General features: G+C 43.5%; 4 protein-coding genes across 8 annotated transcripts; 3 read left to right on the forward strand and 1 right to left on the reverse strand.

Moving 5' to 3' along the window:
- Positions 1-10,393: 10,393 nt before the first annotated feature.
- Positions 10,394-18,906, forward strand: LOC308573733 (parvalbumin, thymic-like). Its single transcript, XM_081170970.1, has 5 exons — positions 10,394-10,547; positions 11,287-11,355; positions 14,204-14,336; positions 17,457-17,566; positions 18,386-18,906. Exons 2-5 carry the CDS (start codon positions 11,295-11,297, stop codon positions 18,412-18,414), a joined length of 333 nt encoding a protein of 110 aa, XP_081027096.1. The 5' UTR covers positions 10,394-10,547; positions 11,287-11,294; the 3' UTR covers positions 18,415-18,906.
- Positions 18,907-31,642: 12,736 nt separating this feature from the next.
- On the forward strand, positions 31,643-37,827 carry LOC308572856 (parvalbumin, thymic CPV3-like; the record flags this gene model as incomplete). The annotated part of the gene is made up of 3 exons (XM_081169286.1): positions 31,643-31,703; positions 34,910-35,042; positions 37,677-37,827. 3 exons carry the CDS (start codon positions 31,643-31,645, stop codon positions 37,825-37,827), a joined length of 345 nt encoding a protein of 114 aa, XP_081025412.1.
- Positions 37,828-53,978: 16,151 nt separating this feature from the next.
- Positions 53,979-79,347, forward strand: CCZ1 (CCZ1 homolog, vacuolar protein trafficking and biogenesis associated). The gene is made up of 15 exons (XM_081169606.1): positions 53,979-54,212; positions 56,994-57,091; positions 57,754-57,847; positions 61,107-61,181; positions 61,944-61,991; positions 63,884-63,967; positions 65,517-65,692; positions 67,446-67,527; positions 67,660-67,721; positions 68,386-68,497; positions 70,241-70,274; positions 71,080-71,197; positions 76,851-77,009; positions 78,061-78,188; positions 78,986-79,347. The coding sequence occupies exons 1-15, from the start codon at positions 54,114-54,116 to the stop codon at positions 79,039-79,041; spliced, it is 1,425 nt and encodes a 474-aa protein (XP_081025732.1). The 5' UTR covers positions 53,979-54,113; the 3' UTR covers positions 79,042-79,347.
- Positions 79,348-82,356: 3,009 nt separating this feature from the next.
- RSPH10B (radial spoke head 10 homolog B) lies at positions 82,357-114,956 on the reverse strand. 5 transcript variants are annotated; one of them, XM_081169435.1, is made up of 22 exons: positions 114,570-114,956; positions 112,868-113,184; positions 111,223-111,298; positions 105,942-106,010; positions 105,485-105,658; positions 104,216-104,242; positions 103,383-103,468; positions 101,982-102,102; positions 99,908-100,084; positions 99,495-99,636; positions 97,957-98,078; positions 95,810-95,999; positions 95,026-95,134; positions 94,065-94,144; positions 93,788-93,936; positions 93,079-93,186; positions 90,959-91,135; positions 88,817-88,942; positions 87,203-87,293; positions 86,584-86,709; positions 84,574-84,772; positions 82,357-83,147 (listed from the first exon to the last, which is right to left on the reverse strand). In XM_081169435.1, exons 2-22 carry the CDS (start codon positions 113,110-113,112, stop codon positions 82,934-82,936), a joined length of 2,808 nt encoding a protein of 935 aa, XP_081025561.1. In that variant the 5' UTR covers positions 113,113-113,184; positions 114,570-114,956; the 3' UTR covers positions 82,357-82,933. The 5 variants fall into 5 exon arrangements, with proteins under 5 accessions (XP_081025561.1, XP_081025563.1, XP_081025560.1 ...); XM_081169437.1 differs by having other exon boundaries at positions 105,584-105,658; positions 114,361-114,956; XM_081169434.1 differs by having other exon boundaries at positions 114,361-114,956.
- Between the last annotated feature and the right edge of the window lie 1,244 nt (positions 114,957-116,200).

The raw sequence follows: 116,200 nt of genomic DNA on the forward strand, positions 1-116,200 counted from the left end.
CACCCAGACTGCTAAAGTTTCTCCTTTGAATTAGCAGCCAACCCACGTGGGGGTGGTCTTAGTGCAGCAGCCTGGCAAAACACTCGGTCATTTCACAGAAACAGAGACAGCGGGAGGTGAACTGACAGAGGGGGATGTAGCAGGGGAGGCCGAGGGAGCCACGGGTTAGATTTATTTCTCAGAAGGAGGTACTGAAATAAACGCCTCTTGGCTGACTATGAATTCTCTGAATGGCAAGATTCAAAAACTCAAAGCAGCTTTCGTATTTGCATTTTTGTTCGTTTGCTTGGCATGGTTTCAACATGGATATTTTATCGTTTATATCCTACCCTTCTTCCAAGTCCAGAGCGGCGGTTTTGCTGTGCACAGCTGTGGCATCTGAATATAGACTGCATTTTTAATCAAGGCATATATTGGCTTATATCTTGATCAGGTTCCTAAATTAAATGGGCTTAGATTTTCAAAAGTTTCATGCCAGGCAGGCCAGCTGTTTTTAGAGAACCTTGAGAGTGTTTTCCTCCTAGACAAGGAGACGCCATCCGAGCTATCCTGATATATGGCTGTCAGACATTTGTTTAGAAACCTTCAAATGAAGGAGATCTTTCAATGTTTATGTGAACCCAAGGTCTCTGACATCTGTTCAAGATAAAATTTTAAAATTATTAACCATCTGTTTTGGAGGGCAAGGAAGGCAAGAGGTGAGCTGGTAATTAAGATTCCTTGTTGAGACACATGTAAGATATATTACTACTTATTTGTCATTTATAGATGTAACAATATATAGCTCTTTGTGTTCCATATAAGGACAGAAGGATATGGGTGTATCTTAAAAATTGGTTATAGCAATCAGCCAATAGGAAATTCAAGCAGGCTGATTGAACAGGAGGAGCAAAGGGGGGTGGATTAAGGAAATATAAGGGCTGGCCATAATGGCAGGAGGCAGGCCAGAGCTTGGTAACCATATACCACTGTGCCTCTCATTTATTTGTCTGACAAATAAATTATTATTTTAATTTCTCTGTTGCTGCGTTGAATATTTCATTCCAGCTAAGCGTTAACCACAAGCAGGGTGCTACATTTTATGGTGCCGTGACTCGGATCAGTGGTCTGCTGGAACGCAGCTCCTTCGCCTCACTGGACGGGGTACAAGAGAGAGGACAACTGATTGCCTACCCAAGCGCGCACTGGAAAAATTTTTTCCAGGGGAACGCAGCAGTCTCGTCTGTCTGATACCCTGCCCACCGACGGCGACGGACCGGGGGGGACCAGAGAAATAAACAGGGAACCAGCCAAGGGTAAGTGCACTAAGGGGTTTTGGCCCTCCAATTAATTGGGAGGAAGAGAAGTCCTGATCAAACTTCTGCGTCTCAGTAAAGGGGAACTGAGTACGCTAGGTGGCTGGGTATATCAGATGGTGATCTGGTGGGGGAAAAGGGAAGAATGGGAGGTAGTGTGTGGTGAAGTATCTGGCGCATTGCATGTGTGAGAAAGTACAATGTGTAGCTGACCTAAGTGTGGAGTGAGTACTACTTCGTTTCCCAGTAAGGTGTGTGTGTGAGTGACTGAGTGGATACTTCACAGGGCCATACAATGGGAGTTGGGGGTTCAAAGGGGGGAAATACACCTTTTGAATGTATGTTAAATAATTTTAAGAAAGCCTTCTCAGGGGCGTATGGAGTCAAAATGACGCCAGAGCGCCTGAGAACGTTATGTGAATTAGAGTGGCCGAAGCAAAATACTGAATGGCCATCTCGAGGAACCTTTGATATAAATTTAGTAAGCAAACTTTGGTCTATGGAGGGTGCCCAGAACAATTTTCACATATAGATTCCTGGCTGAGCACATTAAATAAAAATCCTCCATGGATAAGGGAATGCAAAGTCCAACGATGCAAATTATTGGCTGTAAAAGCCAAAGCTAGGAAAGGAATCTTGCCAAATAAATCCAAACACTCCACCAGTTGTAAGCCCAAGGCAAGAAAGTGGAATGAATAATGGGGGTGGAGTCACAGAACTTGATTCCTTGATAGATTATGATAAATATCTTCAGGAGGCATTGGAGTCCTATAATGAAGCCCAAGCAGAAGTGGTTATTCCACCTGTGAGTCCCAGTAGAACTCCATCTACAGTCTCCTTTAGTGGAACAACTAATTGCCCACCCCAAACCCCTGTACATCCAAGTCCTAGAGAATTATTACAGAAGTTACAGGGAGACCTTGATCGGTCAGCAAGCAATACAGCCACCTCAGGCTATGATGGACTTGGTGACTTCAATAATAAATACTCATAGTCCTACTTGGACAGATTGCCGCCAGCTCCTGAATACTCTCTTCACCACTGAGGAAAGGAGAGACATAATTGAAAAGGCACAGATATATTTGCGTGAGCAGGCCAGAGTGGGAAATATTTTTAATATTGACCGTCATCTCCAGGACAACTTTCCCTTGGAAGATCCTAATTGGGATCCAAACAATGCAATTCACCTGGCCAGGCTTACTACCTACCGCCAGACGCTTGTGCAAGGTATCTGCAGGGCATGCCAGAAGCCCACTAATATGTCTAAAGTCTCAGGAGGGTAGACGTGTTACCCATAACACTGTTTCGTGTTCGGTGCACACCCACAAAAAGACTTAAGTTGTCACCTTTTGAGCTCCTGTATGGGAGGCCGCCCTCCTTTGTTCAGGATAGTCCAACTGACCTCAAACAAATAAGAGACCATGTGACACAGGGACAAGTGCAGTCTCTCTCCCGTGTTTTTGTCTCTCTCCCGTGTTTGTTTGTTTGTTTTTTTATCTTAACAGGTGGGCCCTCGAGCGCACGCCGTGCAGCATTGCCGTGCCGATTCATCAGCTTCAGGCTGGCATAGCATATGGGTGAAAGAGTGGAAACGTGATCCACTTGCACCTAAGTGGCGTGGACCTTACACCGTCTTGCTCTCTACTCCAACAGCGGTGAAGGTAGCTGAGGTGACCCCCCTGGATTCATCACTCCCGTTTGAAGAAGTCCGAAGGCAGTTGGACGTGCAAAGGTGACCCCTCTAATCCTCTTAAACTGACTCTCTCCAAAAACCCCTGTATCTAGCCCTACGGGGAACGGGCTAGGTCACGGGCAACATTAGACGACCGGCCTGCTGCAGCCACACCCTGGAAGCTGGCTGACCTGCGCACGCCTGAAGCTTGAGGAGCGTCTGAACCAGAGACTGTGAGCGGGAAGATTCTCTTATACAATTGATTGACTGCCCCCTTGTGGAACAATTATCAGGGATATTACACATTGGGGATCTTTGGGATATATGTTTTGGTCTTGGTGGTTCCCCATTTCTGTCACTGGGGGAATTATATAGGGACTAATATTTATATGCTATCACAATACGGTAATCTTTTGTGGAAGGAATGCATATGCTAGACATCAACATGATTTTATTATTAATCCTGATCCCTTGGGAAGAGGAAGGGTCCTTGAATCTGACCAAATTTGCTAAATATGGATTCCGCTATGATCACAATATGTGGGTAGGTTTAGCTGAAATGGTAAGCCAATGTTGCAAATAGGACTAATTGCCTTGTTTGCTCTCTTGGGCCAGATGATTCAGAGGGAGGTATGCCCTTATTACCGATACCATTAGATGCCATTGGTATGGTAAGCGAAATGCCACACCAAGCAGAAGTACAGAATTTCCTCGGATGGAACTCAACTAAACATTACGAGTTATACCTGTACAAGGGGAATTCTGTGTACATAAATCATCAGATGCAGCTGATTCTACCATGATAGGCTCTTCTCATTGTCACTATACTTGGGATTATATTAAGAATAGTCATACCTGGGCAAACGGTACTACCTATCGAACTCGGAATACCTTGCCCTGTGCAACCCCTTTTATTCATGCATGGAAAGTGGTATGGAACATAACTGTGACAGAGAAAGGCAATCTAACATACTGCACTGTGAACTATATACCCCTTGTGATATTTCGCCTCATGCACTCCACATACCAAAACCCTCAGACCCATGGTTGTGGTGGATATGTGGAGAATGGGCATACAAGAAACTCCCTTCCAAATGGAGTGGGACTTGTTTCCTGGGATGGGTATTACCACTAATGTGGATTTTGCCCACTAATTTGGCCAAGCGAACACGAAGAAACGCTGATATTTCTCATATAGCAGGAGGAAGTACCCAAAGTTGGAGCGGTACTGATGATTGGCCACCAGAGCGCATTATAGCCTATTATGATCCTGCCTCCTGGAATCCTGGTGAGCTCATACAAGGGGCACAGGATCCTATTTATAATCTAAACAGAATAATTCGATTGCAAGCAGTAGTGGAACTTGTAACCAATGTAACGGCCCAGAGTTTGAGACGTATTGCACAACAGTTGGATGAAAGTAGAGCCCCATTTTGCAGCTGAAAATGGGAACGGATTATGTACTTGCCAAGCAGGGAGGCCTATGTGGAGTCTTGAACTTGACAGGGAATGCCTGTTGCTTTAACATTTCAGATAATGGTGAGGCAATCCGTGTGTTGGCCACAAAGATGGAGAATATAGCACATGTCCCAGTACAAACATGGGAAGGATGGGATATGGGATGGTTACCTAATGTCACAGGACTCAAAGGGATATTATTGTCTTGCTTGTTTTTCTTGACAGTAGTAGTGATGGTTTTATGTATGATGCCATGTATCATTTCATGTTTTAGAAGTACAATTAGCAAGATGATTTCGAATGAAACTCTACCTCATATCATGGCCCTATACACAGCTTTAACTCAGGAATATGATGCAGATCAAGCTATCAAGGACGCTTGGTCCTTGAGCTTGAAAGGGGGGAATGTGGCATCTGAATATAGACTGCATTTTTAATCAAGGCATATATTGGCTTATATCTTGATCAGGTTCCTAAATTAAATGGGCTTAGATTTTCAAAAGTTTCATGCCAGGCAGGCCAGCTGTTTTTAGAGAACCTTGAGAGTGTTTTCCTCCTAGACAAGGAGACGCCATCCGAGCTATCCTGATATATGGCTGTCAGACATTTGTTTAGAAACCTTCAAATGAAGGAGATCTTTCAATGTTTATGTGAACCCAAGGTCTCTGACATCTGTTCAAGATAAAATTTTAAAATTATTAACCATCTGTTTTGGAGGGCAAGGAAGGCAAGAGGTGAGCTGGTAATTAAGATTCCTTGTTGAGACACATGTAAGATATATTACTACTTATTTGTCATTTATAGATGTAACAATATATAGCTCTTTGTGTTCCATATAAGGACAGAAGGATATGGGTGTATCTTAAAAATTGGTTATAGCAATCAGCCAATAGGAAATTCAAGCAGGCTGATTGAACAGGAGGAGCAAAGGGGGGTGGATTAAGGAAATATAAGGGCTGGCCATAATGGCAGGAGGCAGGCCAGAGCTTGGTAACCATATACCACTGTGCCTCTCATTTATTTGTCTGACAAATAAATTATTATTTTAATTTCTCTGTTGCTGCGTTGAATATTTCATTCCAGCTAAGCGTTAACCACAAGCAGGGTGCTACACAGCAACATTCTGAGGCAAATAGGTTGAGAAACTAGTGAATTATCCATAAGCAAGTGGGGCTTTGTTTGGTTTTTGGCACGGGTGCCCCAGATCAAAGTACAGCACCCAAGCTGAGGGCCACAGAATCAGTGGCTTTAGGTCCAATATGACCCACTACCAGAAGTCGATAATGTATTAGAGAACGTTGGTTGAAGGCATACATCCCTCCCACAAAGGACAACTGCCTAATTGTCACCAGGATGACAGCGTGTCCTGTTCTGTGAGACAGTCCTCTGTCTGAAGGGTTGTCTGATCTAAGCCTAGTTTAAAGATAAAAGACCACTAGGAAAAAAGAGCAGAAGGATGATAATTATATTAATCTTCTTGTATCTTATAGTGTGGTAGTTTGTTTGATTTTTCTGTTGTTTGTTTGATTGTATGTTTGTTTACTTGTATGTACGTCTGTTCTCTCATAAATGTATTTATTTTAAATTAATAAAGATATTATTATTATTTTTTAAGAAAAGAAGAAACCTTGAAGTTGCCCATCAACCATTAGCACTGGGACTACAGATGAAGCAGGAACACGAGTCACAGTCTTCCTCACTAGGGTGTACTGCATTTTTTATTTCAATTATAGTCATTATTTCCACATTTGCATGCCTCAATCCATATTAATTAACATATGCAACCACACCCTCTTTTGGGGTGGTGATGCATTGCTCCTTTTTGGTTACTCAGGTGCTTCGTATTTAAATCAGAGGACGGCAGGGGCTCATTAAATTCTCTGCATCAGGGCTTAATGACGCAGCTGGTCTTGGGCACTTTGCACTTTGGCTTGGAGCAGGGTGACATTTGTTACCTCATGCCATGTTTTCAGGCAGTCCCAGGAGGAGGAGGAGGAGGAACAGAACTGGGAGACTCCAGGGGTCAGCAGTGAAATGGTGTGGGTTTCAGCAGGTACCCAAGTATGCCAGTCTCTAGTGAAAACGCACAACCATTGCAACATAATCCAATTTGCCTGGAAGACAACTTGAGCTGAGCATGTCCCTATGGGCCTTCAACGGGTTGAAATAATAGGCTTTCTATTGGTTGGGAGTAGTGCAATAACACTTGCAGTAAGTTACCTGAACCAGTTGGGGGCGATAGACAGAAAGGCAACCTATTTCCCCCCTCACCGATTCCTTCTCTTTTAATAACTACTTGTTGGTAAATGGGATCACTTCCTCTCAGATTTCACTTGCTTCCTGCTTGTTCTCCAAGTTGGTCAGTCCAGATATGAGATAGCATGTGATGGTGTTTATTGACTCCATCTTGGCCACATGTAAAACTTATATTTAGAGAATGGCTTTGTTTGCCATGAAAAATAAACCACAACTTTTCTTTTTCCTTTCAACCAGCAGTCTGACCAGACTATTTATTTCTGCACATATATATTTACCAAACTCGAACATTATTTAGTTTATGGAGCTAGAGAACAGACTATACCAGATGCATTATTTCTGGTACTTACCTTCCTCTGGTGCCACCTATTGGCACATTGCAAGAGATTGCATAACTGCATACACCTGTTCTGACGAATGGTGCGCTGTGAATCTCAGAGAGGGATAAATGGGATGTCCATTTCCACACTGTAATTTAAACACTCATGCTATGCTCACCAGGAAGAGCACAACCCCATCGTGTATGTTTTCTCAGAAGTCAGCTGTTCTGTGTTCGTTTGGATTGATTCCCAGGTAAATATTCTTAGGTCTGAAGGCAGCAAGCCCCAATTCTTTTGGGACTGCTGTTTCAACACCACGGTCCTAGGCACCCCAGCTAAGGAAGGTACATGTCCGATAATTAATTCTTTATTGACAAAAGAAATGCATTTACAACAACTTCCATGGTGCTCCATATACTTCTCGCCTCTGGGCAGCTGCCCCCAGGTTTGTGCCCTGCTGAGCAGTTGCCGCAACAGTGGGATCATACCACCACCACCCCCAAGCTTACGTACCCTCATCTGATGGAGCATACACATGCATCTTGAGGCTCTACCTAAAGGTAAAGGTAAAGGGAGCCCTGACCGACTCTGGGGTTGCGACGCTCATCTCACTTTATTGGCCGAGGGAGCCGGCTTACAGCTTCTGGGTCATGTGGCCAGCATGACTAAGCCGCTTCTGGCGAACCAGAGCAGCGCACGGAAACGCCGTTTACCTTCCCGCCGGAGCGGTACCTATTTATCTACTTGCACTTTGATGTGCTTTCGAACTGCTAGGTTGGCAGGAGCAGAGACCGAGCAACGGGAGCTCACCCCGTCACGGGGATTCAAACTGCCGACCTTCTGATCGGCAAGTCCTAGGCTCTGTGGTTTAACCCACAGCGCCAGCAATTGATGCTTTTGCCCCTTCAAGCCCCACCTGGTTCTAGGATTTGGCAGGACAGGGGATGGCGGGGAGTCTACTGGCCTGTCCCTACCTGAACAGTCTCTTCCTCCACCCCTGAGACTTCCTGCGTGCCTCCCTCTGTCTCAGACCGCTCTGAACCTTCTTCCTCACCCCACCTTGACTCTTGCCTTGCAGGCAGCGCCAAACCCCATAAAACGCTGGCCCCCTCTTCTGGGTCATTCCCCAGGCCCCCTGCCTCTGCCGCAAACTTTTCAGATCCCTCCCAGTCCCTCGCTAGACCGTAGCAGAAGATCTTCCATTCCCCCTGCCCCCCTGAACCAGAGAAGCAATATTCAGCTGCTGAGTGCAAGGGAGCTCACTGCTTTGGAATGGGCTGACCTCCAGCCAGTTGTGGTACAGGGAGTTCCTTCTCAAAAGCTGACATACTTCTGGGATGGTTCCAGATCTCTCTCTCTCAAGCATGTGTATAATTTCTGCCAGAAGAAGCAGCTCTGAGCGGGGAAGCAGCCAAACAGCTTAATCCACGAGCCAGTTAAGACGGAGCATTTAGAGTTGAATTTATATAATGTAAGGGGCCTCCGCATTACCTAAATGCCATAGAGGCTGGCTAATTTGGGGGATCAGAGTTTGGCCCTAACGGATGGGTTTTATTGTTTATTTATTGTTTATCTTTGTAGATACCTCATAAGCAACCATAGCTGTTGCTAATGATTAACAAGGGTGGGCAGATGCAAAGGCCGAGTCCTGCTTAAATGGTCCACTCCTGGGGCCACCATATTTGTAGTCCTGGAGGCCTAGAGCTCTGGGCTTTGCTCTTCAAACAGAAGCCATGTGCTCTCCTGAAACCTCTGGTCTGCCCTCAGTTTAAACCTCCTACTCCCTTCTATTAATTACTTAAATTCGTATACTGCCCTTCACCCAAATATCACAGGGTGGTTCACAACGTAAAAATACAAAATGAGAACATAAAATACATAGAAGACCATAGAATGTTCAACACCACGGTCCTATTAGGAAGAACTTCCTGACAGCAAGAGGTGTTCGACAGTGGTATTTTCTGCCAAGGAGTGTGGTGGAGTCTCCTTCTTTGGAGGTCTTTAAGCAGAGGCTTGACAACCGTATGTCAGGAGTGCTCTGATGGTGTTTCCTGCTTGGCAGGGGGTTGGACTCGATGGCCCTTGTGGTCTCTTCCAACTCTATGATTCTATGATTCTATGAATGTTAATCAGCCCAAGTCCTGGTTATAGAGATACACTTTCATCTGGCACCTAATGATGTGCAATGAAAGGGGCCAAGCGAGCCTCACTGGGGAGAGCTTTCCACAAATGGGGAGCCATGCAGAAAAGGCCCGTTCTCATGTTGCCACCCTCTGGACCTCTCGTGGAAGAGGCACACAACGAAGGGCCTCAGATGGCGATCACAGGTTCCAGGTCGGTTTGGTTAGTAACCTGGTTTTTAAGGTAATTGAAAATATTAAAGGGGTGTGTGTCATTTTTAAATAAATAAAGACAGTGGTACCTCGGGTTAAGAACTTAATTCGTTCTGGAGGTCCGTTCTTAACCTGAAACTGTTCTTAACCTGAGGTACCACTTTAGCTAATGGGGCCTCCCGCTGCACCGCTGCTGCACAATTTCTGCTCTCATCCTGAAGCAAAGTTCTCATCCTGAAGCAAAGTTCTTAACCTGAGGTACTATTTCTGGGTTAGCAGAGTCTGTAACCTGAAGCGTATGTAACCTGAAGCATTTGTAACCCGAGGTACCACTGTAAAGGCAAAGACTTAAGTATGGAGTGCAATCCTATGCATGTTTACTCAGAAGTAAATCCCACTGAATTTAATGGGACTTGAGGTATGATACTGCTGTGGTACCTCGTTGGCTGCTAATCTTTCTTTCATATATACTGCAGGACTTATTCCCAGGGGTGTGTAGGATTGATGATTAAGGGGCAGGGTAAGTGGGAATTCATAACTGATCTCCTCAGAGTAGACCACTGAAATTAATGGGCAGCAGGTTCATATGGGGAGAGGCAGTCCTTTAGGCCTTGCAGTCCTGAGCCTTTTAAGGCTTTATAAGCCAAAACCAGCACTTTGAATTGCATTGCATGCAACCCATGATTTATTTCTGGAGACTGACCCACTCAGCACAAATTTACTCTCAAACTAGCCTCTTTGAACCCAGAGTTTTTGCTTCCTGGAAGCACAGAGACTGTCCTGCAAAGTCTTCGGGTGTATCATTTAATAGAAAACTAGATAAAAGTTCTAAATGGGGGGGTGGGAATGTTCCAACTTTATATTTTATAAATATCATTTTTACTTGGGTGTCATTAGGAGACAGCAGTTGGGGGGCGACTTTGTGTGGCTCTGAAAACTTGCTATATTGTCTAAGACCCGATGTACATTCCTTTGGGATATAAATATCAATTTGATTAGCTAGCAGGTCTTGTCAGCTACAGTATCTTATCCCCTGGGGCATTTGAGCAATGACGTGGTCCCAGGACTTCTGTAAAAGGCTTGGGGGGTCTTAACTAAAGCCTATATAAGACAAGGTCTCTGACCAGGCAAATACCCTAAGAGAAGAGCTCTCCTTAGCTGTTAGATCTTTCTGCCCCCTTTTCTTCTCTCAGCTTTGGGAAACATCCACAAGGTGAGTTTAGCCTTTCAGCCTAGAGATTTTTTCCCTGCCATTTTTTATTATTTTTGCAGCCATTGGCAACAACCAAGCCATTAAAAAAATAGCCACCTGCATGGAAACTTATCAAGATTCTCAGACCAAAGAAGCTGTCAAGCAATGAGAGGTTTATTCTTATTACCACAAATTTTTTTTTTTGCTTGTTTTTGGCGTTTGTGCAAACTGGGGGGTGGGGGGGACAATGATCAGAGAAGAGCAAATTAATCTCCTTCGTGACCATCCTCATGGGGGGAAAAACACAACCTGAGTGGACAACAGAATTTTGTTTAAAAAATAAAAAATTATTTTTTTGACGAAGGAACTCTGCTCGCTGGTTTTGAATGGCAGCGCCTTTGCCTTGGACTGTAATCATTGCTTTTGCTGCTGCTGCTGCTGCTGCTGCTGCTATATCCTAGCGATACAAGGAGAGCTCATGCCGCTACCCCATCTGGTGGCTGAAGAACAACTTGAGCTCTGGCAGCTAGAGCCGACTACTCTTGAGACCTCCTGCACCTAGTTACCTCTGCTTGAAAATGCTATTCGGATCTCTCTCTGAAACCCTGGATGGCTGCTGCCAGCCAGAGTAGACAATGCTGAGCTACAAAGGCCCGTGGTCTGACTCAGTTTAAGGCAGCCTCCCATGTCCCTATGGCCCTCATAACTTTCCTTTCTGTCTTTAACCTCAGCTAACCATTTCTCCCTCCTCCCCCTATAGCTTTGATAATGGCTTTCGCCGGTATCCTGTCTGATGCGGACATTGAAGCCGCCCTGAAAAGCTGCCAAGGTAATTTCTATCCCTACCCTCAGGCAAACAATATATTTTAAAGAAATCTGTAACTTTCTCCCTGCTCTTCCATTCTCCATTCCTGGACTTGATTGTGCAGCGCTAGTGGAAAAACAGGCACTTTTCTAAAATACGCTTTCCTAAAAATGCAAAGCAAAACAAACAAACAAACAATCCTTCCCAAAAAGTTTTTTTTTCCTTCAAAGCAGACAAAATAACTTAACCAGCTAGACAAGCCACAACGTTGTGTAAATTAGAAATTGCGTGTCTATGAACTGAACGAATTCTATCCAAAATAATTTCAGCAGTGAGCTTGTCACGACCACTAACTGAGTTGTCTGCACCTCATAAAGAAGACAGACTTAAGACAGATAGAGATGTAGAATATTTAAATAAACCAAAAACAAGCAATCCCTGTTTCTAAAAGTGTACATCTGGCTTTTCAGTTAGATACTTGTACTACAGGAGATGGCAGATCACACAGGCAAAGAAGCTTATACAAAACTAGGTTAGCCCTGGGTGGGCATGATTTTTTTGAAATATGGGGCTGTATCCAATGTGATTAATATCTGTTATATCAAATTCACAGTCTGCCTTCTTTGTGTATATTAACTACCACAAAGAGGAGGTGTGTCCTCTGCTTCCCCCAACATTCATTTTATATGTAATTGGTTAAAATTTGTGCTAACCCTGAACGACAACTGTGATAACACTATTTGTAATAATTGCAGATACCAAAAAAATGGTTGTTATTGCTTGTGCTTAGTGGGCAATATAATAATAATAATAATAATAATAATAATAATAATAATAATAATAATAATAATAATAATGGGCTATAAGAGCAATACAACCAACGGATGTATTACTGTATAGCTACCCTCTTTGCTGCTATTGTCTGGAATCTTAATAGAAAAAAACCCCTGATTTCAAAGGCCCAATGTGTTATTTGGGAGAATGGTGGGTGCCGCTCAAAAATGATTCGGAAGTTTTGCAGAAAAATCAACAAAGCAGCCTTCTTTTTCTTTTGGTTTCTGTTGGGTGAGCAAAGGGAAATTCCAGAGCTGGGAGCAAATAGCCTCTTGAAACTCCCAACCTTGTTTGTCTGCAGAGAAATTACAGGAGCAATTTCACCAAAATTCTCGGGGTTGGAGGGGGTAGAAATTCTCTAACAATTTCTAGCAGCTGGAGTAGCACAAATTCCTTCCCCACCCCACCCCGCAAGGGATTTTCCCCACCCCATTAAGCGGCAACCACAACTGTGCCAGTAGCTTGACATCCTCCTCCTCCTAAAAATTGCCTGGACGTGGTGTCATTTCAGGCTAGTGCCAAAGGCTACTTCAGACAACAGAGTTTATGATCTTCCTGTATGTACCTGATATGTATATCTGTCTGGAAACCACAGCAACGTGTGTATGTGCAAGACCAACATGTTGAGTTGGGATAGAAAGATCTATCAGTTTAAGTTCTCTCTGTTTCTCATTTACCCAGCCTTAAATTTAGTTCTCCACATTTTGCAACAAGCTAAATATTTTTTAAATAATAATAATAATAATCCTGATTAAAATTTATCAGCATTTATGTGCAAATTTCTCTGACCAAACACATTATTATATGTAGCTTTGACTAATGTGCACATTATTTGCAAGCAGTTCCCCCTAATATAATGCATTTTTTAATGTTATTTCCACTGATATATTCGGGGTTTTTTGCACACTTCCTTCTAATTTATGCGTTTTTCTGCTAACACTGGTTGGATAACTGCATTGCAAAATTCGAATAAGTGTGAATTTCGAAGGATAGCTGCGTTTCGGTTCACATATCGCTTCGGAAAGTGTGGATTTGATAAATTTGGCTTTAAATGCCCATAGAATCGGATTTCACCTTCACTCCTAGTGCCGAGCCTCTCAGAGAGAATATTCCCTAAGCTATAATTGAACTCTGCAATCTTAGCATGATTTAGAGCCAGAGTCGTCAAACTTTTCAGACCCTGGGCCAATAGTGCAGTTAGGTAATTTTAGACTCCGGGTTCAGTGACCTTATGGGGAGGGAGGGCACTTGCTAGATGACAGCATCTGCTACTTCACCAGCCCGGCTGCGTTTGGGGCTTTTCGGACTCATTTGCATAGTGGGACCCCAGACCTTTGCCCCAAAGTCTTGGCCTGACAGCTCCTCTACCTGGTGGGACTCACCTGATCTCCAACTTGCAACATGGCATTCACTTCTATTTGTTTTGATCTTCTTTAAATATATATATATTTATTTATGCATGCAAACCGAACATTTTTTAACCGCCTCCATTGCGGGGCATGATGTGCTTGTTGGTGCCAAACCATTAGCTGAAGATGATGATGGGCATTTCCTGATTCCTAAATGAAGTTCTATGATTGTCCTTTTTTAGACCTACCCAGCCTGGTTTCGAAAACAAGACCAACTTGTGGGTCTCAGGGCTCCTATTAGACTGATAATTCCCAGCTGCTGAAACCCAACGTGCACAGCTGAAACTATGTGAATTTCAAGTTGCAAATTGCTTTGCATTTTTGTATCAGTGCACATCCAACTTAAAATGCAACTCTTATTTACTGTGCCTTTTTGAGAGGCATGGTAATTTGATTTGCCCTGGACCCTTTATTGAGTCCTATAATTGATTCAAGCAGAATTGCTACCCCAAAGGCAAACTTCCCTGAAATCATATGGTAGGATGGAAGGCTAAATATGACATTTTTTGGGAGACAAGTTGCCCTCATTCATGTACAATGGTCAGGGGGGGGAATCTATTTCCTTTAACTTCTCCCCTCCTTTTTCTTCCAATATTTCACCATCTCTTTTCATTTTTCTGCTTCAAAAGCTCCCGATTCCTTCACTTACAAAAGCTTCTTTGAGAAAACGGGTCTAAGCAAAAAATCTAAGGAAGAACTGGGGAAAGTATTTGGAGTCCTTGACCAGGACAAGAGTGGATTCATTGAGAGAGAAGAACTGCAGTGAGTAGAAGGGGAAGAAATGCCTTTCCCAGAGACAATTTTCAGTTTTACAATCGGTAGTTAACCTGCATGCCACTGGGTCAGATCCAAATATGCCCCCTTGTGCAGAAGGCATCTTATGTTCATGATGAAAGGTGCGCTCCACTTATGGACAAAAATGGTCAAAGGCCTGGAAACGATGCCTTATGAGGAACGGCTAAGGGAGCTGGGCATGTTTAGCCTGGAGAAGAGGAGGTTAAGGGGTGATATGATAGCCATGTTCAAATATATAAAAGGATGTCACATAGAGGAGGGAGAAAGGTTGTTTTCTGCTGCTCCAGAGAAGCGGACACGGAGCAATGGATCCAAACTACAAGAAAGAAGATTCCACCTAAACATTAGGAAGAACTTCCTGACAGTAAGAGCTGTTCGACAGTGGAATTTGCTGCCAAGGAGTGTGGTGGAGTCTCCTACTTTGGAGGTCTTTAAGCAGAGGCTTGACAACCATATGTCAGGAGTGCTCTGATGGTGTTTCCTGCTTGGCAGGGGGTTGGACTCGATGGCCCTTGTGGTCTCTTCCAACTCTATGATTCTATTTCATACCTGACACTAGATCCAAAATGAAACTAGATCCAAAGAAGTTGATTTGCTGGTTCAACAACTTGTGCAACCTTTTACACAATCAGAAACAGAAGAACAGTTATAGAGCCTTCCAGTAATAGCATAGCACAAATTATTAAGCACATACAGAACAGCACTGCTGACTAGGTAAATGTAAAGGTAAAGGACCCCTGGGCGGTTAAGTCCAGTCAAAGGTGACTATGGGGTTGCGGTGCTCATCTCACTTTCAGGCCGAGGGAGCCAGCGTTTGTCTGCAGACAGCTTTCCAGGTCATGTGGCCAGCATGACTAAACCGCTTCTGGCACAACAGGACACTGTGATGAGTGTCAGAGTGCATGGAAACACAGTTTACTTTCCCACCGCAGCAGTACCTACTTACTGTATTTTTTGCACCATAACACTCACTTTTTTCCTCCTAGAAAGTAAGGGGAAATGTCTGTGCGTGTTATGGAGAGAATGCCTATGGGTGGCATGCCTACGGATTTTCCTCCTCTAAAAACTACGTGCGTGTTATGGTTGGGTGCGTGTTATAGAGCAAAAAATACGGTATTTATCTACTTGCACTGGTATGCTTTCGAACTGCTAGGTCAGCAGGAGCTAGCACAGAGCAATAGGAGCTCACCTCACCACACAGATTCGAACTGCCAAACATCCGATCAGCAAGCCCAAGAGGCTCAGTGGTTTAGACCACAGCACCACCTGTGTCCCTGTAGCATTGGTGACTATTGCCCTTTCATTCACAGTTCTCCGAAACCAACCCATTGAGCATAAATGTTCCTCAAAGTGGAGATGTATGCAAATAGTTCAGACAAGTCTCTCTCTCTCTCTCTCTCTCTCTCTCTCTCTCTCTCTCTCACACACACACACACACACACACACACACACACAAATAATACTTTAGGCACAATCCAGCCCAAGTTAAGTACTTTTAAGTTTAATTGATATCAGTTGAAAAAGTACAAGTCACATAAATACACTGTTTGGGATATGCATGTTTTAAATAAATAGTAAATATATGTTTACATCTTTCCCACTAAAATAAGGATGCTTCGAAGTGCTTGATTCTGTCTGCACTGTTCCCTTAGCATTTGAAAACACTCCATCGTTAGTGATCAGAGTGCTACATATGCATTATTTCAGCACTGTATTATTCCTATACTGTAATATGGAAGGTGGTGATGGGTGGTATTCAGTGCTAGGCCCACTCAGAGTAGACCCATTGAAGTTCATGGACATGATTAGCTTAGAGTCATTAATTTCAGTGGGTCTGTTCTACGTGGGGCTTAGCTGAACACAACAACAATAACATCGGCATAAAAACTGTTATTATTAACTATTGCACTCATCCTGAATGCAGAATTTATGTATATATATTCTAACCACTTAGTCATTTCTTGAAGTATAAACTGGTATACATGTTAAATACATACATACATATATACATACATACAATTAACGACAAAGGTGCAAAGGCTCATGCATTGCCTGCAGATATTCAGCACCAAAGCTAAGACTTGAACTAGGGTTTTTTCATAGGGTGGTCATCACATGTCTTAGAGAACAGTCCTCTGGTTGAAAGGCTGTCTGGTTTAAAGATAACGAACCCTCCGAAGGGAGAGCAGGAGGGGACTTGAAGTTGTCCATCAACAGTTAGCAGCATCTGGAAAGCAGACAGAGCAGACAAACACCTGCTCCTGATGTGTCTTCCCCACTAGGGTGAGATCTACTGCATTTTTATTACAATTATCCTAAAGCTACACCTATACATATATAGAAGCAAATGCAAATTTTATGCTGATCAGTGCCCTCTTTTCCGGTAATGCCATTTCCTCTCTCTTTTTTGGGCCACTTTCAGAGCTTTCCGAATATAAGACCCCAGGTGTAACTTAAGTCCCCAGTGGCACCTTTGCCACATTCCATACGAATTACGGAACCATATTCAGGGCTCAGAGGTTAAGAAACGTAGCAGAACAAAGAGGCCGACCCAACGGTAGCTGTTTTTGCATTCCTTAGTACAGTATCAGCTTCACCTACCTCTCCCATCAAATTAAAGCGCAGGGGCTGCGGAGAATACAGGGGAATGGAAATGCAGCACTTTGAAGCACAGCAAGCGTGTGGAATTTGTTTTGCATTTCACCTAGATTGGCAGCCCAAAGTGGCAGAATGCAGAAGAGATCTCAATGGCCTATGAAAGCTTGAATAATAAGAATGTTTTGGTTGGTGGGACGATTGGATGGTGGGTGACTTTTTGGCATGTGAAAGAATTGGGGGGGGCGCAAGCAGTAACTTATATGAAAGGGGTATTGGAGGTGCGGGAATGCCAGAGGTTAACAAATTATTATGACTATTACAAATATATTTCTTCCTGCCCTGTGGCTTTTCTTGACAAGAGGGGAGGCTTTGCATAGGCTTTTTTTCCCAGCAGAAAGGAATGCTTCATGGCGAATGTTGATAAAACCACACTGTAGCCTCACTGTAGCTTGCTAACCTATCACTCATCAATCAATTCTTCTCTGACAGAAATTTCATGCAGAATTTCAAACCAGGCGCCAGAGTGTTGACTGACAAGGAGACCAATGCTTTCCTGGCAGCAGGTGACACCGATGGAGATGGCAAAATTGGAGTGGAAGGTGGGGATAAATTAGTGGAATGCTTACCTATTAATTCACCTGGATCTGACATGTATGCCTTGCTTGTCCTGTTATCCTTAATATAATAGGGATAGGGAGTTTATGACAATGAACAAATTAAAAGTGATCAGGGCTTCTGGAATTTTCTTCCGAGACAAACTAAAATCCAAAAACAGAAAGTTCAGGTTCTATGATTCTATCTTGCAAATTGCCCAGAATTTGATTCTTGTTCCTTGTAAATATGATGTACTTCTTTGGTAAAATGCAAAGGAGGGGAGCAGGAGTCTCTAACCTTCCCCTCTTCCTGGCCCTCAATCTAGAGTTTCCCTTGAAGAAGGGAGCTCAAACTGAACAAAATAGAAGTTCCCTCCCCAGTATAAATGGCATGTGGGGAGGGGTCCAGACTGGGAACACAGATTGGTAGCACAGTAGGGAGAAAGGGTTTGGTGGCTCACACTGGCAAAGTGTGGTAAAACATACATACAATAAAAAACCTGTCAGTTAATAGTAGAGAGGTGTATTTATAGCACCATACATTTAAAGCACACGCCCCTCCCTCCCCCGAATTTAGGAAACTGTAGTTTGCTAAGGGTGTGGGGAATTGTAGCTCTCTGAGGGGTAAACTACAGTTCCCATGATTCTTTGAGGGGCGCTTAAAATGTGTGGTGTGTATGCAACCATTGAATTCAGTCTCTGGCAGAAGTCTCTGTGTGACATCATTAGAGAGAATCAGTATGGATTCTGAAAAAGAAAAATAAAGCTGTCTAGTTTTCTCAACAGCAAAATAATTAAATCTGGGTTTTGTTTTTGCTTTTCTAGAGTTCCAAGCACTGGTTGCAAGCAAGTGATCAAGTGGAAGACCAAGCTATTGTATTGTAAAACACTATTTCTTATTGCAAATCTACTATTTATTTATACATTTTATACAGTTAAATGGCATTGACAGTTGCCAATATATTGTTTCTTATTGTTAGAGGACTTTGTTAAACTCCCAATGCGCTGTTTGATCTTTCTTATTGTCTGGTGTCACAAATTCGTAGTTAAAGGAGGTCTGCATCAAACAGAGACAAAGTTGGAATCTAAGGAGAAGAACTTCGAACTTTTATGTTTCACTTGCAGTAGGCGCTACTAGGAACACTCAATAAATGTGAGATTTTAAAGAGATCTCTGGATCAAAAGTCAACCAACATCAATCTTCCTTCCAATCAAGGTATATGAAATGACAATGGGAGAATCATGTTGATTTTTGTTTATGTTTAAACAAAAATGTTTAAAGAGAATGTTTAAACTGGTCCTTGCCTTAACACAACCAGCTTCATTAAATGCCTTGCTGTAGTTAACTCTGGTGGAATTGTTCATTTGTACATATAAAGAGACTTCATCATTCACAAATTAGGGAATCGTTCTTTACTTGTTTAACTTATGTTGTTAAGTTTCCCTTCTTTCTTTTGTACATTGCGAATGTAAAAAAAAACAGCAACACAACATGTTAGCTTTGTTATGCTTTGGAAGCATTCGTTTTTAGCTGATGGTGTGGATATGGGAAGATGGAAAGCTGAGTGGGGGAGCCAGAATGGAACTGGCAAGCCCAGCATGGAAATAGCACTCAATAACACACACCAGCAAACATATACTGCATTTTCCTGGACCCAGAGACAAGGCCTCCTTCTGGCATGGAGTCACAGAGCAATATAAGGAAGGCAGGAATTATGTGTTGATAAAAGGCAAAGGCAGAAGACTTGTTGATCTTTCTGGATGATGGCAGAGAAGGAACTAGGTGTGGATAACTCATTTCTTCTCTTTGACAAAGGAGCCCCTGGGGTGGGAGACATATAATAATGGTTGCAAACTGGATATTTAGACCTCCCACAGCATGGTCAGCTATGGAGGTGCTAGGACAAATTTGAGGGTCAGTTCTGCCTGCTTGGATTCTGCCCTCAAAGCTGCTCTGACCTGACAAACAACCCCAGCAATTCCTTTTGATATAGAGAAATAGGGGTGGTTGGCTTTTGCTGCTCAACTCCCCCAAGGGACTGATTCCCCTAAGTCCATGATCGGTCAGAGAGGAGTGGACTGGGGCAGAGTGCTGTGAAAGCAAGGCAGATCTTTATTTTTCTGTTGCAAAAGAGTTCCCTCCCCTCCTTGCAAGGAGGAAAGAGAGACCAAAAACTAAGGAGAAACGTCTTTTTTAAGGGTTTGCATTTCGGCGTGGAGAAGTCAGAAATTACATCACACATAAGGTGAGGTTAATGTGGCTCAGGCTGGCCAAGGTGTGATATTCCTGAGGATTTAGCAAGTTTTACATAGTTCCAGACACAGTTTGCAAAAAACATTAGCATTTGATAAGACAATCAGGATGCAGGTCAGACATCCCTCAATGCAGAACATCTGGGCAAACTGATGATCAATACAAAGGAGGTTCATAGCTATAGGAGAGGAATCCCTTCAGGAACTTCCCCTGACTGCTATCTGCCTACCTGTTCTCAGGCAAGGGGGATTAAGGAGGCAGTGGAAATATTGAGATTCTTTAGGAGAGCCAAGATGGCTTTTGGATTGCTTTCCTGTACCATTTTAGACATGTGGTTTATATACTTAGGTATGTGTGCAATTATCAACATTTAAGGTATATTTGAGACCTTAGAATTCCTATAACACTTTGAAGTGGCAATATTCTTAAGGATGTCAGAGAAGCCACCCAAGGAACAAAGGAATGACGTTTATATTGAAACAGACCATAGGTCTCCCAGGGTCAATATAGTCTATATCAGGGTTGGGGGATTTCCAGTTCATGCTCCAAATGCAGCCTACCAGTCGTCCCAATCTGGCCTGCTGGATTCCCCCCAGGCCATTCCCACAGCTATTGGGCTCTCTGTGTATGTGTGTGTAACTGTGTGTTTGTATACTTTGGCCCCTCCAACCAATGCTATGTGGCTCCCAACCACTTCCCCTCAAAGGGGGGGGAGAGAAGGACCCTGGCAGTGTTTGCGCATGTGGGAAGGATGGAGATTCTTCATCCCTGGTCCACAACGACTGCTGTCTGTTCTGCGTTTCAAGGCTTTCACAGGCTGGAGAATTGAACCCGGGATCTTCCCACATGCAAAGCATCTACTCTACTTCAGAATAAGCAGGTGATGCATATGGCTCAACTGCACACGACCATAAGGTTTTTTTTGGCTTTGGCACCTTTGCAGTTTGGGATGCAACGAGATCAGCGAATTGCAAGGGGGACGAGAGAATTGTGTGACGTTAAGACTGATGGACAGGGATCATGCCTATGTGGTCGCTTATTTGTTTAAGTTCATTTCAAATCAACAAAAATCAAGACAGGCTTAATTTCATTATGTGTAGTAGTAGCTCAGCACAGAAATAAAAAATTGTACGGAGAAAGAATTACCTAGAAATAATCGACCACTTGATGGCACTCTTGTTTTGCTCACAACCAAATGTTTGTACCTGGTTCAGAATACCAGGGTAAGACAGGGTTATTTCCACAAGCCTGTCTTCATTGCATCACTCAACTCTGGCAAGTGCCCACAATAAAGAGAGCTCAACGCAAGGAGTCCAGGGTATTGCTCAATTACTCTGCCCTAGGAGGATAAGTTCAAAAAGGCCCAGGGAGATAAGTTGGCACATCCCAACCCTGAATTGACAGAGAAGCTACTTTCTCTCCAGAACTACCTTACCAAGTGGCGGTTGCTTAGAGCTGATCAATAGTAGCAGCCCCACAACTTAGTCTGCCCCTGCTGTAATCTATAATTTGCTCTTCCAGCTTATATATCCACTGCCACCACATGTGTAATTGAGTAGCGACAGGTTGAAATTAAGAGATATCAACAACAAAAAGCCAAACCACTATACAGTGGTACTTCGGGTTACTGACGCTTCAGGTTACAGACTCCGCTCACCCAGAAATAATACCTCGGGTTAAGAACTTTACCTCAGGATGAGAACAGAAATTGCGCGGCGGCAGTGGGAGGCCCCATTAGCTAAAGCGATACCTCAGGTTAAGAACAGTTTCAGGTTAAGAACGGACCTCCGGAACGAATTAAGTTCATAACCTGAGGTACCACTGTAATTCATGTCGACTGGTTCTTAACCTCATCAGTACTGGCTCCAGCTTTCTGGGGGCAAAGGCAAGATGTTCAGAAGGCGGCCCCACATCTCTGTGATTCTATTTATCTCAAGAGAAAGACAATGAAGTGGTGTGCCTTTGGGGAAGAATAATACAGTACTTGCTGTGTCAGCAAGGGGTGGGGAAATTAGCAGGGCCAAAAGGCTCCAGAGGTCAATCGATGGCCCCTTGCCGGGTTTGTGGGCCTTGGCAAGGGCCTAATGGTGCCAATTGCTGACACCAGCTGCGGCCCAAGTGCGCTTTCAAGAATAATCCCTGACTCTGCTCCAATAGTTAATGCTGTTTTGCATTTTCTGCTTTTTTGCCTTCCGAAGGTCCAGCAAAATGCAGGAAGTATTCCTACCTTAGTTATTACACTGGTGGAAAAGGGGGTGCTTTTCTGTGTGCCTGAGGAAGAGGGAGGGGGTGTTTTCAAGTGTGCATGCGCTAGAGTGGTGGCAAGCGCTGAAGAAATGCTGGCATTTTCCTCAGTGGAGGAGAAAACTCAGGAGCAGCTTGAGGCTTGCGCGCACGTTATGTTTGCCCTTCCTTTGCCGGCAGAAGAAATCTGAAGAGCTTAAAGCAGGCATAGGCAAACTCGGTCCTCCAGATGTTTTGAGACTACAATTCCCATCATCCCTGGCCACTGGTCCTGTTAGCTAGGGATGATGGGAGTTGTAGTCCCAAAACATCTGGAGGGCTGAGTTTGCCTATGCCTGGCTTAAAGCTTCGCTTGTAGCATCAAAAACATTTCAGCAAGTCACAGTCTCACTTGCTCTATGCTTATAGTATAGATATTATGGGAAACTTAGATTATGTTCAAAAGAAACTTTAAAAAGGTTGTTTTTCATTCAACTAGCATATAAATTTTATGAAGTAAGTAAGTAAATAAGTAAGTAAGTAAGTAAGTAAGTAAGTAAGTAAGTAAAAAAGGTGAAAATCACTACAATACCCATTCAAAAGGAGGAAGAGTGTAGTCTATGCAAACTTTACAGTCGAGATGGCAGCAAAATGAACACATCGAGGTGGACTTTGATTCAAACCACTGAGGTCCAGCGCCGAGGGCCTTCTGGCGGTTCCCTCACTGCGAGAAGTGAGGTTACAGGGAACCAAGCAGAAGGCCTTCTCGGTGGTGGCACCCACCCTCCCATCAGATGTCAGGGAAATAAAGAACTATCTGACTTTTAGAAGACATCTGAAGGCAGCCCTGTTCAGGGAAGTTTTTAATATTTGATGTTTTGTTCTGTCTTTAGTGTTCTGTTGGGAGCCGCCCAGAGTGACTGGGGAAACCCAGTCAGATGGGTGGGGTATAAATAAAAAAATTGTTGTTGCTGCTGGTTTGTGTGTTGCTGTTGCCCTTTGCACTGATCCACTTGAGGCTGCAGGAAAAAAGGAAAAGTGAGGCTGCATTGGTTTCTAGGTCCTAAACATGTCTGCACCCATAGGCAGGTCATCGGTTCCTCCTTACCTGGGACGGTACTGGAACAACTAATAAACTATTGACAACCACTGTGCCAAAGAACAACCACCAACCTAACCAGAGTTGCAATTGCCCCAAAATTACAATACCAGGAGGCAATGGAGGGCTGCAGGGCAGGCAACTGGAAGCAACTATCAAGAGATGGCAGGAGAGGTGTCCAGTGACTGGGTAAGGTTAGCATCCCGCAAGAGTTAGCAACAGAACTCCAAAACACTTGAATTCTGAGCTTGCTATCTAATTTCCAGGCAAACTGTCTCATGGCTTGACACTGAGGCTCCCCCGCTAGCTCAACAAATCTGAGACACTTTTGACACTTACCATTACATTAGGGACTATAAAAAATTGATGGTAAGACAGGTGCGGTGTCTGCTTCGTTGATCGTTAACAGTAGATAAAAATGAAAAACCCCTGCATCCAGGAAGTCCTTAGAAGCTTTTTCTTTTTGTAACAGTCCTGCGGAAGAGTTAATGTCAAAAAGGACAGTGCCTTTGCTTGTTTGGAACAGTACCACTATATTTATAGAGGACATAGGAACTAGGATATGATCTGGAAGCAGAGGAACTTAGGTAAAGGTAAAGGGACCCCTGACCATTAGGTCCAGTTGCGGACGACTCTGGGGTTGCGGCACTCATCTCACTTTATTGGCTAAGGGAGCCGGCGTACAGCTTCCAGGTCATGTGTCATGACTAAGCCGCTTCTGGCGAACCAGAGCAGCGCACGGAAACGCTGTTTACCTTCTTGCCACAGCGGTACCTATTTATCTACTTGCACTTTGACGTGCTTTTGAACTGCTAGGTTGGCAGGAGCTGGGACCGCACAACGGGAGCTCACCCCGTTGCGTGGATTCGAACCGCCAACCCATAGGAACTAGGATATGATCTGGAAGCACAGGAACTTACTGAAGCTAAAACAGCCTGGATCTTGTCTGTGTCAGGGTAGGAGACTGCCTGGGAATCCCACAGGGGCCATCTTGAGTTCCATGGGGAAAAGGTGGGCTATAAATGAAATAGACTCATAGAAGTGTAGAGTCGGAAGGGACCCCAAGCGTCACCTGGCAGGAATCACTACTAAATAATAAAAGTACTGTATTGGCCCGAATATAAGCCACACCCCCAAATAAGCCGCACATTTAAAATTTGGGAGGGGGGAGGAAAAAAGACAATACCCGAATATAAGCTGCTCCCTTAAAATTGGGTTACAGGCTGAAAACCGCTGCGGTTGGTAGAATTGTAACTCTGAGCCAATTTAAGCCTTTGATCTTGCAAGCCCGCAAAAGTTACCGTACAATCGCTAAAATCGCAAATTCAGTTGCTACAATTCCGCAGGTTCTCACACCCGCAAATGGCAAATGTAGAAGAAAATCCTAAGGGTTAATCGCACAACAGTCTCATGCTTGCAAATCGGCAATAAAACTGTTTTTTGTTGTTCCTTTTTACCGTTTATGTCTGCTTCAGCAGTGATAAAAGCCCATTTTTTGTAAGGTTGTGAACTTAAGCCGCACTTTTACTTTTCATGGTCGGAATTAGGAAAAATAAAGTTCAGCTTATATTTGGGCCAATATGGTAAATACCAAATTGGATTCGGAATTATTCTTGAATTTCATCCTCCAATCTAGATGCCTTTGGGACATGACAACTGGGGCACCGCATGATGGAGACGGCCAATCCTTGCCTCTTAGTTCTCTTTGGCATGTGGCTCCGGATGCAATGACTGATGCCCATTGACGAATCTGCTCTTTGCGAATTTGTCTCCCGTTCTTTTGCAGCCAACTACCTTCCCTCCCATCACCACATCTTGTGGAAATGAGTTAAACATACATCCCATGAATAAATAACTCGTTTTGTTTGTCCTGAATCTATGAGCAATCCATTTGTGATGCAAGGGACTCATCAGGTCTGCACTCGTTCAGCTCTGACAATGTGTAGAATCAGCTTCTTCTAGTCGCTGGGCTCTGAGTTGCTGCACTGATAATTATTTTAAGACAATGATCACAAGCGCTGGAACCTTAGAAGAGGAGCTGGTAACAATATACGCAGCCGACACCCTCTCTTGCCCATAGCTTTTACAGATTCTCGAGATGCATTTTCTAATCATCCTTTAACCTTTAGGGCAGAGTTATTGTTAAAATAACAGAGAAAACCTGAATAATTCAGCAATCGAAAGATCGCCCTCCCTGATTATGCTGCTGACAGCAACCAGAAACATCTTGGACAATTGCATGTAGCATCACGGTCACAAGATAATGTTACTGGGTCATTGACGACACTCAACAATCTGTTTAATGATCATCATAGAGTATATCAAACGGTAGCAACGGCAGCAGAGAACTGAATTGCTTTGAAGCTTGTAAGCCAATCACACAGTTAAGGACACAAACTGCTGGAATTGATATGCTATTTACAAAACTACGCTCTCTTTCTTTGATGTTTTCGACTGCTGCGTGCGCCCCCTTTCCAACCAATGAGAGTTTCTTGGGTCCAAGCTACCCAAGGCTTTAGTTTCCTCTGAACGAACGAGAGAGCACTGGGAATTTATGGCGTTTTTGATCACAAGGAAAGGCTCCTACTGCAGGCAGCAGATCTTTGACAGTCAACTCACAGCTCCAACCTGCCTACTGCAAAACGGTTTCCCTGCCTTTCCCACATGCTCTATTCACTAGTATGTTGCTGAATGCAAGTAGCTTTTTGCCTGTTCATAAATGAGCTGGGGTTAGGGATGGTGGAGAGTTTTGATTCAGTTGACATTTAAAGACAAAGCTACCTGCTTTTCACTTTCTGAGACAGTGCAAGAACCAACACAGTAATCCCTTGAAATTTGCACTTCTCTGAAATTTGCAATTCAGTTCACCAGCCAAGTTCAGTTCTCCCCCATTTTTATTTCAGTTTGCATTTTTTTTGTTATAATGCAAAGGTCCTCGTGGAAATTTGTCAGCATTTCAATGTGAATTTCTCCTGATGCAGACATTTCTGCAAAGCAGAATTTTTGCTCATGCAATGCATTTTTCTGTTCTTTTCATTAATATTTGCATCCGTGTGCATACTTTGCCATAGTATAGGTGTTTTTGTACACAGCACTTGGCTGGAGACCAGTATGGCAAAATTCATAGAACTGCGAAGTTCTATGGATGATGAATTTCTGCCCCATTCCCAGTCAAGCACAACTCTTCTTCTCCTCTTTAGTGTTGCATCGACTGCCTTCTGCTGCTTTACCACCTTACTTTTCGAGCTTTTTGAGCAACAATGCTACTGAAAAGTAAATGGCTTAAGACAAAGAGATGTCATTTAGCATGAAAAAGAGAAACCAGGCATATCTCAAGTGCCTTTTGGTCCGGTGTATGTAATTAAGATGCCTCTTTTTTTATTTGCCCCTGATGATTTCATTCATTCTAATTAAGGTGGACAGAAAGCAATGCCTCAGATAAGAGTGTCATTAATTAATAAATAAATACCAGTAACTGTAGATTACCACCTGTATCGCTATACAGAAGTATTGCCTTCGTTCTGAAATACAGTTCTTTTTAGCTTTTGTAACCAACCTTTCAGCTAGGATTAGTGTCACTTTGGTCCCCGGCGTCCGGTTTCAACCTTAAAGAACCTCTTTCTTAACAGTCACTGATTGGTGACATCTTCCTTTTCATGTTTTTAGCTGACCTTGTTGTCTCTTCGCTATGCAGTTCATTTATTTAAACATTTCCAAATAATTTTAACTGGAAAGCACTTTGCTAGCCATTCGGTTGTTATTTTTCTGGGGGGTGGGTGGGGTTCTTCTTTACATTTTTAGTAGAAATCCATTTATATGGGGTAAAGAAGTATCATTAAGTTGGAAGAAGCGGTGGGGTAGTCTGATCCCTGCAGATAGTTAAGACAGGTTCCTTCCTATCTTAGTTCCTTTTCCTTTAGAATGTGCTTTTTAAGGGATTTGTCTTAAAATGCATGTCGACAGGAAAGATGGCACGTGGGTATATTTCACAGCCAAGCCTCCAGAAAAAAATACATTCGTTTGTAAACTATTCCTTCTAGCCAGGCATCCCTATGCATCTTAAGCAGTATATCTTGGAGACTCCAAAAGTTCTACTCTTACTACATTCTGCACCTAGTACATGATCTTATTATGTTCTATACTTAATACATATTCAGTTTGCTAGAAAACTAACTGTTGGAATAAATATGGTGGCCACATAGCAGCTGTCCGTGCACTGCACCTTACAGTATGCCCAAAAGGACTATAAGCAAAGCTGGAAGAAATAATAATAAACCATAATTTTGTGTTGTTTTTAAAGAGGGGGTGGGGAGGCACAGGATATCCAGGGCCCACTACAAAAGAATAGGGAGCCAGGCTCCCTAGCTTACTCTCTCTAACAATCCCTCTATTTCCAAGCAGAGAGCAGGAATTCTGCTACAGAGCTATAACCCTTCACCGCTTGTTATTGTATATTTCAATTGCAAATCGCATTACAGTGGTACCTCGGGTTACAGACGCTTCAGGTTACAGACTTCACTAACCGAGAAATAGTACCTCGGGTTAAGAACTTTGCTTCAGGATGAGAACAGAAATCGTAATCCGTGGGCGCGGCAGCAGCAGGAGGCCCCATTAGCTAAAGTGGTGCTTCAGGTTAAGAACAGTTTCAGGTTAAGAACGGACCTCCGGAACGAATTAAGTACTTAACCTGAGGTACCACTGTACTGTGTTTCACAATGGGGCATTTTTTTGTATTCAAGTTCCAAAACTGAAGTGCAGATCATCTCTTACACAGCTCTGTTTAATAACAACAGTCCTGTCAGAGCTGTCCCAGTTTTCGCTGTCATTAAAAAGGTTTTTACATTCTCATTCTTCTTTTTCCCAAGATAGCAGCGACGTTTTAGGAAATGGCTTTGTTGTAGACGAGAAAGCGAAGCTTGATAAAGGCAGTTCGCTCCAAACCCTATCAATGTTTTTTCTGTCCGGCTGACAGCTTCTCTTTCGTCAGGCTGGCACGAAGTCACTCGGCGTCTTTCACCTCCAGGTTCCTCCACAGGATCAGCAAACATGGAGGGATAAAAACCAGTGTTTTCTGTACATTTCCCTGTACATTACCTAACTGCCACAGGGGGTTTCCCAAGAGATGGCAGCTGGGGAGAAAAGGGTTAGCCCTTCCCTCAATGTATGCAGCCACTCACACCCAACATCTCTAATGCACAACAATTAAACTGAGGAAGAAACATTTGCACAAACGTGATTGATTTCCCCAAGTTTATGTGACCCCAGTGGCAGAGCTAGCTGCACCCAGGGGGCAGGGTGAGTGTCCCAGGGGTGTGCCGCATGCGCCAAGCATCCCGGGGGGGGCACCGCCAGCAGCGAGCATCCCAGGGGGTTGGAGCGGCAATATCACCCGTCTCAGGGATGACACCTGGGGCGCACCGCACCCACCTTGCTCCAACTCTGAGTGAAAAGGGAAAGGAGCAGCAGAAAGAACAGGGGTGGCCCACCATGTGGTTTCAGCCCCCCTCACCACTGTCTCCTGCCCTTCTCACCTGTGCTGGGCCCAAGGGTAACCCGTGAAACACGGTCCAGGACTGGTCCAGAATCCGAAGGTTCTGCCGGGAGTCAGTCCGACAGGGCCAAGGCAGGACACGAGGCAGGAAACCAGGCAAGGACAGGTACAAGATCTCAGGCAGGATCTAGCATACAGCAATGTTGCTCCCACAACCTGGGGCCGGGTTCGACAGCCTTTTATCTTTGTCGGGGTAGCGGCCAGTCCTGATCCCCCGGTGACTTACCTCCCTGTTTCGCCCGAAGGCGAGCACTCCTCCTGTGAGTACTCAGGTCTCTCCTTCTCTCAGACCTGAGTCTCTGCAGCTCGGGAGATGTCGGTGGGTTACTAGACCCAGAGGCCGCCTCTCTCCTGACCCAACAGGTAGTGGAGCAGCTGTAAGTGATGGCCCAGCTGAAGGCAACGAGGTAATCCCTGCATCTGGAGCCAGGGCAGGCTCAGGCCCCTGACTCAGCCCAGCTGGTTTGTTGCAGGGGAACCTGTGCAGACTGGGACTCTTCAGGATCAGGCCCCAGACTTGGTTCAGATGATGCCTGAGGCACAGGATCCGGTGCAGACTGAGTCTCCTCTGGTTCCGAGCCCAAGTCCCAAACCATCACATCACGAATGGTATGGAGCTCCCTCTGGCAGCTGAGACGGGGCAAGTGGGGAGAGGCAGTGGGCTTAGCTTTGGACCCACTGCACCCTTGCAGAAGCAGCTTTCTCCAGGAGGCTGTTTTCTGGGAGATACTAAGCAGCATGATTGGGCCCCACTGCGGCTGAATGCCATCTGCCCAACTAGCTGCAGCTGCTCAGGATACTCCCCAAACCATTGCACCTTGCTTTGGTACTGGGAAGGATATGGCAAGCTTGCTGGGGTCAGCTGGTTGCATCTCTGGTGGGGGCAAACCCAAAGTAGATACCCCCAGAGGAGTTTGTCATGTCTTTCAGGTGCAACAAGCTTGTATTACACTTCCAAACACAATACATATATAAAAATGCATTTTCATTCATTTTCATTCCAGATCAACACCATCACATAACTATATGAATTAACAACCACTATAATTTGCTTCTGTGCAGCACAAATAACAACCAGTGATGGATCCCACACATTTTGAAGACCACAGTTATTTTCTATATCTACCACATGAATGCTAGCAAATAGCCATACTTGGAAAGGTGGTGTTATTTTTCAAATGTCTGTTTCACACTTTTGCATTCCCTGTTAAGCAAATTTTCACTGGGGAGCAGACTGAATGCTAACAAACTGTGGCTTGCCGGAATTATGGTATGCTGAAACAAGCCAGCCTCAAACTCTGGTTTATAAAGCTGACCGTTTCAAAAGAATGTCAAGATTAACCACAGTTTCGGAGTTGGATATAACAATAAAGTGTGGTTAACTAAAAGCAGAAGTGAAAGCTTCCATTGTCTTCAGAATCATACTGCGCAGGAAAGAGTTGGCACAGAAACTCAAAGCTTGTAACCCGTGTAAATCTAAACCATGGTTTAACATCATGTCCAAACCAAGGCAGGCATTAATTTTGTGAACCTGCTGTATGCAACACACGAACCCCACCACTGAGCTAAAGACTTTCTCCTTGGTATCCAGCTTGCCATTACTAACCAAAGCAAATGTTTTTGGTCCCTCACATTGAATTCATGTGGAATTCCAGTTTGATGATTGCACTTAAGCTTGACGAAAGCCAGTGCAATAATTCATTGTCAGGATGAGAGTGTCCGTAATTCTCTTTGATGGTTGAGTATCGCACAGTTGGGAGCAAGGTGCAGCCCAGGCCCTACTTTGCTATAAAAACTGTTCCTGTACACTTTCCCCCCATTGGTGCAGGCCTAATTAAAGTCAGTGCAAGAACATATTGCCAAGATGGGAGTGTCAGCAATTCTCTCTACTATATTCTCCTTGGGTATAAATAGAAGGGGAAAAAACCCAGTTCATTAGTTAAGCAAGACATTTGAGCAGGGTCTCAAATTGAGCATCTAATCCATGAAAGGGTAACCTAAGTCGCTATTGTCACCTTTTGAATCCTATATAAGTTAGGTGGACAACTCCAAGCCAAAGGTACAATTTTGCCTGATATTGATTCGGCTTTTCCCCCCCTCCCACCTCTTCCCTGCTCGGAGAAACCATAAAGGTGAGCAGCCCGTGAAGAGATTAAAGGGCAGAGACACCTGTGCCTGGACAACTACATTGTAAGTATACAGCTTTGTCTCTAAGACTGAGCTATTATCTATTTACCTGTGAACTGTTTCCCTGCCTGGAAAAGCCATGAAAGGGACTACGGGAGCAAAACTTCTCTGAGTAGTAAGCATAGTGCTTCTTCTCTGAGATGGACCTGTTATCTATTTATCGGCTATCCTTTTACCTGTTACTGTCCACAATACTAGGATGATTAACCATTTTTAGTGAAAATATTCCACCCTTTCCATTTTCAGCCGGGGCGCTTATTTCTCTCTCTCATCTCCATCTCTCATATCTGTGCATGTCAAAATACAATGCTGTTTTCACAAAAATATGTAAGATACATCAAATATGGAAGTAGGCCTGAGTCAAAGAGGGGTCCAAAGAGGGGTCCTCAATATGAGGACAAGGTTTATCCAAAAATGGGACTCATTTGGACTGGTAAAGAAAAAGCAATTTATATGTGTTGTATATGCAATATAACATTGTGCCACTAGATGGTGATGCAGAGTCCCGTTTTTCTCCACCTGTTTTCCCTGTTTAAATTTACAACGCTTTAAACTGAAACACTTCTATGATGTTTTCTAGATCCAGCCATGGTTATGCTGATTGTGTAGACAGTTTTAAAGATACATATTAATAGGTTTTGTCTTAAAGCCGAATGCAATGCCCCTTGCTTTTTCTTCTCTCGTATCTCTTCCGTTCCCTGAGTGAAAGGGTGAGCTCGTTTCCCTTGTTATAGCACTTTGCTTTTTTGTCTTTTGGGACAGATTAATATGAGTATCAGCGACATCATCAGCCCTTCTGATATTGCTGCTGCAATCAGAGACTGTCAAGGTAAAATTGTCTGTGTAACTAATCTAAGAGCTGCATCTAAAACACATTTCTACCACCCTAGCAGACATGGCTTACTCACAAAGAATCTTGGGAACTGTAGTTTCCCTCTCACACAGCTACAATTCCTAGCACCCTTAGCAAACCACAGCTCCGAGGATTCTGTGGGTGAAGTGATAGGCTTTAAATGTATGGCAATAATGTGACCCAAAGGTCCATTAGTCCAGGAATGGGGAATCTAGGGCTCTCCAGGTGTTGTTGTACTATAGCTCCCATAATTTCTACCTTGTCCATAGTGGCTGGGGTTGATTAGGGTTTGATTCCAACAACTTCTGGACAGCCACACAGACAGGCATAGTCCAGGAGGTTTTACCACTGTAGGCAAAACGCCCCGCTGCCTCCCCCTGCCCAGCACTCTCCCCCCACAAATCCAGGCACCCTCCCTGCCCCCAGCATTGCATCTGCACTGCTGCCCATCCCGCCGCTGCAACTACAGCCTTGCCTATTGCAGACCTTCCAAGTGTCCCTGTTTTCCAGGGACAGTCCCAGGTTTACAGAAGCCCAGTGGCGTAGTGTGGGTTGTCAGCACCCAGGGCAAGGCAAGTAATTTGCGCCCCCTAACCCGTGGATTTGCGCCCCCTAACCCGTGGATTTGCGCCCCCTAACCCTAACCCCCAGATGTTGTGCCCGGTGTGGCCGGCCCCCCCTGCACCCCCCACGCTACGCCACTGCAGAAGCCGTCCCAGTTTCTGATTTGATCCTGGAGTATCCCGGTTTTCCTAAGAACATCCCTATTTTCATGGGAGAAATGTTGAAGAGCATGGAGTTACATGATCCCTGAGCCAAGGAGATAAGTAACCATACAACCTTTAGAAGATATTTGAAGGCAGCCCTGTATAGGGAAGTTTTTTTAATGTTTCGTATTTTATTGTGCTTTTATATATGTTGGAAGCTGCCCAGAGTGGCTGTGGCAACCCAGTCAGATGGGAAAGTATTATTATCCTCATCATCATCCCTATTTTCATCAGAGAAATATTGGTGGGTATGCCACGGCTACATCCAGGCTGCTGCCGCGACACAGTGGCAGCGGTGAGGACACAGTGTTGGGGTGAGGGCAAGGGTACTGTGGCAGCAGCAGAGGTGGCATGAGCAGAACCACAGCATGGCTGGCAGTGGTGCAACAGTGGCAGTAGGGTGGTGGTGGGGCAGAGGTCAGATCTGCCCCTGAGGCAAATTCTTTCACCTCACCTCATGGCCACAGGTTCTCAGTCACTGATGTAACCCAAGATGCTGTCTTCAACTGTATTGCTGCATTTCCATTTGTAGTCTGCTTCCTCTCTGAAGATCTTAAAGAGGTTAAGAGCTCAAGGTAGTAGTTAGCCTGATGCCTACAGGACATTGACAAGCAGGACATCCCCTACCTATAGTTTGCTCCCAGCCCTAGACAACAGAATAAGCAGGAGGGCATCCAAACCACAGTAAATGAAGTATAATACACATTGCCACCTAGAGGAAGGTCTCCAAGAGACCTTGAAGTCCAGAGTCTTAAATTACCCAACTACACCAGTGTTCTAAATACACAGGTTCCAATTCAGTTATTTTATCTGTGTCTCATCATTGTATTTGATCTGTGTTTCATTGGTAAGTTCATTTTGTGAGCTACTTATGTTATTTTTCTCATTAAACAGCCTGTAGTTAAATAAATCCCTGCAGCTGCTATTTTGAAGGATGCAATCACACATTTAATGTATGGTATGGTTTGGTTTGGCTGCCAAACTAAGGCCCGGGGGCCGGATCCAGCCCAATTGCCTTCTAAATCTGGCCCGTGGACGCTCCAGGAATCAGCGTGTTTTTACATGAGTAGAATGTGTCCTTTTATTTAAAATGCATCTCTGGGTTATTTGCGGGGCATAGGAATTCGTTCATTATTTTTTCCCCAAAATGTAGTCCAGCCCCCCACAAGGTCTGAGGGACAGTGGACCAGCCCCCTGCTGAAAAAGTTTGCTGACCCCTGTCTTAAAGAAACCTGCTCTGGACCCCACACTCCTAAAGAAACCAGCTCTGGACCCCCTTATCGACCAGTCTCAAATCTTTCCTTTGGGGGGAAGGTGGTGGACAGGATTGGGCAGGGGGCACCTCCAAGCATTCTTGGATGCCACAAATTTCTTAGATCCTTCCCAACCAGGATTCGGGTCTGAGTTGACATTGGTCACCCCAATGGATGACCTCTGAAGAGAGGGGGTGGGGGAGTATGACCCTGTTCCTGCTTCTTGATGTCCTGTTGGTTTTTGAGTACCTTGACCACAGGATCCTCCTGCGGAACTGGCACCGTTACAGGTGCCACACAATACTTGCTTTGCATTTGTAATAAATTGAACTTTTCATATGGCAGCATCCCACACTTTGGAATTCCCAGCCTATTGACATCAGGCAGGCCCCTTCACGGTACAGTGGAACCTTGGTTCTTGAACTTAATCCATTCCGGAAGTCCGTTCGACTCCCGAAACGTTTGAAAACCAAGGCGCGGCTTCCGATTAGCGCAGCCCCCCCCCCTCCCCGAAACAATAGTCAACAACGGCATTGGATGTTTGGCTTCCAAAAAACGTTCGGAAACCAGAACACTTACTTCTGGGTTTTCAGCGTCTGGGAGCCGATTTGTTTGTCAACTAAGCCATTCAAGAACCAAGGTTCCACTGTAATCTTTTCAGCACCTGCAAAAAATATATATTCGTTTAGGGAGGCCTACCCAGATGTATACAATGTTGCTGTGTGTTTTTAATCTGTCTTCATCTTATCGTTGATTTTAATTATTTTTAAAAAATGTTTTTAATTGTTATTTTAAACTGTTTTTGGCAATGATTTCATTGTTTTATTCTGCTTCGAGGTTTGGTGTTTTTAGTTTTGGGGGGTTTTTATAGTCAAGCAGTATATAAATTTTATGAAACAATCAAATAAATAAACCATGCCAGAGACAGAAATGCATTAAGTCTGATCCACTCGACAACGGATCCCTCGCAGAGATAATGCAGTGAGAAGCAGGCATGTGTGAAAGAAATCTTAAAATGCCACTTGTAAGTGCACACATGCACAGAAGCCATAAGAGGATATGAGCAACTTTTGGAGTCAGGATGCATAGGTACGAAAGAAGTGACCGTCTTCATCTGTATCCCAAGCTCCTAGGTAACAGCAGCTTTCTTTTTCTGTCTTAGCTCCAGATAGTTTCAACTACAAAAAATTCTTTCAGATAAGTGGCATGTCCAAAAAGAGCAGCAGCCAACTGAAGGATCTCTTCCGCATCCTAGACAATGATCAAAGTGGCTACATTGAAGAAGATGAACTGAAGTGAGGCTCCACCTCCCCTTTGCTCTCTTTCTCTGACTTTTGAAGTTGCCTAGACAACTCTCTTCCTTTTGTGTTTCTCTCATTTCTTTGGTGCGTCCTTGGTTTGAATATAAAATAAGCATGAACCATATTTAACAGACACCCTGTGCACACTTTCTGGGTACTATGCCTATAAAGCACATTCTTCTCCCTCAAAGAATTACGGGCACTGTGGTTTGTTAAGGGTTGCTGGGAATTGTAAACACTGGAAGGGTAAATCATAGTGCCCAGAATGCTTTGAGAGAAGGAATGTGCTGCAAATGCGCTTCAAAGACAGCGTCTACACAGCCTAAGCCCAGCGGCGGAGCAAGCTGATCGGGCGCCTGGGGCGGTGCGTGTGCCCTGCGCCCAGGGATGGGGTGGGGCCAGTCGGGGCAGGACGCTCCACCAGGCCTCCAAGGAGTCTGCCTGCCTGAGGGGGAGGCAGCGGGCGAACTGTTTGGGGCAGCGCGGAGCCTACGGGCGCCCAAGCCACCGCGTCACTCCCAGGAGAGATGCCTGGCTCAGGCATGCTGCAGGCCCTGCAGTGAGTGCTGCCCAGCATTTTGTCACCCCGCTCAGTGGTGTGGTGTAGTGGTTAAGAGCAGTGGACTCATAATCTGGTGAACCGGGTTCGATTCCCCGCTCTTCCACATGCAGCCGCTGGGTGACCTTGGGCTAGTCACACTTCTCTCTGAAGTCTCTCAGCCCCACTCACCTCACAGAGTGTTTGTTGTGGGGGAGGAAGGGAAAAGGAGATTGTTAGCCACTTTGAGACTCCTTAGGGTAGTGATAAAGCGGGATAAAGCGGGATACTCTGGTTTCTCTTCAGATCGTATAAATCTTTCGCCTTTTAGAAAAGGAGATTGTTAGCCACTTTGAGACTCCTTAGGGTAGTGATAAAGCGGGATATCAAATCCAAACTCAAACTCAGACCGCCCCCACTGCACCCCCCTTCCTCCTCCCCTGTCTAAGCCCCACTGGACACAGCAGGATTTATTTTTGAATAAACATGCAAATTATTGAACCGCTCAGTGATTTCCTGGGGGAATCTGCTAGTAGTCACTTCTACCATAAAACCTAATCAGCCTGATTTAAAATAGCACTAATATTGTGAGAAATCTTTAAAATGTGGGAGGTAAAAAATGCCTATTCATTTGCATCCCACTTTATGTAACAACATTTTTTTAAAGTGGGGGATGAGGAATCTATGGCCCTATATATGTTGCTGGAATCCAGTTACCATCAGACCTGTCTGCTGGCCACGTTGGCTCCGGCTGATGGGAGTGGAGTCCTTGAAGACTACAGGTTCTCAATTTCTGCTTTAGTTCCTTGCTCCTCTGACCGTTCTCCATTTGGTAAACTTGGTGCCCAGTTTTCCCTCCTCTCCACCGCCACCGTCTGTCAGGGAGAAGAAAATTTCCTAGGCAACGGGGATTAGACAAATTTGTAGAGGATAAAGCTATTGATGCCTCCTTGTTCCAATGAATATATTACCTCAAGTTAGTGTCATAGGAAGTGAACTTCTGAATACCATGTGCTGAGGATCAAAAGCAGGCGAGTGCTTTAGTGCTCCTGTCCTGCCCAGGCCTGAGATTGTCTGAGGCAGAGAGTGAGGGTTCATCAAGTAGGATTTGTTGCATAGTCTATAGTCTTCTCCCCTCTCATCACATTGAGAGTCCCTGTCTTCAAATGCCTCCAACTCATGGTCTGATTCAGAAAGCTCACGATTCAAGCAGCAGCAAAAGAGCAAAGTGGGTGTGATTTTCCACCCGAGTTCTTGCACACTTGCCTGTTCATGCTTAGCTATGGTTTGGCCATACATTTAAAGCACTCTGATACCACTTTAAACAGCCTTGGCTTTCCTCAAAGTAATCTGGGAGCTGTATTTTGTTAATGGCGCTAAGACATGGGTAGGCAAACTAAGGCCCGGGGGCTGGATCCAGCCCAATCACCTTCTAAATCCAGCCCACAAACGGTCTGGGAATCAGCGTGTTTTTACATGAGTAGAATGTGTCCTTTTATTTAAAATGCATCTCTGGGTTATTTGTGGGGCCTGCCTGGTGTTTTTACATGAGCAGAATGTGTGCTTTTATTTAAAATGCATCTCTGGGTTATTTCTGGGGCATAGGAATTTGTTCATTATTATTTTTTTCAAAATATAGTCTGCCCCCCCCCCACAAGGTCTGAGGGACAGTGGACCGGCCCCCTGATGAAAAAGTTTGCTGACCTCTGCAACTAAGAGTTGCTATGAGACCCTCACAGAGTTACAATTCCTAGAGTGGTTTAACAGTAAATCCCTTCTCACAAGGAACAATGAGAAATTGCAGCTCAGTTTGGGGAATAGGGGTCGCTTAACAACTCTCAGCACCCTTAACAACTCTCAGCACCCACAGCTCCCACAATTCTTTGGGGACTTAATTCCATGACTACTTAAAGCGTTGTCACAGTGCTTTAAAGTTTAAATGTGTGGTGTGAATGTGGTCTTAGTGTTAATGCAAACTAGGTCAGTGTGTAACTGAGGTTAACAAGGTTTCGTGTTGCTCAGGACTCCTCTTCAAGCAGTCGTATATTCAATGGCATTCAGTTGTATACGCTTTATTCTTCCCTTACTAGGTTTTTCCTTCAGAGGTTTGATAGTGGAGCCCGAGTGTTAACAGCTACAGAAACCAAAACCCTTTTGGCAGCAGGAGACCACGATGGAGATGGGAAGATTGGGGCTGAAGGTACGAATGTGGTTGATATTGAATGGTCCAGCATAGGTTAATCCTGTCACCTCTATCCACTGTTTCTGCCCCCTTCCCTTTCTCCTAGAAACTGGCTGACTGGCACCCTCTGTGAGATTAGTACTAAGCACAAATGCCCCAACAACCATGGACAAGCTCCATGAGGGTAGGCTCTTTCACCTATTGGTGATTCCATTCTGCAAGTATTATCCTAGAAACTGGCTCCTGGGGGGGTGGATCTGACTTAACAGACTTTTTCATGTTCTGCTCACTCTCATAGTGAACCAGGTCAAAGAGCCACGACCAACTGGGTATGTGGCCCTTAAATTCCAGGGAAATAGCTCTGCCCCATAGTCTCCCTCCCTCAGCCACCTATGCAGTGATTGGACTTAGAAAAGGTTCCATTTATGCAAATGAAACTTTTATGTACTAAGCCTACCTAATTGCTGCATTTTCAACATGGACAGCTGGGGAGGGAAGGGTTAATCATCTCCTTGTCCTGGTAAACAACACTTCAACAGAGGCTCTTATGTGTGAGTAAGAAAGCAAGCTTCAATCAATGATTGCAATGGTACAGGTACAGATGCCTAAGGTGAGGCTATAGAGTTCAAGAACAGCATCAGGCATCTGAGGCCAGATGAAACCTGTGAGGGGTGTGGGTCTGCTGTCAACAGCAGGGAAATCACCAAGTTCTTGGTGATAGAATGATAGAATGGGGTTGGCCCCTATGGCTCCACCAGCTGCCCAGCCTCCCCTCATGGGACGCAGGATGGCGCTGTGGTCTAAACTACTGAGCATCTTGGGCTTGCCAGTTGGAAGATTGGCAGTGAGCTCCCGTTGTTCTGTCCCAGCTCCTGCCAACCTAGCAGTTTGAAAGCACACCAGTGCAAGTAGATAAATAGGTACTGTGGAAGGTAAATGGCATTTCTGTGCGCTCTGACTTCTGTCACGGTGTTCCATTGCACCAGAAGCAGTTTAGTCCTGCTGGTCACATGACCCGGAAAGCTGTCTGTGGACAAACGCTGTCTCCCTCGGCCTGAAAGTGAGATGAGCGCCGCAACCCCATAGTCACCTTTGACTGGACTTAACCGTCCAGGGCTTTACCTTTACCATGGCTTGTTGACACCCTCCGCCGGTGGTATGCAATCTCTAGGGGGAGAGGACAGGATGGGGCAAGACAGAGAGCCAGCAGAACTGTCCCCCTTGTATTGGGGTACCCATCCTTACTCTTGGGCTGTTCCCCACATATGACTTCCTCTGCCTCTCCTTCCTCCTCATCTAACAGCAACTGCTGCCGCAGCCTCAAGCCAGTTATCAGCTAACATTACAAAAAGGTTCATTCATAGGAATAGGGCCTCTTCCCCCCCCCCAGCATAATTGTTGCACAAGCAGGTTGGGGGGGGGAGAGAAAGAGGTGGCTTTAATAAAATGGGTGACCTTTATCAGCTGTGGTTACACCCTTCCCAAAATGCTATACGAGCAGAAATACAGGTAGGATTCGAATTGGCTGATGCAGTTCTCTAACAAACAATCAAAAAGGTGTACAGAATTGTGCAAACAACACCCCAAGATGCATTATATTAAGGGAAATTATTTACATTAGGGAAAAGACATACTTTAGGGAAAATACATACCAATATGCTGACAAATTTCCATAAGGAGCATTACAAACTGATGCCAAGGTCACCTTGAGACACATGTAAAATGTGGTTCGTAAGTGAATTAGGTAATCATCATCACAAGTGAGAAACCAAAATTGACAAGAGTCACCTGTTGTGACATTTAGCCCAGTTTCCTGGTTTCCAAAAGTGGCTATCCAAATGCTTCTGGAAACGCAAAAAGCAGGACATTAAGGGCAATAAGCTTCTCCCAGTTGTTCTCCACTCAACTGGCAATTCAGAGGTATACTGTTCCTGAATCTGGAGGTTACTAGCTATACATGGACCCATTCTCCTTGATGAAACCTAGTTTCCGTCCACATAGTCTAGCCTTGTCCAAATTTGTCGTTTTTGTTCCCTGGCACTGCAAAGTCTCACTCGCAAAGCTATAAGACCCACAGTCCCCTACCTGTAGCACTTCCACAATTTCAGCCACTATATTCCAATATTTTTCACACCTATTTCATAACTCCCTCGCTGCCATATCTTGTGCTGTCACTACATGAGAGATTGCGATGTAGACAAGCAACTGTCTGAATTATACAAGTCAGCTTTGCAAATGACTTTTTCCCCGCTTTTGGTGCAGAATTCCAGGAAATGGTGCTCTCCTAAGGCATTGAAAATGACCACACGTGTCAGGAGAACTGAGGCATCTATAGGAGACGATCTTCCGAAAGCTTGTAAACCCATGAACCCATTGCTAATCTTCTTTTTCTCTTGACTGTGTGTCAATGGTTTATAGATTTAATGAGGTATTGCTACACTAGTTAATAAAGGCGATGTCATGCTAGTGTAGACCTTGGTCATTGTCTCATCAGTCACTGCACTGAAAATTACCTATATATTCTTGTTCTTTTGCCCTAGCCTATCCTCCTGACCTAGAGATGGGGCAAATGTGGCTCTCCAGGTATTGTTGAACTACAACTCCCATCAGGCCTGACCGTTGACCGTGCTGGCTGGGACTGGTAGAAAGTGGGGTACAACAACATCTGGAGGTCATGGGTTCCCCATTCCTGTCCCAAACAATATTCCAAAATGTATAGTGGATATATTATGGTGAGTGTGATTTTTGATACCCAGACTCAAATCTCAAAATCTATTTTGAAAAGCTTGTGGTCTTAGCAAAGGATGTTCCACAAAGTGGGCTTTGTTGGGGACCAATGCTGTAAAATTAAAAAGCCATTCTCACAACAATTCATGTTTTTGCAGTCAATTTTCATGTCATCATAGACATTAAGATCAGTCCCTATTTCTGGCCCACGTTTCTGGTGAATTACAGTCCTTGTTTTGGTCTCTTACGAATGCCCTGCTTAAATTTTGAATGGTTGCCATTCTTCAGTATGTAATTTCCTCCCCAGGGTCCCTAGACGTTAAGTAAGAAATTGCTGGATGTAGCCCAAGCACACTCATTTAATTGCATACACATGAACAATTAAGGCAGAATGCTGTACACAGGCTTTTCTCTTGTACAATGTAGCTGCAGCTAAACTAACAGTTGGCCACACAACAGGTAGGTATGAGGGAAAGATTTCATTCAGTTCACATTTAAATGTGACTAGCAAATTGTCACTTTTCACAACAATATGAGACCCCCAAACAAAGCCATCCTTTGAAATTCACATCCATCCAGTTTTTGCAATGCAGTTCTCCAACCAGATGCTTACAAAAAAATGCATATATGTGGTTATATACTAATAATTTATTATTTATACCCCAGCCACTCTGGACAGCTTCCAACAAAATATTGAAATTACATTAAAACAACAGTCATTAAAAGCTTCCCTAAACAGGGCTGCCTTCAGATGTCTTCTAAAAGTCAGATAGTTGTTCATTTCCTTGACATCTGATGGGAGGGCGTTCGACAGGGTGGGCGCCACTACCAAGAAGGCCCTCTGCCTGGTTCCCTGTAACCTCACTTCTCACAGTGAGGAAACCACCAGAAGGCTCTCGGCGCTGGACCTCAGTGTCCGGGCTGAACAATGGGGATGGTTGCAATGTGCAGAAAAATAAAGATATTGGTGAAAATACAATACAAAAATGCACTATATTAGGAGAAACTGCATATAAAATAACATAGAAAAATGTGTTTATCAGGACAAATTTGCACCAAAATGCTTAAGAACTTTCATGAGGATTATTTGCCCCCAAATTACTGCATTTAAGATTGGAAAAATTAGAAACCTAGAGAGCTGAAAGTTAAAGAACCTGCTGTCCCTCATTGTAGGACATATTGCTTGCACAAAGGGGCATCATAAGATGCCCAACAGAGCAATCCACTTGCCCCATCCCTGATGTCATGCACCTGGCCTAGCCAACCCCTGATGTCCACAGGCTGAGCTCAGAAGAGGAGACCCCGATCACAAGCAACTGCTAATGCACAGGCTAGCTTATGACTGGGCTCCCTGATTGCACTGACATCCTAATTGTATGGAGACCCTGAGTGAGAGCAGCTGTGTACATATAAGGCGTCTCTTCAGATATCTGTGCTCAACATGCAGATATCAGGGGCCACCACTAATCTGGCCATGCAACATGAGAGCTGGCAGTAACCCTCCTTCATATGTTACTTATTTCAAATATATCCTTAATTTGCATCAGGGTTGGGGGCGGTGATGCAGTTTTTTCCTCCTGCACCATTTTCCTATGAGAAACAGCTGCCCCTGTTCCAACTACTCTTTGCTGCTGAAGGTGCTATTTGTAGTATATATATCATCACCATGGGGCAACGACAAGCTTTGGGAGTGCTATTCCACCAGGAAAGCAGCACAGGGCAAAAGGTTTAACCCTTCTCTGTGCCACAGCCCTAATTCAGAGCGTGGGACCCTGATTGCTTTTTGTTAATAAAATGGTGTGCTTTTCTTAAGCACACTATCTGCTACTGAAAAACATACAGTTTGACCCTAAGATGTACTATTTCTATTGGATGGTCTACATCATATTATGTCTTGGTTTTATACCACTGTATCTGCCATTGCTCTTTCCTCCACAACAATTCTAGGAATTGTACTTTGGTGATGTTGCTAGGGCTCCTGTGTTAAAGAAACCTTCAAATGTATGCTGTGTATGTACATGGCCTTCAAGTTTTACCCTTACCACTCCACTTCCTGTTCTGCATTACCACCACTGCTCTGACCAACATCTGCAGGTCCCCTAAATCATATCAGAGATAATAATTTAAGTAGTTTATGTCTATAGCATGGATATATCCATAGCTGTCAACTTTCAGATTTGAAAATAAGGGATCAGCAGTCTCAAAAATAAGGGATCAGCAGCCTCACCTGTCCCGGGGACAGTCTACGGGATATCTAACAATCCAGGATAGCAGCGGGAAATGGCGCTGGAATAAGGGAATTTCTGACAAAAAAAGGGAAGGTTGACAGCTATGGATAGATCTGAGGGACTTCCTGCTTTTTTGTGTGCGTCCTTCTCCCCCACTCTTTTCCAGTCTTTGCTACCGGAGAAGAGGTATTGCTATTTAGTTTCCTGTTTGATCACCACTCCTCACCAGCAACAATTGCTAGTTTCTTCAAAATAGCAGTGGCAGTGTTGAATATGCTTTTTTAAAAAATGCTCAATAACATTTGACTGTGTAAACACTATAGCTTTAAAGCACAGAGTTATAATTCCCAGCAACCCTAAACGAAAGACAGTGTACAGAATTCTTGGCGGGAAAGGATGTGCTTGCAATGTGCTTCAAAAATATACTGTGTACATGGCCTTCAGGTTTTACGCTTCCTGCTTCAGTTCCTGTTCTGCATTAACACCACTGCTCTGACCAACATCTGCAGGTCCCCTAAATCATATCAGCCTGTTCTTGGTCATAGGAATGTTGTGAGTCTTAACAGTTTATAATGTAGAATGCTAACTCCTGAACCAAAAGGGTAAATATAATCTTCCGCCCTCTTGCTTAAGGAAGTTGGGAGTTCTTTGTAAGAAGATTTTGCTGGACTGAGTGCAGGATTACTAAATTTCTGAAACATTTGCATGGGCATCTCTGCCAGGCCAGCAAATCCCTGACACACCCTCCACTGTTAGACCACTGTTTTGATTTTCTACTTTTGGTACGCTTTTATGACTCAACAAGTTGCCTTGTTGGTTGAACCAAAATGAAAAGATGTGTTCATATGTGACATTAAAATGTGTTTTGAGTCTCCCTTATGCTTCTTTGTGTAGCGAATAAAACAGAAGAGAAACGGTATATACAATGCCACCCACGCTGGTTTTAGATTTGTGTTCGGATTGGATAGAAACAAAGAAATTGCAGTCTTTCCAAGGTAGTAGAAACCATGGTAGAAAACAATAAAAGCTTTTGGTGTGCTCTTCACATTTGGAACTAAAGGCATTTTGTCAACTACCGTAACTGGTGCAATTAACTGATTAACATCTTGTTTCATTTGCATTTCTGTAACTGAAGGTAGAGTCTGATGGTGTAGGCTTAAATTCGCCTATCCGTTCACATTAAAAATGCATCCGGAAGTCAGTTCCTTCTTGAATTAAAAAATGTTCACCAAACTTAAGGGGAAACTGATGACCTGGAGACGCCAGCTTTCAAGGGTGATGGGGGCAGGGGGGCCAAAGTTTGTGCGCAGAAAGTCAGAAGGAGATGGGAGCAGAGCCAAACACAGTGGCCGCATAGCTCTAATGGTCAGTGGCCCTTCCTTTGCCTCCTGCTGCCAACACCACCGGTGAGAGGCTGCTTTGACCCACCTTCTTCTCCACGGCAGGAGGAGGAGCCTACATGTTTTTTGGACATTGGGGGGCCCAGCTCCCACCCCTAAAATATTGGGGGGGCCCAAAAGCTGGCACACCCCTGCCTGGAGAAGGGTTTCATATCAAAATCCTCCCCTAGGAAAATCTCCTTTACAGCACACAGCAAAGATAATCTGAAGAACCTTATTTATGATCTGACATTCAAGGCCATCCCTGTCTCAGAAGAACAAGATCAAAGATTCAATAGCATCTCCAGTCAAATGTGCAGGCAAACCTGATGCATGTTTATTCAGAAGTAAGGCCCACTGTGTTCAATGGGACTTACGCCCAGGTGAGTGGGCATAGGACTGTGGCCCCACCAAACCCAATGGGGCTTATTTTAGAAAAATAAACATGTATAGGATTATGCTGCGATACGTTTCTCTTACACATTTTCCATGGACATACACATCACTGCTATAAGTGCCCTAATGGCTTTGGGTTAGTTCAACAGAGGAGCATTGCCGGCAGTTTTCCATATAAACAGAAGGATAGTGCTTGAATTATGAGGTTCTAGACTCAGGCAAAGTGCAAAATAGTTTGAAGTCCATGAGAGGGAATTTCAGGACTTGATTCTTGTTACTCTAGAGCTGTACCAACTCCAGCTTTTATGAGTTCTTTGGTCAAGGTACCCTCCTGTAAAGTAAGGCCAAGTAAGGCAATATAGAATCTATCTTTGTCCTCTTCTGTGTGACAGCTTTCAAGGTGCTTGAAGAAGGCTGTCATGCAAATTTATGCAGATGGCTCCTAATCTATTCCTTGTACTTCTCTTAACACATAATCCTCTTAGTAGAGAATGGTGAAGAAATTCAATTTCATTTGCATTTAAAACCGATGTTCTCAAATTCACACTTTCCAAAACAATATGGGAACCAAACCACAGCCATTCTTCAGAATTCACACAAATCCCATTTTTGTGATGCAGTTCTCTAACCAAACGTTTACAAAAATGAATCCTTGAGTGGGGAATGTGCATAGAAATGAAAGTACTAGTGAAAACAACATACAGAAATGCATTATGTTAGGAAAAATTGCACGCAAAAAAATGTGTGTGTTGGTTAAAACAACATACAAAAATGTGTTTATTATGAAGAAATTCACCCGGAAATCTTTTCATGAATATTTTTTTTTTAATCAAAAATCGTGAATTGCTGCAGAAATATGAAGAACTGAATTTAAGATTGGAAAAAATGAGAAACTGGGTGTTGAAACTGACAGATCCTTCCATCCCTACCTTTTGGTATATGAATAGACTGTATTCTTTATTGCACAACAAGCCAAATTATACAAGAGAAGTAAGTACAAAATGCAACAACTTATTAAAAAAAATATTGGAATACCCTCCAGCAGCCAGTACTAAGGCACAGCTCTTCAGCAGCTATCCACAAGCGATCACTAACTTGCAGGCCAGGGCCACACACGGCCCCCTCCTCCGCTCAGGTGAGCTACCAAGAAAGGAGACCACACAGCTGACTGGGATCGAATCAGGCCACAACTTTTATTGACTACAGATGAAGTGGTTTGGCATAGCCATTGGGTAAGCATTTGTTTTGGGGGCTGCTTACCAGAAATGACATCAAGGTCAACCCGGCAGCAGGGATTCCTATAACTTACATCAAATAGGGGGACCCCCACAAGGATCACAGCCTCTAGGAGCACTGAGTCCCAAGACCCCTGTCTGGGCAAATGGACAGAGGCAACTCCATCAAGGATCCCTTTAATGGGATAACCTATTTCTGGAGGAGAAAGGAAGGGTAAAACCTCGCAGGCTGATTTAAATCCCCCAGGAGCAGACCTAAGGGATGAGGCAGAGGAAGGGGGTGTAGTGAGGGCGGGTCTCCCTGGGTGTAACCACTGGGGAGGGCTGCAGCGCACCCGAGTCACGCATCTCTCCTGGGAGTGACGCGGTGGCTTGGGCACCCATAGGCCCCACACTGCCCCAAACGGTCCGCCCCCCGCCTCCCCCTCAGCTGTAGGGCGGCTGAGTGGAAGGAGGCAGGAAGACTCCTCAGAGGCCACGCCCCTGTGCACAGCTGGCCCCGCCCCTGGATGCATGGCATGCGCGCCATCCCAGGCACCCAATCGGCTTGCTCCGCCACTGTCAATAGAAGCCTGATTGTTCCCTCAAGCCTGTCCCCAGAGAGCTGTCTGTGCTAGCCCGCCATTGGCCAATTCGCCATGCTGATGCGGAGCAGGAATTCAAGCCAGGAGCACAAGCCTAAGCTCTTGCCCTGGCAAGAATCAGACCCCAACACATAGCCCTGCATCACTGGGGGGCTGGCTGGCTGTCCTGCAAAGCTGCCACATCCCTATAAGATGCTAAGTGGAATTATCAATCAGGCCTTATCTTTAAGACAGGTAAAAAGGTAAAGGTACCCCTGCCCGTACGGGCCAGTCGTGTCCGACTCTGGGGTTGCGCGCCCATCTCGCTTAAGAGGCCGGGGGCCAGCGCTGTCCGAAGACACTTCCGGGTCACGTGGCCAGCGTGACAAGCTGCATCTGGCGAGCCAGCGCAGCACAGGGAAACACCATTTACCTTCCCGCTAGTAAGTGGTCCCTATTTATCTACTTGCACCCGGGGGTGCTTTTGAACTGCTAGGTTGGCAGGCGCTGGGACCGAGCAACGGGAGCGCACCCCGCCGCGGGGATTCGAACCGCCGACCTGACGATCGGCAAGTCCTAGGCGCTGAGGTTTTACCCACAGCGCCACCCGCGTCCCTAAAAAAAAAAAGGACAGGTATCACTTGACTATTATTATATTCTAGGTAGGGTCGACCCTAATGGGAAAATGGCCCACGCAGCATGGAGTTTATGTCCAGCTATAAATTTCTTTGGCTTCTTTTTATTTTATCAGACCATAACTGAGAGGGTATTATTTCTTTATAATATTTTTATCCTGACTTACCACAACGCAAAATCATTTTATAAATATGCATACATATAAACCAACATATCTATACACTAACAACACTCAAAAAGAAGCAGATCTTAACAAACGCCAGCAGTGGCTTAAAAAAAAAACATACACAACCATTACGCAGCAGCGTGTATCCTTAAAAAGGTATTTTAAATAAAGTACATTTTATGGTGCTGAAATGAACAGAGAGTGGGTGGCAAGAAAGCACCTCCTAGGAATCTATTCTGTAGCCTGGGGATTGGCACTGAGAAGGCCTTCCTCTATTATGTAATCATCCACTTGTGGGATGTATCTTCACTGAAGCAGTCAAATACAACATTTACTGTTTCCTAGAGTGGACACACAGGGGAATGCTGCTCCAAGACGGTGGAGGAAGATTGAAAGAAATTCAAAATTTATTTACAGAAATATTGTAAAATTTATGAATGTTAAGGACATTGAAATGAATTGCAGGGGCTTTAGCAACAAAGTAAAATGTAAGATTGGATTAACAACAGATAAATTAATCGGATATGAATTTGCTGAATTAATTTTCTAAAAAGGGATACAAGAATGGGAGACGTGAGGAAGTCGGCAAAATAAGTTAATTGAAGATGAGAAATTAAGAAAGAGGGAAATTTTTGTTCTTTTTGTTAATATATGTGTTTTTATCTCTTTTTTCTTTTGATGTGTTTAATGTTTGCATTTTTGTATTGTATTGTTTTTTGTGACTTTGTATTTTCTTTGTCTTTGTACGCTTTTTATTGTGAAAACTTAATAAAATATTTATAAAAAAAAGGGAATGTTGCTCCAGACAGGGAGGAGTTCCTGTCATACCTGCTCTGAGCATCCTCCGCCTGTGTGTGGCCAGGTAGATGGGCATAACCCTAGCAGACCCTACAAAAGGGCTAGCCAGCAGCATACAGCTCATCCTTTCAGAGTATGGAAGCCACAAGGTAGAAAGTCTGAGGCCTAGCTCAGACTTCTTTTCTCTACAAATGTAACTGTTAACCACAAGATAAAGCCTGCCTTCAGGATACTACCATGTACTGAATGTAAGTCAACCTTACCATTACTTTGAAAAAAGACTGTCAAGTGATTATTATTTTTAAGAGGGAAATACAGTGGTACCTCGGGTTACATACGCTTCAGGTTACAGACTCTGCTAACCCAGAAATAGTGCCTCAGGTTAAGAACTTTGCTTCAGGATGAGAACAGAAATCGTGCGGCGGTGGTGCAGTGGCAGCGGGAGGCCCCATTAGCTAAAGTGGTACCTCAGGTTAAGAACAGTTTCAGGTTAAGAACGGACCTCCAGAACAAATTAAGTTCTTAACCCGAGGTACCACTGTAAAGGGGAAATTTACCAGGAACATTCCAATCTGGACAAGCCAGACTGGATTGCTTAACTTAAATTATTCTAACGAATCCATCAACTTGCTTCCAGCAATGTGCAAGGGAAGGTGCTCTACTACATGCTCACTAGTGTGAGTGGGGAGGGATAATATTTAATCAATATATCTTCTCCTACTTTCCACAACATTCCCACACTGCTGGATCTCCATTAGAATGTAATGGATATATCAAGGACCACCCATATTCCCTTATATTCCTGCCTCATCACTGAGGTCTTCAGGGGAGTCAGCATCAGTGGTCCCTTGTGGCTCAGATGCTTGGCTTGTACATCCACCAGGAGTCATGCATTCAGTATTGTGGGCTCAATTTTATGGAACTCCCAGGTGAGGTCAGATGCCCCCTCCCTACTGAACCTCTGGTGCCAACTGAATATTTTTTTGTTTATTCCAGCAGGCATTTTAATTGAAGTCCAATGTTACGGTTCAATCCGTTTTTATCTTTTCTGCATTGTACACCACTTCGCGATTGTTAAGCGGTATACATAAGCTGTTTAAATAAAAGAAAGACATAAAATAATCAACATAGGGAGCTGTCTTATACCAGGTCAGTGGATTTCCAAGCTCTCAAGCAGAGATATGCCATCACTTGTTTCTTGGTCTATTTTAACAGGAGGTGCCAATAATTAAATCTGGAACCTTCTACATGCAAAGTATCTGCTCTCTCATTAAGGCACGGTCCTTCTCCAGTGGAAAGGCCTGAGGAACTCAGAACAGGGTTTTGGATGATGATCTCAGTAAAGAGGCACCATAGAAAAAATAATAAAGGATCTCCTCCAAATATTGTTTCACAGTTCCAGAGATCAAAGCATTGCTATTCGTGACAGGCATTCTTTTAAGTATGTGCATTGGGGTAAGGGGTAGATAAATCTTTAATTAAGACTGTTTGCCTTTAAGTGACATTACATAGTGAAATATACTTGGAGTCGTGTAGTGATTTCATGCTCTTTATTGCAGCTCGTAAAACAGTGAATGAATTTCCCCCCAAACCTCTGGCTTTATATACATTATTTACACAATGGTTCCCGTCTGATTGGCTGATTCTGCTTCCCTCCTGGAGCCTGATTGGTCTTTTCCTGCAGGCCAATCAGTTGTTGCATTCTAGGATCCTACCTGCCTATTGTTCTAGGATCCAAGCTTAGCACATAAGTTTCTCTGAAATCCACCCAGTCACATGAAATCTACCATTTCCAACTCAAACATCACAAATGAGAAAGCACAAGTAAAGACCTGAAGCAAATGTTCCCAACATTTTTACATACTTCCTCTTGCAGGAAATCCAAGACACAAAACAATCTGCCAGGAACTTATTGTTTGCTGTTTTCCCACTGACTGAACATGCAGCAATGTTTGCTGAAACACATTTTTTTTCCCATATTTGAGTTTTGTTGTAATGTAAGACATTGGATATATTCAAATGCCATTGTTTAGATTTATGTAGCAAGAAAACCACCTGCTAGACACTTGCGGCTGCCATATTTCAAAAAGTCAAAACCAGGACACCCCAAAAGTTGTCAAGCTTTTTTTGGACATATGGCAGCCCTAATTCAACCATCTTCCCAGTCTCTGCTGGTTCAGACAAAGTCAGAATACTGGCCTTGCAATATGCTAAGGCAGCAGCTTGTCTTTCAAGTTGTGTTCCTAGGAACCTAGATTCTTCAAAAGCTTTTCAGGGACAGCCAAATGTTAGGGAGATTGAGAGACCTGATGGAAATCAGACATTTCCAGGTGGAAAATAGAGGACAGAGGAATTTAAAAAACAGGGATCAAATCGGCGATAGCTGGAGAAATAGGCACCTACAGTATACTTGGAAAAGAAGGGACAAGGGTTATTGGAGGACCAGATTCTTCATTTTGCAACTCTGCTATAAGAAGCAACATCAAACTGCTGACTATAATTTCACACTTTTACCAACGCTTTTAGACCACAGGCTGTCAACGAACTATTTGACCAGTCAACTATATTTGTTTACTGCTGTCATCTTCGACACCCAGAGTGATTTATGGGGTATTTTTCTGTTATGTCTGATATTCTCTAGCTGATGGAAATGCTGCAAATAGTGTCTAGAAACACAGTCAGCAGAACTTAAGTCACAGTGTCCTGCTGTTTATTAAATTATTCCTATTTCCCCCCAAGATCTATGCTTCACCCATACCAAACGCTGAAACAGGAATAAAGTTGTTTTTCATTCTCTGATGCTGCCAGAGGTTATCCACTGTCACAATTCATTTTAAATACATTTGACAAGCACTTTAATTTTGTGTAATGGGAAGGCTAAGAATCAAATTTCAGACAGGGGAACTATCTAATATCGCTCTGCAAATGTCAAGGTTTGGTGTTACTATGCACACAATTAAGAAGATGGGGTGAAATTGGAACCACAATCATTCTTTCCTCCTAATGTTAATTTGTACACTAGCATTGCAGTAATCTGCCTAATCTTGTAATGGTTTATACAGTAACTGCTTATGAAAAGCCTGTGTCATCCCAGGACATCTTTATTTTATTTTATAACCACGGCGTAATGCCCTCTATCTTGGTGTTTACTGTGTAGTTCCTAAACCACAAAAATTATCTTACACCATATTGCCTGATACATACATGGCCAGAACTGTGTCTGGCATTCTACCATAACTATTGCCCAAATAACCCCGTTGCCCTAACTGCTCCTCTAAAGGGGACCTCAGTTTCTGTTCCTGCTCAAAATCATTCCTCTCTTATAACGTTTGTTGATGGGGAGCACTTTAAAGAGCAGCTTGTTCTACATACATAGGGTCCCCCTATGACCCTTATACAATTGAGGTTCCATATCTCAGGAGGAGCATTTGTATGTACAGCAAACTCACCTGTAAAAAATTCCTCACCACCAGGTGTGGATAGCAGGGACATGATGGCAGAAGCAGTGCCAGCAGGCACAGTCACCCCCTCACGCAACTGTAAATTGTAACAGAGGCCCAAGAAATCTCAACTAGAAGTGGGCATTTAGTGTCACCATTCCCATGCTGCAGGACACTATTCCTGCAGAGATGCAAACAGGCATCCTCACTTTTTTTAGGTGTCTCTTGAAGACTTTTTTTTATGCTGGCTGGCTTTTGCACTTCTTTTTTTCCATAAGCCAGTTGCTTTAATTGTATTGCTTTTGTTGGGCTTTCTATTTTATCATTGTACATGATTATTGGTTCGTTTGTTTTTTAATTATTATTTTTGTGTTGCAGTTTTGTGTTGTGAACTGCCTTGAGATCTGCAGGTATAGGGCGGTATACAACTTTGAGAAGTAAAATGGATAAATAAATTATATTTTATAATATGCTCGTACAGAAAGGAGCATCCAACCCTTATAGGGCTTATAGGGAGGCAAAAAAATCAGGGGTTATCCCAGATAAATAGTGTTCATTGAACTATATAATTTGGGCCAGTGAGATGGAAGTGCTTAAACCCAAATTCCTGCTTGGCTGTGAAGCTGATAGGGGTGACATTGCATCAGTCACTATCTCAGCCTGCCCTTACCCAACAGGAACATCCAACTTACCTCACAGGCTTGTTCTGATGAGAAAATAGCAAGAAGGAGAAGCCTTTTACATTATATTTCTTGCTCATGCTTATGAAAGTTCCCATTCTATAAATTTTACTTGCGCCTTTTCCCAGCAACTTCCATACAATTGTTCCTCTTTGGTTTCTATTTCAAGACAAGATTCCTGTCGCGACCGTTGCTGCAGACACAACTGCTGAACTTTGCCCAGCAGTTAAGACGCAGGAAATGCTTCCAAGGGACCCATAGGAGATCTTTGCCTTTTTCAAGGGCTTGAAACTCCAGAGGACTAACAGACTTTAGCTGAGGTGATTTGGCATTAATAAAATTTTAGGGAAGTGGAAAGAGAGGGAAGTGGCTGCTGAGAAGAAGAAGAAAAATCCTCCTGAGTTGTGAACTGCCCTGAGATCTACAGGTATATGGCAATATATAAATTGAAAAAATGATGATAATAATTACAAATGTTTCTGAGGAGAGACCTCTGGAGATGGTGAAGAGCGAACCGGGTAGAATATACTTTCCCACTATGATACAGAGAAACGGCACAAAAGTATCTACTCAAGAGGAGATGGTATCTACTCTGGCACCTGAAAGCACAGGGGCCTCGAAGAATCAGAGCGCCCTCTATTTCTCCAATGGAAATAATGTCTAATGGGGTTACTTCCTAAAAAATAGGTGCAAGATTGTAGCCTTTCTTTCCTTTCCCCTGCAGAGCGTACTAACAAAAGATTTTGGCTTTTTGGCCTAGTTCTAAGGTGCAACATGCTTCTGTCTACTCATGGCAGGTACATGCATTGTCCTTCACACAAATACAAAACCCTCAAGCGCCTCTAGCCACAGGGCGCAGCATCTTCCAATAGCATCAGACTTAACTGGTTTTTATTTTTGCTAAGACCAGATCTTAAGCAGCATTACCACTTTCCTGTCGCTGGCAGCGACCCTGGTCCAAAGGGAAACCTACGGAGTCACAGTTCTTAGCACGTCCAGCGAAACATTTCATTACGAAGGGCACCAACAGTAACACTGTCTTTAAACCGATGTTGAGAATGACACATCAGCCGCGCACAAAATCCCTTTGTATCAGCACCAGATTTACAACATTTTTGTCTTATGATTAAGAACCTGATTTACTGATGAGGGGGTGGGGGTGGGGAGGTGTTTGCTGGCCAAATCCTAGGCACTGATAATGCATCGCAAACGATCATCCGAATGAACTGGTATGCCAATCCCATTCTGACGAAAGGTGGAGGGAAACGGAAATTACGCATTCGCTGGGAAACATTTATGGGAGATAAACACCTGCAAATGCCTGTATGCTTCCTCTTTCTGACTACGCTTGTTTTGCTGCCACTTTTGCGTGCTGGAAAAAAAAGTTTAAAAACCCGTAAATGAATAAAATAATAATAATAATTAGTAAGTGTGCCAGGATTGCAACCTGAGCCAAGCAGAGCTCAACCCTAGGCCACACCAACTAACCAGGGTCCCTCTGAGCATGTGCAGAGTGCCTCTCCTTGGCATAGCTGTCAACTTTCCCCTTTTCTTGCGAGGAATCCTATTCGGAATAAAGGAATTTCCCTTTTTTTAAAAGGGAAACGTTGACAGTTATGCTCCTTGGGTTCCTGTTTAGCGTTTGAGTACATTGAGACCCCCCGGGTATAGGGCGGCATATAATTTCAATAAATAAAAATAAGTAATTTGGAGGGAGAAACACAAAAGCACGAGAAAGCCTTTCTCCCCTCCTTCCTCGCTTCTCAGGCGCCTCAGACCTTGGCAGAGACACCGACCACCACCACCACCCCCTTCAAGGCCGCCCTCTCGGCCTCTTCGCCCCGCGGCCCTCGCGGCGAGGGAACCGGGAGGCCAAGGGAGCAGGCCCGGGTCGGCGCCGCATCCCTTCCGGGGCGGACGAAGCGGCGGAAGTGTCGGGGGCGGCGAGGCGCGGATCGGTGCCCGTGAGGGGAGCTCCTTTGCCGGCAGCGGCAGGCGCCTGAGAGCCGCTCCCCCCGCCTCCTCCTCCGATGGTCGGCTGCGGCGGCGTCGGAGTCAGGCGGGCCCAGCAGGCGAGGCTCTCCCTTCAGGCCCAGGATGGCGGCGTCCGGGGGAGCCGGGCAAGAGAAGCAGCTGGCGCCGGCCCTGCTCAGCTTCTTCATCTACAACCCGAGGCTGGGCCCCAAAGAAGGCGAGGTAAGGGGGCGAATTTGGAGGTGGTGGGGAGAGAGAAAGCGGCCCCTCAGTCTGAGGGGCGAAGGCTGCGAAACTGGGGGGCGTGACAGGCTCCGAAGAGGGAGGCGAAGCGTCCTTATTGTTGTCGGTTTTATTGCTCTCATTTACTCTCCTTCGTTTCTCCCTTTAAAAAAATAAATAAATCGATTTTTATTGGATTTTCCAAAGATAGCAACGCAACGAGTTGCAAAGCCAGTCTCAGGAAGGAAATGCAAAGGGGTTTGTTTTCGCAGATGCTCAATGCAGTTAAGCCCGGATCGATATTTTGCGCACGGGTAAACGTCACGTCGGAAAGACGTAGCGTGGTGGCTTTTCCGGCTGCCAAGTGAACACGGGAGTAGACAGAGGGGGCAGATCCGAGGAAGGAGTCTCTCAGCCCAAAGACTCTAAAATGACAGGCTGCTTGGCAAATAGGTCGAATCATAATGTTTTGTTTTGTTTTTAAACCAGAAAGGCGTTTTTAAATCTTTTATTTTATCTTTATTTGTTGTTGTTGTTTTAATTTTCTTATTTTTCAGAAAAGGAAAAGAACCCTCGCATTTAAAAAGAACCTCCTCGCAGGCGTAGCATAGAGTTTTGACAGTGAAAAACACAATTTTTGAAAACTTTTTATAAAGAGTGGCAGGAAGCTGCATGCTTGATTAGGCGCAAGAGGGAAGTAAATTAATTAATTGATCGGTGCTATTTAACAGTTGTTAAAGTGCCTACATTTTTCTCTTTAAGCGCCGAACATAAGTTAAAATGTATTTGCCTCTTCCGGCATGCTCATATGCATACACATACCTTTTAATCACATTCAAATAATTCGAGAATTCCCCCTTCAAAGGATTCTGGGAACTGTAGTTTGTCAAGGATGCTGGGAATTGTAGATTTGTGGAGGGGAAAATATAGTCCAGGTTTCGAGACTTTTAACTTGTATTGTTGGGTGGAGATGGCAGTAGGACAAGATCCAGGTATAACATTTGGGATCTTTGTTGCGTTGTGCATTATTTATTTAAGATGTTTTATATCCTACATTCTAAGAGAGTGTGCTTAGGTGACTAGGAATAAATTCATAAGACAAATTCAAATTACATTAAAAAAAACTTTAATATGGTCATAAAAGAGTACAGTGGGCAGATCAGTTTTTTTAAAAAGCATTGATGAATGAGCGGGGGGGAGCGGCTAAACAAAACTGTCTTAAGCAGATAATGGAAAATGGAAAATGGAAAGCAAGGAGACCTATGGCATAGGATGATAGCTATCCTTAGATGTAGTAGCAGTTAACAGTATTATTTCTTAAATTTTCTAGGCATTGTATATACAGTGGACCCTCCGGATACAAATTAAATTCGTTCCGGGGTTCTGTACTTAACCTGAAAAGTCTGTAACTGGAGGCACCGCTTCTGCATATGCGTGCGGTGCAATAGAATGCTTCTGCACATGCACGCGGTGAAACCCGGAAGTACAGTGGTACCTCGGGTTAAGTACTTAATTCGTTCCAGAGGTCCGTTCTTAACCTGAAACTGTTCTTAACCTGAAGCACCACTTTAGCTAATGGGGCCTCCTGCTGCTGCCACACCGCCGGAGCACGATTTCTGTTCTCATCCTGAAGCAAAGTTCTTAACCAGAGGTACTATTTCTGGGTTAGCAGAGTCTGTAACCTGAAGCGTCTGTAACCAGAAGTGTATGTAACTCGAGGTACCACTGTATATACTTCCAGGTTTGCTGCGTTTGCAACCCGAAAGTTATGTATCCAGAGTGGTACGTAACTCGAGGGTCCACTGTAGAATAAAAAAGGGCATCCTGCCCTTGGATCTAAAAGACATACAAAAGGTCCTGCTAACAGGCTTTCTGTAGCCATCATTCTGCCCGGACGCTGAGGTCCAGCGCTGAGGGCCTTCTGGCGGTTCCCTCATTGCGAGAAGCAAAGCTACAGGGAACCAGGCAGAGGGCCTTCTCGGTAGTGGCGCCCGCCCTGTGGAACGCCCTTCCAGCAGATGTCAAAGCGATAAACAACTACCTGACATTCAGAAGACATCTTAAGGCAGCCCTGTTCAGGGAAGTTTTTAACATGTGATATTTTATTGTATTTTTGGTTTTTATGGAAGCCGCCCAGAGTAGCTGGGGAGGCCCAGCCAGATGGGCGGGGTATAAATAATAAATAATAATAATAATAATAATAATAATAATAATAATAATTATTATTATTATTATTATTATTATTATTATTATTATTATTATTATTATTATCTGGTTGACCACTGTGAGAACAGGTTGCTGGACTACATGGGCCATTGGCCTGACACAGAGGGCCACTTTTTCAGCTATGGTCGTACAGATGACCTTCTGACAGCCCCGAAAATGGGATGCTTTTGTATCTAAAGAGATTGTATTGGCATTCTACATGGGAGTTTCCTTTTACTTCGACAACTGTGGATGTACCTATACTAGTTGGATAATTTTGTCCTGAATAAATAGCTCCTTGTCATCTTCACCTATGTCATAATGTTTATCTACAAATTCCCAGGGTTTTAAAAAAATGTTTCTAATAGATGCACTATAGTAAACAACAAAGTAAAATGCACACTGGATTGGGCAGAAAGGCGCTTTTTAAGGATTTGTCTGAATCCTTAAAGTGGATTACTATGAAAGGCATACATACTGCAATTACAATGTGAGGTGTCAGGACTTAATTTAGATAACTTTATTTGAACATAGTTATTTTGTATTAATTGTTGCTGTTTACTTTTCTAACTTCAGGAAGAAAAGAAGATTCTTTTTTATTACCCCAATGAAGTTGAAAAGAATGAAAAAATTAGAAGTGTTGGTTTATGTGAAGCCATAGTTCAGTTCACAAGGTACTAAGTTCCACATTTTTGCCTATCCCATTTATTTATGATTTAATTATTTATAAGGCACCTTAAATGTGTTAGGTGCATTTACAAATAAGCTTTAAAAAGCATGTTGCTAGGCAATCTGGTATTATACTTTTATTAGTTGTAGGTTGTCAGCCAATTTAGAGAAATCTTAGTCAATTAATCATGTAAGTTTTATTTTATTTATTTATTGCTTTTATAGCATGCCTTTCCTCCAAGGTGGCATAAATGGTTCCTGCCACCTGCTTTTTATCCTCACCTTGTGAGGTAGTTTAGCATGAGAGAGAACGACTAACCCAAGTCAGCCTTGTGGCTGAGTGGGAATTTGAATCTGGGTTTTCCTGGACCTAGTCCACATCCTAATCAATAAACCACACTGGTTCTCACACAGATTATGCTTACATATTGACAAAACAGTAGTTCTGAAACAAGAAGCATGCCTTTTTTGTTCTTTGATGATGCACCTATGTGTTTTAGGAGTCACCATTTAAGAAGAAGCAGGTCTTCTGTTCAATTAATTAGAGTATATATTTAGACTATTTTAAATTCAATTTGTCAATTATATGTTGCATCCCTAGTTAACAGGTAAGGGTTAACAGTCCAATGTCTAAAGTGTTCATTCATGTAATATTTTCCTCTTTTAGGACCTTTAGTCCTTCAAAACCGGCAAAATCCCTACACACCCAGAAAAACAGACAGTTCTTCAATGAACCTGAAGAAAATTTCTGGATGGTTATGGTACCTAAATGCACGATACTGTTCTATTTAGCATTTATTTAGGATTTATCAAAGCTGCTTTGAGTATTCTAAAGTGGAGAGAGGAGCCTTCTGACTTTACATTGGGAGAAAGCACATCTTCCCCTTTTGGAGATGAATGGAAATATGGAGAGGGGAAACATAATTTGCTTGTGTTTCCCCTCTCATTGCTTATTTGTAAATGGTTTCCTCAGGGGCAGCCCTACCATTGGGTAATGTGCGGCAGCAAAATTGGGTTGTCATGAAAGGCTGGCAGATTGTTCATTATTTAACGTATTTTTACTGTACTTTTAATGGCAAGGAGGAAGAGAGCTGTTTGTGGAATAATTATCTCCGGTACCAAAATAACTTGACTTTCATTGGCTTGGGAAGTGGGAGTGAGGTGCAGATGCAGGGAAACCATTTGCTTCTCTACCTCAGGCAGCAAAATGTCTTGAACTGGCCCGGAAAGTATCCTTGCACCATAATCCAGCTTCATCATTAGCCTGAGGCTTTCCTGTGAACCATATAGCTAAGCAAGGATTAAATCTACATCTCCAGTGTCCAGATATTAAACATTGCATGCCACTAGCACTTTCTCAAAGACGACATGAAATTATGCTCCTCAAATACTGTAGTGTTTTGGAGATTATGTAGTGGAAGGGAAAAACTTGAAACAGCACAATTATTTTATGCTTTTCTATAAGTAGTTATACTCAAAAGGCCCTTTGGAATAGAAAAAAAGAACAAAATCAATTACAATTTGCAACACTAAGGCTTTAATATTCTACACTTTCCTGGGAGTAGGTTCTATTGATCTCAGTTCTGCTGATCTCTAGGATTGCATTGTAAAACATCAAAATAAACAATAAAACCATGCAATTAAAACAATTGAAATTTGAAATACTTTATTGTCACTTGTACAACTTGTACACAGTGAGACTACATGAGCACACCCACTCACCTCTCTTAGTCTTAATTCCCCTCGTTTACTGACGCACACGCACCAAACCCAAAAGTCAGTTGCCCTGTTGTTATCTTTTCATTCAGCAGCCTAACAGCCCACGGATAGAAGCTGTTCTTTACCCTGTTGGTGCGACTAATGTTTCTATATCTTCTGACCGAGGGCAGGAGATCCAGAAAGTGCCGGCCACGGTGTGAATCATCCCTGAGAATTTTCCTCACTCTCCTGAGGCAACGTTCTTCCGCTATTTCATCCAGCGGATTCACGGGACAGCCCATAATATCTTGTGCTGTATTTACCGCTCTCTGTAGGCACTTCCTATCAGTTGATGTCAAACCAGCGTACCACACCGTGATGCAGTATGAAAGGCCATTTTCTATTGTTGACCAGTAGAAGGAGATCATCAAATTAACACAGCATTCGGATAAAACCAAATAAAAATAAAGCAGCAGGCATTAAAAATGCTTTGAACTAGTAGGTATCCAAAGCCTGTTTAAAAGTGGGATGAGAGGGAGCCCAACAGACTTCTCTGTTGGGTTTGGGCTGGGTGTTCATCAGTATGCAGATAACACCCAGATCTACCTCTCTTTTAAATCAGAACCGGTGAAGGTCCTGTGTGAGTGCCTGGAGGCGGTTGGAGGATAGATGGCAGCTAACTGATTGAGGTTGAATCCTGACAAAACAGGATTACTGTTTTTGGGGGACAGGGGGCGGGTAGGTGTGGGGGAATCCCTGGTCCTGAATGGGGTAACTGTGCCCCTGAAGTACCAGGTGCGCAGCCTGGGAGTCATTTTGGACTCAGCTGTCCATGGAGGTGCAGGTTAATTCTGTGTCCAGGGTGGCTGTCTACCAGCTCCACCTAGTACGCAGGCTGAGACCCTACCTGCCTGTGGACTGTCTTGCCAGAGTGGTGCATGCTCTAGTTATCTCCCGCTTGGACTACTGCAATGCCTGAAGGAGCGTCTCCACCCCCATTGTTCAGCCCGGACACTGAGGTCCAGCGCCAAGCACCTTCTGGCGGTTCCCTCACTGCGAGAAGTGAGGTTATAGGGAACCAGACAGAGGGCCTTCTTGGTAGTGGTGCCCGCCCTGTGGAACGCCCTCCCTTCAGATGTGAAGGAAATAAGCAGCTATCCTATCTTTAAAAGACATCTGAAGGCAGCCCTGTATAGGGAAGTTTTTAATATTTAATGCTGTATTGTTTTTAACACTTGATTGGAAGCCGCCCAGAGTGGCTGGGGAAACACAGCCAGATGTTGTTGTTGTTATATGAGGCCATCACCAAAATTGCCTTGTGCCTGTGGTGACAATAAAGCCAGTCTTTGGGTTCATGCAGATTCCTTTAGGAGAAGGTGGTCCTTGAGGTAACCTGGCTCTAGGCCATTACAGGCACTATGAGGTTTAAAAATTAACACCAGCACTTTAAATTGAGTTTACACTGAGTTTGGAAACAAATGGACAACCTTTTTCACAAGTTGCTCAGAGAACTGCAGAGGCTGCGGATTTGTTACTGGCCCAAATTGAAGGTGTTAGTATGCAAAGCCCATAAGAGCTTGGGACCAGTTTACTTAAAGGATTGTATTACCTCATATATATCTGCTCAGCCACTTGGATATACAAGTGACACATGATGTGCGTTCCACATTTGTAACGGTCTTTTAGTGTGGCAACTCCTGTGTTCTGCAACTCTCTGCTCACTGCTCAGGCAGGTGACTTCACTGTATTGTTTTTGGAACCTGCTGAAATATTTCTGTTTAGACCAGCCTACCCAGACATGTAAAGCTGGTGTGCATTTTAATCTGCAACTTTACTTTAGAATGCATAATTTAATGGTTGATTTTATTCATTTTGCTTTTATAAACCTGCGTTTAACACTGATTTCGATTGGCGATTCTAATGTATCTTCTATGTAAACTGCTTAGAGGTTTTATTTACAGTTCAGTGGGATACAAATTTAAATAAATAAAATAATAAATAAATAAATAAATAAATAAAATATAATAAATAAAAATATAATAGATACACTACAGACTTGAATAAATTAGACAGAGAGGTCTCCATTAGTTTGGCTTCAAAAGAATAAGTTGGTGTCGGGTAACATAGGCTACAATCCTACACATGTTTTCCTAGGAGTAAGCCCTTGAGCACAGTAGGACTCCCAAGGATGCATACATAGGATTTCACTGTTAGAGATTTAGTCTCCTTTTTGTATTTGATTCTTCTTTTAGTGTATTGCTGATCACCTTGAGCCAGCAACTCTAAATCAATGAATAACGTCTGTTTTGTTCCACTTTCAAGGTTGTACGAAATCCCATAGTAGAAAAACACAAAGATGGTAAACCGGTTGTTGAGTATCAAGAAGAAGAGTTACTGGTAATTATTAGCATCGCTTGTGCTTTTTGTTTCTCCTTCCCCACCTGTCCACAGTGTGCCCTATTTGGGTATCTGGTTGGATGGCGCCTTCCAGCAACTCCTGCAGCCAAGCTGGTGCCTATGTGTTGCTCTGCTTTCTTTGGATCACATCAGCAAGGCCGAGAGAGGGGTCTTCTTGTCTCTGTACACAATGCCCAGGCTTGTGCCCCGGAGAGGCCACTTCGCTGCTGCTAACGCAGCAAAAACAGTGCAGGAAGCAGCAGTTACAAGTTACCGGTCTCTGCAGTCACAGCATGCTCTGTGACTCTCCAGCAGTTTGACTTCACCCCTGCAGGTGCACTCCATTGTCTCTAGAGACGCATACAGATGCCAATGACAAAGTTAGAGTATTTGTGCCCTCTGCCCAGAATATGACTCAGGTGGACCTCACCTGAACAGTGATCCGCATGCAGCATACCTGCTGCTGGGAAAATATGAGCTAACTCAGTTAAGGCTCTCTCAGCAATGGCTGTGAACTTTGTGCAGCATTTCTTCAACTGCTATATGTTTTCTGAGCCCAGCTTTGGCTGGGAAGGGTGGGATATAAATAAATTATTATTATTATTATTATTATTATTATTATTATTTCTTGGACCTGATGTTATCAGTGCTGCAGCACTGTTTTTCTTGATGTCTCGACAGAGAAAAGCAAAGTTAACCTTTTAAATGATGACCTCATAGGATTCTTCTTGTAGTAACTCTCTGATTCTGGCTATCTTACAGGACAAAGTGTATAGCTCAGTGTTACAGCAGTGTTATAACATGTACAAGGTAAGTTAGAGCTATGATTTTTGTCAGTTTTCATGCTGGGATGTGAGAAGCCGTCTTCGCACCTCCATAGCAGAACCTGATCATACTCTCTGATTCATGGAGTGCCATTCTTTTCCAAAGTTTGGGTCGCAGAATCATCTCTTTGATGCTGAACACTTTATTTCCTACATTCATAAGCCACCTTTCTGACAATTGTACTCATGGAAGTTAATAAAGAGAGCAACTGTTTTAGGCACATCCGATACGTGCTTGACCATGCCAATCCCGGAAGTGACCCAAAAACGTCACAGAAAGGGACTTTGCAGGCTTTTTCAGTGGTGTTTCAAATATACCCAATTTCACTTAAATGCATGGTGCCTTGGAACGTAGCCCCTGTGTAAATTGGGAGTTGCTTGTAATTTAAAAGAGTGGCTTACAGTCTGATAGAGAAGTTAAGAGAAGGGGAAAGGGGTAGGGAGCAAATTCAAGTATTATGGCCTCTGCAGGAAACAGTTCTGGGAAGGGAGATGCCAGATGGTCCCACTCAAAGTAACAGGCTGGGTGGGGTATCTCAGTTTCTTAAAAATGGCAGCAACACTGACATTTTCTGTGAACATCAAATTCCTACTTCTGTTTTGCCAAAGGACTGTCGCAATTAGCTGATTATTGGCTGGATACAGCATTAACTTTATAACGTGCAATGTGCATTTTTCCCCGTTTCAAAAAATTGCTAACCTTGTGAGACAGCGTTGACACATGGAGAGATAATTTCAACGTGCAAAAACATTTGGGTGTGCCCGGTGGGATTTCTTTCCTTGAAGTGAAGACATCTTTGCATGCCAAAACACTTTGGAAAGTCTTTTAGTTTAAAAAAATAGCTTGCCATGTGCTTCTGCACAAAACTAAAAAGGTGTGCAGCGCCAGAAGCAGTGTTCTTTGGATCCTGTTTTGGACCATTGTTTGGCACTGTGTGGATAAGCATTTCAGGACTTTTCAGCTCCTGTGATTTCTGTGATTCTCCCTCCCTGGTTTGTGGCAAACCATAGTGTGATGGGATGATTAGCTGCTTGTGCGTAAAATCGTGGTCCCTCAGAGTTTGTGCAACTCCACAAACCTCTGTGTGTAACAGAGCTCCTCAAACATGTCTGCCCTAGTCACTTGTAGATTCCGACAGTGGTTGTCTGCGGAAGCGTTTCCAGCATAGAAGCTCCTTAACGGAAACGCGTCTTCTGGACTCACGACGTGGCAGCTTCCGGCGAAGAATGGGTCTCCCTATGGGAGCTTCTGACACCTCCCCGCTGTTCTCGCTGGACGTGTCCCTGATCCCTCCCTCTTCCCTGCTAGTTCCTGCTTTAGCTGCTGCGTCTCTCTCCGCATTCATGAGACCTTCCTCCAGAGACCCCTCTCTCCCCCTGCTGGTCCCTGCTTTCGCTGCTGACTCCCTCCCAGCCTCTGTGAGCCCTTCCACCTCCCGTTCCTCCGATGGCAGTTCCCTGACACATAGTTTGCAAATTCATTCAAAGCTGCCAAAGTTTAGTTTGCCTTGCAAACCAGCCTGCTAGTTGAGCAAATACATGTCTGTCTTGGCTCAAGTCATGTAAACTCATCTCTCACAAACCTACATAGGTAGTTGTTGCTATTTGCATAATTTGCACAATATGCTGGTTAAGGTGTGTGCAGGAAATGTGGAGGATATCGCAGAAATCTGGTGCTTCACCTTAATCACAATCGTTCTGTATGTGAAGAAACACCTAAGTGCAATGCAAATTTATTGCTCCTAAAGCATCTAAAATTAGGGAACTGGAATTACAGGATTAGCACTTCTACTTCCTTTGTCATTTGATTATATCTTGATTAGTGTATGTGCTTGTAATACTCCCAATTATTCCCTCCCACCCCCCAATAATTCTTAGCTTTTTAATGGAACATTCCGAAAAGCCATGGAAGATGGAGGTGTAAGAGTACTAAAAGACAGACTAGAGAAATTCTTCCATCGGGTAAGTTTTTATTATCAAAGCAGAATAGAGTGTTACAATTTGGCAGCTTGTTCAGCACTGGTGGCCTGATTATCTGTGTTGTCTTGGGTGTGGAATTCTCTGAAAGCAGACATGCCTTGCTGTAAAATCTTTTTTTTTTTAAAAAAAAAAAAGAAGTTGTGTGCATCCTCCAACACAACTTTGAAGAAATCTGCTTGCACTTCTGGAACCGTTGCACCCACTTACAACTGGGTGCGAGCTGTAAGTCTGTTGCTTTCTTGAGTGATGCTAAAAATGTGTTTTGTTTGTAGTACTTAAAATGTGAATATGACTAAAGATCAATGGGGATCAGCTTTATTTTTAGCCAAATGATAACTGCTAGAACGTAGCTGTTAAATTTGAGTGATGTAGCCGACCTGCATGATCCTGGTCTTGGGATCTTGCCCCCTCATTAAGTTCCATAGAATATGCAGAGCCCCAGTCTCCCTTAATTCATAAGCTACTCTCAGAGCTTGGGCAGTCCTTTCCTTACAGGATGCTATACAACAGTTTTCTGTATTGTAGCAGTTCCTATTACTCCTGAATGCATTCTCTTTCATGTCACATGACTCGCCAGCAGGCTCCACAACTCTAGTTTCTCCTCTTACTGTCCCCTTCACCTCTTGTCTTTGTCTCCTCTGAGGCAAGGGCAATTTTCCTGTATTCCTTTCTATTCCTCTTAATCTCCAGCTCTCCTCTGGCCACCTTCTTCCTCTTGTGACCAATTTCCTGTACTCCAGAAGTACTTCTTTTACCCAGCTATCTATCCTCTGAGGCTTCTAGTCTGCAATGGCCAGTTGCCTCTCCTGCCGTCCGCTTCCAGTCGGGCAACAGAGAAGCAACACAGAGGTATCAAGTGCCAAACTGCCTTGACCCATGCCTTTATTGCATTGTTGGCTGCTGATTACTGTTTTCACCATAGAGAAATACAGTACCCAGACATGCTTCCCAGGAATTTGCCCACTGGTGTGCTAGAAAAAGGTGGGCTTCATATTTCTGAGAGTCCCAAATACATTTTCCAATGTTTGTAGTATAAGTCAGTGAGATGTTGTCACACAGATGTGAAAAGTACACTGGTGTCGGTCATGAACCTGCAATTAGGATTGACTGTCGCAGGTGGGGAACCTCTGGCACTCCAGATGTTGGACTCCCATCATTCCTTGTTTTGTTGTTTTGTTTGAACAACTGTTTTTATTGGTTTTCTTTGTAATTCCTGTTAAAAACCCTTAACTGGGCTTAGTTGGAGTCCAACAACATTTGGGAAGGAACTCCATCTCTGGGCTATTTTGTTTAGATGTAACAACAAACCATAGCTTGCATCCTGGCTTATTAATGAGGTTTGGGTGAAAGTGGGTAACTTCCGTCTAGAACACAGCAGAAATGGAAGCTTTCAATATCCTCACCTTGCATCTAAACAGGAGAGAGGGCATGAGCCTGAGACTTGTGCCAGATTGTGTTTGTCATGTCTTTCATGCCACTGTTTTTAAACAAAGGCAGTCATTAATACAGCTTTTCTATGTTTATTCTTCAGTACTTGCAAACACTTCATTTACAGTCGTGTGACCTGCTGGATGTTTTTTGTGGGATCAGCTTCTTCCCATTGGATAAAATGACTTACTTGAAAATCCAGTCATTCATCAATAAGATGGAAGAAAGTTTGAGCATAGTCAAATATACTGCCTTTCTCTACAATGATCAGCTCATCTGGTAGGTACCTGAGTGAATGGATGTCAGGGCAATGCCTCAAATCCATCCCCCTCAAAGGCACCTAGTTTTGTATATCCACCATTTTGTATCTCATTGTTTATCTCCTTGTTAGAGATACGTTGCAGATTTCTGTAGTAAAATCAGTCCAAAGCAGTCCAGGAGGCTTTGACATCAACTGTTTCACATTGAAATCAGTAGTGCAGAGGAGGAAGGAAAAATGTGGTTTCTACTGAACCAGCCTTAGTCATGCTTACACTGAAGTAAAAAAAAAAAAGTTCATTGATTTCAATGGGTCTTCTCTGAGTACAACTAACATGGGATATCCTCAATCTCTGAGTATCTTGGTAATAATTAGTCCCTTGAGGCACTAAAAATATCATTCTTCAGAGTCTTTAATTTTGAAGTAAAAGATACGAAGGTGTGTAAATAAATAAAGGAACCCGAAAACTGGAACGGCAGCATGTTTTCCAGCAATCCGCAGCTCTCTTTTGCCATCATGACTTCACTGATATGAAATGTTGCATTTTAAAAAGAAACAAAGAAATGTCTACAGTTTGCAGCATCCTTGTAACTTAAACCTGGCAGTTCCCCTTCAGCTGCGTTTCTTTTCAGGGTGTTTATTGACACGGCACAGCTGCACCAAGCATCCAGTTTCATTTGAGAGTCGCAGTTCAAGGGTTTCCTATTCAAAAGTGATTAAGGAGTCAAGAACTAATGTGCTGCAAGCCTAGACAAGAAGTAATCTACGTATGACTGCATAAAATAATTAAATCAGATTAGGGTTTCCTGGGTTTGTTTTTCTTCCTCTCCCTTTTTCACTTCTTCCCTTTTACAGTAAGCTTATATTAGGAGCTCCACAGTAATGAAATATAGAATTCATTCAAGAACTTAAACCAGAGCAACTAAATCGGGTGGGCATGCTTTGTACATTACAGTGAGAAATAGGAAATGAGAACTCCTGCCATTGGGAGTCAGCTAAGCCCTGGACTCACATCAGAAACTTAGGACCAAAGCCTAGGTTTGTTTTTCAAGTTTCTAGGTCTTATGCCTGCCCATAATCTGTTTGTAAACCAAGGTTGAGACTTTATCAGTGCTTGTGTGTCAAAGCTAGTTTTTAAATGTAGTGGTGCTTTATAATTCGGAGACATTCCTTTATTTTGAAAGCTTAGTGAAACTGGAAATGTAGCTATGCCTTTCAAGTACGTTGGAACAGAAAGACTTGAGTCTGCTTTGCAGAACTCTGCCTAATTCTGCAGATTCCAGTGCTCACTCTATGGTTTATATTCATTGATCCAAAATCATTACACCAAGCTTGGATGTGTTAGGTGTTCCTGCAAATTACATTAGGCAGCCAACATCTTACCTGTCATGTTCATACTGTACATAAGGCACAAGACTTGTGAATCGTGAGGCTTTGCTTTTGCCAGCTTATGGGTCTTCTGTGAGCTATTTCTTTGTGTAGCCTGATTTCATTAATGATGCTGGGCTGTAGGTCAGTGGCAGGTCACCGTGAGTTCCATTCAGAAGGTCAGTCAGGCTGCATCTCTCGATAAACGATCACAGAACTGGGAAAGATCCTTTGGCTGAGACCTTGGAGAGCTGCTGTTAATCAGTGGAGAAAGTGCCGGGCAAGAAATGTAAGCTTGTTTTGACACAGCCTGTGGCAGTTTTATATGTAAGCAATTAACAGTACTTGAAACAGTGGACAGCCTTGTCATCACATGCTATAATGTTGTCTTTCTCAACATTCCAGGAGTGGATTGGAACAAGATGACATGAGAATTTTATACAAATATCTCACCACATCCCTGTTTCCAAGGCATATAGAACCAGAGGTGAGTTGTGTGGCTTGGCTTACTTAAACAGGAAACTGCTACTATTTCCTGTTTAAAAAACTGCTCAATTTTTCTTCTCCTAGTAGTGGGGGGTGGGAAATTTCCTTAACCATGCAATCTCTTTTGTTTCAGTTGGCAGGGAGAGATTCCCCAATACATACAGAAATGTCTGGAAATCTACAGCACTATGGAAGGTAGCAGTTTTACATCTGTTGTAGTCTTTCTTGCCACCAGGCCGGAGAATCGAAACCCCCCAGGTGTTGTTGGACTACAACTCCCATAATCCCTGACCATTGGCCAAGCTGACTGGGGATGATGGGAGTTGGAGCCCAACAGCATCTGGTGAGCCACAGCTCCCCCTACCCTGGCTTGCGGTTTGTTTTTACGAGGTCAGTTATCCAGAGGTAATAATTTAGTTCCTTTCAACCTCTGACTTGCTAACATGAATCGGATGCTGCAGTAAATTAAAGGCAAGGGAAAGGGAAACTTGGTGGATTAGTTCAGTTGTGCATCTCTCCACCTCTAAAAAGGACTGAACCCATAATAGTTTGAAATCAATATCAAACCATTCTGAGTTGAGCTGTAGTCTGTCCTGCTTATGCAGCATCTATAACTGGCTCAATGCAATATCAGGTGGGCATGGGCTCAATTCAGACACAATGCCAAATTTTAATACTATCTTTTGTATTTGTATTGTTTACAATTTAGAATTTTACAATACAAACACAAAAGATATTAAAATTTGGCATTGTGTCTGAATTAAGCCCATTTTACCTTCTTATACACTGCCTGATTACAGGTGGTATATAGTTTTTTTTACATAAACAAAATAAATAAAGTCCCATCTTTGCCTTTCAGGTTTCTTACTGGACCTTTGAACCTGAATGATCCAGAAGCGAAATGTAGATTTCCCAAAATATTTGTAAACACAGAGGATACTTACGAAGAGCTTCATTTAATTGTTTATAAGGTAACCGTTGCACCTTTCCCTGTTCACTGAAAAATGAAGTTATACTCCAATTCTGTAATTAGGTATGTATGTAGAAATCTTGCCCTGAGTGAAAGAGTTCAGCTTCTCTCATTTCCTGGGCAATATGATCTATAGAGCTGGGGAGGAACCCTGAGGTAGTTTACGGTTATGTCCGTCTGAGAGCCTTTGTAAGGCCACAGTCCTGTACCAACTTACTTTGAAGTAAACTCACTAAAATCAGAAGTATTTCTAAGCATGCATAAAATTTGACTGCAACTCTGCACTGCACTGCAGTACTGTTTTGGGAAACACAGAAAAGCCCCAAGTTAACTATAACAATTAGCAATGAGAGTAGCCAGCTGTCATTCATATTTCAGGAGAAGAGCATTTTAATGACACCGGGCTTTGGAGACGTATAATTCTAGCAGATAATGTATAAGCCACAGCTTGCTGCAAAGAACTATAACCCAGGGGTAGCCAATGTGGTGCTCTCTGGGTGCTGTTGAACTGCAACTTCCATCTCTGCCGCTGCCCCCCCCCCCCCGCTGCCACTTTTTTTTTTAAAGAGGAGCCATGGCTACAAGTGACTACCAGCTATCCCCTGCGCAAAAAATATGCTTTGACAATTGGTTATGCCGGCTGGGGCTGGTGGGAATTGTAGTTGCAGTATGTGGAGGGCACCACGTTGGCCACCCCTGCTCTAACGCAGCTCAGAGTTCATTTCAGTTCAGGCAGGAACCAAAGTGTAGTGCTAGAGTACTGTATTGGCCTGAATATAAGCCACACTTTTCTTCCAAATTCCGATCGTGAAAAGTTAAAGTGCGGCTTATATTCACGACCTTACAAAAAGCCCAATATTGCTCCTGAAACAGACATACAGACCCCACCCCCTTAACTCTTTAACTCCTGGAGCCCTGGCGGGTGGCCTCTTGTGCTGCCACTTCTTGTCCAGCCGGCCCCTGCCACTGTTAGGGAGCGGGGGGGGTGCCCGCCCAGTGGGGGGGGCAGCTGGTTGCAGGTGCCCGGGCAGGCCGCTGCCTCCACTGTCACCCTACACAAACCTCCCCCCAGCTGCACCGTGTAGGTCTGGCGCTGCCCGGGAGTGTCAGGGCGCCTTCGGCAGCCCTCCCCAATCATTTCCCAGGGCTGCATTTTTTCCCTCAGACCACGTGGTCGCCGCCAATTTTAAGGGAGCGGCTTATATTCAGGTATTTGTCTTCTTTTTCTTTTTCCCCCTTGAATTTTAAATGTGTGGCTTATATTTGCATGCAGCTTATATTCAGACCAATACGGTATATATTTTGCAGTTCATATGAATCTAAGATCCTGGGCCTGGGAAAGCTGAGGCTTGTAGGTGTGAGACCCATTGTCAGTCAGAGGTCAGAGATAGCAGACCAGATGGCACTCTTCTTCTTCCACCCCTATCAGATCTGAATAGGCTTGGGTCTTAACCAGGGATGGGGAAACTGGCCCTCCTGATATTGTGGGATTCCAGTTTTTAAAATCTCTGATCTTTGGCCATGCTGGCTGGTATGGATGGGAACTGGGAGTCCAACTGCATAAGGAAGGCTGCAGGTCTTCCAGAAGACGTCGTCTAAAATATCTCCATGTCCCATGGGAGCTTCCCCAGAATTACAAATTTAGGAAAGTACAGCAACATTCTTGAACAGAGCTTAACTCCCAGTAGTCAAGTGTATCCATGAGACAGAAAACGGATTACGATAAACGTATTCTTCTTTGCAGGCTATGAGTGCAGCTGTCTGCTTTATGATTGATGGTGAGTATCAAGTAATATTCTTTGAAACAGCAATGGAATTTTTAAGTCTTCTTGTTTTTGACAAATCCTGACATTTGAGCATTATCCATGGTTATTTGGGCATTAACTGTAACGGTATGTTGCTGTATGTAGTTTTACCAGCATCCTATAATGAAAATATATATTATTATTTTTAACTGTGTCAAGTCAAAAGGGTAAAATTTCTGTCCACAGTGATGCTGGCACTCTGCTAATGAGTCATCAAAGGGTAAATATGGATAATGGAGTAGAAGCACAGAGGCAGCCTGATCCAATATATGTTTACTCAGAAGTAAGAACAACTGAATTCAGTGAGGATTGCTTATAGGAAACTCTGCAGAGTACAGGGAATTTCAAAAAATGCTGTAGGTTCTTAAATATTCTTATGCACAGAATTGTTAGATCATCTGATCTTCCAGCTGTTTCAGTGCTAACATCACCTCTTGGTCAGGTGGGGCTTCTTAGGTATGAGTTTTATTCTGCATGTACAGAATCCCAGTGCCTCGAGTGTAACAAACAGTTGAATCTGCTCCATTATCCCTGTAAATCAGGGTTGGGGAACGATTGGCCCTCCCAAATGTCATTGAGACTCCAGCTCCCATCAAGCCCCAGTTAGCATGGCCAGAGGTTGGGAAGGATGGGAGTTGTAGTCCAACACCTGGAGGTGGACAGATTGCCAATTCCTGCTGTAAATATTTGGTGTGATCTTCTAAATGTGATGTGGTTGTGGCACACAGAAGGGAAGTATCAATGGTTGGTTGGTTTGTTTTCCCAAACTGTTTCACAGCCTCTACACAGCCTACGTTGGATTTTTGCCGTAAACTTGACAGCATTGTCGGGCCTCAGCTCACAGTATTGGCTTCAGATATATGCGAACAATACAACATCAACAAAAGGATCTCAGGGTTGGTACTCTCTTTATTTCTGTTTCACAACATCAGCTTTTTAACAGGGGCGCAGATATTTTAAGAACTGCCTAAAATAGGAAGCAAATCATATTCATGGCAACATATTGAAAATTCTGTGTTATTTTTAAGTTTCGAAACATTCCCTCCCCCTGATCTTCAGCTGACAAAGGCCCCCGGAGCCCTTGTCACAATGTGGAAAAAGACATTGTGGGCTTACAATCTAAGCAGCTGAGTTCTTCTGGGAATGGAAGAAGCTACATTGGGCCAAGTGGCAACCACTTTGCATTTTATCCCCAAATAACTTTGAGCCTCCAATTTATTCGTCCTTACCCAGAAGCCTTCACTGTCTGTCTGAAGAGACCTACTGAATGAAGAATGTATACAGCACAACAATTCTATAAGATGCCGGTTTTGCAGACATGGGCAGTATCTTCAGGGAGGGTCTGCTTACCTCTTTCTCTGTTGCCTTTCGGCTGACAGCATGTCTGCTACTGTTTTCTTGGCCACTGCGTGCAAAGCGATGCTATGCAGCAGGTAGCTGGGTCTACCACTAGTGAGCGAATAAGACAGTTCCTTCACCAGTGACTACAGCTGGGTGAGGAAATGCTCTATATAATAGAGAGATGGGAACTGGATCCTTCCCCCCCCCCCCAGCCCAGCAGGGCAACTCTTGGCAGGTAGACAAGGGCAGCTGACAACTTGAAAGGGCCTCACCTTCTGAAGTCTGTTTGAAAGTGATTTCAATACAAACCACTTGGAAATGGACTTCAAAGGTGATGTCTCTCAGCACCCATCAGCTGGTCAGTGCTGACTGCTTGGAAAATGACTTCAAAGTTATTTTAATTTTGTTTACTTGGAGCATTTGTACACCGCTCTTCGGCCAAAAAGGCCCCCCGAGAGTGGCTTACACAGAATCAAAACAAGACACTCCCCACCTACAGGCTTACACTCTTAATAAGCAAACAAAAATACAATACAGTGGTACCTTGGTTCTCAAACAACTTGGAACCCAAACACTGCAAGTAAGTGATTTGAGTGCCACACTTCCGTTTTGAGTGTTACACTAAGGTCTGTCTGTTTTCGCTATTTATTTTGCGGTTTTGTGCCTTTTTGTTTTTTGTGACTGTGTGGAACCCAGTTCAGCTACTGATTGATTGTGTGATTGCAGTACATTATTTATTGCTTTCATTTTATGGATTAGTGGTCTCATTAGATAGCAAAATCCATGTTAAATTGCTGTTTTAGAGGTTGTTTTTAAAAGTCTGGAACGGATTAATCCATTCTCCATTACTTTCTATCGGAAAGCACAGCTTGGTTTTGGAATGGACTTCTGGGATGGATTAAGTTTGAGAACCAAGGTACCACTGTACAAAGGGGGAATGGCTGCCCTCAGATGACAGTTATGCTGCCCCACACCTGACACTACACCTGACATCAAAGGTGGGGCATGTGGGTGTGGTTTGGGGGGAAATGCCTAGTGGGCCAAATTAGACCTTTGGGCCAAAGGTTCCCCACCCCCAGTTTATTACCTTGTGGCAGTGCAGCATCCTCTTTCCTGTCGTCCTTATTTCTCATCCCCTATAATAAATTGGGTCCCCCTGCCTCCCCAGAAAGAAACAGAGATAAGGAGCCCATTTATACAATTTGTGGCTGTTTTCAGGTTGGATAGAAGAGGCATTTCTTTGCAAACTTTGCCCTAGTGTCAAGAAAGAAACCTTGTCCTCCAAGGATGACAAAGGTAGATTTGCTTGGTTGGTTTCATTCTCATCCCAGGTTTGGAGGCAAATGGATGCAATGCACGGGGAGGGAGCCAGGCCACAGAGGTCTGCACTGCCCCATCAGGTCTCCTCTCAGGTGTCCTATCAGGTATGTTCCCCAGGGAAGCAAAGGAGCCTCAAAAAAATGGGTATGGTGTTGCTCCACCCACCCACTCACCCCTGCATGGTCAAAGCAGTACAGTGGGGCAAGGAGCATGCAGTTTTCACTGGTGTTTTATGGCACACATTGGGATGTATGAGGAATGGGGCTGGGGAGAGAGGTTACAACCTTGCCTCCTAGCCCATTTCTGAACAACCAGGGTGATAAAGGGGCTAGCCTTCTCCTATCCAATGCCTGTGCTTCCTTGGAGAGACACACAGCTGACTCTGCAGTTCCCTGAGGTTAGGGGGACCTATTTGATGGTGAAAATGAATGTGCAGCGGAAATCTGTTCCTGGTAAGGGTGTTTTGTTGCAGGTTTCTTCTGCAACATATTGTCGAGGTTCGGCCAACCTCTTTAATAAGCCTGATCTGTTTGCTTAGAGATGTTGACTATTTAATGAGCATTCATCCTGATTTGTTTGTAAAAAGGGTGGGTGGAGGGGCCCTGAGCTCCAGAGCTCTAAAACCTTGAATCCTTTTAGCCTGCCACTCGTTTAAACTTGCTGCCTGGTGACTCAAGAAGAAAGTTCCTTTTTGGAGGGGGATAAGGTTAGCCCTTGTTATTTGCAATAGAATGAGAAAGCAGTTGTACTAAGTCAGTTGGACTATGCAAGAAGTCACAAGGTAAGGCTCCTTTTTTAAACAGTAAAAACAGTTAACAATTCTATTTCCCGAGACCCTTTTCTTCCGAAGCCTCAGGTCACCCACATTTCCTCTTGTCCTGCTGCTTTCCTCTGGGGAAAACTGCTCTTTAGCACTCAGTCAAAGCAAATGGCAACTCAGGTTGTCTCCGGATTGACGATCGCTCCTATTTAGCACTAAAGAGTGGGTTTTCCCTGGGAAATGAGCAGGGCAAGCGGGAAACCGCTCAGAGCATGGGACAAGCAGAAATGCAGATAAATGCACAGTAATGAGACACCATTTAAATTTTATAAGTAAAATATAAACAAACTATAAGAGATCTACTGACCAAACAACTATCCCAGCTTCTGTGACTCAAGGGGCTTGTTGCAAAGACATTCTCTGAAAGCTGGGGCCACTAATAGTGTGAAAGCAAGTGATTAACTGGGGATGTTGGCAGGAGGCTTAAAATATTAGGAAACCAGAAGGCTGTAGTTAATATTGTGGTTTCATATGTACCTTCCCAAACCTTAAGCTCTTCTTCACAGGGCTGCTTTGAGTGCCCCCACCAAACGAAGTGAAGTCAGTAACCACTAGGGTGGGGGCCTTTTTTGTCTCTTAGCTGCTTGTTATTGCTATTCATTACATCACATTTTCATCCGCTGGGAGGTCAGGAAATTTGCCCAGGGAACATCTTGTGCTTTCTGTCTATGACCTTTTGTGTTCAGCACATCAGAAAACCCACAGCCAGCCCTTATGACTTCTGGGATCTTAAAAGACAGATAAACTTCTGTTTAAAAAGCAAAAAAAGTCAAATCTTGGGACTCCTATAAAGACTTTGGAGCCATGTGCACATGCCCAGGAACCTTTTTCCTGCTGTTTCTGAGCTGCTTTTCAGTCTTGTAGCAAAACCCCAACATTTATGGTGTCTACTGACTTTTAAGAGATTCAGCCACAGTTTAAAGTTACGTGTGTGTGTGTGTTTAGTCAGCTTATTTGTCCCTGGGGACATATGTTGCTCATCATCTTAAAAAAACCCACTGTTGAATCTATCAAAGCTGTCAGTTATGCTTGTAACTGGACCAAACTGCTCGCTTTTTTTAAATGGTGCTGGCAGATGAGAGTGATGGAAGCTTATCTGATTAAGCTTGCCTTAAACTTTGATGTGGTGGCATCCTGAGAACCTGCTGCAGCGTCTCTTAGTGCTAATACAGCTGGGTTGATCTCGTATGGAGCAAGTTAACCAGCTTTAGTTTGAGGTGTCATGTGACATTTATTGCAAGGGGAAGCACCAAGCTGCAAATGTCAAAATACATTTGATTTTCCAGAATTGTAGACAACAGCATCAACCCGAGTATCTATAGAGTTTAGAATGATCAAACTGACCAGCTCCTGATCTGACATGTGTTTCTCAGATTGCAGTAAATGTTTAAAGGCCGGGGGGGGGGGGCGGGACACAGGAAAAGGCAGGTTTTTTAAAAAATCTTCAATTTTTCAGAAACAAATAAGGGGGGGGGACCAGATTTATTTCCTATTCCCCCCTCCCCAGGCCTTTAAATCTCTAATTACGGGTGCATTTTGTGGTTCAAAGTGCAGTCTGTTTGTATTATATTTTTAAAACTTAAACTTTTATGTACAACAACAACAACAAATCCGTTTATTGTGAGGACCATGCCTGTACACAAACATCAACACAACAATAGTTAAAAATATTAAAATTCATTAGATACTATGCCAACAAATACCTTCATCCCACCAAATAGAAAGAGAGGGAAAACAAGCAATGAGTTAAACAGACGATGAAGGGGTCTTTACATTGTCATCCATAAATCTTTCCCTGGCTTTTATGTAGTTTTGCTTAGCAAATGTTGACCTGTTGAATTTGGAGCAAGCAGCCATTAGCAGATCTTAGCTGGGAAGTGATTGCAATGCAACAAGAGAACAGATATGCTTTGCATGCAGAGAGGCCTTGTTTAATACCTGACATCTCTAGTGAATAGAATCAGGCAGCAGGTGATGTTGAATACCTCTGCCTGAAATTGCGGAGGGCTGTTGTAAGTCAAAGTCGACAGTGCAGGGCTAGACATGATACAAGACTCTCCATGGCTTTCCTAACCTTTCTCCAGAATATTGAACCATTTCCTGACCTCGGTCTGCTGAACAAGAACAAATGCTTCTTGGACTATAGCAGGGGTGGAGAACCTTTTTAGTCCAGCAGGCTACCTCTTTATCTCCCCACCTCTGCAGGCCATGATGATGTCAGGTGGCTGATAGGTAAGCAATCCCACCTACCTGTCAAAGTCAACCCACGGGGCAGCAGAGCAGTTTTGCTTCACCAGTGTGGATTGAACACTTTGCTCACCAGCTGATGAGTAGAGGGTTCAGTCTGGCTGGCTGCAGGGGTCTGCTTCACTAAGGGAATGCAGTGGCAAAGTGGCAGGATCAAAGCTCTCTTCCCCCCCCCCCCCAGTGATGTAAGCAGATGGACAGCTAGATGTTGTTTGAGGGCAGGGAACGCCTTGCAGGCCAACCTGAATTTTAGCGTCTTCTAGCCAAAAGAAAACATTCCCCCCCAATTTCACCTGGGGCAGCCTTCCTCAACTTGGTGCCTTCCAGGTGTTGCTGGACTATAACATCTGCCACACGCAACCATTGGCCGTGCTGGCCCTCCTGATATTTTAGATTACACCAGGTTGGGGAAGGGCTGTCAGTCAAGCTGATCTCCCAGTTCTGGTAGCTTGGTCAGGGTCAAGCTGAGGACCTCACTAGAAATGTATCACAAAATGTGAAGGCCTCCTGTTCTCTGGTGTTGCACTGCAGCACCAGACTTCTTGTCTCTTTTTGTTTCTGGCTCAGCAGTTCTCAGGATCAGCTCCTTAGCCTTTCTGAATTCCCTGAATCTGAAGTGGCATTAGCAAACTGTAGACATCACTCCACAGTCTGACAGCTGCTAATATTTTAATGGCTTCCGGGAACAATTTTTCAATCCTGACGTAAAATCTAAAGCATATGGCAATATGGTAGTAAGCCACTCTAGACAGACATTCAACTCTCTTTGCAAAAATGGTCTTCCTCTTGCTTACTTGACCATTTCCTTCTTTGTTTCCTAGGTCGGAGAAGGAGCCTCAATTTAAATTTATCTATTTCAATCACATGAACCTAGCAGAGAAAAGTACAATTCACTTGAGGAGAACGCCCAATATCTCGCTCACATCGGTTCATCCTGACTTGATGAAGATTCTTGGTGATATCAACAGTGACTTCACCAGGTGACGTAACATTCTTCCCTGCCTTTGTTAAAATCTGAATATCATTCAGTTTGCATAGTTAGATCTGGCAGTGCATACAGTGGTACCTCAGGTTACATATGCTTCAGGTTACATACGCTTCAGGTTACATACGCTTCAAGTTACAGACTCCGCTAACCCAGAAATAGTACCTCAGGTTAAAAACTTTGCTTCAGGATGAGAACAGAAATTGTGCTCCGGCGGTGCGGCAGCAGCAGGAGTCCCCATTAGCTAAAGTGGTGCTTCAGGTTAAGAACAGTTTCAGGTTAAGAACGAACCGCCAGAACGAATTAAGTACTTAACCCGAGGTACCACTGTACTTGGAAGCAATTTTCTTCTTCCTTAGCCGTAATGCTGTAGTCAAAGTAATACACCAGGAGTGTAAATCTCCATAGTATGATAATAGTTATAAATCTCACTACTACTAAAGATTCTGAGTGAGTAATGTTTCCTTATCTTGTTCATCCTCAGAAGAAGAAAAAACACCTGTAAAGTCTATCATTATATTATGACCTCTTTTTACAGATAGGGAAAGTGAGGCAGGGAGTGAAGGAATTTCTAAAAGCAAACCAGTAGATTTATGAGGAGGTGAGATTTGAACAGAGGTCTCCCAGATCCAGGCTCAGCACATTGTCAGATAGACCACATTGGCTAAATACATGCATACATACATATCACAACTGGAGAGTTTTAGACGGAATTTGTGTGGTGCCGCAGAATTGAACAGGCAAATTTCTGTTAGGATGTGCAGCTGTGTGTAATGTTTTTTGCAGTCCCAGTAATTGAAGCTGCTAGATCCTAATATTAGCAAATTCTCCAGGAATTCAGTGTGGTACAGATCCTACCACAGATATAAGAATTACTTAATCTATAAGACTTGAAGAAAACCTAAAACAATAAACCAAAGCTCGGTCCACTTGCTGATGTTTAAAATCTGCTTTATATGTTAGTTACTGTCTTTTGCTTTGTTTTATTCCTTTGTTACTTATTTGAGGCATCCTAAGATTTGCACATACCAACTTCTTCCTTTTAGGGTTGATGATGATGAGGAAATCATAGTGAAAGCAATGAGTGACTACTGGATTGTTGGCAAGAAATCTGATCAGCGGGAGCTGTATGTAATTTTGAATCAGAAAAATGCAAACCTGATTGAAGTGAATGGTAAGAAACTTTTTTAAGTGTGTATTTTCAGTTTTACCACTTTTAAGTGTTATTAAAACACTTTCATTACTTATATGTAGAACGCATTATATTTTACAAAACATAAGGGGACAACTTTCTGTCCCAAGGAGCTTACAGTTTAAATTTGACACAGGGGAGGGAAACTGCAGCAGAGCTACACAGGAATAGAGTAGTCATTTATTTCAACTATCACCTCCTGGTAAATAGAAGGGGAAGAAATGGAGGCAATGAGAGATTTTACTTTCTTGGGCTCCATGATCACTGAAGATGGTGACAGCAGTCACAAAATTAAAAGATGCCTGCTTCTTGGGAGAAAAGCAATGACAAACCTAGACAGCATCTTAAAAAGCAGAGACATCACCTTGCCAACAAAGGTCCGTATAGTTAAAGCTATGATTTTCCCAGTAGTGATGTATGGAAATGAGAGCTGGACCATAAAGAAGGCTGATCGCCAAAGAATTGATGCTTTTGTATTAGGGTGCTGGGGGAGACTCTTGAGAGTCCCATGGACACTTCTTGAATTACAATGGTGTATGGAGAGGAAGGGGTTATGCAGAAGGCTTTTAGATTTTATTCTGTCAACAGTGATGTTTAAATTTAAGCTGAACCTTTGAGAAAGCCACCTGTGTGGCTTTCCAGTGACATGATCTGTAAATGACTACAAAACATTTACGGATCACGTCACTAGAAAGCCACACAGGATCAATTTGTAGCTTGTAATTAGTGCCATACTTCTAAGTCTTAAAATAATATTTCCTCTTTTTTTCCCCCCTCAGAAGAAGTAAAGAAACTTTGTGCAACACAGTTCAACAATATATTCTTCTTGGATTGATCAGCTGGGGGCTAACTCTTTTGAAGATGGCTTTAAAATATCCTGAAAGAATTCTGGTTTACTGTGACAGGTTATTAGTCATATTACTGACTGGAATAATGACAGTAGTAGAGCAATACTTGCTTTGTAAGAATCAAATTTCTACTAAAACTCTACATTCTGATCATATGGTTTTTAGATTTTAAAGTATTTATGTGCAAATGAATTAAAATTAGTCTGAATTAAACAAGTGTCATTCCATTTCTCAGATAATGTTATGTGAATATTTTACTGGAAAAATAAAATTAGTCATTGTTACAATTTTAATGGACCTTCTTCCTCTTTCTTGACTCTGGAGAAAAGTTTATAAAATTATATCATTCATCTTCTGTGGGGGACAAAATGTTTGTAAAGTTGAGACAATAGCCACTTTCATGAAACAGAGGGAAATCTGACCACATTAGGAAATTGAGGGCAGCCTATTCATACCCCATTTTGCACACAGCAACTTCCAAAAAGAAAAAAAAAAAGATTGTCTGCATTTGAAACAAAGCCATCATAAATTGCTAGTAGAACTATTGCCCAGATAAAGACACCTTGATTGATCAATCCTCCAAGTTAATCACTTGATCAATTAAATAAGCATCAACTACATAGTACAAAAAAAAGTTCTAAAAGGGAGGAAATCATTATTCATCAAAGTTTCATTGCAGTATGCATAATCTCAATGCATTTTTACCATCACATGGGAGGAAAAAAGCTTTTCACATTTCAAGCATTAAACACACTTCTGTTAAAAACATTTTAAAGAACTAAAATCTGTTGCGTGGTGATTCCCGCCCCCTCCCACAGATGGAGTAAATAAAGACACCGGACACCAGAATTTAGGTTAATGGGCGAAAATGGCCACAACTTTGTTGATTACAGGTAAGAGTGGTATTGGCTTTAGGCATTGGCCCTAACAGACTATTGGTATAAAACCGGGAAGGGTTAAGCACCAACAGGGGGAGCCCCCGAGATGCACATCCCTAGGCGCTCCCCAAGGGGTTACCGCTCGGGAGTGCGCTTTAGGCCCTAGCCTCCGTAGGTTTCGGACGAGGCGACGCCCCCCGGAGTCCTTTAACGAACTACCCTCCAAGATTTGGGGGAGGTGATGGCATTCCCCCCGCCCGACTTCATTTGCATAACAATACCCCTGCCAATGCCTAACCGCCAAAATGAAGGAGTTGTGACGTTTTGCTACGAGGTAGGCGAAAAAACCAAGTGGCTTCAAAATACAGCCAATTAGCCAAATGGAAAAACTACCAGGCCCCTTGCGGCGACCAGCCGAAGCCCATAGCAAAGTCCGAATGCAAACCTAGAGGGCGGCTGGGTGGGAAACCGCTGCTGCTGTAGAGAAGAAAAGGGGCGAGCCAGGGCTGCCCCGACCTTAAGAGCACCTAGGTAAGCCTGCCCCTACCGCCACCTGATTGGCTGGCACCGAGGGTGATGAATATTAATGAGACTGGGGAATCCCTGAGTCCCGCGGGGCTGACGCCAGCCCCGCAAGAATGTAGACGGGGGCATGAGCCCGCAAAAAAAAACCCCTCTTTAGTTCGGGAGTGGCTTTGCCTGATTAATGTGGGGAAAGGGAACATAGTAAATAGATTTAGATGTTTCAGTTTAGTTCAGAGCTTTCTGCTGAATGAGGATGTTTTTGCAATGCCTTAAACCAGACCTGAACTGCAAAGTTGATTGGCAAGCCCCAGCCATGAAAGACTTGACAGCCCCCAGTTACTATTGTTCTAGGCAAGCAGCAGCAGCAGCAACAACAACTGGAATCTAACCTTTTGGGGTGCCAGGTGACTACATTGTATTTGGCTTGGGGGAGGAAAGAATGATGTGGTGCACTCTAATCTTGTCTATGCTGACAGATGGTTCTGTCCAGGGTCTTGGGGAAAAGGGACTTCACATCACTCGATACCCGACAGAACCTGGGACCTTCTGCCTTCAAAGCATCTCTTCCGCCACCGAGCTGTGCTCCCCTCAAAAATGGAGTTGCCCTCTTAAACAATCCAGCAGTAAAATCAGCAGCAACTAGGCCCCTGACAACCTTCAAAACCTCCTCCTAACAACAAAGGGATACCGTAAAGGGATGCTATCCGCAATATGCAAAATACTACTCCAAAATCTCATGAACCCCCTAGACGCAATCAAAAAACAATGGGAGGATGACATAGGCTATGAGATTAACCCCACTCAATGGACCAGAATGTGGTCTAAACCCCCCTTTAAATCTATATCAACGAAAAGAAAAGAACTCACTCTGAAACTCACCTACAGGTGGTACCTAACACTAAGAAAACTAGCGCTAATACGCCCAGGAACCTCATCAAAATGCTGGAGAGGGTGCATCTCCACAGGCACATACCTCCACATGTGGTGGGAGTGCCCCAAAATCCAACTATTCTGGACAACATTTACACCACAAATAACTCATAACCCACCTACTTTCAGCAGCCAGAAACACCATAACCAGACACTGGAGAGACCTGTCAGGAGTAAGCATGGATCAATGGAACCAAATAGTATGGGAAACAGCCTTACTAGAAAATTAACCAATAAACTGAAACTGACAGGGGGACAAACAGAAGAAGAGGCCTTCACACCATTATGGCTTCCCTTTATCACATACACAGCCCAACAAGACAATGACAAAACTCCAACAGCATACAAATCAATATGGCTAAACTGATTCAAAAACACACACACACCCCACTCCCACAAGAAAACAAAGATCACCACAGCCAACCACAAATGAACAACCACACCCTAGGCCAACCCCAACCTCTCTCATCACCAAAGGAACACAAGTGAATAGCAGAGAACCTGCACAAGCAACACTGACACAAAACCCCACATATATTAAGTACAATAGAAACATCACCACCTGACACCACCCCCACTCACCTCCCCCCCCCCACCTCTTTCCCTCTTTTCTTCCTAATGTCTCAACAAATGAAACTGATCTGTAAAAAATGTTACTTGGGGGTGGGGGGGGGGAGAGAGAGAGATTGCACATACTTTTGTAAACCAAGAAAATCTTTAATAAAAACACATTTTTTAAAAATGGAGTTGCCGTGAATTTAATGACTTTCCTGATCCCTTACTGCTTTGTGATCCTACGTCAAAGGAGCAGTTTGTGAAACAGAAATGCCAGATAGTGAACAAGTTTTGCTGCAAAGGTGTTTCTTCCCAGATTACCATTCTGCAAGCCCTGCTTCTGTCTCTTATCTCTAGGTCCTTGTCTTCTATACCTTTTTTTTTACATGGAAACACATCTTCAGGATAGCCAAGTTGTGTGAAACAATAACACATACCCTTTATTTTATTTTAATCTATATACATTGGTTCAACTGAAGTTACAGAAAGCATCGTAAACATCCCATTCTTGAATCGGAGCTAGAAGAAGCATCTCTATCTTATCAGTGTTGAACTTTTTTTAAAAAAATGGAAGGGTGTGAGATATTTAAAGTGTGATCTCACCCCTGCACATTTCAGTTGGAAATAAGTGGAAATCCCATTTCTTTCTTATATTTTTTCCTAGCTGACCCTACCTGGGCATTACACCAGCAGTTTGGATACTTGCAATCCTATGCCTGTCTACTTGCAAGCAAGTCCTCTTGACTTATAGTCTCATGTAACTGCACAGTATTGCAACCAAATGAAAGAAAGGCTTATAGCGGTTGTGTTTGAAAGTTCTTTGACAAACCTGGTGGTGTCTGGAATTATTTGTGTGCGGTTTTCTTCACAAAGTTACTCAGTTTTATTGCTCCGATATTTATTACTCCTGTAATCCAAAGCTAACATGAATTGCAATGTTTGGATTCCACATGCCTCAGTACAATAATCTGATATTGTACAGCTGCTCATTTTATGCCTTTTTCTTCTTCTTCCCACCTCCGGTAGTCTTGGTGCTTGGTGGCGCCTGTGGTGAAACAGGGGATTCTTCCTTTGGCGAAGACTGCAGCTGTATCGATGCTTCCTCCAGCTCTCTGCACAAACTTTCCTCCAGCTCCTGAGCTGCTTTTTCTGCTGCAGCTTCTTCTAGCTTTCTGGCTTCTTCTGCCTCCCTCATAGCATTAAGCCTGTGGCCAGAGTGGGGTGGGACAGAGAAGTTGGGGGGTCAGATTCTCTTAAACCAAAAAGTCGTAACACAGTTCAGAACACGTGAGCCACGAAACAACAAATCCATAAATGGCACCCATGCAAATGTCAGGACGATATCAAGAAGCCATTATTCCTTATCGAAACAGCCAGCTTCATGTTCAGATGCAAACTTTGCTTAATCATTTTTAATTAATTAATTAAATTAATTTTTATTATTATGGTCACAGACCAGTTCCGGCTCATTTACAATATCAGGAAAATCATAAAACACAACAGGAATACACTGAATTGCAATTGGGTATAACAGAGATAATACAGATATAGTAAAGGTAAATTAGGTCCAGTCGTGACCGACTCTGGGGTTGTGGCACTCATCTTGCTTTATTGGCCGAGGGAGCCGGTGTACAGCTTCCGAGTCATGTGGCCAGCATGACTAAGCCGCTTCTGGTGAGCCAGAGCAGTGCACAGAAACTCCGTTTACATTCCCACCGGAGCAGTACCTATTTATCTACTTGTACTTTGAGGTACTTTTGAACTGCTACGTTGGCAGGAGCAGGGACCGAGCAACAGGAGCTCTCCCTGTCTTGGGGACTCAAACCGCCGACCTTCTGATCGGCAAGTCCTAGACTCTGTGGTTTAACCCACAGCGCCACCCGCGTCCCAAATACAGATATAGCAGCAGTTTAAGCAAAGATCAAGATTTAATATATATTTTAAACTGCCGAATACAGATACAGCGGCAGTTTAAAATATATATTAAATCTTGATCTTTGCTTAATCATATCAGCCTAAGCAAAGGAAGTAAATTATCCCCTAGTGAAGAAAACTAACTCTTTTGCTAAAGATGACCAGTGGTACTTGCCATTGTCTTCTTGATTTGAACATTTTGATGCTAAGGCTCAAACTTGGAAGTGGCATGGATAAGTATGTTCTTTCTCTCAAGTTTCTCATTTTTCCAGGTACCCTGTTCACTTTGCTTCCTTAGCTCCATAGATATATTTCATTAAAAATCAAGGCTCACTACAGCTACTTCTAACGCTAAGGCACAGTTTAGCCTTACATGTGAACATGTAATCTCAATCTGGCATAATAGAAGGCAGACTATAGCAATGAAGGCCAGGTATTGCCAGCATGTCTCCAATGAAAACAGCCGGGCCATCTAGCAAAGCACCCTGTTTTATGATGGGATAACTCAGTTGGTAGAGCATGTGACTCTTAGTATCAGGCTCATTGGTTTGAGTCCCACATTGGGCAAGAGATTCCTGCACTGCAGGGGGTTGGACTAGATGACCCTCATGGCCCCTTCCAACTCTATGATTCTATGAACGCATGTGGCAAGGCTCCTGCCAAATTTGGGAGCAGGTTAGAAACCATGATCCATAAGCAAAAAAGCTGAAAACTCACTTTGCTTCTTCTTCAGCTTCTTGGATTTCCTTCAGTACAAGGAATTCAGCGTGCCGAATCCTGTTGTCTATAATGGTTTCTTTCACGACTTCCAAGTGTTTGTAGCCGGCAAAGAATTTGTTGACAAAAAAGATGTAGATCTGGCTCATCCATAAACCAAGTTTGTCCTTCTGCTCGTTCTTTGCACTTTCGAGGTTATCTGCAAGACGGCGGAGTGAGGGGATGGGAAATAAAATGGAGTTTTAGTTGTAGGGCAGGGGACGGCCAACGAAGCGCCCTCCAGTTATGTGTGATGCCTACAACTGCCATCATCCCTGGCTATTGGCTGTGCTGGCTGAGGATGATGGGCGCTTCTGCAGCAGAGCACCCCCTTTGGCCAGCCCCTGTTGTAGGGGAAAGACTATCATAGCTTCACAGCAGAGCACACGCTTAGGATGCAGAAGATCCTATGTGGATCCAAGGGTGGAGGAAGGTGGGGCGGTGGAGGCGGAGTAGGCAGGGCCAGAATTAAAAGTGGGCTGAGCAACAAATGTGAATTTTACCTTTTGCATGGTAAGCTAGTTCCTTTCCATCCTCTGCCCAGGCAAGCGAGCAGCATAATCAGAGTCTGGGGATCCATTCGAACCAGACAAAAGCACCCAAGATGGCTGCACAGACCTGACATTTTGCAACAATGCTTTCTTCTAAGGAACCTTCATTTGAAGGGTAGTGGGATGTTGGTTGTGGGGGTTGTTATTTTGCTATTTTGAAAAATCAGTAACATTTTCTTTTCTTTTTTTAAAGGAGGGTGCAAAGCAGGGTTAGTGAGGGGTGTATCTCATGAGGTGTATGGCCCCAGGGAGAGTCCTGGGGGGGCAGACAGAGATGCATAGAGGGCTGTATTTAGACCCTGGGCCAAAGGTTCCCCATCTGTGCAATACTGTTGGCTTATGGCTTATGGCTTGCAATCCACTACAGAATTCAAGCACGCTTCGTTTGGGACTTAGCTGTGGGGTCAGAGCAACTTGTCCCATTGTGAAAGCCTTCAAAAAAGGAAGGTGCAAGTTATTGTGTTCTGGTCTGGTGTTCTTTTACTGCCCTCTTGTGACAGCAGGAAATCTTACAGGAATGTGTACTCAAATACTGCACAATCTGCAGCTCAGTGTGACCCTTCCAGCAAGCAGCACCTCTAATTAGATTAGATAGAGACATAGCTGTCAACTTACAGATTTGAAAATAAGGGACCAGCAGCCTCGAAAATAAGGGATCAGCAGCCAAAATAAAGGATTTTAGTCAACCAGCAGTCAAACGAAGCCTCAAGTGGTGGTTCCCACAGCGCAGCAACCCGGCAAAGGGGATGCAGCAAGGAAAACCACCGTCACCTCTCCGCTGGGAAGCGCTGAGCAAAGGCAAGTCCCCAGGCAACGCGGCCAATTTGATCGGCACAAAGCATGCAAGCTCCACCCCGTCGTTCTTAGACTCCTCATTGGGTGAGCAACACAGCCAAGTGACACAGTTGGAGCCTCCCTCTTCCCTGGCCGGCAGGGAGGGAGGGAGAGGAGCTGCTTCCTTTGAAACCCGGGAAATTTAAGGGACATCATCAATAAGGGACAGCAGCGGGACATGGCGCTGGGATAAGGGACTGTCCCGCCAAATAAGGGACACTTGGCAGCTATGGATAGAGAAGGGAATGCTTTTCAAATAAATAAAGGTCAACTTATTGTGGGTGCCAACACAATCCAGAAGTAAAGAAACAAAACACCCAGAATATAGGAAAACAAAGAGATATACTAAAAGGGCAACATCTTTAGCTTGCTCAATGGCTAAACATGAAAGCAAACAAAATAAATCCTAACAAAGGTTTTTGGAAGCTGCATTCTGGGTTATGAAATTGTGTGGGTGGGTGTGCCAAACATAAACGTACATATATTAATAATAGCAACTCCAAAAATGCAAAAATGATTCTTTACGTTGGTAAAAAAATGATCCATACCTGATAGCTTGCTATCTAAAAAGCTCTAGTTTTCTCACCTGCTAATTCCTTCATGGGAGCGCTAAGAATTGACTCTTGCCCTGCTTCCATGCTTGATAGAGACTGAGCTACACTTTCTTCTTTCTCTTCCACAATAGCAGAGAAGGTGACATTAAAATTCATGGCTGAAAGGAAGAAAAGCATCTGCTATATATTTTGGAAAGTCATTTGTCTCTTTGCCTGTTCTCTATGCATTTCAGACACCTCTTAAGTTACCACAACCAAATTTTGCACTATAGTTCTTGAGATAAAGGAGCGAGTTTTTGTCAACTACAACCGGATGCCCTTTTGAATCAAGGTGGTGGTGGGCTGAGCCTTCCTAAACTGCACTGACTTTAAATGCTGGTGTCATCACCCGTAGAACTCAGCACGGTTCTCAACATAAAGATACAAGATGAAAACACAAAAAATGCAATAACAGGAACAAACAAACAAAAAACTACATGAGCCAATAACACACACACGTCCCACAAACACATTTAAAACATTACAGGATGTTAAACTGTCAAAGGCCTAGTTGAACCACATTAATTTCAATGCCAGTTTTTCCCTCAGAGCAAAAAAAGATCCTGTACAACAAGGCTCAGATTGGAAGGACCAGAATTTCCAAGGACCCACCCTGAGGAGAGAGACTTTTTTCTTTACTGGGAGATTTTGAACCATGCCGAGAACCTTTGCCCTCTTTTCCTCCATTCTTGCCTTTTCCTTTCTGTGGTAATGAGAAAAAAGATAATAAAAAAATAAAAAATGAGTTGTTGAGTTAGGAGATCGTGTTATTTTCAAAATCTGGTACCGTAATTAAGATAAATCATAAAGCAAAAATAAATATATGCCCAGGTGAGGTTGTTCAAAAACGAGTTCATGGCAAAGACTCAAGAGAACAGTGTCAATGTTCTTTACTCTTCTATTTATTTGTTTCACAAAATTGAAATGAAATGCATGTAGCTGCTACCTGTCTGAATAGGCTTGCCTAAAGAAAAATGTTTGAAGCAGGCACTGAAAAGATTACAGCAAAGGTGCCTCTGCCTGATGTCAAGAGGCAGGGAGTTCCAAAGTATAGGTGCTGCCACACTGAGGTCCTGCAGGTATACCCACAACAAGATTCTGTCTGGAAGATGCTTTTGTGCATGTGCCCAAGTGGGGGGATAAGAGGTAAACTAACATTGGCTGGGAACCAAATCTCAATGCCCCAACTCAATGCCCCAATGTCTAGGCCTAACTGCCAGAACTTCCTACGCCACCCACAGAAAGCCTCAGTAAATATCCCCTCAAAAATCCACATTACACCATTCTTCCTGCTCAATACCTGTTTGCACTAGCTCAGGCCTCTTCCACATGCCCACATTTCACTGGGCGCCAGGTCTGAACATTTGCCCTCGCATCTACAGTGGTACCTCGGGTTAAGTACTTAATTCGTTCCGGAGGTCCGTTCTTAACCTGAAACTGTTCTTAACCTGAAGCACCACTTCAGCTAATGGGGCCTCCTGCTGCCGCTGCGCCGCCAGAGCATGATTTCTGTTCTCATCCTGAAGCAAAGTTCTTAACCCGAGGTAATATTTCTGGGTTAGCGTAGTCTGTAACCTGAAGCGTATGTAACCCGAAGTACCACTGTACTCTGAACAAAAAATAATAATACAGAGTGCTTCTCTCTACGGCTGAGAACAGTGAAGTCTGCTATAAGTGCCTCCCCAGCTTGAAAGGGGGGTATAATAGGAGGGTGTGCCCACACCATGTTGTGTCCCTGTTTCTTTTTCTGCTCTTTTGGGTGTGGTAGCCGTTTTTGTGTTATGCCATGCAACCCCGGTGGCCATTTTGTGACTGGCGCCCACAGCATTCCAAACATGCGCAGTGGCCCCAAATGGTTGGTGATCCCCTGCTTCCATCGCGTGATCACATCAGACAACCTACAAGAAAGCAAGCAGAGGTAGCAACATAATAAACAGATTGCAGTGGTAGAGAATGACGGGCAATTCAACTTCCACAATGCTCAAAAACCTCCGAAATAACCTATTCACCATCTTTCGGGAAACTAAAGAGAGGAATGTAGGTGGGCCTTCCAGGGAAGAGAGTTGCAGAGTTAGGGGGGCAACCACTGAAAAGGCCCTTTCCTGGGAACACGGAAAGTGGCCTTGTACTAAGTCAGGCAGCAGCTCTCTGCGATTTCAAGCAAGAAGCTCTCCTTCCTGGACCTGGGACCTCGAAACAGCCATTATGCTTCATCACCCCACTGACCTCGGACTTCTTTCCCTTGCCAACATCCACAAAATGCACAATCTTGCTTGTGGAAGCCTTGACATGCTGGGCTTCTGTGGTCTCAGTGCTTGTTTCGCCACTGCTTAAACTTCTGGTTTGAACGGACTGATAATTTTAAAAGAATAGAAGAAAATAAGAACAATACTGTAGTTAGTTGGAGGTGCTATATGGGGGCGGGGATAAAAGACACTTGCGCACACACACGCACACGAAAACACCCCTCTGAACTCCAGTTAGAGCTATTGTGCTTTAAAGATATGCAAGCACATAGGTCTAGATCAAGGACTCAGCTACCTTGGCAAAGAAAAAGCACTTTATATGTGTTGTTGATGCATTCTAACTCACCAGGTGCTGCTGTGGAGCTCCATTTTTGCCAACCCAATTTCTCATACAAAGTTTACAACGCATTTAACTGAAACGCTTCTTTGATGTGTCTAGATCCAGCACCAGAACTTCATTTCTGAGCGTGGTCACATCCACACCATACTTTTATAGCACACGGCTTCCCCCCAAAGAATTATGGCAACAGTAGTTTGAGAAGTGTGTTGTGGACTGTGGCTCTGTGAGGGTTGAACTACAGTTCCCAGGAGAACCCATGAGCTTTAAATGTGCTTTAAATGAATGGTGCTGATGTGGTCTTTGTCCGTCAAGCCCAGCATTGCCTAGAAGCATAATAGAATTACAGAGCTGGCTCCATGAGGGTCATCTAGTCCAACCCCCCTGCAATGAAGGAATCTTTGGCCCAACGTGGGGCTCGAACCCACGACCTTGAGGTTAAGAGCCTCATGCTCTACCAACTGAGCTTCCAGGTCTTCAGGCAGAAGTATTTCCCGTCACCTGATTTTTAAAAAACTGAACCTGTGACATTCTACAAAAAAAATCCTGTGTCCTATCACTGAGTTAACAGTCGCTTTTTAAAAATTAGGACCCTTATGATGTTGCCTGCCTTTGCCCCCACAATAGGCTCGTTCCATGAGTCCTTGTGTTCTGTGGCAGAGGAAACTTGCACTGTCCTCATGTGACCAGTTCCCCTGTTCTCCAGGGTGGCGGTCAGCGCCATTTGGTGTTTATTGATATCATAGTTCCTCAGAACTGCTAGTGCTTTGGCCCCCGGGAGTCTTACCACCAGAGGAACGTAGGAAGCCCCCTTACCCCCAAAGGCAGATCACTGGTCAATCTAGCTCAGTGTTAACCCTACCGCTGAGCTGCCAGCAACTTCTAACCCTAAGGCCCAGAGAAGTCAAAACAAGATTGTGTCCATGAATACAGCCAAACTCCTTTTCGTTCCCAGAAGATGTTGAGTGGTAGAATTCACATATGGGGCCTGTTGTTGTTGGCATCCGTCTGTCTCAGGAGACAATGGAATAATGCGCCTTGGGGTTGAGGTCAAGCTGTTGGAAGGCTGCAGCGCCTGCTGTGGCTGTCGAGACCGATACAGGAGAGACATGTTTTGTTGCTGCTGGGGCAGATGAAGGTGTCCAGCTGTGTTGCTGGCAGATGCACCATGGCGTTTCTTCTCTCTGCGGTCTTCCCAGTGGTCGTTTCTCCTCTGGTCACTGCTATGGATACACGACTTGACTGCCTGTCTCCAGGCACTGCGGTCGTCCGCGAGGGATTCCCACATGGTGGAGTTGACGTTGTCAGTCTTCGTGTCATGTTTGCTGACATCTTTGTAATGCAGAGCAGGCCTGCTGATTGGGCTGGTGCCAGAAGCCGGCTCCCCGTAGAGCACATCCGTGGGGATCCTAACATCTTCCATTCTGTGGACATGAGCAAGCCGGCATAGACGTCGCTGAGACAGGAGTGCAAATCTGCTGGGAATGTGGGCTTGAGAGAATGCATTGTTGCTGGGAATTCTGTCTGGCTATGTGATTCCCCAAATCCTCCTGATGTGGAAGGCGTTGAAGCATTGCTCCTGACGGTTTTAAGGGGCCAATGTACCCTGCCAAACCTGCCCCCTCTTTGAAGATCCTAAGTTTGCTTGATATGTCTGGCTTCCGTTCCGGAAAGTGCCCAAACTCAATTTGGGAGGCCAGCAAACCTCGTGAAAGGCTGCTGCTGCATTTAACTCATCCCTTACCTGTAGCGAAGAGAGTCAATGTTTATGTTCTGAGAACTAACCTGATCAGAGAACAAGTCCTGAACCAAAGGAGGCCCAGCAGCCGGGTCTATGAACTCATCTGTTCTGAAGGAACTTGTTGAACGACTGGATTCTTCTGCTTGCTGTTTCAGCATCTCATCGGTGACGTACAACAGGGCACAGTCCAGCAGAGCTTCGAAAAACTCCAGGAAAACAAGCTGTAGCACAACAAAGGAAGAAGAGAACAAGTCACTTCTAATCGACAAGATCAAAGGGTCCTCCAGGCATCTTTTTATTGCACATTTCTTATGATTAACGAGTCATGCCCACTTTCAGTACCGTTTGTACCTGCGAAAGTTTTGGGATGGACATGTTGCTTCTTTTCCAACCAGTGCATGTCTTTCCTGCTGAAATCCACTTACTTTTTAGTCCACAAAAGTTCTGGTTTATTTTTGTCCTTCTTCTGTTGCACTACAGCCCCTCCAGACAGCAATAATTTGGCTGCACTGGAGAAGCGCTGCAGAACAAACCAAATCGGAATAAACCCACCGCTAATCCACCAAGAACGTGTGGCAAAATATTCCTGGAGGGGTCCTAACTAGGGACCTGTGGAACGGCTGAGCTGCAAGCAGCTGTCAGAGAGGAGCCAGGTCAGCAATTGTGCTAGGCGTTCGAACCAGGAGTCAGCGCTGAGGAACACGCCAAAACACACCAGATGTAGGACAATCATTGCTGCTCAGGGATGCGGTATGACCAGGAAATTCTTCATAGCCCTTTCCAACCTAGGAGGGTCCAATGAGAAGCCTGGATGGGTGGAGCCAATATGGAGGCTGAGATTACTTCACTGTGGGTTCCAGTGATGGACCTTCAAGAGGTCTCACATCACTGAGTTATTGCTTGTTGTTCAGTGGTTCTCAACCTGTGGGTCCCCAGATGTTGTTGGACTACAACTCCCATCATCCCTGAGCTCTGGCCTCGCTAGCTAGGGGTGATGGGAGTTGTAGTTCAACAACATCTGGGGACCCACAGGTTGAGAAAGGCTGTATGTTGTCAGTTCTACCAATTAATTGGGGAGGGGGGCTAGTTTGTGTCAAAATGGGCCCCCAATCCTGCAATACTGTTTGCCGGATGTGAAATACAGTGAGGGCAGCTTTAGCGGCAAGGATGTGAAAGCGGCTATCTCAGGGGTCAGCAAACTTTTTCAGCAGGTGACCAGTCCACTGTCCTTCAGACCTTGTGGGGGGTCGGACTATATTGGGGGGGAATGAATGAATTCCTATGCCCCACAAATAACCCAGAGATGCATTTTAAATAAAAGGACACATTCTACTCATGTAAAAACATGCCAATTCCCGGACCATCCGCAGGCCGGATTTAGAAGGCTATTGGGCCAGATCTGGCCCCTGGGCCTTAGTTTGCCTACCCATGGGCTCTCTGGTTGCTGACAGGTATGTTGTTTCCTTGCAAAGCTCTCGAGATAAGGCAGGAAGCACAGCCCTCACTCTGATTGCCTCATCATGGCAGCACCACATGATGACATGGCATCATAACTGTTATGTACTGAAGTTCTCACCCTGGGCCAGCAGGGGGATACTGTAGATAGTTATGCAAATAAGGGATCGAAAGTGACGTTCAGTGATTGGATAGTTTTAGAAAATTGTTACAGTTACATTGTACTGGAGCTCTGTATAAGCAGGCTGGCTGAGCCCTTCAGTTCAGTTCTGTTCTGGCCTGTGAATAAACAAGAGCTGTTTGAAGAATTGCTGTGTCGTCTGATATGTTCACCCACAACTTAACAATAACGACGCCAAATCAGAGTGAGGACCATGCTTCTGGATCTTTGTGGTAGAAGGGGGAATGATGCCTGGTGGGCAATTGATGCTGGCCGGATCATGGAACAGACGCCAGGAAAAAGCAAATGGGGCAGTTTAATTTCACTCGCCCAAAGTCCTACTTGGAGTGGCTCAGCTCTACATTAGAATCTTATATGACTCATCATATTGATTAACTAGCAAAAGCCTTTGTTCTTAAACAAAGTTCCTTCTGGGCGAAGGACAGTCCAAGCCCAAACAGCTCCTGAAGTGGGTTGGCTCTTTTCAGTGTAGCTGCAGAAATTTACACCCAGACCATATTTCCCCACACTTTCCCGAAATACATATACCTCATGTTCTAAGTTAGTGTCATCTCCATCACGCACACAAGGGCTGTCTTTGGCCAGTATATTCACAATTTTGGTAGCGGTTAACTGCTTGCTTACGAGTCTTAAATCCTGGAGAATGAAGCGACAACAACAAAATGGTTAGTGTTATCCAAATTTCTCAATTTAGCACGTGCTGCTACCTAGTTCATGTCCTCCCAAATGATACATGGGCCAAAATGTGTTAAAAATGCAAAAGCTACAATAAGCTGTAAATACGAAGGCATATATTTGTGAAAACATGCCAATATTAGGTTAAACATGCTTTGTGAAAATGTGTATATTAGGCCGCCATTGCATACAAAAACTGAAAAAATTCTATGCAATTGTATAGTATGAGAAATTTGTGCTAAAATATTGATAATTTTTCATGAGGGCTTTTTTAAAAAATAACAAAATAACAAACTGATGTGGAAATGCCAGTGGCGTAGCGTGGGTTGTCAGCACCCAGGGCAAGGCAAGTAATTTGCGCCCCCTAACCCATGGATTTGTGCCCCCTAACCCCCAGATGTTGCGCCCGGTGCGGCCGGCCCCCCCTGCACCCCCCACGCTACGCCACTGGGAAATGCAGAGAATGGATGACAGGAAAAATGAGAACCTGAGATGAACCAACACTGACAGATAACATCCGTCGCTAACAAGACCTGAAATAAATCCTTGAGATGGTGATTACTTTCAGCATCCAGAGGAAGTGCCTCATCTTCATGGTCGGTTCGTACGGAGCAACGGGATTTGGTCGACAAAAGGCCCTGAATATCTCCCAACACTTGTCAATGTAATTGATAGCGTAGACTGTTTGTTGCCGGTCGCTGAACAAGATGCCTGCAGAGGCAAACGGGGGCGGGGGGGGGGAGAGAAGAGCCAGATGATGAAAAAGGCCCAAACATCTGTGCGTAAATGAAATCTGGGGAAATGTAGGAAACCAAACCAAACTAAAATGCATAGCCCACCTTTTATTTGGCAGGCGTTAGGACAGATATTCTTGACCATCAACTTGCAGAAGCACTTGAAGAGGCGGGGACTCGTATTGCTGGAGTTAAAACAGGAATTCGATATAGCAGTCACTACTGCGATATGCGGAGGAAACAGGTTTCAGAAATTCAGAAGAGATTGCATTTTAGAGTTATGTGTTGTAGGGCTGCAGTTTTTCAACAGCTAATTGGTTTGGTTATTTTTGTTTTGTTTTTTTAAAACTATGTTGACTATTTATGGATCCAAAAACAATAATTTTTTAGAAACTATCCCTCCCTAATCCAGAAGATAGGAGTTGGGCATTGCATCCGAAGGAACATCCAAACAACGTTCTAAGTTCCTATCGTGGGCAACCGTTTATATAGAAGGCAATCAACAGTTTACATTAAGCAAAAGGTTTTATAATGTTCTTTGTCTTCATTCTAAGAACATATATAATAAAGCCATACCAGTCAGTTTCAAAAGAGTCTTTATGCTTCAAACCTTGTGCCCGTTTTACTTTATTATATATATTATTTTGTGTGTCTCTGTGTGTACATGTTATATGTTGGAAGAATCAAATAAATCATTTTAAAAACTGAATTGAACATTCATTCCAATCTGTTTGCAGGGAAGTTCCATGACAAGCATTAATCCTGATTTGCTTATGGAGTGTTTGTACATCTTCCCATTAATCATTTTGCTCATTCAACACTTTTCAAGGCAATTACCTGTCACTTTCCAAAATTCTGGAAGTCTATTTTTCAGAAATGGATTTTTTTGACCTAGGGCAACACAGCACTTTAATCTGCTTTAATGGCACAATTCTAATTATCCAATATACACTTGAACCCCTACTGACAGCCTGGAGGTGCCTTGTGTTGAGATTTTAAACTGGTGACTTTTCAGCAAACTATTCTCAGGTTCGGCGCTACCTTAGCTGATGGACAAGCCACTTACTCAAACTCCTTATGATAGATGTGGAAGGACAAATAGATGAGATATGTCAAAAACATTCGGAGTAGCAAAGTCTCATATGGAGAGTGAATCTCTTCAAGTAATGTTTTATCTGAAAAACAAACAGAAACACTGTACTGTATACAGTGAGCAATGCAGAGGTAGAGTTCTAACTTGAGTTGTTGTTTTTTTAGGTCAACTTGTTTTCATTCCTGACTTTAATTGAAAATCTTGGTGTGTATTTTATGTTTTGTGTAATTAATTATAATTATTTTAGGGTAAAGACATTCTGAAAACTGGCTTATGTCATGCACATAAAACAGTTATATCCCTTCCATCCAGTATGGATTACCGGCTACACTAACTGAACAATAGCAAGAGAACTGTACCAAAAGTAAAGTCATAATATGAGGCTCACCCCACGTGGTGGTGGCTTGTGCCCATCGGGACTGGTAGGGCAGAAGCAAGGGAGGCCAACAGCAGGTGAAGCCAGAGTCAACGACAGGCAGGATCCAACCCCCTGATTGGGACATGTGGGGTGACTGTGTGTGTGTGTGTGTGTGTGTGTACACACGCAAACCTAAGGCTTTGCTTAAACTTGTGGAGGCTCTTCCATTTACCGCCACACCATGATTTAGTGACACATGCGAACTGGGCCAATCATTGAACTTCAACGCAAGGCGTTGGCTTCATTAAGTTGCAAATGGGCTATTTGCCCATGCTTATTGGTTGCTGCTCTGCCACTACTAAAATAACATGGACAGTCTATTCTATTAGGAATGCAAACCATTCAGGATCCTATCCATGTCGGCAAGCGTAAGGTTGCAGTGGTGGAATCTGCAGTCCTTTAGAAATCGCCAGAACTGAAGCTTCGTCATCAGGAAAGTGTTATCAAGAGAATGGTCATATCCTAAGCTGCTGTAGAAGGTGTAGATTCGCCTCAGTTCCGAGATATATCTCAGTACAGCAAACTCTGTCTGGAGACAAATATATATATAGTTTTCGATAGAAAACCGGTAATAAAAAAGTATAAGTATTTTGTCGTATTAAATAAGCTACGTAGATATGTATAATAAAATATTTTTGTATTTATATACCTCATATTTATTAATATTTGCCAGTCTGACTTATTAATGAAGCTCTTTGGGGAAAGGGTTTTTCTATGCATTAATTGTGTCTGTGTATCATCTTACTATTATTATTGTCCTTTTTGTATGCTACCTTGAAAACTCTATGATCAGTAGCAATAATTAAGACTAAAGGAGGATTTCAATGATGTGCTACGTTGAATGTTCCATCAGCTCAAGCATTTCAGTCTGCCAGAACAAATGATCTCCTGCTCCAGTGTGCTGTTCTGGGCGATTTCCTGACCCCATGCAGAGATAAATTTAAGGGGTATTGGGGGAGAGTGGAGGGAAAGCCCTATTGCACAAGCAGAGGTCCTTGTGTAGGACTTCCAACCAACAGGGCTGGTGGGTGAATCCTGCCCAGATATTAAGAGATGGACGGACTGACAAAGAGATTGAAGGTTTACATTTCCAACACTGCATAAAGGGAAGACTCACACCTTCTATACCAGGCACGTCCAATTCCCAAAAGACTGCAATCTACAGTGGTGCCCCGCAAGACGAATGCCTCGCAAGACGAAAAACTCGCTAGACGAAAGGGTTTTGCGGGTTTTGAGCTGCTTCGCAAGACAAATTTCCCTATGGGCTTGCAAGTTTGTTTCCTTTTTCTTAAAACCATTAATATCCAGGGTGCATTGCTTGAAGAGGTGCAGTTGCGACTTGACTTCGAGGAGCAACTCATAGCACGCGGTGTGGTAGCCTTTTTTGAGGTTTTTGAAGACTTTGCTGATTTTTGAAGCTTTTCCAAAACTTCTTTTGCAGCCATTTGGTAAGTTAAACTTTTAAAACTTTTTGGGGGGTTTTTGGATTTTGGGTTGGGGTGTTTGGAATTCAAGGACTTGGTGTTGGGGAGGGGTTTGCAAGAATCTGGAGGCTTGTGTGGTTTTTGTTTTTGTTTTTTTTGAATTTTTATGATTTTTTGTGACCATTGGGCCATGTTGTTGTTTTTTTAAAAAAAATTCTGGGTTTGAATTTCTGTGTGGTGGCTGGCTGGGGGAACAGTTGAGGAGGGGTTTGCAAGAATCTGGGAGCTTGTGTGGTTTTCTTTTGAATTTTTATGATTTTCCGTGACCATTGGGCCATGTTGTCTTAGAAAATGTACTGTACACTTTGCTGATTTTTAAATGTTTTTCTGTCATGTTTAGAAACTTGATTTATTGTTCCTTCAATTTTTGAAATGCTCTTTACAGTATGTGTGACTTTAAAGAGCACTTAATAAACTCTTGTTGTACCAAATTTGGCTTTGTTTGGACTTTTTTTGACCATAGGAACGCATTAATTGAATTTCAATGCATTCCTATGGGATTTCGTGCTTCGCAAGACGAAAAATTCGCTAGATGAAAAAACTCGCGGAACGAATTAATTTCGTCTTGCGAGGCACCACTGTACTCACAGTATAATAATGCCGCCTGTGATATACCCATTGTCATTGACAGGCAAAGTTGTTGAGCTTTTGGGGGGGGGATCGCTAAGGATCACACGATTGACCATGGACATCCTGCGATCAACCAGTAGATTATGATCGACTTGTTGGACATGCCTCTTCTATACAACCTGGTATCATTTTATTGATTTTGCTAAGGCAATCAAATATGGTTTTCACCCTCCATCAACTCATAGAACCTTATGGAGAGACACTTTCATTTCAGTGCCTTTTTGGGTAGGTCTAAAAACTACAACCATCAGCCTCTATTTTTCTTTCTTTGCGGTACAACTACCAAGTTGTATTTTTCTTGTACGGGTATGTTTTGTTCCTTGAAATTAAAAATCATTTTTTTAATAAAATCATAAATGTAAGCCATTTTACCTGTTTGATTTCTTCTTCCCTGTTTTCTTCCGGAAATATAGCCAACAAAGTTGATATATCTATTTCTATATCCGTTCCCAGTGCAGATGTACTATCGGGGCCATCAACAACTTTGATACTCTCTTCGCAACGGGGCAGGCGGTGGGAGGAAAGAAATCAAACTGGTAATTATTTGTTACAAAAATTTAAAGGGCAACATCAGCACAAGCAGACCTGAGGACCCCAGTAGACACCTGAAGGATTAATCAGGATGCAATCTTAACCTCATTTACCTGGGAGCAAGCCCCATTGAATTCAAGAGGACTGAGCAGACATAGTTAGGATTGTGCTATTCAAAATGTATAGAGCAAGTACAAATACCTGCTGTAAATGTAAAGAAAAATAATGTATCTTTTATCATATGTGGTGGTCATATAAGGTAATAAAAACCTTTTGGGAGATGATATATAATGAAATGGGGGGGGAATGTTTAAAATAATGTTTCTTTGAAAACCAGGAGTTTTTTTTATTAAGAATTATAGGTACCGAGATTCCAAAGGATCAGAAAATACAATTTATGTATGCAACAACAACCGCACGGATGTTATTAGCCCAGAGATGGAAATAAGAAACAATCTTGACCAGGGAGGAATGGCAAACCAAGTTGATGAACTATGCTGAAATGGCAAAACTAACTGGGAAGCTCAGGAACCAAGAGGACAAGAACTTTAAAAAAGAATGGGGGGAAATTTACAATTTATTTAAGAGACCATTGTAAGCAAATGGAAACATCAGCAGGATTTTAATCTTGCTTGTAAAGTAACAAATACGATGGATAAACGAGATGGACAAAAATGAGGAGAACGGACTGATAGGCAGTTGTAAGCGTTGAAATTAGGACCCATGGAGGAGACGGAGTCTTGAGATTCAGAGAAATCTCTTTGTATGGATTTGTAATTGATTTTGTTGTAAATTTATATTTCAAATCAAATAAAAATGATTGCACTATTAACCTTTCTCGAGTCGACGTTGTGTTGCCTGTGTTCACCTGTAGCGTGTGGTCCGTGGACTAGGGGGACAAGGCCAGTCCCCTAAATGTTCCCCTAGCACCTCCTTCCCAAAGCCCGGGAAGCTTCTGTCTGGCTTAGGGAGGGAGGTGCGATGCTCACGCCTGCAACACCCCCAGTAATTGCCCTCATAAGCTGGCCCCTCTGTTCCTAACTGTTCCCCTAAGAAAAAATTCACCACACGACACTGGTGTCTGCCATAATTCTATTCCACACATGCGATACTGAAATCCTCACAAAAATGTGCATTTCTAAACATATTCACTCTCATAAAATACATTTTTTAAATGCATTTTAACTCCAGCTGCCCTCACTTTAGTCCAGGTGCGAGGGGCCTTTAGTCTTCTAGATGTTGCTGAACTGCTGCTCCCATCATTCATGGCCGTTGGCCTTGCTTACTGGGGCTGTGGGGAGTTGTAGTTCAGCAACTTCTTTGAGGGTCCAAGGTGCTAAACACCCAAATTACTTTCCGCCACACTTCAGGCTCCTCACCGGTGCCAAAGGGACTCGTCGTCCGAATGCCACTCAGATCTTGGTTATTCATGATGTCAATTTGAAAAGATGGATATTCTGCCATATGGTCATCTATAAATTCGCCTTCATAGACACGGCCATTCTTGAACACAAGCTTACCCTGAAGGGGGGGGAAAGGGAAATTTATGTCCCCAATGGCAGAGATAAAAACAGGCTAACTACACACCAGTTAGCATCACTGTAGGCAGGATTCTGTGGGCCACACTGAATTGCAACAAAATGCTGAGAACTAGCTATTGATGGGTAGACATAGAGGCTTTGCCAGTGCTCTAATTAACCCTTTATTCTGCAGCATCACTTGTTTTACAGTTCCAGTGAGGAGGCTGAGGTTTCATGCCATGTTTCTGAGCTTTCCATACCCCAAATCTTACCATGCCTTGCTTCTTATTGTGAACCCACTGCCCATCATACATTGCTCCACTGGCAAAGAAGAACTTCCCGTGTCCATGGCGGTCCCCATTGACGAAATCTCCCACGTATTCATTCCTTAGGGGGTATTGTGATCCGGGTATTCTCTTCAGATACCAAGTGTGGGTACCATAGCCGTGCTGAAAAAGATTTTTAAAAAACCAACTCTCAGCGAGTGCACTAGAATAATAATAATAATAATAATAATAATAATAATAATAATAATAATAATAATAATAATTTATTATTTATACCCCGCCCATCTGGCTGAGTTTCCCCAGCCACTCTGGGCGGCTCCCAATCAAGTGTTAAAAACAGTACAGCGTTAAATATTAAAAACTTCCCTGAACAGGGCTGCCTTAAGATGTCTTCTGAATGTTAGGTAGTTGTTTATCTCTTTGACATCTGATGGGAGGGTGTTCCACAGGGCGGGCGCCACTACCGAGAAGGCCCTCTGCCTGGTTCCCTGTAGCCTCACTTCTCGCAGTGAGGGAACCGCCAGAAGGCCCTCGGCACTGGATCTCAGTGTCCAGCCTGAACGATGGGGGTGGAGAGGCTCCTTCAGGTATACTGGACCGAGGCTGTTTAGGGCTTTTAAGGTCAGCACCAACACTTTGAATCATGCTCGGAAACGTACTGGGAGCCAATGCTTAGGTGAATTAGGTGAACAACACCACGGAGCACTGTGGAACAGATTATCTGTTGCATTGCAACATTGCTTCAAGAACGCCTTTGGTTGAAGTAATGACGTCCCAACTTCCCAAGAATTCCCAACTTAACCAGAGAATATGGTAGAAGCTAGATGAGGAACGTCAAGATGCCGCTGGACTCCAAATCCCATCAGTCCAAGCCAACATGACCAATGGTCCATGGATGATTGGAACTGGGGTCAAAGAACATCAGGAAAGCCAGAAGTTCCCTATCCCTGATTTAGAGTGTGTCAGTTAGGAGCATTCCTGGTTTCTGTAAAATTCCACTTAAGAAAGATGGCTGCTCTCCATATAGACCAGGGTTTTCCAAACCTGGGTCTCCAGCTGTTTTTGAACTACAACTCCCATCATTTCTAGCTAGCAGGACCAGTGGTCAGGGATGATAGGAACTGTAGTCCAAAAACAGCTGGAGACCCAGGTTTCGGAAACCCTGATATATGGACCATGAATGAGTCACACGTCTAAAAGTGGGGTGCAATTTAACAAGGTAGTCCTATGATCCTTGCGAAATTATTAGCCATGGCGATCATCCGTGTAACAAGTAGCTTTCACAAATATGTTAATGAGAGCTTTACTTCTATTGCCAATTGCCGCATTGTGAGGTAATTGGGTGAGGAGAAAGAGATGGATCTCCTACCCCTCCACACTGCAGGCTAATGGAAATTGCCCTCCCATGGAGAGGATTCAAAAAACAAAACCCTGATATGGCTCCAAGTCACACAATTAATCTAATGATTACTTGAGTCCTATCTGTACCACTTAAAAAAATATTTTACTTTTTACCAACCACCAAAACACAAACAGTGAAACCCCCCCAGGCGGCTGATACATTGGATATACATATTCAATAATATACATATTCAATAATATTAAATAATAACATATTCAAATCAACCATATGTTGATTTCTATATACCTTAACACCCTCCACAAGGTTTATTTAACTTTTAACATTTTAATGCCCCAAATTATTCAAACCTACCCAAATAATTCAATATCTTCTCAAACCAATCCTCCTCTTTCTCACTGACCTTAAGCCCTTTCATTCTATGTATCTTCACAGTTAGGTATTCTAAAATTATAATATTATTCAGTTTTTTCCGCCATTGGTTCACCCCAGCTCTTCTGCATTTTTCCAATTACTCGCTATAACCTGTCTGGCTGCAATTACCATCAATTTTACCCATTTACATTCCTCTTTGGTTTTTAACTCGGTACTACTGAGGGTAATAAGAACCATTAATTTTGGCGTTTCCACATTCCTTCCCACAATTCCAAAAAAAAAAAAAATCTGTACCACTTTAACATCCAAGCAGTTCAGCCCTACCTGTATGCCATTAACCCACTGCCCGGTATATTCCTGATTCGTCGTGAGCCACCTCATTCGCCCTTCTCCATGACGCATGTCCCTCTCCCACTGGCCTTCATAGATATTTCCAGATTTATAACTAGGAAGGAAACAAATGAACAAAGAAAGCAGAGTGGCAATCCCAACGAATATTGTTTCAAAATAGACTGACATTTCATAAAGTCATTTCTGGATGATGTGAAGTCATTTCCCCAAGATGTGATGCAGCTACTAGCAGATGGCTTTAAAGGGGGAAAGAGAAAATTACAGTGGAGAAGTATATTACCCATAAAAGCTGAACGGAACCTCCATGTTTATAGGAAGTCCACCTTGGAAGGTCACTAGATTCACTCCCAATGCGAACAGCAACCTTGGAGGAGTAATTTTCATTGCAGCAAGGAAGAAAAGGTTAAATACTCCCTCCTCACCTGCTTCAATTCCGATAATTACTGCTCCCCTCAACCAGTAGCTGCTACAGTATTTGCATTAATTTTTTTAAAAAGTGCATATAAAATGAAAAGCTTCCCAAGATGCCACCTTCCCAAACTCTGATGGATTTTACATTTCAAAGGTGGGAGAGAGGTCTCCAGTATTATTTTTTCATTAGTCCTTGGCTACCCACAGTATTTAAGATAGCCCAACCAAATGCATAACACCATATTTGACAGTGCATTTCAACTTGATTCACGTTTAGAATATCTAATATGTAATTGTGGGATAGTGACTGATAAGCTCAGCTTGGAATGAGGAAACTATGAATTCTGCTTAGCCATGAAGCTCGCTTTTGGCAATTCTTAGGCCAAATCACAAGTTGCCTTGGTGGTTTGTTTAAGACTGGTCATCATTCTACGTTAAACAAACAAAATCCAGTTGCAAGGGCCATTATGGCTGGTTTCTGTTAAAATAAATGTAGTGGTACCTCTGGTTACGTACTTAATTCGTTCTGGAGGTCCGTTCTTAACCTGAAACTGTTCTTAACCTGAAGCACCACTTTAGCTAATGGGGACTCCCACTGCTGCCGCGCCACTACTGCGTGATTTCTGTTCTCATCCTGAAGCAAAGTTCTTAACCCGAGGTACTATTTCTGGGTTAGCGGAGTCTGTAACCTGAAGCGTCTGTAACCTGAAGCGTCTGTAACCCGAGGTACCACTGTATATTGTTTTGAACATGCAATCATGATAATATGTGGTTTGGTCCTCAATCTCTCCATTTAGCCTACCTCACAGTGCTGTTATGAGGACATAACGGGGAAAACCAACAGAGGGTACCTTGGCTTCCTTGATGCACATGTAATAAATGAAAATGGGAGTTTCCTGCAGATATGTGTCCTGCTGATATGTGTCCAAAGATCTGCTGAATCAGAAAGGTTGTAAAACTTACCATCTTATTCCCCATCCACTTTTTACATTGTATACGAAGTCACCTTCATACCAGGAAGAACCTTCCTTGTTGTAATAAATGGTGCCCTGAAAGCACATAATACAAGCACATTAATCAACCAGTGCCTAAACATTTGCATGGGTAAAATCTCAGTGCCTAGGGCTTGCCGATCGCATGGTCGGCGGTTCGAATCCCCGCGGCAGGGTGAGCTCCCGTCTTTCGGTCCCAGCTCCTGCCCACCTAGCAGTTCGAAAGCACCCCTATGTGCAAGTAGATAAATAGGGACCGCTTTATAGCGGGAAGGTAAACGGCATTTCCGTGTGCTGCTCTGGTGCTGGCTCGCCAGAGCAGCTTCGTCACGCTGGCCACGTGACCCGGAAGTGTCTCCAGACAGCGCTGGCCTCCGGCCTATTAAGTGAGATGGGTGCACAACCCTAGAGTCGGACACGACTGGCCCGTACGGGCAGGGGTACCTTTACCTTTACCTTTTAAGGTAAAGTGTACATTATAAATCCATGAAAATGACACCCAAAAGCTCATTATACTGTACGCATGTCAGGAAAAAAATGCATACAAAAAAGTGCAGGTTAGGAGGAAACAGCATTAAAATGGTCATAATTTTTCAGGAGGACTGAAAACTAATGTGGAAATATGGAGAACCAAAGGCTGGGAAAAACTGAGAAACCAAAACAGTTAGATTTGCCCAATTTCAAAACCAGCTTGTGAGGCAGTGGTGTTGGGAGGAAGCATGTTGGAATGGAAATTAGTCCTGCAAATATGATTAGTGCTGACCATTGTTGCTTTCAGTCTATGGACAATATGTAACTGATTACTGTTTCCGTATTTGCATTTCCTTTGCACTGAAATGAATGGAATGGGGGTGGAAGCGTATTAATTATTTAAAATTCAGCCACAGTGGACAGCAAGAAGAATAACGTGGGTTTTTTTGTCTAAAGACAACATGCAGCAGTATGGAGATTGTGCTACATTTGACTGACACAGGTCAGAATGGAAACCATGCCATCTTGCTTCCTTGCACCTGGCACACATTCACTGGAGCTCGGCTGCTGCTACCTACCATAATTAAAAGGTACGTCTCCTTAACAGGGGGTCCAGAAGAGGCTGAGAGCCTCCTCAAGTCTGGATCTGGCCCGGTTTTGTTTGCTTTTTAACTATGACACCAATCGCAAAGTAGAAAACTCACAAAGAGTGAAAGGAGGACTGCTATCAGTCACCTTGTCATCATCATCATTTTTAATTTGTATACAGTGGTACCTCGCAAGACAAATGCCTCGCAAGACAAAAAACTCGCTAGACGAAAGGGTTTTGGGTTTTTTGAGTTGCTTCGCAAGACAATTTTCCCTATGGGCTTGCTTCGCAAGACGAAAACGTCTTGCAAGTTTGTTTCCTTTTTCTTAACACCGTTAATACAGTTGCGACTTGACTTCGAGGAGCAACTCATAGAACGCGGTGTGGTAGCCTTTTTTGAGGTTTTTAAAGACTTTGGTGATTTTTGAAGCTTTTCCAAAACTTTCCCGACACCGTGCTTCGCAAGACGAAAAAAATCGCAAGACGACAAAACTCGCGGAACGAATTAATTTCGTCTTGCGAGGCACCACTGTACCGTCTTTCTATCTTACAATACTCAAGGTGGTTTACAAGCTGAAGAAACAAAAAATGGACACCTTATAACAATCTAATGCAATACAAAAATGTGATAATAAAATATAACTTTAAAATAGGTAACCTATATCAAAAAGTAGCATTCAACAATCACTAGAACAGTATTAAATAATAACATATAAAAGTTAAACAGAAATCCACTCAGCAGTTATAATAAATAATTTCTAAACTATAATCAATAAAACAATGGTAAAACACAGTACATAAAATACAAATTGAGAAGCAGAGATTAGAGGGTGGAACAAGGCAGGTGGAAGGAGGCCTTGCCTCATGGAGTCTCTCCCCTTTCAGGCAACTCAGCAATTCTTAAATCTGTGTCTAGACTTGGTAGCAGCTCTGAGCGCAGGACAGGCGAGATCTTCCTGCCCCAGATTCCCCCAGCAATCCAGGCGATGCTTCAGCCATGGTGCTTTACTTACCTTGCCATGCCTTTTGCCTTCGACCCACTGGCCAATGTACGAAACAGGGTAGGTGCCACACTTGTACATGCCAAAGCCATGCCTGATCCCGCTCTTTACCTCTCCGTCATAGATGCTGCCATCTGGCCAGGTGTAACTGCCATGATGCATTTGTAGGTTCTTCACAAAGTTTCCCTAGAGAGAGGGGTGAGCGGAGGAACAAAAGAGATTCACAGCTAGAACAAGTGATCTCGTGTTTTACCTGGAAATTTATGCATTATACCTTTTCATAAAAAATATTGAAAAGTATGGTTTATTAAGCCCAGGTTCTCGGTTTATCACTACAAACAAGCAGAGACATAAGATTTAATATACACATATGGAAATTATCCTTTGGCCAAGAGTCTAAGATATGTACTTGCAAGTTAAGGGCCGTCAAGGTAGTTGCAATGATGCTCCATTTAACATGACAGTTTACCTCATACTTCACTCCATCAGCCCATGTGTATGTTCCTTGTCCATGCATGAGGCCTTCAGAAAACATGCCCTTCAAAATGAAACACAGATTTCAATCAATCAATCAATCAATCAATCAATCAATCAATCAATCAGTGTTTATTACAGCCAACGGCCAGCATATTTAAACCAGAATTGCTGCATAATTCTCTACATAAACAATAAAAACAATCAGTCTGGGGTTAACAATCAATATACTAATTGTTGTTGTTTAGTCGTTTGGTCGTGTCCGACTCTTCGTGCCCCATGGACCAGAGCACGCCAGGCACTCCTGTCTTCCACAGCCTCCCGCAGTTTGGTCAAACTCATGCTGGTAGCTTCAAGAACACTATCCAACCATCTCGTCCTCTGTCGTCCCCTTCTCCTTGTGTCCTCAATCTTTCCCAACACCAGGGTCTTTTCCAGGGAATCTTCTCTTCTCATGAGGTGGCCAAAGTATTGGAGCCTCAGCTTCAGGATCTGTCCTTCCAGTGAGCACTCAGGGCTGATTTCCTTCAGAATGGATAGGTTTGATCTTCTTGCAGTCCATGGGACTCTCAAGAGTCTCCTCCAGCACCATAATTCAAAAGCATCAATTCTTTGGCGATCAGCCTTCTTTATGGTCCAGCTCTCACTTCCATACATCACTACTGGGGAAACCATAGCTTTAACTATACGGACCTTTGTTGTGGGAAAATGATTGCTTGTACATAAGAGCATGAGCAGAGTTCTTATTATTGCAGAGTGATTTTACAGCACGAGATATTGCTAAGAGCATGATGAGCACGTGAACACCTCATGCTAGACTAATGATTGGCTCACGTAGCATAACACTCTCTTTGTCTGTGGGCAAAAGCAAGGTTACATTCCTTTGATTTGGTACCTTTGAGTACCAGGCAGAGCAAGCGCTGTGCTGGAGGAGAGAGGATGATTTATTTCTTACTGCACACAATAAACATGGCACGGCTGAAGCCAAAGCTTTTTCTTCAAGTCATCTTGGTGTGAGACTGATTTCTTACTGATTTTCTTACTGATGTCGAGCTGGATTCTCGACATTTGGTGCCCCGTGTGACTACCTTTGGACTCCACGTTGTTTCTCATCGTTCAGCGCTCACCACGTGTCTTTCATCCACTATGGATCCCGGTGAGTGCTCCCTTGGTACCCCGTGTATGTGATTCTGGACTACGTTAAGGACTTATCAGCACTCATCTCGCCCGGCAAGGGCTGCAGACGCGTCGTTCATCCACCTAGTGGATCCCTGGTGAGTGCTCCCAACCCAACCCCCCCTTTCTTTTGCCATTATGGGGCAGTCTCTCTCTCCACCACAGAAAAAGTTTTTTGAAGACCTTAAATCTCTTTTGGCCAGCAACAGCCTTCTTGTCTCAGATGCTGATATCGTGTCTCTTATAGAAGCATTGGATATTCACTGTCCCTGGTTTCCTCAGCATGGGAATTATAGTTTAAAAGACTGGGAAAAGATAGGACAATTTTTCCAAAACCATCCTCAGATTGATGTCAGAGTTTTACATGCCTGGACTGAAGTTTACACAGCAATGTCCAGTTTGACTCCAGCCAATCTCCTTTTGGCTGCTGCATCTGTTTCTTTGCCTGCCGACTTTCCATTGCTATATCCAGCATTGCCTTCTTCTGCTGTATATGCCCTACCAAAGGCTCCTGTCGTCCCTCCCCTGCATTCTTCGCATTCAGCACCCCCCATTTCCACTCCTCTCCAAGAAGAGACTCTTTGTACTGCTGCTGTTGCTGCCTTTTGATTCTGATACTCCAAATCTCTTTCCTGTGATTGCTCCTGCACCCCCAGCCCCCGTCATGCTGACCCAAACCGATGTTCTCGATGGGCTGACGGGAGGAGGCAATTTTCTTCCTATTGCCCAACAGTTGGCCCTTGATCCTATGTATTGGGCAGCCACCACAGCCTCAGCCCAAGAGGCTCTGGCCTCTGTCACTGATGACAAGAATGAGCGCGATGGCCGATGTGGAAGCATCAGACAGGGCCTTGCAAAGCCCTATGGACAATTTGTTGATCGCTTGTATAATACCTTCAAGCGGCAAGTTCAGGACCTGGCAGCACAAGACCTGACTGTACGCCAGCTTGCGTTCACTAATGTAAATGAGAACCATAAGCAAGCACTGTGCCCTTTGATGACAACATCAAATATAGCCATTGCTGATATCCTTACAGCCTGCCAGTCAGTGGGCACTGAGATGCACAAAGCTCATCTTTTAGCCACGGCCTTGTCTTCCGCCGTGTCCCAAAATCCTGCAAAGGATAAAACCTGTTGGCTTGACAGTGGCTAAAGAAAAAATCCAGCGGACTTTACCCATTACGTACCTGGGACACAAGCTGACAGCATCTGCTGCCATTCCAGTTACGCCTCAACTACAGTTTCCTGATCATCTTAAATTGGTGGATTTACAACAAATTCTTGGACAGCTGAACTGGATAAAGAGTTAATTGGACCTGCCCACCTCCACTTTGTCTCCACTATTTTCTGCCCTTAAAGGACATAAGGATCCAGCAGACAAGATCACAGTCATTTCTTTTGATGCAGTCAACCCTAGAGGCCTGCATCCCCTGGCAATTTGGCAAATGGATGTCACCCACACGCCTTCTTTGGCTCCATTTTCTAAGGTACATCTCACTGTGGACACTGCCTCTGTGTCACCACGTTTCATTGGGCTTGGATTTTTGACTCAGCAGTACAAGGAGCAATACATCAGACTTATTTACAGCAAATGGGCTCCTGTATCTGCAGAAATGGTTGTGTGACTTCTTCTGGATTATGGTTTTTACATGCCAATAATCGAGCCACGAAATATCACACAGGTTGCTCGGAAACAGCCATTGGAATAATTTACCATTCTCATCCTTATTGGCATCACTTGGATTTTACCCCCCAGATATTTTTTTTTCCTCCTCCCTCAGGAGTCCTGCCTTATGATGTGTTCCCCTGAGCATGTACAGAGGGCTGTCTTGGAACTATTGTGGACTCTTGGCAAGGGAGGGGTGAGGGGATTTTAGTGTGTTCCAGTTGTTTCATTTTTGTGCTTTGGCATGGTTCCCGGACAGAAAGCAAGTTGCAATATGTTTCTTTAACAGGGCCTGAGAAGACAATGGGCTCTGTTCTCGACCTTGTTGCAATCTTTTTAGTTACAGCAAGCGGAATATGCTTGAAGCGAAATATGCTTGGCTAGTGCCTTTTAGCTGCTGAGAAAAATGATTTTAAAAAGCTTCTCAAAGCTTTCAGCTTTTTTTTTGGTGATGGTATTCTAGCATTCCAGTAAATGCTTCATTTAAGATTAGCAATAATATGAAGGACAATCGTATAAGTTTATCGCCTGTGTTTTGTTGCTTGCAGAAATAGTGCCTTATTGTTTTCGTTTCAATCATAATAGAAGTATATTTTTAGGTCATTATCCATATTATAATTGGACCTATGAGTATGTTAATGGATCTTCTTATTTTTTTTTAATATTACCACTATAAGTGATAGGCCGAAAGTCTCAGTTACTAATGTCACAACTTACATGATTTATGACCAACAGGCTGCGTGTAGAGATTTTTATGTTTGGTTCAACTGGATGAGAAAGAGCAGTAAATCTACATGTTTGCTTCAATCTGATTTATGGTTATTCTGTGGCAAATTGGACCGAAGCTTTGTTTTTAATTCTATCATCTTTGTTTTAAAAATAATTAACAAAAACAAAAAAAGTCAGAAATGAGAGAAGTTGCTTTATAAACTTTTTATGCTTTAAATGTAATCCTTGCCTCTAAAGGTGGAATTTATGTCTTAATTCATTCTCATTGTTGTATGTATATAACTGATCAATCAACCAATATCTCCACTACTATTGATTATATGGAACAAATGATAACCCATAATCCTTTGAATCCGCCTGAAGGTTTTGATCCATGGGATTGGTTATTTTCTTGGTTACTTAATGGATTATGGTTAAGAAATTTATTATTGATTGTAATTGCATGTATTGTTGGTTTTATTATGGTTTTGTATTCAATGCTTGCTTTTTTTTTTGATTTCCCAATATATTGCATGGTGGTTTCGACCACGGCCCACCACAGGGCTTACAAGGGGAATTTATGTTGCAAAATATAAATGCTTAGGTAATGGGAATGCGATTCTGATTAAGATTCCCTCTTATAATATAAACAAGAAAAGAGGGCATGTGGGAAAATGATTGCTTGTACATAAGAGCATGAGCAGAGTTCTTATTATTGCAGAGTGATTTTACAGCACGAGATATTGCTAAGAGCATGATGAGCACGTGAACACCTCATGCTAGACTAATGATTGGCTCACGTAGCATAACACTCTCTTTGTCTGTGGGCAAAAGCAAGGTTACATTCCTTTGATTTGGTACCTTTGAGTACCAGGCAGAGCAAGCGCTGTGCTGGAGGAGAGAGGATGATTTATTTCTTACTGCACACAATAAACATGGCACGGCTGAAGCCAAAGCTTTTTCTTCAAGTCATCTTGGTGTGAGACTGATTTCTTACTGATTTTCTTACTGATGTCGAGCTGGATTCTCGACACTTTGTTGGCAAGGTGATGTTTCTGCTTTTTAAGCTGCTTTTTAAGATGCTTTTTAATATACTAATTAAGTGTACTTAAAATACGTATCCAGAGAAATAAAGCACCATAAAAGCTTAAAAGATTTAGCTAAGAACTATAGCAGTTTGTGATTATTTATATAGCTGTGTTTTGTCAACTTCCAAACAACAAAACAGTAGGAAAATAGGGATATCTAAACACCTGAAAGAGAATTTCTGGGGGGGGGGGCTGAGAAACAGTCCTGTCTGAAACCCTGGAGAGAGATTGTATTATATTGTAATCAGCTCTGTGATCCTCAGATGAAGGGCAGTATAGAAATACTATTTTAACACTCATGTCTTCCTACAAAGAATCCTGGGAACTGTAGTTTGTTAGTGCTGGGAATTGTTTGGAGACTCTTAACAAACTAGAGTTCCCAGGATTCTTTGGAGGAAGATGTGAGTGTTAAAATAGCATAAAAGTTCTTTAAAGGTATGCTGTGGACATGACCTTAACTCACATTTGCTGCCTGAGGAGCAACTTAAATCTAGAGTCTAACACTAGCAGTTTCTTGGTAATTGCACCACTACAGCCATGGAGTAGTAAAAGCAATAATCTGAGCCTAGCTCACAGATTCAGGTCACCCTCCCCCCAAAAAAATATTACATACAGAGCCCACCATCAAATGTACTCACCTTGTATACATTGCCTCCTTGAAAACGAGCTGTTCCTTCTCCCTCATATAACCCACAGATTTTTTCTCCTTCGTAGCTACAAGGTGGGGGGGGGGATACTTAAGATTAAAATTAACTGGTATTGAATAAATCCATATAATGAGCAGACAAAATAATTTCAAGCATGAAATAGAAGCATTAATCTATATCAAATTGTAAAACAACTTTTCTCACCAGGGTACATCAGTGGTGGAGAAGGTGCAACTAGTAAAGTTTTCACCTAAATGCAGTTACACACACACACACACACACACACACACACTGGGTTTTTTTTTTTACTCTTTGGGGGTTGAGAAACTTCTGCAACCAGTTGTGGTATTCTGCAGAAGGCCATCCCACTCTCCCTGCTTCCCCAATAAAGGGACAAAATGGAGCAAAAACAGAGAATGAGTAATTTATTTTAACATTTACAGATTCCAACCAAGATAAAACTTGGTATTAATTATTCATTCTAACATCACTGAAGTCTTGGAGGTGTAAGGTTGCAAAATGGAATGGAACCCCCAGCAGATGCAGGGATGAAAAATATTGTCTTAGGGCATTAAGGTAAGCAAAAGATACAACAACTCTCTCTCAGAAACCAGCACAGAGTCATCTAATTAAATAGATTCCCAACCTTGAAGCAGGCACAATCTTTTTATATTTGTCTGAAATTTACAAATTGTCCTGAGCCCTTGGATTAAAGAGGGTAGGTCTGCCATGCATCCGGGATTTCAAAGGCAGAATTGATGTCCAGGGGAAATTTCTGAAATGTGGTGTCCTGGTTTTTTACTTTTTGAAATATGTCAAACCTAAAGTAGGGGATATATTAGCAAATAAACTAAAAATACATATATTATAATTATTATATTATAATTACCTTGCTCTGTTTACACTGCCAGAAAGAAGAGGACACAGCCTCTAATTAGCTAGTAAATTGCAAGATCGCATTTTCAATGCCATGTAAACCATCTTTATACTACTTTAACAGTAGTATAAAGTACAAAGTACTACTTCAACGGTCATACCCCCACCAAAGAATCCTGGGAAATGTAGTTTGCTAAGGGTGCAAAGTGTTGTTAAGACACCCATCATAGAGCTATATTTCCCAGGATGCTTTGAAGGAGCTATTAAAGTAGCATGAGAGTTCTTTAAATGTATGCCTTTGCCATGAACTTGATAAATTTAAGCCTGTTATTAACCTTAGATACCAGCCACACAGGCACGCGGGTGGCACTGTGGGTTAAACTACAAAACCTAGGGCTTGCCGATCAGAAGGTCGGCGGTTCAAATCCCTGCGATGGGGTGAGCTCCCATTGCTTGGTCCCTGCTCCTGCCAACCTAGCAGTTCGAAAGCACGACTGCGAGTAGATAAATAGGTACCGATCCAGCGGGAAGGTAAACGGCGTTTCCATGCGCTGCTCTGGTTTGCCAGAAGCGATTTAGTCATGCTGGCCACATGACCCGGAAGCTGTACGCTGGCTCCCTCGGTCAGTAAACCGCGATGAGCACTGCAACCCCAGAGTCGTCCATGACTGGACCTAATGGTCAGGGGTCCCTTTACCTTTACCTGCCACACATACATAGTCTAAGTCCTCCACCCCCCACCCCAGTCCTTCTAGTTTACCTTTCAACGATGAGCTGAGTCAGAATCGGTTCCTCATACTCAATGGGTTCTGTGGGTGGAAGGGCCACTGCTTCTTTCACCTCTTCTTGGGGAACTGTTTGGGCTGCTGCCAGTTCATCCACTTGATTTACAGCCGGTGGGATGTTCTGTGCAGAAGAAGAAGGTTCTACTGAGGGCTCGTGTGCGGGAGGAGGAGGCAAAGACTTTTCTCCTTTCTTACTGTCTCTCTTCTTTTCTTTACCCATTGCAGCTGAATTGTACCAAAATCAGGACTCCCTAGATATCTTGCCTCCTTCACTTTTCAAACTTTACAGATCCTGTAAAGGGAGAGAGGGGATATATATATATATATTCTGTTGATAAACATGCCTGATGACACCTTCCTCTACCTGAGTCCAACAAAACAATCACACTCTTAAGCACCTGGTGAACAAGGGAGTTGAAGCACCGCTTGCCATCAGCCAACACCAGGCATAGGCAAACTCGGCCCTCCAGATGTTTTGGGACTACAATTCCCATCATCACTAGCTAATAGGACCAGTGGTCAGGGATGGTGGGAATTATAGTCTCAAAACATCTGGAGGGCCGAGTTTGCCTATGCCTGGCCAACACCAAGGGAAGCATTGGCTTATCATGGGATAGAGCATCACTGCACTAGGAAACAAGAGCTTAACACATAATCTTAAAACAATAGTGTAAGTCAAGAGACAGAGGCTATGATCCAGCTGTCGCTACCACTCTACAAGGTGGCATTTACATGGGAAGAGGGTTATCAGAAGAGGTATCAAGGGCAATAAAAAGAATTAAGGGAGGGGCAAACAGAGCTCTAAGAATAGAGGGCCTGTCAGCCACTTCCTATAGGATTTCCTTGTTTTAATTCAGACAATAACTGAAGTCATAAATAACATTCTTCACATAGGATTGCTACCGGAATTCAGGAAAGGAGGCGAAAATCATTGTTTTTTGCCAAACCAGACAAGGCTCCTGCCCTTTTAATTTTGTATAAGTCAATTTCATACTTAAGTAATGAACATAAAAGTGTGTTCATTTTAGTGGGAAAAATAAAAATGAACACATATGCAACGTGGTTAAGCAGGCTTCTGTTTAATAGGGAAATGGCTGTTTGGAAAGGAGTCGAAACCTCTCCAGTTGAGTTCACCCATGCCACAACACAGGTGTTTTTGTGTCCCGTCCCAATTGTTACTCTGTGGCTTTTTTGGCAGCATAGAACACAGTTGACCATATAGAGGTGCTTGGAGATGAGAGCTTATTGTGTGAACAGTGCTCCTCATGATATTATTATTATTATTATTATTATTATTATTATTATTATTATTATTATTATTATTAATTGCAGCAGCCACACGCAAAATAGCCAGTTCATATCCCACTCCCTTCAGATTTATCTTTTCTGGGAAAATCCAGTTTAAACAGACACACACACACACACACCTCTGTTGTGCTTGTGACCCGTTTACGGCAACTGAACAAACCTTCTCCAACATCAAGTCCCATTCTGGAAGCACGATGGATCTAGTCCCTTAGTAATGGCATTTTTAAAGCTATCTTAAAAAAGGATTTTATTTAAAAAATGAATTGCAGTCCACATATTTGGAAGACGCAAAAATTCTTCAGGCTGGGGCTGCTCAAAAGTACCTCCCTCAGACTTGGATGGGGCTGTTGGTGTCCATCGCTTACTCACACAAGCAAAAGGACAGAGAATTTCTAGCCTCCAACCTCCAGCAGAAACACTCTGCAGAGAGATTTAAGTAGCAACAACAGCAGCAGCGGTTGCAGCGTCTTAATCCCGGACAGTTACCATAGTAACCACTCTCAGGGCGGGAGGGGGAAGAGGAGAGTATTTATTCCTCTTAAAGGGACCATCACCTATTAGCCTATTGCCACAGCCTCCTTAACAACAACAAAAAAGCTCTATGCCAGTGGTGGGGGTGCCCAAACGGGCACTGATGGGGCAGAAGGAAGAGAAACCAACAGTGGGTGGAGGGAAAGCCAATTATTGGTTGTCCAATTATTGGTTGTCCAGCTTTGTCCACATTTTCCTCTCGGCTCAATTCTGTTAAAGGCCACATCCACACCACACATTTAAAGCGCTATGATACCACTTTAAACAGTCGTGGATTCACCCTGCAAAGGATTCTGGGAGATGTAGTTTGTTAAGGGTTCAGAGAGTCCTTAGAAGACGCCCCATTCCCCTCACAGAGTTACAAGTCTCAGAGTTTCCTGTGAAGCACGAATGACTGTTAAATCCACTCTGGGAATTGTTTCTCTGGGAGGGAAATAGGGGGCCTCTTAGCAACCTTTATAACTCGTAACAAACTACATCTCCCAAGAACCTTTGGGGGAAGCCATGACTGTTTAAAGCTTTAAATATACAGTGGTGCCTCGCAAGACGAAATTAATTCGTTCCGCAAGTTTTTTCTTCTTGCGAGTTTTTCGTCTTGCAAAGCACGGTTTCCCATAGGAATGCATTGAAAATCAATCAATGCGTTCCTATGGAGACCGTCCGGGGACAGAGGGGACAGAGTAAAGCAAGGGGCGGCGGGGAGAAGATTGCTTCTCCCAGTTGCCTGCCCCGCAATCTCCGGGGCACGCCTTCCCCTCTGTCCCCGGACCTGTTTTAAAGCAAGGGAAGGGGCAGCGGTGAGAATCGCTTCTCCCCGTTGCCGCCCCTTGGTTCAAAAGGGGTCTGGGGACAGAGGGGAAGGCGCGCGCGCGCCTTCCCCTCTGTCCCCGGAGATTGCGGGGCTGGCAACGGGGAGAAGCGATCTTCTCCCCGTTGCCGCCCCTTGCTTCAAAAGAGGTCCGGGGACAGCGGGGAAGACGCGCTGCGCTTCCCCGCTATCCCCGGAGCTTGCGGGGCAAGCTTCGTTTTGCGAAGCAAGCCCATAGGGAAATGCGTCTTGCGAAGCGGCTAAGAAAACGAAAAACTCCTTCGTCTAGCAAGTTTTTCGTCTTCCGAGGCGTTCGTCTTGCGGGGTACCACTGTACAGTGGTACCTCAGGTTAAGTACTTAATTCGTTCCGGAGGTCCATTCTTAACCTGAAACTGTTCTCATCCTGAAGCAAAGTTCTTAACCTGAAGCACTATTTCTGGGTTAGCAGAGTCTGTAACCTGAAGCGTATGTAACCTGAAGCGTATGTAACCTGAAGTACAACTGTATTCTGGAGATATTGGGATGGAAATTGTATCTTGCACTCTATGTTTATCACCTCTGCAACCCTGAAGTCCAGAAAATGTTGGCATCGTAAAGCATTTACCAAGGCCACAAGCTCCCTGAGTGGAAGCCATGGTGCCAAGTGTTAATGTGCAGAA

This window comes from Podarcis bocagei (assembly GCF_964188305.1).
Source record: "Podarcis bocagei genome assembly, chromosome: 14".
Taxonomy (NCBI): Eukaryota; Metazoa; Chordata; class Lepidosauria; order Squamata; family Lacertidae; genus Podarcis; species Podarcis bocagei.

What these genes read in the sequence shown, in the direction of transcription:
- LOC308573733 (XM_081170970.1), top strand. Translation starts at nt 11,295, where the DNA reads ATGGCTTTCGCCGGTATCCTGTCTGATGCGGACATTGAAGCCGCCCTG. An exon ending in ATTGAGAGAGAAGAACTGCA is followed by an intron (nt 14,337 to 17,456) that starts GTGAGTAGAAGG and finishes CTTCTCTGACAG; the next exon opens with AAATTTCATGCAGAATTTCA. An exon ending in TGGCAAAATTGGAGTGGAAG is followed by an intron (nt 17,567 to 18,385) that starts GTGGGGATAAAT and finishes TTGCTTTTCTAG; the next exon opens with AGTTCCAAGCACTGGTTGCA.
- CCZ1 (XM_081169606.1), top strand. Translation starts at nt 54,114, where the DNA reads ATGGCGGCGTCCGGGGGAGCCGGGCAAGAGAAGCAGCTGGCGCCGGCC. An exon ending in TGTCTGCTTTATGATTGATG is followed by an intron (nt 70,275 to 71,079) that starts GTGAGTATCAAG and finishes ACTGTTTCACAG; the next exon opens with CCTCTACACAGCCTACGTTG. An exon ending in ATCAACAGTGACTTCACCAG is followed by an intron (nt 77,010 to 78,060) that starts GTGACGTAACAT and finishes TCTTCCTTTTAG; the next exon opens with GGTTGATGATGATGAGGAAA.
- RSPH10B (XM_081169435.1), bottom strand. Translation starts at nt 113,112, where the DNA reads ATGGGTAAAGAAAAGAAGAGAGACAGTAAGAAAGGAGAAAAGTCTTTG. An exon ending in AAGGCAAAAGGCATGGCAAG is followed by an intron (nt 104,243 to 105,484) that starts GTAAGTAAAGCA and finishes CATTCATTTCAG; the next exon opens with TGCAAAGGAAATGCAAATAC. An exon ending in AGGACTTGTTCTCTGATCAG is followed by an intron (nt 88,943 to 90,958) that starts GTTAGTTCTCAG and finishes TAAAATTATCAG; the next exon opens with TCCGTTCAAACCAGAAGTTT.